The sequence below is a fragment of the Equus przewalskii genome, chromosome 15 (assembly GCF_037783145.1).
Source record: "Equus przewalskii isolate Varuska chromosome 15, EquPr2, whole genome shotgun sequence".
Lineage (NCBI taxonomy): Eukaryota > Metazoa > Chordata > Mammalia > Perissodactyla > Equidae > Equus > Equus przewalskii.
In genome coordinates, this window is record NC_091845.1 from 53285422 (window position 1) to 53400410 (window position 114989).

Here is a 114989-nt window from a genome sequence, read left to right on the forward strand (position 1 = left end):
CATCTTCAAAGCCAACAGCATCTTCACCTCTCTGCTTCCATCACATTGCTTCTCACTGATGCTGCATCTTTTGTAGTTGTTCCAGTTTTTGGATATTCTGTTCCTTCTTTTCAGTCTCTTTTTTCCTCAATTGCTTTTTAGTTTTGGAAATTTGTATTAGCATCCTCTAGCTCAGAGATTCTTTGCCCCACCATGTCTGGTTAACTAGTGAGCCCTGGAAAACATGCTTCACTTCTGTTGGGTTTTTTGTTTGTTTGTTTTTTGTATATAATCTCTAGCATTTCTTTTTGATTGTTAGAATTTTCATCTCTCTGCTTACAGTACCCATCTGTTATTACATGCTATCTACTTTTTCTGTTAGAGCCCTTAACATAGTCATCATAGTTGTTTTAAATTCACGGTCTTATAATTCCAATATCTCTGCCATATCTGAATCTGATTCTGATGCTTGCTCTGTCTCTTCAAAGTGTGTTTTTTGCCTTTCACTGTGCCTTGTAGTTTTCTGTTGATAGCTGAACATGATGTACTGGACAAAAGGAACTCCAGTGAATAGTCCTTTAGTAATATGGTGGTAAGGCAGGGGGAGAGGAAGCCTCCTGTAGTCCTGGGATTAGGTCTCAGTGAGCCTGTGCCCTTGGGCTGTGAACTGCACAAGTGCTTCTCAGTTGCTCCCTCCACCCCCCTCCTGCCTGGTGGGCCCGGATGACTAGAGTGGGCTGGAGTTGGGTATTTCCCTCCCACCAGGTTGCTTAGGCTCTTGATAAAACCCCAATAGGTTAGGCTCTGGTAAAATAGTTTCTCTTGAGAGTAGACCTTAAGAAAAGAATACTCTGACATATTTCAGAATGGTTACTTTCCTTCGCCCCCTGCCAGAAGCACCAGGGGATTTTTCTGTGATCTTCCCTTTAAGAACCTGGTGGAGCTGAAGGTAAAACTCGCCGAAGTGTGGAGATCCCCCTATGACTGGGGCTTTTTAACTGACAGACTTGTCAACTCTGAGCCTCCAGCAGTTTGTCGCTTATTCTTCAGGCTTTCCTTCCCCGGTACTGTGTCCTTCAGAGGTCTTTGTTTCAGTAAGTTATGATTCTGTGTCTGCCTGTCTGTCTCTTCAGTTTTGGTGACAGCATTTGGCCCTGTGACCTCACTTTTCTGATGGGTCTAAGAAGAGTTGTCGACTTTTCAGTTTGCTCAGCTTTTGTCAGGATGGAGAGAGAACTTCCAAAATCCTTGCTGACTGGACTGGACACTGGAAGTCGGGTTCCCCCCCCTCAAAATCCCAGTCACGTCTGCAAATTCCCTTTGCCAAGTAAGGCGGCATTCACAAGTTCCGGGGATCAGGACACAGACGTCTTTGGGGGCCTGCTATTCAGCCTACCACAGGATGTTTGGGTCGTTTTCAGTTTTTCAATTACTTTTATGAATTGTGCTATTATAGATACTCTCGAATGTGCCTTGTGGAAAATGTATTCTCACTTCTGTTGGGTATGTATGTAGTCATGGGATGCTAAGTCCATAGGTTATGTGTATATGCAGCTTTGGTAGATAACGCCAAATAGTCTCTCCATAGTGCTTATGAGTTCCCATTCTTAGGAAAAAATGTTTGCAAATTATATATCTGATAAGGGTCTAGTATCCAGAATATATAAAGAACTCTTACGACTCAATAGTAAGACAAATGACCCAAACTTAAAATTGGCAAAGGATTTGAATAGACATTTCTCTGAAGAAGATACACATAGAAATGACAAGCCATGAAAAGATGCCTGATATCATTAGTAATAAGGGAAATTCAAGTGGATACCACAATGAGATAACACTTCACAGCCAAAAAAAATCTTCTGGTGAAAGTGTGGGGAAATTAGAACCCCTGTACATTGCTGGTGGGAATGTAGAATGGTGTAACCACTTTGGAAAACAGCGTGGTGCTTCCTCATAAAGTTAAACATACAGTTACCATATGACCCAGTAATTCCACTCCTAGATATATACCCAACTGAAATGAGAACATATGTTCTCACAGAAACTTGGATACAAATGTTTATAGCAGCATTATTCATGATAACCAAAAGGTGGAAACAACCCGAACATCCATCAACAGATAAACAAAATGTAGCATATACATACCATGGAATATTTTTCAGCTATGAAAAGGAATAAAGTGTTGATACAGGGATAAACCTTGAAAATATGTTACATGAAAGAAGCCAGTCACAAAAAGTCACATTGTATTATTCCATTTATTTGACATGTCTAGAATAGGTAAATCCATTGAGACAGAAAGTAGATTAGTGGTTGCCAGGGGAGAGGGAAATGAGGAATGACTGCTGATAGGTATGAAGTTTCTTTTTTTTTAACTTTGAGAAGAGGCGTTTTTTCTTTTCTTTTTTTTTAATTAAAGTATGCTTTTTTTGGTGAGGAAGATTGGCCATGAGCTAACATCTGTTACCAATCTTCCTGGGGTTTTTTTTTCCTCCCCAAAGCCCCAGTACATAGTTGTATATCCTAGTTGTAAGTCGTTCTAGTTCTTCTATGTGGGATGCTGCCACGGCATGGCTTGATGTGCGGTGTGTAGATGCATGCCCAGGATCCGAACCGGCAAACCTCAGGCCGCTGAAGCAGAGCACATGAACTTAACCACTCGGCCATGGGGCTGGCCCCCTGGAGTTTCTTTTGAGGGTGATGAAAATGTTCTGGAATTATATAGTGATGGTGGTTGCACAGTCTTGTGAATATACTAAAAACTGACTAGTACACTTCAAAAGAGTGAATTATGGTATGTGAATTATATATCAATTTTTTAAAAGGAATTCCCATTACTACCAGCAATATATGAGAGTTCCAATTACTCCAACTCTTTGTCTACACTTGCTATTGTCTGTCTTTAATTTTAGACATTCTGCTAGGTATACAGTGGGATGTCATTGTGGCTTTAATTGTATTTCCTTGATAACTAGTGAAGTTAAACATGTTTCATGTTTATTGGCCACTTAGATATCATCTTTTGTAAAGTATCTGTGTAAGAGTCTTGTCTCTTTTTTCTTTTTTTCGTGGGTAGGGGGGCGGTCTGGGGGGGTGCAACTGTTTGTTACTGACTCATTCTTTACATATTCAAGATACTAGTCCTTGCCAGATGTGTATTGCAAATATCTTCTCCCTTTCTGTGTTTTGCCTTCCCTGTCTTATTGGTATCTTTAGATGAATAGAAGTTTTAATGTTCCATTTGTTAGCTTTTCTTTATGGTTAATGCTTTTATGACTTGTTTCAAAGAAGTCTTTGTCTGCCCTCAAGGTCGTAAAGATATTCTGTGGCTTCTTTTTTCTTGAAGCTTTATTGTTTTGTTTTTCAACAATCCTTCTGGGATTGATTTCTATGCATGGTGTAAAGTAAGGGACAAGCTTCACTTTTTTTATGTGGGTGTTCAATTAATCCAGTACCATTATTTGGGGGGGAAATTGTTCACTGCAGTGCCACCTTAGTTATAATTCATCTGTCCATTTTTTCATGTCTCTATTTCTGGACCTTCTATTCTCTTCCATTTGTCATTTTGTCTATTCTGTACCAATACTACAGTCTTAATTTCTACAGTTAAAAAAAGCCTCTTCTGATAGCGTAAGCCCTCCAGTCTTGTTTTTACTTAAGATTGTTTTTGCTGTTCTTGACCCTTAGCATTTCCATATAAGCTTTAGAATCAACTGGTCAATTGCCATAAAAAAAAAACCTGGCATTTTGATTGGGATCGCATTAAATTTATAGACCAACTTGGAGATAATTGTCATCTTTGCAACATGTTCCAAACTATGCACAGGAATGTCCTACCATTTATATAGGTCTTCTTCAATTTCTCCTAGCAATAGTTGTAGTTTTCAGTGTAACACCTTGCACCTCCTTTTGGTAGATTTTTTCCAGTGAATTTCTTTTTGGGGTGCTATTGTAAATGACATCGTTTTAAATTTTCATTTTATTTGTTGCTGGTATACAGAAATAGATGTTTTTTTCATGTTGATCTTATCCAGCAACCTTACTCAAATCCATTTATTAATGTAAGAGTTCTTCTGTAGTTTATTTTGGATTCTTCTACATACAATTATATCATCTGCAAGTAATGAGTTTTATTTCTTTCTTTCTAATGTTGTCTTGCTTTATGACACCTGTACACCAGTATAGAATACTATAGAACTGATGAAAGGAAGCATCTTTATCTTATTCCCTGTCTCAGAGTAAAAGCTTTCAATATTTCACTAGTAAGTATATTTGCTGCATGCTTTTTAGGTATTCTATCAAAGAAAGAAAGTTCTCTTCTTTCCTAGTTACTTTATATCATGAGTTTTATCATGATTGGGTGTTCAATTTTATAAAATGTTTTTTCTTCATCTATTGGGATAATCACATTTTTTCCTTTTTTTTCCTGTTAAAGGTATCAGTTATGTTACCTTTTTAAAATAGTAAGCCAACTTTGTATCCCTGAAATAAATCTAACTTGATCTTGATATATTGGTTTTTTTATATTGTTGGATTTGGTTTACTAACATTTTGTTAAGATTTTGCATTATGCTTCAGAGAAAGATTGGCCTGTAATTTTCATCTCATTATGTTTTTGTCGGTGTTTAATAACAAGATTATGTTGACCCCATAAGACAAGTTGGGAAGTACTCCCTCTTTATATTCTTTGTAAAGTGTTTGTGTAAGATTGGTGTAATACTTGTTGATTTTGTATCTTTAAAACTATGAGATATCAATTTATAAGGCCCTTTGTGGAACTGAACAATGGTCCAAATGGTAATATCCATTACAGTTTTCTTATTTGGGGGCTTTCATTTTCAGAGAAATTACTTGCTTTTTGAATTGGGAAAATGCTGGAATATGGGAGTTCCTCCTTCATGTAGCACCTTATTAGTGTCCTTAGAAATAGTTGTTCCCTATATTGAAATAGGATAGTAGAGAGCGACGTCAGGGAATTCTTGCTGAATGTGTAAGACTTATCCTGTAATCATGATCATTTTAGGAAATTAAAGGAAAAATTAGTGAATCACTCATTACAATGGGTTAAACTTTAATAAAACCTAGGGAGAAACTTAAGCTGTATATAGGATAATTTACTAGAATTCTTCTCTCTCCTTTCTTGAGCTACTTGGCCTAGAAAATGGCTAAGGCATATGAGCACCTTGTTTGGAAAGATCCTATAGTAAAATTCTTGATTGATTATAGGGGTTTTGTTAAGAATTACAGATATTACGTTTAGATAGACCCCTGAAGCCTCTTTTATTGTAGTTGAAACCAACAGGTAGCAAGATTGGCTTAAATGAGGAATTAGTGAAACAATTTGGACAACTCTTATGTAAAATAGGAACAATGTTTAAAAAAAAAATGTACTTGTCTGTTTCCTAGTAAGTTCTTGGCCATCCTGTACTAGGAACTTCCAGAAATAGCTGGCAATTTATTCTCTTAAATAGATAACAGGGAGGAAAACCACCAGCCCCTCTTGGTTTTGCTATTTTATCTTGTTGTAATCCATACATAAAATAAAAAATACATGAAATAATAAATGTCAAGAGGTACATGGAATTCAAGGGTACTTTTAAAGATATTTCTCAATCAGATAATTAGAGAATAGACGGAGGTAGTCATATTTGGCGAGATAATAATGTATCCAACTTCTCCAGGTATGAATATATATACATAGGGAAAGAGAGAGAGAGGAATACAGAGAGAGAGAAGAATACACACATACACACACACATGGCGGGGAGAGAGAGGGGAATACACACACACACATGGGGGAGAGAGGAATACACATACACACATAGGGAGAGAGAGAGAGAGGACTATACACACACACATACGTTAGGGGCAGAGTAGTACCTTGATCCCATCGTATCATCAAAATCTTTTTAGAATTAGTTGGTGGCAATTCTTTTCTGTTTTATCTTGGGTTAAGATTTTTTCTAAAATAGAACACACTGATTCTCAAATTTCTTGGCCACAGGACTCCTTTACACTTGTATTTATTAAGGACCCCAAAGAATGAGTGTGGGTGATATTTCTCTATATTTGCTATATGATAAATAAAAGCTGAAATTTTTTAAATATTAATTTATAAGTAACAGTAGTAAATCCATTACATGTTAACATAAATAACATTTTTTATAGAAAATAACATCTACAGAACAAAAAAGATGAAAGAGCATCATTGTTTTACATTTTTACAAATTTCTTTGCTGCGTGGCTTAGTAGAAGACAGCTGGCTTCTCAGATCTGCTGCAGTTAGTCTGATATGATATGTTGTTTGGTTGAATTCTGTGAGAAAATCCAGCCTCACAAACACATAGGTGGAAAACATTGGAGTATTTTAATAGCTTTTCCAGATTACTGTGGATTTTCTTTTGTGACAAGTTAGTTTTTTTATAGATTAATTGCGGTGTGGAATTCATTGATTTGTCTTGCACTTTGAATGGATTTTTACCTCAATATGATTCTGTGACATTATTCATTGGTCTTTTAAAAAATATCAGTTCACTGAGTTACAGGTTTCTTCCAAATATTGACATGTCTTGTAAAACATTTTTTAAAAATCACGTTTTTTAGTATTATTACTGATCTCATTAGAAAAGTTTAAGTGGCGGGAAACTGTCAGGCTCAGTGGCAGATACAAGTTTTTCAAAATTCTAATTTTTTCTGGGAAGGTCCAATTTTATCAATGCAACAAATACTATCAGTTGTGTTCCGTGCACTGACAGGCTCACTTCATTCATTTTTGAGAAAAAGTCTGCCTAATACTGAAGTCTGAAAAACCAGTTGGTCTATTAAGTAGTTCTTTCAAGTAAGCATGTTGAAAAAAAGTGGCTAGTTCTGGGGCCAGCCTGGTGGCATAGTGGTTAAGTTCGTGAGCTCTGCTGCAGTGTCCTGGGGTTTGCAGGTTTGGATCCTGGGTGTGGACTTAGATACTGCTCATCAAGCCATGCTGTGGCGGCATCCCACATACAAAATAGAGGAGGATTGGCACAGATGTTAGCTCAGGGACAATCTTCCTCAAGCAAAAAGAGGGAAGATTGGCAACAGATGTTAGCTCAGGGCCAATCTTCCTCACCAAAAAAATAAAATAAATAAAATGAAGCTTTGATTTAGAAATTTGGATTGATGTAATATAGAATGTGACTCTTCCAAGTATTTTTTTTTAAGATTTTATTTTTTATTTTTCTTTCTTCTCCCCAAATCTCCCCAGTACCTAGTTGTATATTCTAGTTGTGGGTCCTTCTAGTTGTGGCATGTGGGATGCCACCTCAACATGGCCTGACGAGTGGCACCAGGTCTGCGTCCAGGATCTGAACTGGCGAAACCTCCCCTGCTCCACTGCCTCCTCCTCCTCCTCCTTCCCCTCCTCCCCAAAGCCCCCCAGTACATAGTTATATATTCTAGTTGTAGGTCCCTCTGGTTGTGCTATGTGGGATGCCGCCTCAGCATGGCCTGATGAGCAGTGCCATGTCCACACCCAGGATCCCAACCAGAAGGCGGAGCTCGTGAACTTAACCACTCGGCCATAGAGCCGGCCAGGAAATACTATTTAGATGGTAGGTGATGACCACATCTTCTGCTGCTCTCCCAAATCTTTTGCTGCTCTCCCACTGCATAAGATGCCCATTGTTAACATTCAAGTAAAATAGTCTTACTCCAGCCCTGCCTTGCAAGATGTCTGAGCATCTTAGCCACCACCTCCTCTCTTAAATGGCCTTTGTAAAGCCATGAGAATCTTAATATGCAAGATTTGCAGGGGCCGGCCCCATGGCCAAGTGGTTAAGTTCGCATGCTCTGCTTCAGCGGCCCGGGGTTTTGCAGGTTTGGATCCTGGGCGCAGACATGGCACCACTCATCAAGCCATACTGAGGCGGTGTCCCACATGCCACAACCAGCACAACATAGACCACAACTACAGTATACAACTATATACTGGGGGCTTTGGGGGAAAAAGAAGAAGGAAAAAAAAAAGATTGGCAACAGATGTTAGCTCAGGTGCCAGTCTATAAAAAGAAAAAGATTTGCAGTGCCAAGACGCTGTAGAAGACAGTGGAAAGAGCCAGAAGAGCTGGGCTACTATGACTGTGGAAGAGTTGTTTATTGTTCTGTAGCCTTAGTTTCATCATCTGTATAGTGTCGAGGACAACCTGCTCAGGTGTAGAGTTAGGTGTAAAAATAAATGAGATCAAGGATGTGGGGTGCTTTCTAAACTGTAAAATGTAACACAAACGTAAGCTGTTATAGCCACCAGGGAAGAAATTTTAATTTACATAAATTCTTAAATACTAGTCCCATGAGTAAATTATTCAAGCAAGCGTTTTTAGCGTCTACTCTAAATGTATTAGTCTAATTCGACTGCTTCTGAAAAGCCTACTGCCTTGTGCGCTTGTTTCTACCAAAAAGTTAACATATATATAGTAGTAGTAGACCAACTGCTAGCTATTTAGAAGGATAAAATTAGATCCATACCTGACATCAGTCCCAAAAATAAACTCCAAATGTATCAGACCTAAAGGTAAAATATGAAACCGCACAAGTACTAAAAGCAAACAGAAAATTTTTTGTATATGAGTAGGGAAAGACTTTCTAACTTCAATTCAATCCACATGCAATTAAAGAAAAGATTTAAATTCAACCACCTAAAAACAATTTTTAAAAAAACATGAGGGATGGCCAAAAACAGCATAAACAAAGCCAAAAGGTAAACAAAAAGTTGAGAGAAAATATTTATAGCATATCACAGATGAAGTGTTAATATTCCTAATATATGAAGAACTCTTAAAATAGAGGTAGGGAGGGTTTGCCAGTTTGGATCCCGGGTGCGGACATGGCACTGCTTGGCAGGCCATGCTGTGGCAGGTGCCCCATACAAAAAGTAGAAGAAGATGGGCATGGATGTTAGCTCAGGGCCAGTCTTCCTCAGCGAAAAGGATTGGCAGCAGTTTGGTCAGGGCTAATCTTCCTCAAAAAAAAAAAAAAAAAAGAGGTAGGGGAACCAAAATCCCTATAGAATATAAATAAATAGGCAAAAGACATAAATAGACAAGTAAAAAAATATAAAATAGCCCTTAAGAATACAAAAATAATATTCACACAGGTATTCGTTGTAGCATTATTTGTAATTGCAAAATATTAGAAACAACCTAAATGTCTGTATATAGGAAATTGGCTGAATAAATTGTGGGATAGCCATACAATGGAGTACCATGCAATTATCTTTTAAAAAATGAAGCTGATTTCCATGAACTAATATGGAGCAACTTCCAGGATAGTATCTCTCTTTCTCTCTGTCTCTTTCTTTAAAGAAACACAGAAAAGATACAAAGAACACATACAAAATGTGTTACCTGCAGAGGGTGATTGGGTGGGAGTGAGACGGAAGGGATAAAAACTGAGCAACACTTCTCTAAGTACCCTTTTGTATGTATTCATTTCTGGAACCTTTGTTAATGTTTCACATTTCCAAGAAATAATATTTACTCAACAGTGAGGAAAAAACTCTCAGGTTGTTTTCTATAATCTTTGAAGTTACTCAGGATAAGGTAAGTCTTTGTGTTAAGGGTTGCCCGGTGATGACAGGGACTCCCTGTAACCCAAATCCTGAATTGGACCCCACTGTCTTTCTTCCCCAAGCAGTCAGAAGCTTCCACCTTTCTGATGACATCTCTCACCCAAGTAATCAAACTATCTTGTACTAAAGTACCCGACTGATTATGGGAGCAAGGAGGCTGAGAGATCCACAGTCTTTTTCCCCTGCAAATAGCATTTAGGGATTAACTCCCCACACTCAGTGCAGAAACCCCAGAACAAAAGGCATATTTAGCATTCCTTTGCCCTTGCAGCCCTCTGCTGGTATACATGAAACGTGGAGATTGATGATGTTGCTTGCTTCCCCTCTAGTCTAGCTTTGTTGAGAGAGGAGCTTTCATAAACTATCATCTCTAGAAGATCTCCAATCCAAACTTTTCTGTGCTTATCTGGCACCCTCATCCACTCTGAGGTCTTTGGAAATGTTGACAAGGAAAACTTAAGACTTTCTCTTTGCCTTCCATGATACTATTTCCTGTGGTCTCCTCCTGCTCTCTAAACACTCCTCTATTTCTCTGGCTCCTTTTCACCTTCTCTCCCACTCCCTCCAAAGTTGTAGCCTAAATCCTCTTCTTTCTGTAGGTTCTTCCCTTTAACACTTGTATGGTTCTATCAGTTCCAGGAGTATCTCCAAATGCTTTATCTCCTCCAGGTGCTCCAGATCCATATTTGAAATGGTTTACCAAGAACTCCACTCCATGCCTTCTGGCACCACAACCTCAGTGTGTCCTAATCTGAGTTCTTCTTCTCCTCTTTGTTAAAACAAATGATCCAAAACCTGGAAATAAGCCAAAAGATTACTGAGTGCCGTTTCAATGCCTCATATCATACCAGAGGAGTGGTTATCAAAGCGTGGTCCTGGACCAGCAGCATCAGCATCACCTGGGAAATTGTTAGAAATGCAGATTCTTAGTTCTACGCGAGATCTACTGAGTCAGAAATTGTGGGGGTGGAGTCCAGAAATCTGTGGTTTAACAAATCTTCCTGTTGATTCTGATGATCACTCATGTTTGCGATCTGTTGAACTAGAGCAGGGATCAGCAAACTATGGCCTTTGGGCCAAATCCAGCCAGGTGCCTGTTTTTATAAGATTTCATTGGAATATGAATGCATTATGGCATTTACTTATGTATCACGTATGTGTGCTTTCACTCTATAACAACAGAAGTGAGTTGAGTGGTTGCGAAAGAGACTGTATGACCTTCATAGCCTAAAAGATTTACGATCTGGCCCTTTACAGAAAAAGTTTGCCAGCCACCGGACCAGAGTGGCATCTACCAAAACCTCCTAAGGGTCGTCGATGGTCTAGGGAAAGACAATTTTATGTAACTCAATATTTATTATTGAGTTGGGCCCAGAGTCTACAAAGTTAGGTGTTAATTATAGAAGATCGATAAGTTACAAATGATTTTTGTCTGGCAGAGGTGAATATGACTTTGCTAGAGTTAATCACAAAGACAATAATTTTACTGTACTGTAGAATGTTAGCCAATTTTGGATCTAAGCTAGCGATTGTATTCTAGCATTTTTTCCTTTCATTGTATATACATACATTTCATTATATATACATATACACACGTACCATGGTCTCTCATATCCTCCTCTGAACCACTTTTACATTCTTCTGATTGCCAAGTTAAATAAGTCTTTGAAGCATGCTCGCTATATACTTGTATCAGTCATCTTGTTAAATTTTTTTTTTTTTTTAATTTACACTTTGACACTGACAGGAGTTAATTCCTCCTATATTCCCTGTCTCTGTCATTACCCTCCTTCAATGTCCTACTTACATGGGCTCGAAAGCACCTGGTTTAATTCCTCACTTACTCTTCAAACAAGTCAGTTTCCAAATCTCCCTGGTTTTACCTCCCACAGGTTCTCTTCAAGCCATCCCCTCCATTCTAATTCCATGACTACAATCTGAGTTTAAGCCCCTATTCCCTCTTTCCTGAACTCTTACGACAGCCCCTACCTGGCTCTTTGTAACCAATCCAGTCTACACAAGGCTGCTAGGAGAATATCCCCAAGGAAGAGCTCTGATCACTTCACTTCCCTGCCCAAAACCCTTTGGTGTTTCCTCTTTGTTCAACAGTAAAGGAAAGCCCCAGTTCTTTAGCCTGATTTAAAAAAAAAATTTTTTTTAATTTTTAAATTTTTTTTAAAGATTGGCACCTGAGCTAACAACTGTTGCCAATCTTCTTTTTTTTTCTGCTTTTTCTCCTCAAATGCCCCCAGTACATAATTGTGTATTTTCATTGTGGGTCCTTCTAGTCGTTGTTTAGCCTGATTTTTAAGGCCCTCCAAAATTCGACCCCAAGCTTATCTTCCTTGACTACTCTCTCCTTCCTCCCCCCCGTTCTCTGTGCCCGTGTGCACTCTCTTTGCCTTACCTCATATTGCCCCTCTGCCTATAATACCCTCTGTCCTGTTTCTGCGTATCCAAACCTAAGTGTTCTTTAACCCCAGCTGGAAGCTCCACCATGCTGATCCTTTTAGCCAAAAGTCATTTCTCTCTGTTCTGAATTCCCAGCACATTTAATTTGTATCTTTTTTATGACACATATCACTTTCTATTTTGTGACATGGTCCTTTATGGATGTTTCTGTGGTCTCATTGTAGGACAGTATCTATGATCCAGTTTTGTATCCACATTATTGCCTAGCTGTTCTAATAGAGATAAGAGAGCCAGTGAAATTTTTTGAGTAGGAGCTGCTGAGAAATTAAAATCTCAACTGAAAAAGTAGCACCAAATTAATTTTCGAATGTATAAAATCTCATCAAAGTATATTTTCCCAAACTCTCCCTTTTTGTGAATATTTTCTTTCCCTCCCTTAAAAGATATTAACTATTTAATATTAGAGAAGAAAAATGCAGGCCAGCCCAGTGGCGCAGTGGTTAAGTTTGCATGTTCTGCTTTGGCATCCTGGGGTTTGCCGGTTCAGATCCCGGGTGAGGACATGGCACCACTCGGCCATGCTGTGGTAGGCGTCCCACATATAAAGTAGAGGAAGGTGGACACGGATGTTAGCTCAGGGCCAGTCTTCCTCAGCAAAAAGAAGAGGATTGGCAGCAGATGTTAGCTTAGGGCTAATCTTCCTCAAAATAAATAAATAAATAAGATAAAATAAAGAAAGAAGAAAAATGAATATTCTTTGAAACTTAAATGGCTCTTCTTCTGTTTGATGTATCTTTTCTCCATAAATAAGATTTCTCATCTCATTGTGGCAAATCTCAGCATTTAACCATTCAGTGTTGTTAATTCTTTAATGGAAATGACACTTTTCTGTGTGGACACCTTCACCAAAGTGGCTCCCTGATACAAATGTTTGCTTGGGAAGCCCTAAAATCTTTTTTTTTTTTTAAAGATTTTATTTTTTCCTTTTTCTCCCCTGAGCCCCCCGGTACATAGTTGTATATTCTTTGTTGTGGGTCCTTCTAGTTGTGGCATGTGGGACGCTGCCTCAGCGTGGTCTGATGAGCAGTGCCGTGTCTGTGCCCAGGATTCGAACCAATGAAACACTGGGCCGCCTGCAGTGGAGCATGCGAACTTAACCACTCGGCCACGGGGCCAGCCCCCCTAAAATCTTCATTTGATCTTTTAATTTATTAAGAAAACCTAAGCAACACACACTTTTTTAAACTGAGATTTACTGTCTGTTTAACTGGGTATTAGTGTCTAAATCCTGGGCACCTCCAAATCACTCAGGGCAAAGGAAGTTATGGCACAGCTGCTGTTTCCTACCTAGTGGGTTTCATTACCATCACACTCTACAACAGTGTTCCTCCATGTGGATGGAGTCTCATCAGTATCATCAGAAGAGCTGGTTTCAAAAGTGTGTTCCTGAGACCCACTCAAATTCAGAACCTTTGGGGTTGGATCTCCAAGAAACTTTATTTTTGGTTAAACTCCCAGATGATTCTTATGCACCCTTAAGTTTGTGAATCACAGGCTAAATTCTTATCCTCTTCTGAATTCAAAGAATTGCCCAAGTGTACCTTAAACAAACCAAGAGGGTTGATAGTTTGTCCATATTCTCTCCTGTCTCCAAGTGTCTTTTTTCTCTACAACTTTCCCTCAATATTTTATTTTGAAAACGTTCAAGAGAAAAGTTGAAATAATTGTACAGTGGACACCCATATACTACACCATGGACATGTTATTGCATTTTTAAGGCCCTCCAAAATTCGACCCCAAGCTTATCTTCCTTGACTACTCTCTCCTTCCTCCCCCCCGTTCTCTGTGCCCGTGTGCACTCGTCTATTCTTTTATGCATCTTAGTTTTTTAGATGAATTTCAAAGCAAATTTCAGACATGAATAGTGTCTAATTTGGGATGGTGGTGACTTGAAGAATAACAGGGCAGTGAATCCTTGCAGCCCTCGTGAAAACGCAGTGGCCTCATTTTATTGGACAGGACTGGTGGCTGCTTGGCCTCGGCAGGACATTTAGAATGCGTTTAATCAAAGACAGAAGGAGAGCTCTGCCTGGCTGTAGACAGCCCCCGCAGAGCAGTATCTACTTGTCTCTATTCATGTGAATGGGAGCTTTTGTTTTGTTGCTCGAAGAAAAAAGGGAGGTTTGGGGCCCCGGAGAAGGGAAGATAAATGTGGAAGCAGATGGCAGCCGTAACCCCTCCCCTCTTCCACGGGTTTCGCGTCCCTAATGGAGAGATGCGTTAGAAGTTGAGGTTTGCTGGTTTAGCACTCAGCAGCAACGTTTCAAATCAGTCTGCCGAGGCTTGCATTCCAGCTGCCCCCGGCTGTTCCACCTTGGATGTGACACTCAGCCTCTTCGCCTCACTTTTCTCATGTGTAAAATGAAAGTAACTACAGTATATCCCACATTACATTGTTGTGGAGAAAATATATGTGACTGACATGTAACTCAATCAACTTCAGTTGCTGAAATATAATTACATTCCTTGATGAGTTTCCTTAAGTCCACACAAAATTCACGTATGTGATTGGAGCAGCTGGTGAACAAGAAAGAGACAAATAAACTAAATGATGTTGACAAGTAAACCTAAAGGAATTCAGAGAAATGCAGAAGGGAGAAATCCTCAAAGTCCTTCCAGACAACCCACTGCACTTAAAATGAAACCGATTTTTTTCCCTTGCTCTGCAAGGCCCTTCCAGTATCTGGCCTCTGCTTACATCTCCAACTTCCTCGCCTCGCCTTCTTCCTTACTTAGCCCTAGCCCCCACCAGCCTTCGGTTTCAGAATGAGCCGAGCTCATTTAGTCCTCAGGAAATTTGCACTTGTTCTTCCCTTTGCACGAAAGTCTCTCCCCAGATCTTTTTTCTTTTTAAGTTTTTTCTTTTTCTTTTTTCTCCCCAAAGCCCCCTGCTACATAGTTGTGTGTCCTTCTAGTTGTGGCATGTGGGATGCCGCCTCAGCATGGCCTGATGAGCGGTGCCATGTCCGCATCCAGGATTTGAACCAGCGAAACCCTGGGACGCCGGAGTGGAGCGCGCGAACTCAACCACTGCGCCACCCGGCCGACCCAGGGCCGCTCCGCCCCCGCCCCTCCCCCAATCTTTACCAGGCTTTTGATGAGGCGGAACGGCCTGGGGCGGCAGGGGGCGGGGCGGGGCGGCAGGGGGCGGGGCGGGGCGGAGTCGGCCGGAAGAGGGGGCGGAGGTCCAGGAAGTGACGGCCCTTCCTGGGGACTTCTGGAGTCGGTGAAGTCCGCGACTCCACCCCTGCGGCCGCTGTGTTCCCGGGGCCTGGGTGATGGAGAACGGAGCGGTGTACGGCCCCACCACGGAGGAGGACCCGGGCCCTGCCAGGGGCGCCCGGAGCGGCCTCGCCGCCTACTTCTCGCTGGGCCGGCTCAAGCGGCATCGGCGCGCGCTCAAAATCTTGCAGCTGGTGAGTCCGCGGTCGGCGCGGGCGAGCTCGGGCCGGGGAGGGAGGTCTGGCCCCGGGGCCGCCGTGCTGTGCGCTCGGGAGGCTGCCGAGCCGCTTCTCCTCAGCCTGGTTGTTCGGGAAGCCGCAGTTTCCGTCTCCCCGCTTCCTTCCCTCTCCGCCCGGGGAGGGGGGCGTTACCCTCCGGGCCCCGCTCCCGCCGGGCGGCCCCTCATCCTCAGGACTTCCCACCCCTGGTCCCTGGTGGCTACCGAGCATGTTAGGCGGGTCCAGGAAATACGCTGGAGGAGTCCCCAGTCCTCCGACTCCTTTCACTCATCCTCGGTAGCGACCTTGGTCTCTTCTCCCAGCCGTATTTCTGCTTTATCTCCCGGATAAAGACCACGAAGCGCGCTTTATCTTTGTTTTTTGCGGTTTTCCCGGTGCGACCCCATGGGGGCAGCTTCATTTGTTGGACAGTCTTCCGATACCATGCATGGCATTGAGATGTGTGTGTGCAATCAATTGTCTCAAAAGTTTGATACCGGGTGGAAAATATTTCTGAATGAGCAATATTTGTGTACGAAGTACAAAGTCGAAAGGACAGCGTTTTGTTTTTGTGTCGGGGTACCAGAACTAGGGCATGGTCGACTTCTCTTTCAATTTCATTGCGTTTCAGTTTACTTAAGGCAGTTAAGGGACCTTAAAATATTGAAACATCTTTGGGATTTAAATTTCAATTCAATTTACACACATTGACCTGCTGTATTCTGTTTTAAGGAACGACGAGCAACATGTTCTGCAAGAGGAAATATCAGACTGCTTAGAATGTTTATGGGTTAGTTTGTTTTTTTAAACCATCCCAATTAAAAATAGCCAATTGGTTTCCTTGGGAAGAATTTACATTCTTAGAACTCAGTTAACTAGAACTTATATTCTTAGAACTCAGATGACCTACTTTTGTTGAATAGAAAAATAGAAAACTGGCAGTAGTTTTTAGCAATCAAAATGACGACATCTGGGGATAGTTGGGAAATCACTTGGAGGCAAGTGACAGTGTGGCCTGTGGCACCCAAGAAGGTCTGACTCTGTCTCTCTCTCCAGCCTTTTAGGTCCTTGCACACTGGCAACCTTGCCGTTCTTCCCAGACGTCAGGGGCTTGCTCCTTTGCTTGGGCTGCCCCTTCTACCCACAAGCGCTTCCTTCTGCTCTTCCTCTTGTCAGCTCACACATGCCTTTTAGATATTAGCTGTGTTTCTCTGCAGTGGACCTAAAAGGTTTACACGAATAGAACTCTTTAGAGCAGAAAAGAGTAGAAAAAGACAGATAAAAGAAAATACTCATCTGAAGCATTCTTGCTGCCCCAAAGACGTCATCGTTATTGGTCTGCTGCCCATTAAATCTCCTCTTTTCGGTTGCCTTTGTTTTTCCTTCCTAATCAGAAATGGCAAAGCTAAAGTAAAATTTCTTGTTAGCTTATTTATGCTTTAATAAACTGTAGTTTCATATCTTCAGAATAATAGAACCAGGAATTTTAGTGGTAGATTTTTACTTGGACATGGAGAAGAGTGGAAGATGAATGTGCCTTGTAAGAGTTGTTAGACTATTCCTGCTTGTTCTCCATCACCCATAAGGAGAAAGAGGAATGAAAACTAATGTCTCTTCTTGAAATCCATTTGTTTGTTTATGGGAAACTTGCGATGTTACGAGAATGCTTTAATATAGATTTTAAAAAATATTTCTTCGTTATTGTCTTTCATTTTGATGGTTGTCTTTTTGTTCATGCTTTGTTTTAGTCATGTTTTCTCTCTTCATGGCACTGTATTACAGGAGTTACCCAGCAAGTCCCAAGGAAGTTATGTATGAAGTAAATTAAAACTGTCGTCCAGCCTGGGGCAACAAGCAAAGTCTTCATTGCCTTAATTCAAATTCTGCCTTTAGGTTATTTTACTTTAGATCACTTATTTTTAAAAATTAAATAGAATTACAGAGCTCCAATAAGAAAACAGCCGTAAGGGAGAAACCCATAAACAGAAGAGGAGGTTCTTTAAAAAGGGACCTGCAAGCCCTATGACATTTTATTCAAAATGTGCATTTCTGTGTTTGGATACATTATTCTGGACCCATAAATTTTTATCAGATTCTCAGAGGATGCCCAAAGAGAAAGGAACCTTACTCTAAAACTTATAAACCAGATACTGTGTACTTAGGAAATTCTTAGAGTCTTAGGAGGTTGAATTGGATTTCCTCTGAGGTTTTTTTTTAATTTTTTTTTTTTTAAAGATTTTATTTTTTCCTTTTTCTCCCCAAAGCCCCCCGTACATAGTTGTATATTCTCCATTGTGGGTCCTTCTAGTTGTGGCATGTGGGACGCTGCCTCAGCGTGGTCTGATGAGCAGTGCCATGTCCGCGCCCAGGATTCGAACCAACGAAACACTGGGCCGCCTGCAGCGGAGCGCGCAAACTTAACCACTCGGCCACGGGGCCAGCCCCTTAAATTTTTTTTTTGAGGAAGATTAGCCCTGACCTAACTGCCGCCAATCCTCCTCTTTTTGCTGAGGAAGGCTGGCCCTGAGCTAACATCTATGCCCATGTTCCTGTACTTTATATGTGAGATGCCTGCCACAGCCTGGCTTGTCAAGCGGTGCCGTGTCTGCACCCGGGATCCAAACCTGCAAACCCCGGGCCACTGAAGTGGAACATGCGCACTTAACCGCTGTGCCACCAGGCTGGCCCCTCCTCTGAGATTTTTTTCATTTAAGATTTTTACGAATCTCTGATGCTCTGTGGGGCATGCTGTTACAGAGCTGAACACCAAAGGGGTGGAGAATGGAGCCTGCAGATACAGAAGAGGAGGTTAGAGATAACAGATCATAACTAATCTTGAGTTAGACAGCTGTGTCTGCCATTCAGCTATCGCCTGAATTTTGTTAGTCTTGTCCGAAACACAAGCATCCCCTAACTACCGTCTCCCCTTGCAGAGCTGAAGAAGAGATAGAAACTCAGCTGAGAATTCAGTGTAATCCTAAATTTATTTATCAGTTTATTTATCAGTTTGTTCTATCCTTAGATTGGTCCTTATGCTCATATTTTATTTTGTGAGTTTTTTGTTATTGTTATATTTGAGAGAGTTTGTTTTCATTTTAAGGGTGAGAATTGACATTTGGCAACCTAATTCCTTGCTAGTAAGCTGGTGCAATGATCTAAATGTGTGTAATATTCTCTCTGCAACAAGCTGACATTGTGTTTATGGCCCCAGTTGAATGTCCTGATGGCCGAAAGTACTGTGATTACAAGGACTCTTCAGGCAAACAGTTTGATTCAGAATTCACCAGTGATTTAAATTTATTAAATTATAAATAGTATGACTCTGTGAGTGCCAAGAAACAAATCACTTCGAAGCAATTTACCTTATATTGGTGCTCTTTTCATTATTTAAATGTGAAAATTGATATGAACTAAATTGAAATGCTCTGTTTTTACCTTGAAGAAGATCCTAAGTTGTAAGGTCAGCAGATTACATCCTTGAACCTTTGTGAGAGTAAATGTTTGCCTAGGGCAAGGGAGGCCTACCAAACAAACTTCAGGGTGACTCATTTGTTTACTTGAACCTTACATACGACTACAGGGTTTTTAATAGCAAGTTCACTAATTCACAAATTAATACAATTTTGTAGATGGGGGCTTATAATTAATGGCAAACATTAAAAAGTTCTTTTTATAAGAAATTTTTTGGTAGTAGACCGTTAAAGACAAATGATGAAGAGTTAGTATTTAATATAATGACTGCTAATTATGAGGAAGATTGAAGCTTCAGAAAAGGTAGTGAAACTGAAATGGAGAGGCACGCAGGCTAGTCATTATCTGAATGTTAAATTGCCAGAACTGTGAGTAGTCATCTTTTAGTCACAAAGACTTCCGAAATGTGTTGACTCTAGCAAGTTGGTTTTAATGTATGATTTAACAGCAAGAGGGAAATGCACAAAACTAAGATTGTAACTTCAAAAGCCCGAACTTAAGGGAAAACCTACATGAACATACATAGTTGTAAAATGAACTTAATAAACGAGGTTTATGGGAGGAACAAATTCAGAGTGGGAGTCAGAGACCTGGGTTCTTGTCTCTGCCTGGCTAACTTGGGACTTAGCCTGTCAGAAGTGAAGTCCATCATCTGTAAACCTGAGGGTGGGAGACTGTGCTCCTCCAAGGGCCCTCGCAGCTCTAAAAGCTTGATAATTCCCTTAATTATATTTGGGTAAAATTTTATGTCAGTAGAAGGTGCTGTGTGGGTTCCAGTTGTTAGGTAGTTAGCTTAATATTCAGTAAGCAGTGTTTGGTATGATGTCTTCATGCTATTGAGAGCAGAACTATTTACCAGAAAATAGTAACTGAGTCTTTTAACTTATGGGTTACATTCACCACTTTTTCCTTACCCAGTTAATGCAATGACCTTATCTTTTTTCCTATCCTTAACTTCTTAGATATTTAATGCTGGCCACCACCTGTTTCTTGAAATTCTTTCCCTTAACTTTCATATTTTTTTCTTTTTTAATACAAAAATGTGTGTCTGCTTACCAAACAAAATAAACTAAAAAATATGGTTAAAATAAAATAAGCCACACTTTACTCCTCACATTCTCACGCTCCCCAGCATCTCTGTTTGATTAACAGTTTGGAGTATGTTTACTTGCTTTTTAAGGAGCTTTCCTAACAAGTGTTGAACTTCCTGTGGCTTGCTTGTCTGGTGCTACTTGCTCTTCTCCCTCCTACTCCTAAACTGTACTATTCCTTCAGGCCCCACCCAGTCTTCCCCTCCTCCTGTCTTCTAGCGACCAAACCAGGCGGGCTGTCCCGGTCGCCTTCATCCAGAAATCCATACTCCTTGGCCTGATCATCACGTATCCACACCCTACTCCTTAACCATTTTTCTCATCGCTCCCCATCCAGTTAGGGCAGTTGCCTTATTATCCCTTTTGGGCTTAGCATGCAAATTCTTGCCTCCATGAATCTGTTTTTTTCATCCCCCGCCTGGAATGTCCACTGCCTATCCAGATCCTACGTGTCTGTGTCTCTTGGCCCTGGTTTGAGTCTTGCTTTTCTATTCGTCCTTCTCCAGTTACTCTTTGTCCAGGTGGATCTGAACATTTTCCTGAGATTTGCTGAATTTGCATGTAATGAATGTTCCATTATGAGGTATAAAATATATTGTTTCCTTATACATTGATCTTGTTGCTCTGCCATTACTTGTTTCTATACATATTATGGTGATGGCTACATAATACTCAAATGGACTTTAAAAAAAAAATTGAGGTATAATTGACATATTAGTTTCAGGTATACAACATAATGATTTGATATTTGTATATATTGTGAAATGATCACTTGATTTTGTTCTAGAGACTGTAAAGTACTGTGGGAAATTATAAAGGAAGGTTAGTAGCATCAGAGATGGGGGGTCAGGAGAAAATTTCATACTGAATATAGCTTGTCTAGCTAATTTCTTGGTCTTTAACTGGAATTAAGAACTAGTAAATGTCCAAACTTGATATTGCATCCCTTCAGTCTCTTAGGATGTCTATGCAGAACCTGCCTCTTAATATTGCTCAAAGGCTCAAGGTCAGTAAGAATGACTCCTCTTAATAAGTTTGAAACAGGACTTGTAATGACTTGACGCTGATTGCTTCTGACGGAGCTGGATCCTGCCCCTTTCTTACTGACAATAGACAAGCAGTCTGTACCTATACTACAGATGAGATTTTATTGTCATATAGCCTACACAGATGAGTGTTCCTGCTAATCTAATTACAGTAGTCACCCCTTATCTGCAGGGGATATGTTCCAAGACCCCCAGTGGATGCCTGAAACCACAGATAGTGCCAAACCCTATATATACTATGTTTTTTCCTGTACGTACATACCTATGATAAAGTTTAATTTATAAATTAAGCACAGTAAGAGATGAACAATAATAATAAAATAGAACAATTATAACAGTATACTGTAATAAAAGTTATGATAGATCTTAGCAACCTCAGCATATGATTTTTTTTCTTAAGTTCAGAACTTTCACCTTTTTCCTTAAAGGAAGCTCTTTACGGCTTCTCTTTGGTGTATCTGAATTGCCAGCATCACTACTCTTGCACTTTGCGGCCATTATTACGTAAAATAAAGGTTACTTGAACACAAGCACTGTGGTACCGTGACAGTTGATCTGATAACCCAGATGGCTACTAAGTGACTAATGGGCAGGTAGCATGTACAGTGTGGATATGCTGGACAAAGGGACAATTCATGTCCCAGGAGGGACAGAGTAGGACTGCGTGAGATTTCATCCTGTTACTCAGAACGGCATGCACTTTAAAACTTATGAATTGTTTATGTTTGGAATTTTCTTTTTAATATTTTCAGACAGCAGTTGACCATGGGTACCTGAAACCATGGGAAGTGAAACTGTGGATACGGGCTCTACTATATTGCAGTAAGAATGGCTCAAGATCACACCCCACTTAGACTTTTAGGCTGATATTTTCTCACAGTTAATTGACTTTTATACACCTGACGTATATTTTGCACATTTCTTGTAGAGAAACTCCTAAAACTTGGACAAGATTTAACATAGAGGCAACAATAAAGCAAATGGAATATTAAACATTCAGTATTTTATTATACTATAATCATGTAGAAACTCAAAATTACAGGAGATTAAGGTAGTACCCTCACATGGCGATCTTCTGGGATTTGTCTTGGTGTGTCACCTTATATCCTGTGGTGTGATGATTGGGAGGGACTCACCTAACATCTGTGTGAAGGAAGTTGTTTGGGATATGCCTCGCTAACTTACAGGAAATCATAGTGGTAGGATCTATTTTCATCCTTACTTAGATTCTTTTCAGTTGTGGGCATATATGAATTTTGTATTGCCACTAGGAGTGGGGAAAATCCCTTAGAGGCTTGGATACCAATTTAGATTTGACCTTTTTTTTAACTTTTTATTTTGAAATAATTACGGATTCACAGGAACTTGCCCCCCAAAAAATGTACAGGGAGGTCCTGTGCACTGTGTGTGTGTGTGTGTGTGTGTGTATGTACTTCTGTGCAGTTTTATCACGTATGTATCTTCCTATATCACCACCACAATCAAGATACAGAACTGTTCCATCAGCACAGGGTTCCCTCACACTACCCCCTTCCCGCTTGTTCCCCCTCTACCCTGGCCACCACTGGTTTCTTTCTCCATCTCTGTAATTTTTGTTGTTTGAAGAATGCAATGTAAGTGGAATCATGCAGTATGTAACCTTTTGAGATTGAGTTTTTTTCACTTTGTATAATTCTCTGGAGATTTGTCTAGGTTGTTGCATATATCAAGTTTGTTCCTATTTATTGCTAAGTAGTATTGCATGCTCTGGATGTCCCACAGTTTGCTTAACCATTGAAGGACATCTGGATTGTTTCTAGGTTGGGGCTATTATGAATAAAATTATGAACATTTGTGTACTGGTTTTTGCACGAACATAGGTTTTCATTTCTTTGAGTCATATGCAGAAAGCAGGAATGCGATTGCTGGGTCATATGGCAGTTGCATGCGTAGTATTTTAGGAAACCGCTAAACTGTTTTCCAGAGTGTTTGTACCATTAACCTGCTTTTGATGAAATGGTTTTGTAGGATAAAATTTTTATTGTATGCTATGAAATGTATATGTTGATTTTGGTAGCAGTCTTGTTGCCATTAATATATCTGATTGCTTCTACTGGCCTGACTTGAGTGAGATGGCGTTTCCCGATAGCTTTGACTTGGGTCATCAGTCATTTTGATGGTTTTAACAGTCAGAAGGAAACTCCCTGAGCTTCCACAAAACCCATACAGGGGCTGGCCCCGTGGCTGAGTGGTTGGGTTCCCGCGCTCCGCTGCAGGCGGCCCAGTGTTTCGTTGGTTCGAATCCTGGGCGTGGACATGGCACTGCTCGACAAACCACGCTGAAGCAGCATCCCACGTGCCACAACTAGAAGGACCCACAACGAAGAATATTCAACTATGTACTGGGGGGCTTTGGGGAGAAAAAGGAAAAAAATAAAATCTTTAAAAAAAAACCAAAAAACCATACAAACTGCCCAAGTGAACCTCTCTTCTCTCTTCCCTTCTATTGCTAGAAAAGAGTTAGTCCTCTTTTTTTCTTTCTCTTTAGACCCATCCGTTTTACTGGTTTCCGCGTAAGCGTTTAAACACGCTCAGTTCTCTCCCATCTTGAAATTCCCTTCCCTTTGACCTCATCCACTACTACCCTATGTGGCCACTCTTTCAAAACCTTACTTCTTGCCTGTGCTGTCTCTGTCCCGCTGCCTTGTCTTCCCCTCACTTCCCAGTGTAAAGTTCTGTAATCTGAGCTTCCCTCCCTGACTGTGCTGAAGGTGTCTTGCTGATGTCGCCAGCCACCTTGCTCTAGCTCAGTCTCCTGTGTTGTGGTGTTCTTACCTGACCTCTCAGTAGCATTCAGCACTCTTGATTGCTACTCTTCGTAGAAATACTTTTTTCTTGATCTGCTGCCCCCTGGACTGCTGCTCCTAATTGTCCTTTGCTGCTCTCTCCTCCTCTGCATCTCCCTTAAACCTTAGAGTTCTGACAAGGCCAACTTCCCTCGTTCTGGGCCTTCTCACTGGCTGACTCCCACATCTTTATCTCCACCTCTGACCTCTCTCTTGAGCTCCAGACCCATATATTCGTCTGCCTCCTAGACATCTCCACCTAACTTCCACAGAGCCCTCAAACACAGCATATTTAAAACTGAATTTATTCTCTCATTGGCACACTTGCCACTTAAAAAGGAAAAAAAAAAGACTCTTCTTTCAGTGGTGAGGAACCAGTATTAACACCACATAGACAGCAGTGGGAGCGCTGTTAAAATCCACTTGCATTTAATTGAGTTGCCGAATTACCCAGAGTTAACCATTCTCCATTCAGTGGAAAGTGTTCTGCCTCATGCCTCTCTGTCATAGACACCATGGCCAGTCGGCCCCTCTTGAGCACTCTTAACTCTGCCATCAGTTGACTTGTGTTATTCCCATGTCGGTTTATACCAATTGTACTTACGATCAAACATTTACTTAAATGTTGCACAGACTAAAACTGAGTGTGAAAAGAAATTGTTTCTGTGAAAACTAAATTGAATGCTTTGGAACGACTGAAAAATAAGTTACTGAAATCTTTGCTGTGGAATTAAATAAGAGCAAGGCAACAGGAACAGGCTGGTAAAACTAGTCCAGCTCGAGGAGGATTCTTCACTCTGCTTCTCAAGTGTCCAGGATCTCGCTCCACTTCAGATAACATCACTCTGTAAGTGGTGGTCCTAAAAGATGAAAGTGATTAATGCAGAAACATGATGTGGAATTCCAATCCGTAGGCTCGTACTCAAAAGAGAAGATTGGTGAATAAATGTGCCTTTTTGTTTTAAGTAGTGTTGAAGTACATATGTATTATCTTATTCTCTAATCTATTTGTGTTCACCCTGTCTGCAAAGGGCTTCTGCTGTGTCTTTCAGTGATTAGCTACTCCTCCTCTCCATTACTGCTCTCCTGGTCATCGTCTTTCCCTGATCTTCTACTTCAGTGGAAGCTGATTGTCTGTCCCAAGGTTTGCCCTCCCTCCAGTCCCTTCTCCGTATTGTAGCTAGTGAGAACTACTAAAAGCATAAACCTGATCATGTCACCCCTTTGCTTTAAAACTTAAAATCCAGATTCCTTAAACTAGTTAAAGAGGACATTTAGACCTGGCTTCTGCTGACTTCTCTAGTCTCATTTGATCATTTTTTTTTTTTAAGATTGGCACCTGAGCTAACAACTGTTGCCAGTCTTTATTTTTTCTGCTTTATCTCCCCAAACCCCCCCATACATGGTTGTATATCTTAGTTGTGGGTCCTTCTAGTTGTGGCATGTGGGACGCCTCCTCAACGTGACCTGACGAGCAGTGCCATGTCTGCACCCAGGATCCGAACCCTGGGCCGCCGCAGCAGAGTGCGCGAACTTAACCACTTGGCCACGGGGCCGGCCCCTCATTTGATCATTTTTATGCTGCCATCCCGCTTCCCTCAAACTCGACACTTTAGCCATGTTGACTCAGCTCACTTTCAGAGTTCAGTTGGGAGTGGTGGGATATATGTGTATGCATTGGCGTGGGAGGGTACTGTGCTCTCTCACCTCTAGGTCTTTCCATGTACTGCTCCTCTGCCTGGAACTTCTTTCCCTATCTTTCACCCCCAAAAAAGACCCCCCTGTCCTTCAGGTCTCAGCTTTCTGTCAGGAAGCCTTTCCTGACCCTCGAGTTGAGTGCCTCTTCTGTGTGCTTTTATAACAACACCCTGTATTTCCCCTATTCTGGCATTTAGCACGTGGTAGTTAATTATTTGTGTGCCTGTTTTCCCTTCAGGGCAGCCAGACTGTAAGTTCTGTGTAGCTGGGGTGCATTCAGTAATCTTGTTTGCCATAGTCTCCACTTTCATAAATATTTGGGCGAACAGATGGCATTTTCTGAATGCTGTACGTTTCTCTGAGAAACACTTCAGTAAAATGTTTGTTTCTTTTGTAGGTGCTGTCTCTTCTGGCCTTCATCTGTGAGGAAGTCGTAGCACAGTGCACTCTGTGTGGTGGACTTTACTTTTTTGAATTTGTGAGCTGCAGTGCCTCTCTGCTGAGTCTGCTCATGCTGATTGTGTACTGCACTCCGGTTTACGACAGAGTTGATCCTGAGAAAGTCAAGTGTTCGGTAAGCAGGAAAAAATAGAACCCCTACATCAAGATCATAGCTATTTTGTAGTCGTGTAGTTTTGTTGTTCAAAGTAGTAATGCTTTCAAAACTCAGTAACATGAGAAGACGTCATCCTTTGTGCCAACTCTGCCTCTGAACGACTGTTTTCCCTGCCAAATGGGATGATAGAAGGGGAGTGAAATTAGAATGGGTGGCAACACTGCCATAAGTTTATAGTGGTGGTTTAATCTAATTCACATTAGATATTTTTTAAAAACTAGGATTTTGTCACTTGTGATTTCTCGCATTTCAGCGTGTCACTCATTGGTTCTGCAGTTATTCATCGTGCACCTATTAAATACCAGGAATTATCTTAGACACTAGAGAGAGACTAATGAATTAATGTGATGTGTTTCTGGAGGTTTTAAATAGAACAGCATGTAATTGACCTATTTTGTTTTGATTTTATTATAAGAAATTATAGGTGAATTAAGAAGGCATTTGCTGAGTTCATTGTTTAGAAGTTTCCCATATAATAAAAGTGTTCATAGGAATTTTATTTTTACAAAATTAGAGAGGCTTAACTTTCTAAAGACTTAGTCTGCTGACCCTGAGGGTTTTTTTGTTTTTAAAGATTTTATTTTTCCTTTTTCTCCCCAAAGCCCCCTGGTACATAGTTGTGTACTTTTAGTTGTGGGTCCTTCTAGTTGTGGCATGTGGGACGCTGCCTCAGCATGGCTTGATGAGTGGTGCCATGTCTGTGCCCAGGATTCGAACTGGCGAAACCCTGGGCCGCTGAAGCGGAGCACACAAACTTAACCACTCGGCAACAGGGCCGGCCCCTGACTCTGTGTTTTTATTTGAGTATAGTATGGATTTGTGAGATGACAGCTGAGATAATTCACATAGGTGCTGCACTTAAGGAAGAAAGAATTGAGCCTTTACTTCTTCAATAGCATTTGAGTTATCAGTAGTGGTTTATGAAGAATTGTACATGTCAGGGTTGATGTGTAAACGAATTCACGTCTCTGAGGGAAAAGACAAAAATTAGGGTCAATTTGTAACTATTAAGAACAAGAGGGGCCGGCCCCATGGCTGAGTGGTTAAGTTCGCGTGCTCTGCTTCGGTGGTGCGGGGTCTCGCTGGTTGGGATCCTGGACATGGACCTGGCACTGGTCATCAGGCCACGGTGAGGCAGCGTCCCACATGCCACAACCAGAGGGACCTACAGCTAGAATGTACAATTATGTACTGGGGGGCTTTGGGGAGAAGAAGAAGAAGAGGAAAAAAAAAGAAGATCAGCAACAGATGTTAGGTCAGGTGCCAATCTTTAAAAAAAAAGAATAAGAAATAACAGGATAAATACCAAACAGTAAGATTCTATTATTGTTTTAAATTAATAAGAAGCAAGCATTGGGTCATATATTGATTATACAGCTAAGATACCTGCTTTTTTCTGTATACTCTTTTGTACCTCTTGAATTTTGTGCCATAGGAATCTGTTACCTTCTTTTAAAAGAATTATTTTAAGTTTAAAAATTAAAAAATAAAAAGTTGATACCAAGCAGTTAACAAAATAACTTTGAAAAGCGAGTAGCATCTGAATCCAATCTGTGAAGTCTTTGATGAGCACGTGCACCCAGTGCTGGGGATGGCCACTGTAGACGTTCTCTTCTCTTGGCAGATAACAGCTGCTGTCAGTGCCAGGCACTTTGTGTGCTGTGATTTAGAATCCCCACCCCTTATGCTCTGTTTTTCTGTTGAGGAAGCTTAGGTTCAGGGTGGGTAAGTAACCTTTCCAACGTTACACAGCTTAGGGTGAAAATAAACTGAGACTTAAATGTAGGAAAGCCCTCACACTCTGCATTCTGTCATGTGGCCTACACAGAATCCTGCCAGAAGCAATGCCCTAGCAACTTTAGATGCTGTCACGGCAAATACTCTCACCACAAGAGTCTCTGTAGAACCATGACAACAACAGAGCTCATATATTTTATGAAATACGTGTTAAGAAGAGGATGCAGAGAATACCTTAGAATTTTTGTTAATTATATTTGTGATCTTTGAAAGTTCTTCCTGGGGCTGGCCCTGTGGCCGAGTGGTTGAGTTCACGCGCTCCGCTGATGGCGGCCCAGTGTTTCGTTGGTTCGAATCCTGGGCGCGGACGTGGCACTGCTCATCAAACCACACTGAGGCAGCGTCCCACATGCCACAACTAGAAGGACCCACAACGAAGAATATACAGCTATGTACCAGGGGGCTTTGGGGAGAAAAAGGAAAAAATAAAATCTTTAAAAAAAAAAAAAAGAAAGAAAGTTCTCCCTTTTTACAGATAAGTATGTGATAAGATTTAGACAAGGTAAAATTTCACTAGTTAATGTCTAAGCTGGTTGATTTGTAGCTTGAATGTATAAATGTATATTTTAAACATTAAAGATTAAAACCATTTTTTCATTTCTTACCTCTCAACAGCAAAACAGTATCACTGTCCATGAAAATCTTTTTTAGAGATGTTTAGTTTTTACTTTAGTGCTGCATCTATGGTATTTAAGAACATTGATCTTTTTGACAAGAAACAATATTATAACATGGTCCAGTTTAGTGTAATGGCCTAAACAAAATGCAAAACATTTATTACATCAAACTTGAGCATTTAATAAGTTATTTTCGAGTAAATACTGATTTTAAACCTAAAAAAGAAGAAAAATGAACCAGTCATCTTATCCTAAAACAGCTTTTGTAAATATTTTACTGTGTTTCTTTTGAGTCTTTTGTTTCTATTCATGGGTGATTTTTAAAATTTAAAATAATTGTAATCATAGTGTGTATGTATTTTACTTTTCACCTAACATCATACGGATTTCATATTTGTTCGAATGGTTTAAAAATCACTTTTACTGTCTGCATAGTAATATACTTAAATTTTTAATATTTTTTCATGAAAGAGATTTTCTGTTTTAGAGAAAATGTATGTGTGTGGTGGTGGTGGTATTGTTTAGGGAGGAATGCTAATCTTTTTGAAGAGAGAATCTTTCATATCCCGTGACTTGGGGTGAGATTCTGTCAAGAATAACAATAACCAGGGCCAGCCCAGTGGCGTAGTGGTTAAGTTCATGCACTCCATTTCGGCAGCCTGGGGTTCACGAGTTGGGATCCTGAGTATGGAGCTACACACCGCTCATCAAGACTTGCTGTGGGGGCATCCCACATACAAAATGGAAGAAGACTGGCACAGATGTTAGCTCAGGGACAGTCTTCCTCACCAAAAAACAAAAACAACCCACAGTAACCAACGTTTATGGGACAGTTACTCTGTGCCTGGCACTGATCTAAGCACTTTCTGTGGATTAACTCTAATCTTTAGAATCATCTGTGAAGAAGACGTTGTTGTTACCCCCATTTTGCAGAGGGAGAAACAAAGGCACGTAGATGTTAAGTTACTAATTCAAAGTCATTTAGCTGGGAAAAGTAGTGTAAGTGGAATTTTAGCTTAGGTAGTCTGTCTCTAGAATTTAGGTTTATTGAACACTACATTATTCTGTCTGAAAATGGTTTTCTTATTTAAATACCTCCTTGAATGTACTTCAAATATTAGTAAATAGAGTTTTATATTTATATGTAACAGATTTGAAATAAAATTCAAAGGAATAGAAAAACAGAGAAAGTACTGCAGGAAAAAACACCTCTTTTAGAAGCAAAGTGAAAGCCTCTTAAATTTTTTATAAATGTTAAGTGAATGATTGACAGTATAGGAATTCTTTGTTGGATAGTTTTATTGTTATTAGGTTTAGTGGAGATTGCATTTCAGAAAACTCAAAAAGTATCAGACTTAAAACCTTTAGAAAGGGCTGTCATTTTACCAGTTTCTCTTCTGATTCAAGTAGGTATGCCAAGGACTTTCTTTTCTTTTCTTTTCTTTTTTAAGGATTTTATTTTTTCCTTTTTCTCCCCAAAGCCTCCTGGTACATAGTTGTATATTTTTAGTTGTGGGTCCTTCTAGTTGTGGCATGTGGGATGCCACCTCAGCATGGCCTGACGAGAGGTGCCATGTCCGTGCCCAGGATTCGAACTGGTGAAACCTTGGGCTGCCGAAGCGGAGCTCAAGCACTGTTTTCACTTGGCACGTGAGAAAGAGCCTTATGAGGTAATGCCTGAGAGAGCACTTGGCAACCCGGGAAGAACTTCATCGTTGTCAGCTGCTTGACGATGAGATGTGGAAGCATTTATGTGGTAGATAAGCTCATCATACAAGCTCATTCCGGATTACCCACTTGGAACAATTGGAAGCAATACGTTATTCCAGAAAGCTTAACTGTCTAAAAAACATACTATTGCCATAATTTTATTTAGTTAATGATGGGTGATCCTTTTGGTTCTCTCTTTTTCAAAGTGGTTTGAAAGCACTGAGGTACTCTCAGAAAGGCCATCCTAGCATAGAATACTTAGAAAAGGAAGAAAAATGCTTTTTTTGCAGGAAGTAAGATAGGATTTAATAAATCCTTTGGCTTCGATAATTTTAATATGTCCTAGAGAAAAAGAGGATACACACACATGCGTGAAACTTTGGGGGAACTGTTTTTGTTAAAAGACGATGTCGTGATGTAGTCTCTGAATGTGCCCTGTCCAAAGCGTGGCTAGTGTTCCTCAGAAGAAAAGTCAGTCATTAGAATTTTTTAAAAAGTAAACTGAAACTTTTGTTTCCGTCAACCTAACCACACTGTATTCTTTATATGTTTTATATGTATGTCTAGGACTTCTATATTATGTTGGGAACAGGATGTGTGTTTTTATTGGCATCCATCATTTTTGTTTCCACACATGACAAGACCTCAGCTGAATATGCGGCAACTGTAAGTACCTTGTATTTTTATCTTTGCCTATTTTTGTTTCCTTTGATATAGGGAATTTGAAAAGGACTTGACATGCTATACAATATGGGAGAGTAGTTTGTCTTTTAATTTATTTTTTAGTGTAATTTTGAATAGAACACCTAAAAGCAAATAAATATGATAGCCTTAGAAACTTAGCACCTGTCTTTAGAATTTGACTGAGTTTTGTTAGCAAAAATCCATTTACTCTATATATGAACATGTTATTGCTAATGGGAGTAGTAGAATTGACTTCATCATCTTATATTTCTCCACTTTTCAATTCAACAAAAATGTACCTACATGCCAGGTCCCCTTCTAGGTGTAGAGAATACACAGGAAAAATGATCCAAAGGTTCAGCCTAATGAAAGAGATTGATAAGTAAATGTTTTTATCTGAAATTCTTGGGGGCCAGATTTTTTTTAGAATTCATAATAATCTGCATTTTAGAAAGGTAATACTGTGCATATACTATTACACAGCACCCTCACAGGGCCTGGGGCAGCACCGTGTAATCCAGCATATTAGTATTTCTGAAGCGTGTGAATGTTCACAGTAAAAGGGATAGGTAAAGACTGTAAATAGTTTCACCTGGTATCAATTTTGAGCCAAGTAAATCATGAAAACTTTTAAAGTTTTTTTAGCTTTTTGCATTTCAGACTTGCCAGTCAAGGATCATGGACCTGATTGGTCCCATGTTGTGAACATGAATGACTAACAAGTGGATAACAAATCCTCTTGCAAGTCAGCTCGTTTCCAGTTAATACTTTGTTCATAACAAAATTGAAATTATAATTAATTGATTTGTCAGCTAACAGATCATTAAAACTACTTTTTATGCTAGAACAACTCAAAAGGAGTTCAGAGAATTGAATGACTATAATATATCTACCTATTCATGTGAGTACGGTTTCTTAGCACTTACATGTGTAAAAACAAGGAAATAAAATTAATGCAGAACCTTGATTCATTCTAGCAATAAATAGTGTTTATCCACGGATAAATGAACCAATTTAAGAGAAATTCAAAGTTTAAATAGAGCTTTATGTTTAATTTCAGTTTATATACATATTTTTGTTGCAGAGGAATATGATAGGGTGATGAGTAAAATAGTTTTGTGTATAAAAATGTATTACTGTAAAATTCTGTGGAAGAAGTGAAATGAAGTGGAGGAAAAAGTGATGAGTACAAGGGGAGAAAAGCATCGCGTAAATTTCCCAGCTATTAAAAAGGAGCTTTTTTATGTATTGTAATTACATAATGTGTTAGATTGTTACAGCATTTAGATTTCATTGGGCGTATTTGAGTGACTAGTAGTTTAAAAACTCAGTATTTATAATATGCTGGAAATTACCTTTTGCAGCTATTTAAATTATGAAAAATTTTACAGACTTAAATGAGGGATTCCATTTTTCAAAAAAAATTGTGAAGTATGTCAGCAAAAGAACAGAAGATCATTTGTCTGGATTATATGGCGTAGAGGGCCCTGCATGGACTGGAGCTGTCTGTGGTGGTCAGAGAGACTTCACAGACAAGTTGACATCTGGTCTCTGTTTAATGTATTCAGTAAGTTTACCAGTCAGATAAGGGGATAGATGCCCTCAAGCCAAAATAAAGACTCTAGAGGGGAGAAGAGACTTGGGTTTTAGGGGGTGGCATTGATAATTAAATTTAGGTTGGAAGTGTTGGGAACTCCCAGGTGAGTTAATGAATTTGGAGCTCAGTTTGCTTTACAGTGAACTGAGGCAGAAGGCGTGTTCTTTAGTGCGGAGGGGTTAGGTGTGAAGTGTCAAGACTGCAGCGGACTACAACAAAATGTTAAAAGTCGTAGAGATAGAGTGTTAGAATTGGAAGGGATTTTAGCCATTGCCTACATCAAGTTTCTCTTTTTTCTGAGTGCTTCTTTGGCTCCCATTGCCTTAAGGGTTTTGCTGGTGAAAAAGCTAAATCTGAACCATGGTCGTCTGTCTCTTGACAGAATTCTAAGACTGTTTGATCATATGTTAGAAGAGTACAATGAGGAAGTGATATGAGGAAGAGGAAGTAGATAGTGGTGTCGTGTTGTTGTGTCATTACAATGTGACAATTAACTGGAAAATATTTTTTAGATAATTTAACCTTAAAAGTATCTTCAAAATAGTATTTCTGTTTTGCTGTTAATAACTTTTTCCACTTTCACCTAAGCTTATCTGCTTAGTCACATATTTCCCTTATCTGTGGGTCAGTCTGACATTGCTGATAATCCTGTGTTTTGTATCATTTTATAGTATTTTATTTTTCATCTATTAATCGTAGTTTTATAGATTGGCACCCCACACAGACACATGCACATATAGACAAGACATTTCTATTTTGTGAGACTTTGACTAATAGCCATTATTGTATAAATTTTTTTGTAACTTTTTTCCATTTTTTGATGACCTTAAAAATTTTTTTGCCATTAAAGTTAAGAATACTGTGTATAAGATAAAATTGATAAATCGTCTTGCTTGTATGAAACACTCTCGGAGCCAACAAGGAAAGGTGAGATTATATCCCCAAATTCCTCATATAACCTTTGCCCCTTTTTTCTTCCTCAGGTGTTTGGATTTCTTGCAAGTTTTATGTTCCTGTTTGACTTTTTCGCTATGCTCTATGAAAAACGACAGGAGTCCGCACTGAGAAAACCTGAGACTACTGCTCGGCCGGCAGAGGCCCTCACTGAACCGCTGAATACTGGAAGGCGCTAGGGAGCAGTTGTTACATGGGGTAGCTGCTGCACGGCGCCTGAGCCCTGGCAGAGACTCTTGTAAAATTTGTGTAATTGTTAAACCACTTCTTTTGAAGAACAAGGGGAGGGTCAGGAAGGCAGTCTTATTGGTGTTGGACTGTGTGCCAGCCACCACAAATTAGGCCAGGGGGTTTTGTTTTTTAAATTTTTTTAACAGTTGAAACTTTTTTGTTTTGGAGTTGAGCAGAATTGTTTCTTTAAATCACATAGCTCAACTGATGATAAATTATTCTATCATTGCTACCAAGCTTAGCTTTTAAATTATGCTTTATAGCTGTATAAACAGCATGATTAAGTTCATCCATTTCGAAATTGTTTCATTTTTAAATTAATTTGCTTAGCTATGAGTTTGCTTTTTGATGATTAGATAAAATTTAATGTATATTTAAGAGATCAATATTTAAAATGTTGGTCTAGGTTTTTTCCTTAAAATATAATACCTAGGCTTTCCTGTATCTCACTCAGCCTTAAAATTATATTGTAACATTTTAGGATAATTATTATTAACTCTTGCTGAGATCTTTTACAACCAAATAGAAAATGCATGGGAAATGTTGGTACTTTATATGTATAAAAGTAACAACATCAGCAACCCATGTTTATACTACACTTTGATTGCTGTTGATATCAAATTAAAAAAATAAGATTTTTGTATAATCTAACACACAGAAAAATGGAAGAAACTGATATCATGCCGAAGGACCAAAGATAAGAAAGATAAACTTTTTGCTCAGTATGGTGAAAGTAATTACAAAAGCAAGCTTTGACCACTTACCAAGTGTCTGAAGATACGATGGGTTATACCATGAGTTAGAAAATGGTCTTTTTCCCTTTTGGCATGAGTATTTTTATTGAAGTTAATACAACTCTGCCGGTCCTCTTCAGCATTGTCCTTGGAGCCAGTCTTCTTTTTAAAACCCCAGATTTTGATTTTTCATCTATTTGAGATGCTCCATTTTGTGTCTCCTTATCAGAATGGTCCATACACTGCTTTATCATGTGGCAAAGGTGGACCTCTGGCTCTGACTCTTGTCGGCAGCTATCTTTGGGTGGTCCAGGATCTTGGACCCTTTAAATTGCATAGAGTGTGTAGCTAGATCTTTAGGTTTCTTGTTCCCACACAGGCATTGTTCTAGTTTCTCTTTAGAGGAGACCTTCTTAAAAAATTGAATATCTAGAGAATCCTGCCCAGGTTAATACTGTTGATGGTGTAAAGTAGTTGTCCAACTGTTCTAAAGAGTAGTCAAACTATTCTCAAGAGACACTTCGTAACCAGTTCTGATAATCTGGAAGAGTTGTCTGTTGTTGGCAGACTGTCTTAGAGCCAGCCAGACAGGGCACTTGGGATAGGACCTTTCTACCAAGTGGTTCACAGACTAGACCTTTCTTGTTCTCCTCCTAGGCTTTTGACTCAAGACTCTAGTGTTAAGGCCATGAGCCCATGAGTCAGCTCCTTCAGGACTTTGGTAGAGGTCCCCGGGTTAGGTTTTCTGTCTGAAACAATGGAGTCATGTTTCCAGTAAGACAATTTAATATTCCTTCCTTTTAAAATTTCTCATCTGCCGTTTGTGTGTTGTAGATGGGTCTCAGTTGCATGAGTGTGGCTAATGTGGTTCTCAAAAATTGGTCATTATGGCCAGACACAGCCTCTGCTCTGTCTTACTAACTCAGGACCTTAGCCATTTGTATCAGAGTTTGGATGCTAGTGCCAATAGCGATGTTACCACTACCTACTTGGGAGATAATGAAACCAATCATGGCTGCTGTTTTTATTGGGCATGCCATCTAAGAGAGGAGAAATAGCCTGGGTCTTGGGTCCAAGAATAAAGACAGGGTCAAAGGTAACTAGTTTATGGTAGACAAGTTCTGGAATTTCATATCAAACTGTATCATTGTCATTTTAAGTATCGTCTAGACCCAGCTGGGATTCACAGCAAACCATCTGGGCTACCTCAGGATCCCCACCCATGCATTGGGCTTATTTGAGTTTGACAGACATGTCCTCAGCCGGCCCCACGCATGTAACATGTTGGCATTGAGCTTAAGCTCGGCTTTATCTGAGCTTTCTCTTCCATTTGTTTCATTGGTGCAGAAGTGAGCTTCGTAGCTGGCCACTTACGCCTTTCCTTTTTAGAAAAATAATATATTCACTGGTATTTTTGGTCACTCTGGAACTTTTCGTCATATTGTTTTTTATGGGACCCGTGACTGATTACTTCCCTTCTTCTATTATAGAAGGAATAGGAGTAAAAAGACCATTGTGGTAAATAGCAAAAAGGTCAAGGAGAGCTTGGGACCAGAACCACTGTTACATACAGAAAAAGGCAAACTCAGTAAACTCAAATTTGAAATAATTTTTTATTGACAGCTGTGGTGAATTTAATTTGTTATATTTTATACAAATGAACTGTTTAGAATCGTTCTTAAAAATTTTAAGGGAAATGCACTTACAATACAAAAATTTTATATTTGCTATACAGTCATGCGCTGCATAACGACGTTTCGGTCAGCAATGGATCGTATATACAACGGTTTTCCTGTTAGATCAGTACTGTATAGCCCAGGTGTGTAATAGGTTATACCATCCAGGTTTGTGTAAATGCACTCTGGTGTTCGTACAACGGTGAAATCACCTACCAATGCATTTCTCAGAGCGTATCCCTGTCGTTGAGTGATGCATGACTGTACTTAAATTATGTGCTGTTTGGGGACTGGGAAATGTATTTTTACATTGTTTATAGCCAATCATTTTTATATTTATCAATTTAAATCCTGTGGGTCTTTTTTATCTCTCTCAATGTCCAATTTTGTAGTCTTCTTTTTAAATAAATCCGTTTTATTGCCCATACCTTTGTAGTTGTTTAATTATTACAGAAACGTGATGTTTGGATGAAAACCTTCTCCAGAGTTCAAGGAGTTGGCTCTACAAACTTGGTGAGTACCTCTGTGGAAACTGGACTGTGGATCTGCCGGGAATGGGGAATGGGGAGAAAGGAAACAAATCCAGTTCCTACCGTGGGTTGTCCGTCTTGTTGGAAAGTTGGAATACACATTCAGGCAACATTTTTAGGGAGCCATGTACGAAGAGGTACAAAGGAATGTTATGGACTAAACGCCTTTGAATACTTCCAAAGAAGCAAACTTGGACTCTCCATCACATTTCTCGAAGTGCTAACAATGCTAAAAACAAAATAGGCACATTCTCTTTTGGACTATTCAATGATTGGGAAAGTGTGAAGAAAAACTAGGCTGGTTCTGGTAAAGCTACAACTATTTGTGAAGTTTGCAAAATTCCTGCCTCCAGCCTGTATGAGAATAACAAGGTCTTTATAGTCATCAAGAACTCACTGGAATTCGTACATTCTTCAGAATTTTGTGTTTTGTTTTGATAAAGAGCATTGTATCAATATGCAATCAACTACAAGGAGCAGAAAACCTAATTCAGTGGGTCTTAAACAGTAAGGAAAATTTTATTTCACAAGAAATCTGGGGAGGGCTATTCCATGACTGGTAAGTTCAGTGGCTCAGCAGTGTCATCAGGCCCAGGTTCTTCCCTGTTTTTCTGCCCGTCCGTCTTCTCCTGTGAGTTTTTGTCTCCCGGATTGACCCCTTATGGTATAGCGAGACGGTGGCAACATCTCCAGGCACCATCCGCACCACGATATCCAAAGGCCAGAACAGAAGAGACTGTTTATTCTTCTGTGTCTCTCTAGGGTGTTCTTTTTTCACAGAAGCCCCTTGGTGGACTTCATCTACTTGTCTTGCGAGAAGACGTTAAGTGCCTATTTCTAGTCACTTATCGACGTGGAGGATGGTACCTAAACACAACTGGTTCTGTTAGCTAGGAAAAGGGCTATTGGGCTGGAGAGCCACAGTGTCTGTCATAAGCATGTTAAGAATTGTGTCCAAGATGGGAGAAATAAAATTCCTCATAAGAGAAAATTTTGTAGGCCTGACTACCCCAAAACAATTTAAAATAGAAAAACATGTTTAATTTTTTAGACTAAATTACAGTTCTACAAGTGATGTATATCATAGAAGATTGGTTTAATACAAGGTAGGAAGTATTGTCCTTCCCCTGATACCTTTGCATTTGGCCAATTTTATCTTTTTTTTTTTTTTTTGGAAGATTAGCCCTGAGCTAAGTGCTGCCAATCCTCCTTTTTATGCTGAGGAAGACTGGCCCTGAGCTAACATCTGTGCCCATCTTCCTCTACTTTATATGTGCGACGCCTACCACAGCATGGCTTGCCAAGCCAAAGCCATGCCATGTCCACACCCAGGATCCGAATGGGTGAACCCCGGGCCGCTGAAGCGGAACGGGTACACTTAACCACGGTGCTACTGGGCTGGCCCCCAATTTTATTCTTTTTTTTTTTAATATTTTATTTTTAGTTTATTTTATTGTTTCCTTTTTCTCCCCAGAGCCCCCCGGTACCCAGTTGTATATTCTTAGTTGTGGGTCCTTCTAGTTGTGGCATGTGGGACGCTGCCTCAGCGTGGTCTGATGAGCAGTGCCACATCTGTGCCCAGGATTTGAACCAACGAAACACTGGGCCGCCTGCAGCGGAGCGCACGAACTTAACCACTCGGCCACGGGGCCAGTCCCCAGTTTTATTCTTAATTTTGAAAAATGTCAGGCATTGGAAACACAGAGGCTAACACCTGTTGTAGACACCCACCCAGCTTTAGTAGATCATAACCTTTTGCCATATTTGCTTTAAGGAGCCTTGTCTAAAAAAATTATGCTTTTGAAGTACCATCCTCTCTAGTTTTATTCTCTTTCCTTTTCCAAAGGTAAACACTATCTTGAATTTGGTGTCTTTCCTGTCTGTTTTTCTTGTTTGTATTATATATACAGGTGTACCCATAAACAATGTATAACCTGGTGTTTGTGCTATTTGTATCCTTTCATAGCTTGCTTTTTTCACTCAATAGAATTTTGAAATTTATCTGATCCATGTAATTCTAGTTCATTCACTTGAAGTGCTACGTGGTATTCCATTGTATGGATATACCACAGTGTACTTCTCACTCCCCTGTTGATAGAAGAAAATTTATGTGGTTTCTGATGATTTCAACCAGTGTCACAGTGAACAAACATACTTGAACATCTCGTGCACATGTGTGAGAGTTTGTATGTTGGGTGTGTACTTAGAAATAAAACTGTCGGGTCAGAGGGAATGTACATTTCAACATGGCTGAATATTTCCAAATGGGTCTGGGAGGGGGCAGAACCTGTTTACCTTCCCAGCAGCAGTGGATGAGAGGGCCGTTTCCCCACTCTCGTCTTGCTCTTGATGTTAGTTCAACTTCACATTTTTACGGGGCTGGGACTGCCTGGTGTCTCCTCTTCTTTTGCGTCCCCCGTAGTACTGGTGAGCCTGATCATCTTTTCGTTTGTTTGGTGACCTTTTAGGCTTCCGTACACCTGTGAGTTGTTTATATTCTTTGCCATTTTTTCATATTGAGTTTTTTCTTCATTTGAGAATTCTTGACATGTTAACAGATATTATCCTTTGTTAGTAATATGCGTTGGAAATATTTTCTCACAGTCTGTGATTTATGTTTTAACCTTGCTTCTCTGGTTACTTTAAGGTCAGAGATGTTTTCCTCCACTTTCTAAAATGTTTAATGATTTGCATTTTATATTTAGCACTTGATTCTACTTTTATTTTTGTGGATGGTGCAAATATAAAGACTTACTGGGGGCAAACAGAAGTTGAGTGTGTGCAGCTCCTTAAGCTTTCATTATCCTGTAATTTATGCTGGACATAAATGGACTGCATGCAGAGAGGGACCCTGCCTCCGAATGCTCCACGTGTACGTGGGGAAGGTGGAGGGGACAACTGAGTAATTACGCAACTGTGTAAGAACGGAAGCTCTCTGTGGAGGAGTGGCCTTATGAGAAAAGGGGACTCAAGAGCTCAAAGGCTAGAATCAGCATATTTTTGTTTTGTGCTAACTCAGACCTTTTTGAGTCATCTCTCCAGTAAACTACCAAAATGAGGGAGGAAATGAACCTCCAGGGCCATCCAGATTTGTCTTAATCCACCCCTGGCCCTTGGGGCCTTGCAGCTGGGTTAGGTGGGGTGACATATTCAAGATCATGAGAACTAGAAGAGTACTGGAATTATATTGGGACTGTTTGTCTATATTTGTAATAGGAATAGAGAGAGTTACTTCCCCATGGCCTCCATGTACTTCCCGGGGTCAGACATGTTCATGCCTGACCAGTTGAGATCCGTCGTCCCCTCAGAGATGAGCCAGATTGTCCTTTCTGGACCCAGGATTTGCCACTTTCTTATCATAAGTAGACAGTGGGCAGAGGAGGGTGGGCATAGAATACCTGGGACAAAGTGCCCGTTTGTCTCCCCATATAGATCTGAACAAAATAAACAGTCCATCCGTTCATCCGTTGAGGTCAACGCATATGCAAAAGCTCCTGAGTGCCTAGGAGCTCAGGTAAGAAGGGGGATTATCACTTTCTGCAACTTGTAAATAGATGAAGACAGACCAGCTGGCCGTGTAGAAGTCATCACTGAAGAGTCTAGTATAGTTGGCAAATAATACAGGCCTTGCAGTTGAGATTGGCTTCCATAATTTCTCACTGGGCGCCTCAGTCCTTTATGGTGGTTCCCTATCATTGTGGATTTGAGCACCGTCCATTGGCCTGTAGTAGAGATGATGGCCACATATGTGTGTTGGCTTTTTCCACACGTTTGTCTAACATGCTTTTTTCTAGATGTGGTTACTTCATATAACCATATATATATAACATAAATATTGAGCCTGTAATTAAGGAGTCATATGTTTCCGTGGGAGGTACACCCAATATATAGAATGCCTTTACTAGTCCAGTCCTGGTTGGCCCAAAGACCTCACCATACGGCCATTAGTGACAGCCCGTGAGCCTGTGTATGGATATTGTTCAGTAAATCTTGGGGTGTTGCACTCTGTGGCTAGAGCCTATTGCATGGGGTGTCCTGTGTTGTGGGCCGTCAGCCGTTTACCATGCCTGGATGGCTGTAGCATTGCAGAGGCCCCACTCATCGTGGAGGTGGGTGAGCTCTTTCATCAGTGATTCTTGTCGGGGGCCTATTTTGTAGTTGAGAACATTATACCAGCAATTCATTAGGGAAGACACTGCTTCTATCTAACGGGTGGGCAACCACCTGTTTGTGAAGTTGGTTAAAGGCTAAGGGGCTGAGTTTGGCCCTTAATTGGAAGATCCATGTTCTTTTCCTGATTGGACTTTCTGGAGCTTGTCCCACCTATGGGATTTAGTTCAGAATTGCAGGATGAGAATGACAAGTTAGAGACTGTTTCAATCAGAGCTTAGTAAGGCTGGCAGTTGCCTCTCAGCAGCAGGAGGAAGTCCTCGAATTCAAAAGCTCAGAGGCCCAGAAGAACCAGAGGAGTTTTCATTGCCAAAGGCCTCCATCAACTGTGCCATCAGTCACGGACTCCTGTAGTTTCTTGAGGTTGAAGGAGACAAGGCTCCAGGGTCGGGCATCTTTTACAGCCACCTGAACTGCTTCCAAGATGATTTTTTGTTGGAGCCCTCACTCAAATGTGGCCGTGTGTCTGATGACTCAGGGTGGAGGCTGTAGGAACATGCCCAGGTTTAGGATGTACTGTCTCCAATAGCCAATATGCAAAGCAGCCAGTTACAGTGTGGGCCCCCTTTTTTTTGTAGTTGGTGGCTACTACAAAGTTTATCCTTGATTGATTGTGAACTATCTATCTCTTTGAGCTGTGACACAGCTCCCAAGATGCTCACTTAGAAGGCAGGGCATTTGTTTTTGTCCTCGTTCAGGGCCCATCTGTCTTTTCTCAGCTGTGCTTGGGTGGCACGTAAGGCAGCAAAAGCAGTTTGCTCTGTGGAGCCATTATGGAAATGCCGGGATATCCACCAACAGTTCACAGCATACCAGGTCTGTCCAACTCTCTGATGCTCTCTCACGGGAGAATTCAGGGCGATAAAGGTGGACTGTATGCCGACAGGTGTGTGAAGGCAAACTGATTCCCCCCACCCCCCAAGGGATCTAAAAAAGAAAGTGTTAGTAACACCCTAGGCTGCAAACCATAAGCCAGGTACAATGGGAGGAACATAGCTCATTCATTCACTTTGATGATGGCAGCTACTATGAAAACGAAGGTGGGCACGTTCTTCTTTAGCTTCCACAATCCACTTAAAGCTCCCACCTTCCATTGGCCTAACAGCGGTGTTCAACTTAAAGGAAGCTTGGCATAGCACTGCTGACTGTACAAGACCTTGGGTGAGAAGACCCAGTACTTTTTCTTCTCCTAGGAAGAGGCATTGTTTCAGTTGTGGGTAAACGCCATCCTTGGCTCTGCATCTGGCTGACCCTTACATTAGCCACCAACAGGGGTCACAAGGGATGTATCAGTTGCAGGTTCTTGCAAAAGAGCAGCAGACACAGTCCAAACCAAAAACTAAACAACCCATGAAACCAAAAAATCACAGAGCCAGTATGTAGTAAGTTTAGGAATATTTGGGGCTTCCATCTGGGTGGGGGTGAATCTGAAGACCCAATCCTGTACCTAACGCTTGTCTCTGTTTGTCCCACTGCTGTAATTTGTCAGTCTGAGTGGTATCAGCTCAGACTTAGGTCTTTGCTCCACAGGACCTGTGAAGTCCCCTCCAGGTTTTTGTACCTGCCGTTCTGTGCACCCTCACAGCCCCCAGCTGGTCTCGCTCTGTCCTCCCTGTAATCCTGCCAGCCCCCTGGCTTTTGGTCATAAAATATATCCATCTGTGCAGGGTTTTTTCCTGGCATTCAGTGGCCTCATTACTCAGGATTTTTATTTTGTAGGAAATCCTCCTTTTGTTCAAATGACTTTCTCATTTGAGAATTTTAGTGGCTTTCTGCCCCACCCACCCCTTGAGGCCTACAGGTCTTTCTCCTTCCAGGCTTCTGGCCATTCACCTCTCTCCTGAGGCTGTATATTTTTTTTTCTTGGGTCACTTCCACCAAAGTGGATGACCACATTTGCTGCCCAGAGCTTTGATCGTTGAGGGTATTTCCCTTCACTGCTGTCTTCCAAGGCCACCCCTGAGTAAGGCTATTAGTGCTGCTACCTCAGAGTTTCGACTTGGTCCCACATAGCCAACTGAGCCATCTGCTTCAGGAGTGAAGCTGGGAAGGAACCAGAGCCAAAACAAGGATGCATTGTTGGCTTGGCCACCACTGTGTGATTGTGTGCTCGGTCACGGGGCTATCGTTGGAAAAGTTGTATAAAACCTGCCTCAGACAGTCTGTCCCGGGAGAGGAGGAAGACAAATGTAGCCATGCTTCCTGTGTTCCGTTGGCCAGTATTACCCCAAGGGCAGGAACTCTCCTGTACCTGCAGCTGGCACATGTGTGGGTGCTGAGAGGGTCCAATGGCAGCGTCCATAGGAAAGATCCAGTGTGACAGTCAAGAGGTGTCGATGGGAGCCCGAAGCACAGCTGTCTGGTTATACTGGGATGAAACTGGTCTTGGCCCCTGCAGGCCTGGCACTGCAGTGGTGGCTGGATCAAGAGAGCGCGAAGCCAAGAGGATGCAAAGTGTTACACAAAGCGGGGAGGGGTCTGCCTCAGCGATGTAACGGTAAGTTAATAAAGTCCCAAAAGATCACATCCAGCGTGGTGTCCTTTTCATTTAATCATAAACAACTACCATAATTATATGCACCTTTTAGGCAATATATAGAGCTACAATAGAACTACCTAATAAGAAAAGCAAAGATGTGCTGAGTGGGAGATTCAGGAGGTTATGCTGGGAGGGGAGAAATGGGGAGAGCTGATGAACTGGGGAAGCCGTAGTTGCAGTTAAATGTAGGTTATTGTCGTGGACCGATGATCAGAGTGTGAGAGTGTTGTGAACCGAGGATTATGATTAAACTGTGCACCCGAGGTCCACATACACTAGAAGTTGGTGCTTCTAATCTGAACCCTGGATTCCGAAGAACTTGGCTTCCCAGTGGCCTCGCCCTCCGCCAGGGCCCGAGGGCGGCAGTGCTCCCCGCCGGCCACCAGAGGGCGGGCGCGGCTCGGCGAGGGCGCGCGGGGTTCGGGCCGCCAGCTGCGCCGCGGGGTTTGTTTTTGCCAAAGGAAAGGTGCGCCCAGCTGGGAGGAGCGCCAGCGCACGAGCAGGCCGGCTGCTGGCAGGACACCCCGGGGACGCCCCGGGGAAGGCCCCCGCCCCGGCACCGCCCCGGCGTTTCGGGAGGAAGCAGCTGCCGGCCCCGCAAAGGCTCGGCGCTCCTGGCCTCAGCCCGGGCTTCCTGCTGCCGGCGCCGCCCCCGGAGGACCGCAGTACCCGGCAGGGTCGCAAACCGAGGGCCCGCGGGCAGCATATAACCCCTACATGGGTTTTGTTTGACCTAAGTGTATCTTTAAAAAGCTTATTTGGCAACATTTAAAATCAGGAAATGTTTAGCCTAAAAATTCAGATTTCTGCTTCTCTCCATCACTTGGGACATCAGGCAACACTGGGCGGCTGTCCCACCTGGCAGCGCTTGCCAGCTGCCCTCTCACTTGCACCTGCGGTCCCAGAGAATGAGGTTTTTTTCCAGGGTGACCATTATTCTGGCTGTTATCACTATTCAGAACTGAGCCAAGTGGCACACTTGATACCATAACGTTTCCTTTTCAGCACAACTCTATATAGAGTTTTTTTATTCATTTGCATAATTTTCTATGAACACAGAAAATTACAATAAAACTCTCACAATCCATCAGTTGCCTCAATCTCCTTCCAAGATATTCTCCAGGTATTCTCACGGTGCTCTTCACTGGGAAGCCCCTCTGGGGGTGTGACCTCCTCAACCTGGGCTCCTTGCCCTTTCCACCCACCTGGTGCCTGGCCACCAGCCTGGCAGCTCCCTTCCTCTCAGGCATTTCCTAACTTTTTTTTTTTTCAGGCAGAGAAATCCCCCTTTTCAGTCTAAATCATACATGAAACTCCATTATATAAAACAGGAAATCATATTAGTATAAATTATCAATTTACATTTAAAACATTGAAAGTCAGTCCATGAGAATAATGGGCTTCATTAGAAAAGCCCGCAATTTGGTGAAGGAGCTGATGGGGGCTGCAGCCGCATCTTTGGATGCGGGCCGCTGCTTCGTCTTGGTCGTGCAGGATGGACACAGCCTGGCTCGCCCAGGAGGCTGGAGCGGCTTGCCTCACACCCTTGCCATCTCCGTCTTCGACTAGAGGAAGCTGCAAGGCCGGCATTCCCCAAGGGCTGCACAAAGTGAGGGAGTCCGCTCTGGAGGTGAGGCGGGCCGAGGGGAGTTTGCTTTGATGATGGGAGAGTGTATGTTTTAAGATGTTAACGTGTATTCTGCACATAAAATCAGGTATCTGTGAGCCCCTGAAGCGCCTCTGCAAGATCAGAGGACGCAGTTCAGAACCTGCCACAAAGTGGGGAAGTGGTGGTCACTGAGGAGGGGCCCCAATGACCTGCTGTGTTTCCATGACAGAATTTGCTCTTCCTGCTAGGGAAGAGGCCTGGGAGGTGGTGGCACAGGGAATGGGCCAGCTCTAGGTCCCTGTGTTCCCTCACCTTGGGCCTGTGTAGTGTCCTGGCTGGGGCCCAGGATGGGGGCTGAGCAGGTCAACGTGCCTGGAAGAGATCCTGACATGGCTGCAGCCCAAGGGAGGCGCCAGGCCAGGGCATCCCTCAGGAACACGCTTATTTCCTTCTCTGGGCCAGTCTGCAGACATCAGAGCAACTGCCTGTGGGGGAAGCCATTTGGCGGAGACCGGCTCCGGCCCGGCCCTGCCATCCCAGAGGCCCTGGTGGGGTGGTCACAGGCCAGGGCTCAAATCCCAGCTCTATCACTAACCTCACTTCCACTCAGCTTTCTCCTCGGGCCTCTCTGCATCCCTGTTGCTACATTCTGGGCAGGTGTGCCTCCTCACAGGGTCTCAGAGATGGGGGCAGTTCCATTGCCACACACCACCCCACCATAGAGGACCACACCAGAGCCGTCTTAAAGAGCCTCTCCCAGAAGCAGTCTTTCTTGTGGGTGCATCTGTGGCAGAGGCTTATCCAAGACAGAGTACCACCCTCCACCTTCCATTGCTTCCTGCTCAAGGGCTAGGCCAGGCCGAGGGAGCCTCCACTGGCCAGGGAGCTGCTGCCTGTGGTGGGGAATGTGGGCAGGCCAGCTTTGGCCTTATCTCCCAGTGCCCCTTGTAGCCACAGGTGCCAACACGCTTGCCTGTGGCCTCAGGTTGTCACAATGAGCCAGAGCTGGCTCTTGGTGTTCGGGGCAGACTCCTGACTACCTGTCCTCCCCCCATCGCCCAACTTTCCCTCTCCTCACATCTTTCTCTGCTTGGTCCAGCCTGGCTGACTGCTCCCTGGGTCACCTTCCTGTGCTGGGAGCTGGGGTGCTGGGTATGGAGTTTGGGTTACACATGGGCACTGCCCCCAGGTTGAGCGGTCCCAGAGAGGGCCTGGTTTGGAGAAGATAAATACATCCCACAGTTTGTATCCTTCATGACCCATAATGCTTTAGCTGTTAGAATATGGCTTTGGTCTCTGTTGGGCTGTGGTGCCAGCTTTGTGTTGGGTCTAACTGGGTCTCTGTCTTCCCCCATTCTCCAAGTAGCTCTTGTGCAACCATCGCCACCGTCCATCTCGGGAACTTACGCATCTTCCCAAATGGAAACGATATCCATTAAGCACTAACTCCCCACTCTCCTCCCCCCTACCCCTGGCAACGCCGTTCTACCTTCTGTCTCTCTGAATCCAGACTGCTCGAGTTCCTCATGTAAGTGGAATCATACAGTGTGTGTCCTTTTGTGTCTGGCTTATCTCACTTCACCCGATGTCCTTACAGTTCATCTGTGTTGTGGCCAGTGTCACAATGTCCTTCCTTTTCGAGGCTGCCTGTATTGCTTTTGAGTCCTGCCGTATATCCTGTGTGAACACCACTGGCTTCCACCCTTAATATAATTTTTACTTCGAAAAGACGCAAATCTTGAGAGGCCAGTATCTTCTGCATCCTTTGCTCTTCTCACCTCCAGTGGGGCACACGAGCCCGGCGGGCCCCCAGGTAGCACTGAGTGCTTCCCCACGAGCCTGGCGGGCCCCTTCACTTCCCTCCTGGTTTTACAGCCTTCTTCTAGTTTAATAAGAAATCCTTCTGCAATTGGCCAAGTCAATATTTTATTAAAAAACACATAAACAGACACGCAGTGGTAACGGAAGCAGAGACAGGGAAAGGAGACGTGAGACGTCCTTCTCGGGGACACGCTGACCACAGAGAGCTTCTACAGGCACGCCGCACTTGAAGAAAGAGGGTATCTCAAGATGGGAATTCCAAGCTAGATAAATTAGGAGTTGGCTTGGTTTTTATCAGAGGACTTCAGACAGCTTCCCTCCCCCGAGGAATGTGAAGTAGAAGCAGGCGGACGCAGGAGTGTTCTGAAACCCCGCCCTTGTGTTAAGTGGGGTCGTCAGTCCCTGAGGCAGTTCTAAAAGCACGAGGGAGACCAGATTCCCCCGGAGGCTGCTTTTCTTTGCCAGATAGAGAGGAATGTTCTCCAAGGAAGGCTGGAGAAAGAGGCTCGGACCAGCTCCCGAGCTTGGGAGGAAGATGAAGGCCACGGGCCTGAGCAGGACTTTGGCACAGGAACACAGGTTCAGAAGTCCTTCCTGGGGTCACCCGCCCCTGAGCCTCCTTCTGCGGGGCCGCTCGCTCTGCCGAGCCTCCTGTGTCCTCAGGCGGTTACATCTTGGGAAGGAAATGGCAAAGTGAGGCAGAGCCCACCCAGAAGCCACACCAGAAGGTGACCCAAGTTCTGCCCCTGCACTTCCTTCCGCCACCCAGCACCACCTTTCGCTGGGAGTGTTTTATTATTTTAAATATATTTATTAAAAAACCCATTAAATAGTGCAGAGGGCATTCTGTGCCCATTCCTCCCCACCCCAGGCTTACTCCTCAGAGGGGACCTCACCTCATTTAGCTGTTTCTTTTGTCGATTCTTCCAAAATTTTAAGTAATATCTTTATACCAATATTTGTAGATTTATCACCTTTAGTTTAGACATTATCTATTAACTTTTTTTTACATTCTCTACTTTTTCATCACTTTTTTTTCTTAAACAGCTTTACTGAGATAAAATTCACATACCATACAATTCACCCTTTAAATTGTATAATTCAGTGGTTTTCAGTATATTCATATAATCGTACAACCATTGCCACAATTTTCGAACGTTTTCATTGACTCAAAAAGAAACCCTACACCCATCAGCAGTGACTCCTGTATCCCACCTCTCCCCGCCCTCAGCAACCACTAATCTACTTTCCTTCTCTACGGATTTGTCTAGTCTGGACGTTTCATATAAATGGAACCCTCCAACATGTGGTTTTTTGTGACTGGCTCCTTTCACTTAGCATCCTGGGACCATTTTGCCAGTGACTACTAGGACATTAAAGCTCTGCTGTGACCACCTTTTGGCAACTCGGACAACACACTGTACATGCTTGGGTATTGTTAATGTGTTTTTCAAAAAGGAAGAAAAAGAACAAAGAGAGGAAGTGCTGGATCAAAGACAGAAGTGGATTAATCTAAACAGCTGGTTGAAGCTTTCAGCAATTCTACTTCCAGGAATTTATCCTAAAGATAAAAAATATTAGGTCTATGTATAGGGATACACTTATAAGGATGTTCATTACAGCACTGTCTAGTAGCAACGAACTAAAAGAAAAAATGCAATGTCCCCAAACAGGAGACAAGTAAACTATGGCACAGACATGCAATGGAGTCAGTGCGACACCTTGAAGCCACTAAGAATGATGGAGAAGAACACTCAATGACGTGGGGAAAATGTCTAAGAGGTGGTTAAGTAGGAGAAACAGAGATTACAAAATAACACAGTCTGATCCCTTTAAGAAAAGTCACGTCTATATCTATATCTATATCTATAATCTATATCTATATTCCGAGGGAGCAAATACCGGGTCAGCCAGCCAGCAGCTGCTATTTCTGGGTAGCATGATGATCGATGACTTTCACTTAAAAAATTTTTTTCTTATTTTACAAATGCTCTACATTTTATTTTTGTCATTAGGAAATTTATTTAAAGAAAATGCTTTGCCGCCTGAGACTGAAACGTCAGGGTGTCCCTGGGCGCGGTGGAGAGGACGAGAGCAGGGGTTCTTGGGTTCACCTCTCCTCCTGGGCCCTGCGCTCTCACGGCCTCCTCTGTGGCTGGTCATTCCCGATTGTTGAACTCGGGAACAGGCCGTCCTCCTGCTCCTGAGCAGAGGGAACTTTCAGAGATGGTCTGTGTTCAGACCACCAGAACTCACCTGTTGACTGGGTCACACACGAGATCTTGTAGGACAGCCATATGCTCGCCAAGCAGAGGAAGCTGGCTATGAAACCGAAGATCTACACAAGGAGAGAGGGGAAAGGAAGGTCCCAGGCTAAGGGCCAATTACTCGGGCAGTCCTTTCTGCTTCTCATCTCTGTGCCCGTTCCCTGTATCAACTGTAGCTTGGAGGAAGCTTGGGGAATCATCTGACCCAAACACTTCGTCCTTGCTCAGATGCAAGATGTGGCCCATTCGCCAGCACACCCCCGGGAACCCCCCTGCTGGGGCCCAGGTCAGGCCTAGCAGCCAAGCCTCTGGGTGTCCACCCCTCACCTCATTTCACTCTAGGCAACTTCAGTGCCCACATTCAGGTTTATGTTTACAATGGAGCTGGGGCCCAGCCATGTGCTTTAATTATCCTGGGCTAATAAAAAAGAAAAAGGCAGGAGGCCAGCCTGGTGGCACAGCGGTTAAGTTCCCGTGCTCTGTTTTGGCGGCCCGGGGCTTGCTGGTTCAGATCCCAGGTGCAGACCTACGTACTGCTCATCAAGCCATGCTGTGGCAGGCATCCCACATATAAAGTAGAGGAAGATGGGCACGGTGTTAGCTCAGGGCCAATCTTCCTCAAAAAAAAAAAAAAAGAAAGAAAGAAAGAAAAAAGTGGAATTGTAAATTTTAATTTGGGTTTTAAAAATGTTCAGATTTTTAACGTTCAAGTGGATTTTATTGGTGTGGTGTGGCATTGTCTGCATTTCATTCGTAATAATGGCTTTCTCTCCTGTTTGGCTTTACAGCTGTGTAAGAGCCAGAAGCTGAGGCCTTCATGTCTGGTCTTATGTTTGTACATACTTAAATAACATTAGACGGAAATAAGTTCAGGTGAGCTCCCTTCCTTTCTGAGGGTCCGCCAGAGCTCCAGTGTGCAGACCTAGCCCCGGGGAACCTCCTCATTTGTAGACGAGGAACAGGGCGCCCAGAGAGGAAGGGGGCCCCGTGGGAGGCTCATCGAGTGGTTGAGCAAGAAGCAGGCACAAAGGAAATGTCACCCTGTGTGTGGGCACGGTCCCACGAGGGGGACGTGTTCTGAGAAATGTGTCGTCGGGGGATTTCGTCGTCGTGTGAATATCAGAGAGTGTACTCACATAACCCTACATGCTTTCGCCTACTATACAGCTAGGCTACACTCAGGGGACCACCATCGTATGTGTGGTCTGCTGTGGACTGAAGCGTTGCATGGTGCATGACTGTACTCTGGGGTCTCTGTCTGGAACTTCAAAGCCTGCAGCCATTTTTCTTACTTGTGAATGACACTGGCAGGTGAAGCAGCTAAGATTCATTGGGCACTTACTATGTACCAGCCAGTGTTGAGTCCTTTGGGTGCTCTGATTCCTGTCACCCTCGCAACTCCGCCAGGTGGGGGCTGGTGCTACCCTCCCCCCTCATTTTACAGCTGAAGAAACGGAGGGGCAGGAGGTCAACTATTTTGGCCAGGGCCACAGAGCCAGCAAGGGCCAGACGTGGGGTCTGAGCCCAGGGGATGTGGCTCTAGAGTCGGCAGGCGCTCAGCCGCTGCCCGGGTCTTCTCAGACCCGCCAAGGCCTCCGGGGAGCTCTGCTGCCACCAGCGCAGGCTGAGCCCAGCTGATGGCCAGAGGGCATGGCCGGGAGCAGCCAAAGGGCAGGATTTTCCAGGTTTAGTTTTCTTTTCAAGCCTGGCTGCTGGTTTACATAAGTGGCTGCCCCACCAGCTCACATCCACCTCCCCTTCCCCCAGGTCCGTTTCCTTGGCTCCTTTTGTACCAATTGTCTGCACCACATAATTAGCCTATTAGAGCTGTCCCGGCCTCGCATTGTCTGTTCTGCACAATTAGCACATTATATGCCATCCTGGTCTCCAACTGACTGCACTGCATAATTGAACAGTTTATTATCTCACTGCATAATGCTACTCTGGACGACAATGCCTTGTTTGCTAATTGTTCCGTGTGCCTTGGCCTTAACTCCTACTAGACGCCACCTTCTCATAAGCAAGGACCCTATCTTTTTATTTCTTCTGGCTCCCCGATGGCCCAGGCTTGGTCCTGGGCACAAAAACCGTGTATGATAAATAGAGTTTATTGGGATTCCAGGGCTAAGACCGTTACGTGCAACCTGAATCATAAAACTCAGTGGGGATCTCCCCATGTGGTTCTGAAACACAGCGAGCAGGAATTTCCTCTGTGCCTCATCCACCTGCTTGTACTGGGCAGGTGGTAACCTGTAGGTGGCAGCCACCCCTCTCCTGGGAGACTGCATGGGGGGTGGGGGTGGGACAGGAGGCACCTAAGGGGCATGAGTGTTTAGATTTGGCTGCCCCTCTGCACAGACCGTCTGCCCCACGCCGACCTTTGGAGAGCAGACTCCGCCCCTCAGTGGAATTCCAGGCACGAACTCACCTCGGCCGAAAGTCTGGAGAATTTTGGTAACGTGTGTAAATGAAAGAGTGAGTGTCACACAGACAGCTTTTCTTAAAACTCATTTTAAAAAGCTTGCCTGTTCCTCCGGGAAGCAAATCAGCATAGGCACCAAACTGTGAGCAACTAAACTAGAGCTCAGACGACGGGAATCTGCAAGTCTTTTAAAAATAACGTATATACACGCGGCTGTACGTGTATATATGGGTGATAACTATACATAGCTCCCACAGCATTGCATTTTTGTACATTTCCATGCTACTTCTACTCAGCCTATCAGATGGATCAATTTTCACCTTTGAAAGGTAGAGGAGGGTTATTTCCTGGCCCGCATACTGTTAAAAATCAGGAAGGGCAAAGCTAGGACTCATGGCAGATATCACTAACTGATCACAGTACCGTTCCCCTGGGCCCGAGAGGCCTCAGAATCTGTCCCTGCAAGGGGCTGAGGCAGCCACGGGCAAAGGACCAGAATGGGCATGTGAATTAAAACCTACTTGCCCCCTGATTTAAGGAGTGGCTCTAAGAGGGAGGGTGCTGGGCCGCTGGGGCCATGTGAGTTTGCCGACAGCCCTGATGATCCACCTTCTGAGACCCTCCACTCTGGGCCCAGCTTTAAGGCTCTCTGGAGACTGCTGCTGGCTGGATGGAGGTGGGTACTGATTCTGTGAAAGAAGGGCCCCAGAACACAATCCCTTCGCTGCCCCCGTCAGGAAGAACATGAGCATTCGAGGCATGAATTCCTTCCTGAAGGCTCCCCGAGAACATCCTCACCGCTCCGGCTACCAGTCCGCTCTGGTTGTAACTCTTGGAGGCTGCCACGATGGAGGCGATGAGGAGGAGCAGGGTACCGATTAAATAGTGCAGAAGTTCCTGGGGGCAAAAACAGAGCAAAGCAGTGGGTAGGGAGGTCCACTCCTGGCTCTTAGAGGCAACCAGGCATCAGAGGAGATGAACAGAAGGGGAGGGAGTGACACTTCCTCTTCTCCCTGTAACACCCCCACAGGAGGAGCACAGCTCACAGGCAACCAGGGTGGAAGGCTGGCCAGGATGAGGCCAAGCAAGAGAGCAAAGATGCTGGGCAGGCAGGAAAAGGGGACAAGGAGAACAGAGGTCCACTAAGCACTGCTTCACTCCTGGGATCGATTTGTAGACAGCACCCTGACCTCCAGCTAGAGCTACTAAAAAGCAAACGAGCTTCTTGCAATTCCCAGGCTGGAAAGTTTAAATAAAGCTCCAGCTCTGAGAAGCAAAGCCCCTTAAAGAGATGTGTGCCTTCCGCTTCTGCTTCAGAGAAAGTTCTGGGCTGACAATGTGCTGGCTTTGGTGGCTGCCTGGAGTGTCTGCCCATTCTGTGAACAGCGTTAGGTGTGGACCTGAGAGGTGCTTGGCCCCCTCAAACAGGGAGGTCAGCGGCCCTTCTGTGAAGTGCTTGTGGGTGTGTGGTGGGAGCTGGCTTTCTCTCTCCTAAGTCCTCGTGGTTTTGTCTTCATTTTGGCTTCCCTCTTTTCTCTCCAGAAGCATGCCCTCAGGCCAAGCACTGCTGATGAGTCTCCTGGCAGGGCTGACTCAGCCTCTGCTCCTCCCTTTGGTGCATGGGGCCAGCCATTTCCACCCCATTCACTCTCCATGATTAAAATGGTATCTTTGCAGGCCCAGGATGAGGCTGGACCTCTGTCATTCAGCAGCATGGTAATGTTTCCATCTCATTCTTCCTCCTCCCCATTAAACACCAGGTCAGAAGAGAACTGGGCCTTAGAGCCGTGGATAGACAGTACTCACTCCGAATCCACAGTGTATCCATTTTCAGTTGTCTCCAGTGAGAACTGAGAAATTATTCCTTCATGGAGTTCTGCCCATTAGGGCAGGCAGCCATTAAATTTTGGAGAAGCATTCCACTTTTAAGCTGCAACTCCTCTCAAAGCTGTGCAAAATCAAAGACCCTGATTTCTCCCTTAGTGACCAGAAAGGAATATCACAAGGTAGACCACAGAGATTTTGACTAAAGATTAGTAACTGGAAGTTCCCTACCTCCAAGATTCTCACACAAAGAAAGAGGAGTATGACACAGGATAGGAAAACTGCCTTTAGAGAGTCCCAAATGGAAGGCACCTAAATAGTCCTCAGCCAAAAATGTGAGGCTGAGCTTGTCCTTCCAACATTCACTCCCCTGTCAGCCCACCCTCGTTCTTGTCCCCCAGCTTTTATTCTCTCCTTTGCTTGTTCGTTACCAGCATCAGGGAAGCCCAAAGGAGCCTGCTCTCAAAAGCAGCAGGAAGGTGCCATAACTTGGAAGGGGGCTTTATAACTTAGGAACACAAAAGAAATTTCTCTCAAAATAACACAGTGGGAATAACGTTAAATGTGAATGCTTAAAACAATCCAACCAAGAAGCAGAGGTTGTCAGACTGGATAGAAAAAGATTCAGCTATATGCTGTCTACGGGAGACAGATTTTATATTCAAAGACAAAAAGAGATTGAAAGCAGAAAGGTGGAAAAGATGCGCCATTCAAATAGCAACTCAAAGAAACCTAGAGTGGCTATACTAGCACGAGACAAAATTGATTTTAAAACAAAAACTGTTACTAGAGATAAGGAGGGGCACGTCACAACGAAGAAAATGTCAATCAATCCATCTGGAAGATAGACAAATATAAACACGTATGCACCTAATAACAGAGCAACAAAATAAATGAAGCAAAAACTCAAAGAAAGGAAGGGAGAAATAGATAATTCAAAAATAATAGTTGAGTAACAGTTCAATACCCCACTTTCAATAATGCATAAAACAATTAGGGAGAAGACCAACAAGGAAATAGAAGACTCAAACAATATTATAAAACAACTAGACCTAATAGACATCTACAAAACACGCTACCGCACAACAGTAGGATATACTTATTCTCAAACACACACAAGACATTCTTCAGGACAGACCACATGCTAAACCATAAAAGAAACCTCAACAAATGTAAAAGGAGTGAAATAATATGAAGTATGTTCTCCAACTAAAACGAAATGAAATTAGAAATGAATAGCAGAAAAAATCTGGGAAACTCACAAATATGTAGAAATTAAACAACACATTCCTAACTAACTAATGGGTCAAAGAAGAAATCACAAGGGAAATTAGGAAATACTTGGAGATGAATGACATGAAGACACAATATACCCAAATTATGGGATGCAACTAAAGCAGCGCTCAGAGAGAAAATTCTAGCTGTAAATGCCTATATTAAAAAAGAAGAAAAGTTTCAAATTAATAACCTAAATTTTACCTTAAGACACTGGAAAAAAAAGAGCAAATTAAACCTAAAGCAAGAAGAAAGAAGGAAATAGAGAGTGGAGCAGAAATTAATGACACAGACAACAGAAAAACAATAGAGAAAATCAATGAAATCAACAGTTGGTTCTTTGAAAAGATCAACAAAACAGACAAACCTTTAGCTAGATTGATTGAGAAACAAAAGAGAAATGATTCAAATGATCAGAATCAGAAATGAAAGAGGGACATCACTATTGATCTTACAGAAATAAAAAGGATTTTAAAAGAATACTATGAACAATTATATGTCAATAAATTCGATAATTTAGATGAAATGGACATATTCTTAGAAAGACATACTACCTGAAATGACTCAAGCAGAAATAAACAATCTGAATAGATCTATAACAAGAAGAGTTTGAATTAATAATTAAAAAATGACAAAAGAAAAGCCCAGGCCCAGATGGCTTCACTGCAGAATTCTACCAGACATTTAAAGAAGAATTAACACCAGTTCTTTACAAACTATTCTAAAGAACAGAAGAGCAGGGAACATTTCCAAAATTATTCTGAGGTCAATATTACCCTGATAACAAAACCAGACAAAGACATAGCAAGAAGACTTCAGACCAATAATCTCTCTTATGAACACAAATGCAAAAATCTTCAGCAAAATACTAGCAAAACAAATCCAGCAACATATAAACTGAATTATACACCATGACCAATGAGAATTTATTCCAGGAATGCAAAGTTGGTTCCATATGAAAATCAACGTAATATGCTCTATTAATAGAATACTGGGGGGAAAACCCACATGATTATCTCAATAGACAAAGAAAAAACATTTGACAAAATCTAACACCCTTTCATGATAAAAACACTCAACAAAGTAGGACTAGAAGGTAACTTCTTCAATCTGATAAATGGCATCTACAAAAAACCCACAGCTACTATCACATTTAATGATGAGAGATGGAATGGTGTCCTCCTAAGATCCGGAACAAGATAACGGCGTCTGCTTTTGCCACTTCAATTCAACGTTCAACTCATTTCTTACAATAAAGCAAGAAAATGAAATAACAGCCATCCAGATTGGAAAAGAATGCAAACTATTTCTATTCACAGATGGAATGATCGTGTATGTAGAAAATCCTACGGAATCCATTAACAATCTGTTAGACCTAATAAATGAGTTCAACAAGGTTGAGGACACAAAATCAACATACAAAAACCAATTCTACTTCTATCCATTTGCAAGGAACAATCCAAAAAAGAAATTAAGAAAATAATTACACTTGAAATAGCATCAAAAAGAAAAAGATACTTAGGAAAAAATTTAACAAAAAAAGTGCAAAACTTACACTCTCAAAGCTACAAAACATTGTTGAAAGAAATTAAAGACCTAAATAAATGAGAAAACCTCCCATGTTCATGGATCACAAGACAGAGTATTGTTAAGATGGAAATAATCTCCAAATTGATCTACAGATTCAGTGCAATTCCTATCAGAACCCCAGCTGACTTCTTTGTAGAAACTGAAAAGCCGATTCCAAAATTCACACGGAATTGTAAAAATCCAAAACAATCCTGAAAAAGAAGAACAAATGGGAAGACTCATACTTCACAATATCAAAACTTACTACAAATCTACAGTAATCAAGAGTGTGTGGTAAGATCAATGCAACAGAATTTAGAGTCCAGAAATAAATCCATGTGTTTATGGTCAACTAATTTTCCACAAGAGTGCCAAGACAAGTCAACGGGGAAAGAACAATCTTCCCAGCAGACGGTGCTGGGCCAAGTGGATATTCACATGCTAAAGAATAAAGCTGAATCCTTACCTTATACTGTATGCAAAAATTAACTCAAAATAGATCAAATACCTAAATGTAAGACCTAAAACTATGACACTCTTAGAAGAAAACACAGAGGTAAACTTCATGATCCTGGATTTGGCAATGGCTTTTTAGATATTATACCAAAAACATGAGCAACAAAAGAAAAATAGACAAATTAGATTTCATCAAAATTCAAAACTTGTGCTTTAATGAACACTATCAAGAAAGTGAAAACCAACCAACAGAATGGGAGAAAATATCTGCAAATCATATATCTGATAAGGGACTTTTAACTAGAATATACAAAGAATTCTTACTACTCAATGATAAAAAGACAGGCTAATCAAAAATGGGCAAAAGATCTGAATAGACATTTCTCCAGAGAAAATATATAAATGGCCAAAAAGCACAGGAAAAGATGACTGACATCATTAGGCATCAGAGAAACACAAATCAGAACTAGGAGATACCACTTTACGCTCACTAGAATGACTAAAATCAGAAACAGAAAATAACAAGTGTTGACAAGAATGCGGAAAAACTGGAACCCTCATATACCTTTGGTGGGAATGTAAAATGGTGCAGCCGCTTTGGAAAACAGTCTGGCAGTTCCTCACTCAGTTAAACCACGTGACCTAATAATTCCACTCAAGTATATTCTCAAGTGAAATGAAAACATTTCCACACAAAAAACTTGTACATGAATGTTCACAGCAGCATTATTCATAACAGCCAAAGGTGGCAACAACCCAAATGTCCATCAAGGATGAATAAATAAACAAAACTGGTTTATCCATTGATATAGCCTTTCAATGGAGTATTACTTGACTATAAAAAGAAATGAGGTACTAATACATGCTACAACATAGATAAACCATGAAAACACTCTGCTCAGTGAAAGAAGCCAGTCACAGAAGACCAAATATATGATTCCATTTACATGAAGTGTCTAGAGTGGGAAAAGTATAGACACAGAAAGGAGATTAGTGGTTGCTCAGGGCTGGAGGGGATAAGGGGTAGGAGGTGGCAGCTAAAGTGTATGGGGTTTCTTTTTGAGGTGATGAAAATGTTCTAAAATTGACTGTGGTGACGGTTGTACAACTCTGGGAATATACTAAAATCCACTGAATTGTATACTTTAAAAGGGTAATTGTATGGTATGTCAACTATACATCAATAAAGCCGTTTTAAAAAATAACACAGTGGGAAGAAAAAACCCTGGCAACTTCTGAAATCTTTCATCAGACTCTGCTAGTTTATTTTAGCTGATAAATCTTATCATTCAAGACTCACAAGAGTATAAATTCCCATCACCTTTGTTAGCTTCTTCCTTCCATGTTCTTCCTCCCAACTTATACACACAGTGACCATTTTCGGTCACTTCAGAAAATAAAGATTGAAGCGAGAGGCACAGCCTTCTTGTAGCTGGAAGGTGAGTTTTAGAAACCAGGGGGACATCAGGCAGAGAGGTCCACCAAACAGGGAAATTCAGGGCAGAAGCAGCAAAGGAGGATGAAAGAAGTGGGCTGAGCAGACAGAAGGACTCCACTGGGTCTCAGTGCCCCAGCTGCCATCCCGACTTGCATGTGCGAGGCCAGGGCCAGGCCACTCCCTTACCGACAGGGGCCAGCTGATACAGGTGAGCACGCGGTAGAGGCGGAAGAGGTGGACCAGGTAGAAGGCGAGGATCATTATCAAGTTGCAAATGGTGACCACTTCAAAGTAGCTGTAGGCACTGTAGCTGGTCCACGGAGAGCTCCTCACACAGATGAAGGCAATCAGCAGAGTGACCTGAGACACAAATACAGAGACATCAGAGAGAGGCCTGCCCGAGGCCGGCACCCAGGGGACAACAACAGAAAACTGAGGAACAGTTACGGTTCAGGTTATTTCCTCACAAATTGGCTGGAAGGTTTGAAGAGTGCATGCAACTCCGCATAGTACAAGCTTTAAAAATACAGGCTGGTGTGAATGCTGCCCTCTCTGAACTGTTAGGTTGTGCCGACAGGATGTCTCCTCAGAGAGAGGGCAGGACTGTGGGGAAATAAGCAAGCAGAACCACTCCGTTTATTTGCTGGACCACCACAGGGCAAAGACAGAGTCAGCACGATACAGGACCTCGGGTTTACATATTAGGTTGAACTGTAGAAGTTGCTAGCATTTGACTGGTTTTGACCCACAAAGATGGCAGTTCATACATTACAACCTATCAGTTGGCAGACAACAGGTTACCATTTACTGATGCCTGATGTGCACGATCTCATAGAACTCTGCCACGTAGACAGACTCACCCCCATGTTCAGATGGGGAAACCGAGGTATACAGGTTCAATAACTAGTCCGAGGCTACCCAGCTTATAAGCAGCAGTGGTGGGCTTTGTACTCAAGTCTCTCTGACTCCAGGGACCATGCTCCCCCACGTCAGATGCATTTTGCCTTCCAAAAACCATAAACGAGCTGAGCAAGGTGGATGTGTTATCAGACGGGTGGGAATCTTGGTTATGAGGCGGCGCTTGCTCACCACTGGGCATGTGGCGAGAGCTGGGTAAGTATATTGCTGCAGGAATGGCTGAATGCAAGTGCAGAATTAATCAATTAATGGCATGTTAATGAATTAACAGGTCAGGTAAATTATTAGCAACCTACGAATACTATGGGAGAACAGACTGGAAGAGGGGAGAGAAGACTGAGTTTTGTGAAGGCCATTCAAAGAGAATAAAATCAGGTTCACTCCACATGATAAATAAACTAATTACACACAGGTGTTAAAAGCCTGTAAAATCTTAGGGTCTGTTTTAAAAGGACAACCAATTTAGGACAAAGATTATTTTATACTGCTTCTTTCCGATAGAACAGTGATTCTCAAACGGGGTGTGTGTGTGTGATTTGCATCCTATGGGACATTTGGCAATGTGTGGATACATTTTTGGTTGTGACAACTACGGGGAGTGCTACTGGCATTTAGTGGGTAGAGGCCAGGGGTGCTGCCACACACCACAATGCACAGGACAGCCCCCACAACAAAGAACTATCTGGTCTCAAATGTGGCCCAAAGTATTGTGCTTCTGTGGAGAAACCCTGCTGTAGAAAATGTGAATCCACAATAAGAATTAAATCACAAAAAGGATCTAATGCTGGTGAAAGTGGGTGATGCTAAAAAGGCTCTATTTTCTAAAGCCCCTCATTTGCAGCACTGTATCCAGGTCCTCAGTCATAGGTACAACAGGCAGAAAAGAACTCTCGGCTTGAAGAGGGCATGCAGAGGGCTCTGCTTAATAGATCAAAACACAAGAGTGTGGTTCTGACACAAAGGGACCCTCAACATTTGCATATTTCTCTTTGCTAATGAGCAAAGTGAGTATTTTCATTTTTTCGGTTCCTCTTAAGCCAGCCAGCCATGGTAATATAATGATTCACGCTTTGGGGTTGTTTTAAAGCTCCGAGGGGAGCCTGCGCCTCATGCAGGAGTGTGCATGATCGCCAGGGCTTTGCTGCCTCATCAGCCCCCACTGCGAGGCCGCACCTATCTGGGAGGTCTACGGGTCTCCCCCAGCCTTGCACTGACCCCCACACGTTGGGGCATTTTTACTCGAGGCCTGCCCTAAAATGCAGATAAGTCAGAATTATGCAGTGTGATTTCTAGGTGGAGAAGCAATTTTGCACCTAATTTCAAGCAAAGATTAGAATAATTTTTACAACCCTTCATCTGTGACAGAGTCAGCTCTTTCTCAGGGTGACACCGTGAGGTGGGAGTTTCCCAGTGAACACATGGGGCTCGAGCAGGTCTTCCCCTCTGAGCTCCTGGGGCTGAGTACCGTGCGGCAGGAAGTACAGCGCTGCTCTACCACGAAGCAGCTCGAACCTCTCTGGGAAACTTGCCTTCCGAAATCGGACTTCCCTAATTCTGTCCACTCGGCCTATGGCCGCCTACCATGTGCTCTTCTTTAAGAAAGCTCAATTTTGGAAAATCTCATTCAGACAGCAGATGGTGTGTACTTATGCATGTTACTAAAAGCTTCCTTTTTGCCTAATAATCCATTCATTCCTGCTTTAAATGGTCAGCATCTTAATTAGTACTCTAAGAAAAAAAAAAAGATTTGATTGACACCAAACTTTTCAGGAACTCTTCTAAGGCCAGTAGGTAACCTCTGCAAATGCTGGAGACCCCTGATCATTTAGATCAGCACTCAGGGGGCAGCCAGACAGGTGAAGCAGAACAAAGGACAAGACAGTGGTGGAGGAAAGGCCCTGCGGTGCTGGTTCTCTCCAGGGCCACCCCCACCTGGCCCTCTCAGGACCTCTTCTTACTCCCAGTTAGAAAAGCAAGTCAACAAACCCAGTGAAGTTCAGAGATGACGCATAGGAGTTCAGTGAAGAAGGCCAGGAGGCTTCCAGAACACTGACGTGGTTCTGTTTACAGTAACTTAAATGTGATACTATCCAAAGGGCTAACTTGTTTCTCAGAGAGCTTTCTAGCTCCTCTCCTGCAGGTTTGTTCTTTTATACTGAACTGTCATGAAACTTGAAAATATTTATAGATATTTATCTAACATCAATGTCCAGGGGCATAAAAGTAATGCTGCAAGAACCCTCAGCTCCACGAGAGGGTCTCACAGACCAGCTGTGGCCCTGTCTAGAGTCACTGGAATTACCTCAGATTAGAAACCAGCCCCCTCTCCCCCAAACTGTGTCCTTTCTGACTCCATTCTATCAGCATTCTTACTAGAAAGAAGAGACAATTTTTGTGAAAGCAGCAGCAGGTTTCAATTTCACAGGAGACGAAGCAAGCTGACATTACTTGAGAGAAATGACTGTCCCCTGAGAACTTCGAACGAAAACAGTCTGGTCTTAACTCCACAGCTGACCCTAGACAGATCACCCAGGTTCTCAGCCCGGGTGGGTGTCTCTCAAGGAAGAAACAGAATTTCGAAGTCTAAGATGGAAATTTCTGGAGAAAACTCAAGAGGCAGTTTCCAGGAGGTGCCTTCTTCTGAGCCGGGCAGCAGAGGCCAATGGTGGTCTCAGGGGGCCCTGTCGCCTGCTGCCTGCAGTCTCTGGCAGGGACATTCTCACAGCAGGCCTGACACTCCCACACCCCTGCCAAGTCTGGTCCACTGCCCATGCCTGTGTCTGGCTGAAGATGGCACCAGACACCTTTGGTTTTGAGAACTCCGGGCTGGATGCTGGCAGGTCACCCAATCCCACCCTCTCACAGGGGTTTTTATTCCAACCTTGGAATAATGTTTCAGTGAGAGAGACAGGCAGGAGGACAGGAGCTACTGATGAAAGCCAACATCAAAAGGTCTCATACCCAACTCTAAGAGGCTTTTCTGGAAAAGCCCAGAAGATGAAAGCCAGGCTTAGTCAAAAAGTCAGAGATGTAGATGATGATTCAGTGATTGGCAACCGCATTCGTAGAGCCCAGCAGGTCCATAAATGACTGCCTGGCAGCGGGCAGGAAGGAAGGTTGAAAGATTCCCAACTTGGGCTGAATTCTGCCCTGGGGTGTAGGGAAATTCACGCTTGCCTCCCTGTTAAAGCCTGCACCAGCCATCACCCTGAACAGCCCTTGTGTGCGGGAGAACCCTCATGTGGCTCACTTCCTCTGGGTCCTCGTCTCACTCACCATCATCAGCCTTTTGCTACAGGCTCCTTCCCAGCCTCCCATCCCACAGCACACAGTTTTGCTTTGTATCCAAAAATAAAAAGCCAAAGAAAACACAAGGGAGGCAGAATAATCTAGAAAACATTATGTCAGGGGTTCTCAGGTCCAGACCTCAAACAGCGGGCTAATGCACTGGTGTTTTGAAACTAACTGTGTGCAAAGTCACCTGCAGTGTATTAAAAACCAGATCCTATGCTTGTTGTGCTAGAATATTTCTGGAAGGACACATAAGAAGCTGGTAACCTGGGACAGCCCGGTGGCGCAGTGGTTGAGTTCGCACGTTTCGCTTCTCAGCGGCCCGGGGTTCACCGGTTTGGATCCCGGGTGTGGACATGGTACGGGCTTGGCAAAAGCCATGCTGTGGCAGGCGTCCCACGTATAAAGTAGAGGAAGATAAGCATGGATATTAGCTCGGGGCCAGTCTTCCTCAGCAAAAAAAGAGAAGGATTGGCAGTAGTTAGCTCAGGGCTAATCTTCCTTCAAAATAGAAAAAAAAAAGCAGAAGCTGGTAACCTTTGGGGAGGTGAAGTGATTATTTAGTTGTTTTTAAAATTTACTTATTTTGTTTTCTTGTATTACAAAGATCACATATTAAGTTGTAAAAAGGCATTTTTGTGTGACGCATCTTGGAGATCTTTAATGGCACATATATCTACCTTTTTCTTTTAATTGGCTGTGGCTTTATTTGACCCAGGGTTTCTCAACTCCGGCACTACTGACATTTGGGGCTGAATAATTCTTTGGTGGGAGGCTGTCCTATAGGGTGTTCAGCAGCATCCTGGCCTCTACCCACTGGACACCAGTAGCACCTCCCCAGTTGTGACAGACATTCCCAAAGGTCCTCTGGAGGGCAAAAATGTGTCTGGTTGAGAACCACTACCTAAACAGCCTTTTACTGATCAACATTTGTCACATCTCCAGCTTTCTACTAATACAAAAAATCCTGCAAAGAATATTCTTGAACATATTTCTTTGTGTATGTCTGAACATTTCTAAAAGATTCACAGAAGTGAAATTACTGGGCAAAAGCATATTCACATTTAAGATTTTTTTTTAAAAGATTTTATTTTTTTCCTTTTTCTCCCCAAAGCCCCCTGGTACATAGTTGTATATTCTTCGTTGTGGGTCCTTCTAGTTGTGGCATGTGGGACGCTGCCTCAGCGTGGTTTGATGAGCAGTGCCATGTCCGCGCCCAGGATTCGAACCAACGAAACACTGGGCCACCTGCAGCGGAGCGCACGAACTTAACCACTCGGCCATGGGGCCAGCCCCCACATTTAAGACTTTGATGTTTGCTGCCAAAATGCTATCCAGAAAAGACAGGAGTTCCCCTGCACAGGAAATCTGCCCACACAGATTATTATCTGTATTGAAAGAGAATGGAAGTGATAGCTTGTTACTTAATCTTCATTTCCATGATTACTAGCGGGTCGAATATCTTCTCACTTATTTATTAATTATTGCATGTTTCCGTTCTTGGCCTATTTTTCCATTGTTTGTATTTTTATTATGGATTCGAGGAACACTTTATATTCTGAATATTAACCTGTTGTCTGTTATAGATATTGAAAATACATTCTCTCAATCTCTCATTTGCCTTTATTTTTAGTCTTTTGTTTTACCAGAGCTTAAATTTTTTATGCAGTCAAATCTATGCATCATTTTTTTTTAAGATTGGCACCTGAGCTAACAACTGTGGCCAATCTTTTTTTTTCTGCTTTTTCTCCCCAAATCCCCCCAGTACATAGTTGTATATTTTAGTTGTGGGTCCTTCTAGTTGTGGCACGTGGGACGCCACCTCAACATGGCCTGATGGGTGGTGCCATGTCCGCACCCAGGATTCGAACCGGCGAAACCCTGGGACATCAAAGCGGAGTGCGTAAACTTAACCACTCGGCCACGGGGCCGGCCCGTTATGCATCATTTTTTATAGCTTCTTGGTTTTGCACCTTATTCTCCACTCGAAGATTATAAAATAGTATTCTGCATTAAAAAGAAATGTTTATTTATTTTTTAAGATTTAATTTTTTTCGTTTTTCTCCCCAAAGCCCCTGGTACATGGTTGTGTATTTTTAGTTGTGGGTGCTTCTAGTTGTGGCATGTGGGACGCTGCCTCAGCATGGCCTGATGAGTGGTGCCATGTCTGTGCCCAGGATTCGAACTGGTGAAACCCTGGGCCGCCGAAGCAGAGCACACGAACTTAACCACTCGGCCACGGGGCCGGCCACAAAAGAATTGTCTATATACATGTGTATATATATAAATTTTCACCTCTTTAAGCACTTGGGATTTTTTTCTGTAGACGGCATGAGTGAGGGCACACAGTAGGGTTCTAATTTTATCTAAATAGTTAATCGATTGTACAAACATTATTTATTGAATAGCACATGCCTTCCTCACTGGTTTGAAATGCTGTCTTTAACACAAGCTTTAATCTGCTCATTTCCAATCCACTGTCTACAGAACAATCACTAAACGTTAAAACTCCTTAAAACCCTTCAACAGTTTCCCATACTCTTGAATGAGGTACACATCCTTTAAGGAGGCCCAAAGGGGCTGCAGGTTCTGGTCCCAGCTACCTCTGTGTCTCTGGGCACTGGGCTCCCCGAGTTCCTGACACCAGCCCCTCAGGAGGTCCCGGGATTCCCTCTCCCGGAGCCTTTGCGATTTGGTCTCTAGCTACTTCTTGGTTAACTTGTTTACTACCCTTCCCCTAACTACTATAGGGACCTCGTTGGTTTCACTTGTATCTCTCTGCTGCCAGCAGAGTGCCCTGCACACACTAGGTACTCAGCTCAACGCTGGGTGAAGGAATGGTTCTGGGGTCATCCCGCCACTCTCTGTGACAGCTCCACGACACTCTATTACATTAAAAAAGCAGGTCTCCCTCCCTTATCGGCCTCAAGTGCTTTGAGGGTCATGCTTTGTCACTGAACATCAGTTAGAGACCTAGTACAACAATGCCTGGCATGTAGAAAAGATGAATGACTTGAGTTTATCCTCCAAACACCTTTCAAAGTTGGCCAAGTGCCCTCATTAACTGCCCCAGGAGGTCTGGCAATTCAGGCTCTGGAGGCAGAGCGTCAGGGTGTGAGAGCGATATAAGAAGGGTTTCCAGATTCTTAGATCGTGATGGAACATTCTCTGCTTGTTATTCAGGCCGGCCATGCTCCACTTGTCCCTAACCAATTTTCCACAGCAGACGTAGCCTGGAAGGACAACCTGTGCGACCCTCATGTCATCCACGTCACCACTGCTCTCCACTGGCAGAGGTCATCAGATCACATTTAGGAAGACAGGGATAGAAAGCTCAACTTGTCAAAAATGTCACTGTATCCAAAGGATGACAAGTACCATTGAAATTTAGTATGTAGCAAACTTGGTGGTTTGGTGCTTATCTTGAATCAAACTGAAATCACAAATTTTTGTTTGAAGTAATTGTTTCTCTAGCTTGTTTCTCTTTTAGTATCTGATTCAATTTCCTGCTCTCTGTAATGACTGGCAACTTTAAGGACACAAAAACAGCATCCTCTGCCTCTCACACCTGCCTTTACTAGAGGAGGACATACTGCTGTGTGTGTAGATATGGAAGTGAAAGGACGGGCTTGGAGAGTCACCTCCCTGAGCAGACCCCTGGAGGGCAGGGCCATGGGCAGTCACCTCTTGGAGGAGACCCCTGGAGGATAGGGCCGTGGGCAGTCACCTCTTGGAGGAGACCCCTGGAGGGCAGGGCCATGGGCAGTCACCTCCTGGAGGAGACCCCTGGAGGGCAGGGCCGTGAGCAGTCACCTGTGGGAGGAGACCCCTGGAGGATAGGGCCGTGGGCATTCACCTCTTGGAGGAGACCCCTGGAGGACAGGGCTGTGACTGGTGGCACTGTGCCCCATTCACAGATCTGAGGAAGGTAAGGACCACAGGTGGGTCACTTGCCCAAGGAAGGTCACAGAGATGGTAGGTGGTGGAACCAGGAAGCAAATCCAGGTCTACCTGACCCCCGAGACTCTGTGAGGAGGGAGTGTATTCCAGAGGGACGGGCCGCCATGCCTCAGTGGCTTGAGCTCGCACCCAACCCACCCAGGGTTGGTGTGCCTCAAGTCAGCAATGAGGAAGAGTCCCGCAGGGGTGTGCGAGAAGGTGGGAACAGGAGGGGCTACAGAGAACCGGACCTGAGCCCGTTAAGCCTCCATGGAGAGGAGGCATAGCCCCACCTCTTTCTTCCTCAAAGGTTTCTTTACATTAAGGAACTTTCCCAAAGTTTGCTCAGGAGAAATCTGAATTGTATCCGCTCAGCAGCTGGCCTTCAATGAGATCAGCTGAAATGGTGGCACCATGGGAGAAGGGACAAACCCATGGAGCTTGTCGGGGAGAAAAACGGGATGAAGAGGACGGTGTCCAAGAAAAGGCCGCAAGGGCTTGGCTGGTGGGTCAGGGCAGTCCTCACAGCCGCCTCTTAATTTCACACATGGACTTCCTTTCTGCCATGTTTTCTCTGTACAGTTTCTGATGTCGCATTTGCCCTCCTTGTCTTCATGCTCCATAAATGATGCTGCTACTGTTTCTGAGCATGTCCCATATCCACACACGGGGCTAAGCGTTCTACAGTTGGATTTGTTTTTTTCCCCAAAGATTGGCACCTGAGCTAACATCTGTTGCCAATATTCTTTTTTTTTTTTCCCTCCTTCTTCTCCCCAAAGCCCCCCAGGACGTAGCTGTATATTCTAGTTGTGAGTGCCTCTGGTTGTGCTATGTGGGACGCCGCCTCAGCATGGCCTGATGAGTGGTGCCATGTCCACAGCCAGGATTTGAACCGGCAAAACCCCAGGCTGCCAAAGCGGAGCACACCAAACTTTAACCACTAGGCCATCAAGGCTGGCTCTCCACATATGTATGTTTTAAGCACATATGTACATTATCATTTTTCCTTTTCAAGGATTGACTCATACTGTATACATAGTTTTATACTCTGCTTTCTAAAAAGACAAGTATTTTATCATTTGTAGATGCCACTTATTCAATTATTCTGTTCCAGAGCCCTATCATTACCCAGTAGGCTGTTTATCTTTTACCTGTTTATTTTTTGTTGTTTCCTCAGTGTCAGGAACCCTGAATGGTATATGGGTTCTCCATAGATGTTTGTTGAATAAATGAATGAAGGCAATTTTATATCTACTTCCTGAGGGCCTTCTATGTTCCGGGCACTGCACTGGGCCACATTCCTGCGCCCTCCTGCCTGGTGTCTAGAGGGGAGAGACGGGTGAGTAGAGGAAGATAAAACCACCACCCTGGAGAGGTCCCACCTCTAACACACAGGACAAGACCAGTACGTCACTCTTCTCTTGTCCATCCTGAAACAAGTAGGGGCTTTTAACCTAGAAGCAAGGGGTTAAGCTCTCATCCCAGCCGAGGCTGCCTCTGCCCACTGCATTTTTTTTTTTTTTTTGAGGAAGATTAGCCCTGAGCTAATATCTGCTGCCAATACTCCTCTTTTTGAGGAGGAAGACTGGCCCTGAGCTAACATCCATGCCCATCTTCCTCTGCTTTAATATGGGATGCCTACCACAGCATGGCTTGCCAAGTGGTGCCATGTCTGCACCTGGGATCCGAACCGGCGAACCCCGGGCCGCTGAAGCGGAATGTGCTAACTTAACCGCTGCACCACTGGGCCGGCCCCACCACTGCATTCTTAATTGTGGACCCAATTTACATCTGGGTCCATGGGCAGGGAGCACAGGGAATTCCCTGCTGCATCCCTGGAGCCCAACACAGACTAGGCCTTCAATAATATACGTAGACCTGAATTTGGGCTTAAACTACATTTTCAACAGCAGCCCAGTGTAAAACGGCCTGCAGGCTGAGTGCAGCCTCTTTCCTGTAATCATTTCCCTCAGGCTCTCTAGGGCTGGTAGGGAGGCAGCACTGAATGCAGGGGCTGGCTTCTAGGCACAAGCAGACGAGGGGCTGCCTGAGCAGGTGCCGCCGTGACAAGCAAATAGAATGCCCAGCAATTCAGACACACACTGAAATATTTATGGATGAGATAAAACACGGTACAGGATTCGCTTCACAATAATATGGGAGCAAATAGGCACGAGGGATCTTTGGCGGGAGATGGAAATGTCCTAAAATTGAATTATGGTGATGGCTGCCCAACTGTTGTCAATTTACTAAAAATCATTGAATTGCATACTTAAAACTAGTAGCTTTTATGGTATGTACATTATACCTCAATTAAGCTGTTTAGAAAATATGGGGGCATTAAGTGGGTGGGGGATATAGCTCAACAAGGACTGGCCAGGAATTGGTGACTGTTGCAACCAGGTGAGGGGCACAGAAGGCTTCATCGTGCTATTCTCCCTACTTTTTCTATAGTTTTGAAGTTTTCCGTAATAAAAAAGTTAAAAATACAATGCCCAATAAGCTCAGAGAAAGAACTAATAACTAAGAGGGGAGAGAGGAGGGAAAAATGCATTGAGATTTGCAGACATTGCTCTTACCACAAAGGCACAAGTGGAAGTTAGGAAACTGTTATTTTTATTTTAAAGACTATGAAGTAACAATCCCATTTAATAAGCAATTCAGGCAGTGAGATGCCACAGGGCTTCATTCAAGAGCAGACAAGATTTTTGGTTCCTTCCAATAAATGGAGTGAAAGTGCAAGAGCTCACACCCCGACCGCAGCCAGACCCAGCGAGTAGGTTGGCCCTGAGGAAAGTCACAGTGCAGACACTGGTGCAGGGACTTGTGGGGAGCGTGTCTGACATGATCAAGCACATCAGGGTCTGAACGGGGCCACAGGTGGGCCACAGGTGGACAGCTGTTGCCCGCAGCTTTCTACAATTCTCGGTGCAAGGTGGGCTGCACACAACTTGTCTGACTCTCTGCAAAGAGTAGAGGGAAAATTCTGGAGCAATGTTTTTCCAGTATTGACTGGAAAAACACCCAAGCTGCTTTCGTTAACTTGGCAGGGGGGAGTGGAAAGCGTGTCTAAGACCCTGAGATGTCTGGAAATGCCTGGTATAATTTTACAAGCCAAACAAAGATCCTTTGTGAGCAGACAAAGGAGTGGAAAGTCTTGTACTGAGACTGATTCCTTCCAGTTGAACCCCCGTCAGTTTAACCCTAACCGGTTAGCTGCCCCACAACCCCTCAGCTTAACTCCTTTTTAAACCTTTCCTCTGCGTGAATCTCACAGACACCCTTGACTTCCTGCTCTCTGGAGGCTAAACAGCCACTTAAACCCCTTCCTGACAGCTCATCTGAACTCGTTTACTTATTTATTTTTGCTTCTCCGCTATGAGGCACCTTTGCCTGGTTGGCACTGAGGTGAGGAAATGAACGGAAAACTCGAGGCAAGGCAGGTGCTCCAGGGCGGCTGGACTCTGAGGCTGCAGGGAGCAGGCCACCCACTCAGGTCACCTCAGGTGATGGGGTTTGCTGTAACGAGCACAGGGAGCCACCTAAGCCCTCTCAAGCAAGGCTTTGGGGAGAGCTGGTGGGCGTTCTTCACCACCCAGGGCACAGCCCACAAGTGGGCATCCTTCTCTCGAGTCCCTGCCACATGTTCCAGGATTGAGCCCCTCTCATGTCACTCTCTCTACAGGGAGCACCCTATTAACTAGAGCCACCTCACGGAACCAGGCCGCCTCACAGACCTTGGACCTCCCTGCTGTCCTGGTGATGATGTAGTCTCTGCTTCAGCCAGTTTGATCCAGGGTAGGTGATGCCACACACAGGCAGCTTCCTCAGAAGATGAGGCCAGAGGCATGACAGACACTTAAGAGACTCATGATCTGATGAGGACTCCTTCGCACCATGACTTACCTATTTCAACACTATAGACGTCTAATATAAGGTCCATATTTACAATGAGGCTTGCAGGTCATGCTAAGGCATGACTCCAAGCTCCCCTTCAAATATTTACCTTACTTTCCCATTCACAACCCATGTCCAAATTGAAGTAGACCACTGGCCGTTCTCCATCCTTTACTTCCATTCCCTCTGTCAAACTCCTGCTTCCTGACCAGCAACGTCCAACAGAACTTTCTGTGATGATGGAAATGTTCTCTACCTGTGCTGCACAACATGGTATCCAATGGCCACATGTGGGCACTGAGCACTTGAAATGTGGCTGGTGTGACTGAGCAACTGAATTCTTAATTTAAATTTCAATAACCACATGTGGCTAGTGGCTACCACATTATACAGGTCTAGATTGTCCACGAAGCATTCCCTACCCTTCTGTACTCCAGACTGAAGGGGCTTCTCCCTCCTCCAGCACTTCACCCCCACCCCTTTTCTAGCATCTGCCATGTATCCCCTTCCAGTCTCATGCCCCTCAGGGGATGAAACTTCCTTGTAGATCCAGACTGGGTCTGGGCCTCTTTGGATCTCACAAAGCAACCACTCAGTGAAAGAACTCAGCAGGGGCTTGCCCTGTTCAGATGGACCAGACCTTTGCCCCTAATACTGGATTCAGTATTAGACTTCTAGGAATGGCTGTTCATATGGTCCAGAGAGGTTGGTGACCTTCCACAGATATTGGCCAGGGAGCAGATGCTCCAGCCGTCAGTTCTTTTCTACGTAAATCCGATTTTCTTTCCAACAGGCAGCTTGACTTCGGTGCAACTGCCTCAGGTCAAGGGCCAGTGCCACTTTCTAGCTGTGTGGCTCTGCTTTTCCATGTTTCAGTGTCCTCATCCAGATAATAGAGATGATGGTATACCCTAAGGATGTTATGAGCATAAATGCTTTTCCATGTTTCAGTGTCCATGTTTCAGTGTCCTCATCCAGATAATAGAGATGATAGTATACCCTAAGGATGTTATGAGGATAAAATCAGTTAACACTTGCACAGCACTGTGACTGACCCAAAATAAGTATGTAATAATCAGTGAAATAATATTAACAGCAAACTAATGCATAGTTGAGGATTGATGGTTGAGCTTGGGTCTGGAAGGCATCTCTGGACTTAAATTCAAATTATCAAATATCTAAAAGAAATGCCATCTCCTTTGACCCAAGAACGTCATCTCTAGTAAATTACCCTGTTGAAACACTCCAGGAAATAAGCTGAGATTTAGTTACAAGAATAGTCATCATAGAGTGTCATAAAAGTGGAAAAACAAGCAAAAACCTAAATATCCACTAGTGCATGTTGATTAAATAAATTATGGCTTATCCTCATGACAAAATACTATGTAGCCATTAATAAAAATGTTCGCTTAGCTAAGAAAAAAAATCAGGCACAAAGCTGTAACTCCTCCCACAATCCACCACCCTAATAAAACTATAAACCATGCATTTAAAGGAAACTACCAGAGACAAAAGGTTAAGTGGGAATATTTCGGGGTGATGGCATTATGGGTGACTTTTTTCCCCTTTGAGCTTTTTTCATATTTTTTAAATGTCTGGATTGAAAATATTATTCCTTTCGTAATTATGGAAAACATAGCTTTAAACAATCTTGCTTCAATCACACGAGAAGATATTCACAACATAGTAATAAATATAACAAAGGTCCCAAGAAAGATTCACAATATGGAAATATACCCACTTCTATGCCAAGAGAAGCCATGGAAGCCACGTCCCTGGCATGTTAACGGTGGTCAACCCTCGTTGTGACTCAGGGTTTTAGGTTAAGCGAGCAGATATTCTAGCTTGTTCGAGATAATCCCAGTTGATGCTTCAGATCAGCCAGGCAATTGGCATCTCCCTCGCTCTCAAAAGTGTCTGTTAAATTATACGCTCAACTTAATCATGAGTTCTATTTTCCCATTTGTGTTTTTCTATATTTCTAAACTCTAATGAACATAATGTGTTTCCTTAATTCTAATTTGTACTTCCTCACACACATTTCTGTTTTTCTCCCCAAAGCCCCAGTACATAGTTGTATATCCTAGTCGCAGGTCATTCTAGTTCTTCTACGTGGGACGCCACCACAGCGAGGCTTGGTGAGTGGTGTGTAGGTCTGCACCCAGGATCCAAACTGGTGAACGCGGGGGCCACTGAAGCAGAGCGCATGAACTCAACCACTGGGCCACAGGGCCGGCCCCGGGCACCACCCGACCCCCGCCCAGCTGTGATGTTGTTGAGATTGGAATGTAATTTACAACAGATTAGTGCTCCTTATCCCCCCTCTGAGCCCCCACCCTCGGTTATAAAATCAGTGGTGAGTCTTACAGTCAGTAGGATCTTAGAATTGAGGAAACACAGCATATTAATTTAGAAATGAAGAAACCATAGAAAATATATTAAATGCTCTTTTTTAAAGATTTTGAGACCTAGAGAACCAGATAAAAGCAGATGGATAAGTCCCAGGCGTGCAGCCAGGGTCTTACCAGGAGTAGGAGCTGGTGTTTCTCAGAGGTCCCCTGATTAACAAAAGAGAAGAGTGTGACTGCCTAGGAATCTTCTCTAGGACGGGTGGGAGCAGGGGCCAGGCCTACAGCTAGTGCTTGGACATGAGCTTTTTTAGAAGGTGCTGAAATAACACTGATAATGATAATTATTTTCAGGAATGGCTATTTTCATTAGGCACATCATATGTGCCAGGCATACCATTAGTCAATTACAACCACCCTTGGTGGGTAAGTACTGTTGTTAGCCCCATTCTACAGATGAGGAAGCTGAGACATGGCAGAGGCACCTGCTCCAGCCCAGAGGGCTGTGGGCGCAGAGATGGGATTCGGTCTTTTCCATCTGGCTCCAGAATGTGGTTCTTAACCGCAGCCCACTGCTTCCTGGCTCTTCTATGTTTTCCCCAAGCTGTGAGACTGGGCAGATGGATTCATCAGCTACGCCCTAAAGCTTCCCCTGAGGACTCAACGATCTGGGGGGGTCTGGGGGCAGGTAAAGAGCACAGATATTCTGATTCCCTCGGTGGAGGTATAAAAAGAACTCCCAACGCCCTACCAGTGCACTGTCACTGACCATTTTTTCCAAAAATGGCCACAGTACCATTTCCAGTCTCACAGGCTCTTCCAAGACCTTGCTGTTCCCCGTCAAGAAGCAGAGTCTATTTCCCCTCCCCTTGAACCTGGCAGCCTTGGGGGTCACCCAGAATGTGGTGGAAAATGACACTGCATGACCCCCAAGGCCGGGTCATAGACCTCGGTGCAACCTCCTTCTGGCCCTCTGTTTCACGACACTCACCCTGGGAACCCTCCCACCATGCTATGAGGAAGCTCAGACCACTTGGAGAGGCCACATGTAGGTGTCCGGCCAACAGCCGCAGCTAAGGGCCCTGGTCACCAGCCAACATCAACTGCGACATGTGAGAAAGTGAGCCTTCAGTTCAGTCCAGCCCCAGCTTTCAAGTCTTCCCAGCTGAGGCCCAGTCCTTACGGAGAAAAGACAAGCGCTCTGTGCCCTGCCCAAATTCCTCACTCACAATTGTGAGAACAAGTGATCACTGTACACCACGAAATTCTGAGGTAATTTGATAGGCAACCATAGCAGCTGGAGCAGGCACTCAAACAGAAAAGGTCACGCTTGGCCTGTTTTGAAAGTGGCATATGAACTATTCTGGGTTTCAGGTTTTGATTCTGTGCACAGGGAAGTCGAGATCCGTCCAGAGGGCAGGGATGGGCCAGGTGAGAGAGAGACAACATCTGTGACCTGCACCTGGAACTCTGGCCGAAACAAGTCCCCTCAGCAGAAACGCTCTTAGGGCAGGCTCAGCCGAAAGGCAGCTGTCACCTCTGAGAGTCTTGTCGCTAAATAAACAACGAAACCGCCGTGGTGGGATGACTTGAGAAGGGCTTGATAAACCCCACTTCTGTCCCACGTCACTGAGTGGATGCTCATCCTGAATCATCCGCAGACTAGAGGCTCTGACGGGGCTAAAACTGCTGGGCCTGGAGGCTCCAAGCTCGCTTTAGGTAAATGAAAAATGATAGCCAGAGGCAACTTTTGAGAGTTTTTGGTTTCGGCTTCCCAGTAGCCATGGAATCCAAGAGGGAGGAGGAGGAGGACAAGGGACTTCTGCCTCCGCATCCTCTCGGCCCCCACCCCGGAGCAGCTCAGCTTGTAAGAATCATTTACTTATGCTTCCTGGTAAGACGTCATTGAAAAGAAGACCCTACTACCGAACGTATCTATATAGTGATTTTCTGTAAGTCAAATGCGACAACTCTGTCCACAGAGCTGTAGCACAGGCAGGTTCTTTTAAGTTTGGTGAGCTCATGCCGCCCAATGCGTGCCTTGTGACAACACAACCCTCCCACCACTTTTCTCTACTCCAACTAATAGCCTGCTGGTCCCAGCAGGATGAGAGACATGTGGACAGTGCAGAGCGACTTGTTATCCCAGGTGAACCCAGCCCAGATCAGATGACAGCAGCCAACCCCCAAACATGGAAGCACGCCTAGTTCATGACGAGCAGAGCCAACCCCAGCTGACCTCAGTCACGTGCACACTAAACACTTACTCCTGTATGCCACCAAGGTTTTATCACTATTTGTCACACAGCGAAAGCTACCTGATACATCTGTCTTCAGAATTTCCCTCGTTTCCCAGTCAGGCAACTCTAGTTTTAAAGCAGAAAGAAAAAACAAACTTATTTATTCAGTGATTATTGAGTACCAACCATGTTCCCAGCCCTGTGCTTAGCACTAGGGATCCAAGGCTACACTGTTTCCACTTTGCCAAAGACACTCCTAAGGAAACTTCGATGCAGGAGAAATAGTCATGCTGCTCAGTACTTTGGCCACTGTCCTGGGGAAGTAAATATTTGGAGAAGCTGTGGGGCCTGTCTCAGCAGGAGGCCTGGCATCCAGCCCTGGGCATGTGCCAGAAGTAAGCGCCTGTTGAATCCGAGAACATGGGTGTGGGATGCTTTGATTAAAAACCCAGGCAGCCTAACGCCAAGAGTGCCAGCCTGGGGAAGAAGAAATTAGTCTGGGATAAAAAAATGACAAAACAAGTACACAAGAATCATTAAGGGATTGTAAGCATGTGTCACTGATGGAAAACCACAGTTGTTAAGGATGTATGATCATCATGTGGTACCCAGTGAGGAGTGGAGAAGAAGTCTGACTGTTGGCCAAAGGCTGGCCTCCGATCAGAGTAAGCAGAGTTGATCGGAAGCAACACAGCATGGCTAGAATCCCCACAGGTCAAACAGTGGTTTAGCAAACACTGTTACATCAGCCCTCCGTATCTGCCAGTTCTGCATCTGCACATTCAACCAACCACAGGTTGAACATACTACAGTATACGAGTATTGTCAATCCACGGTTGGTAGAATCCGCAGACGCAGGACCCACAGGGATGGAGGAACTCCGGTGTCTAAGGATTTTGGTATCAGTGAACAACTGTACTAGTGGGCCAGTTCACTGCCTGGGCCTCAGTTTCCTCGTCTTTAAAATGGGGATAAAAAACCTATCACACAGAGTTGATATGAGGATTAAATGAGCTAAGTCAGGCAAAACATTTAGAACAGCCTGGTAGTGCTCTAGTACATACTCAACAAAAATGAGGTATTAAAACTCCTTTGAGGGGGCCAGCCCGGTGGCACAGCGGTTAAGTTCGCACGTTCCGCTTTGGTGGCCCAGGGTTCGCCAGTTTGATGCAGACATGGCACTGCTTGGCAGGCCATGCTGTGGTAGGCGTCCCACATATAAAGTAGAGGAAGATGGGCATGGATGTTAGCTCAGGGCCAATCTTCCTCAGCAAAAAGAGGAGGATTGGCAGCAGTTAGCTCAGAGCTAGTCTTCCTCAAAAAAAAAAAAAAAAAACTCCTTTGAGAGGTTTGTCGGGAAGAGTCGATGGGATGTTTGAGAAACTCCTGGTACAGAGTAGCACCTAAACAGCAATCCTTCCAAGTGCAGGGAGTTGTCACCAGGAGATGAGCACAATATAAGGACAGCTTAGACAAAGGCCCTGACCTAAAGGGTGAGGAGCTTCAGACCCAGACACAAGTGCCTTAAAAGAAAACAGGGGAGCTGGCCCAGTGGCATAGTGGTTAAGTTCACATATTTGGATTCTGGCGCAGACCTACAGACCACTTATTAAGCCTTGCTTTGGTGGCATCCCACATACAAAATAGAGGAAGTTGGCAGAGCTCAGGGGCAATCTTCCTCACCAAAAAAAAAAAAAGAAAGAAAGAAAAAGAAAATGGGATAAATGCTGTCAGGGAGGTACAATTTGTGAGGAAGGATGCTCAGAGGAGGGAGGAGGTCAGGCACGTCCTCTGTGAGGAGCAGATACAGCCCTTCTGTGGACTCCACAGGAGGCAGGATTTGAATATACAGAGAAGGGGAAATGGAGGCTTCCAGCAGAGAGAACACAGTAAGGGAAAGCATAGGGGTGGAAAACCACGAGGAGTATCTGGGAGCAGCTGAGTTGTCCATTTTAGGCAAACCCCACATGTGTGTGAAGGGTGTGATGGGAACAAAGCTGGCAGGGAGAAGCGGGACATGAGATTCCAGGCTGAGAAAGCAGACGCTACTGACGGGCAATGGGGAGCCAGTGAAGGTTACTGAGCAGAAAAGAGTCACGGACAGAACCACACTTTCAGAAAACTATCCTAGTAGCAGGTGGACTGGAGATGGGGAAGAAGAGACTCAGAGGTTTGGTAGGAGGAGGCTGTGTCAGTCCCAGCAAGGTAACGAGGACGAGAATCAGACCAGCCAGAGGAGACGGCAGGAGGAGGGCAGCAGGTGGCATGGACATCCCAGGGGAGCCTCTGAGAATCCAGGCTGCATGGTGATGTGGGGAGCAGACCCCCCTCCAATCCCAGGATCCGTGCAGCTGGCAGGTTTCCAACAAGAAACTCTCCCTGAGAGCTGGGTAGGGAGGGGGCTGCCCCGGATTCCTGAGATTGCTGACAATATGCTCAAAATGAGCAGCAACTTCGTCTGTCCAAACACTTCCACATACGAAACCACCGATTAGAGAAAAACGCGCCAGGCCTCACCCCTCCTGCAGGCCATCGGCTGTGCTGTCCTCCTCTGCTGCTCTCCAGCCCAGTTCTGGAGAACAACTCCCCCGAGAGAGCCCCTCCCGCCTGCGCTCCGGCTGCCTGCGCTCCTAGGGAGCGGAAAGCCTGCCGTGGGGAGCTGCCCCCTTAGACAGGCAGGACCACAGGGCTGGGGCATGGACACCTTGCCCTTTCCTCCTCCCTCCTCCAGCTACCTTGTCCCCGCTCAAAGGCACGATCACTGTGACCTGCGTCCCCGGGGTCAGCAACGTCATTTCAGAAGGCAGGCCTGCATTCTCCTTTGCTTGCTCACTTTTGAGTCATCTGAGTGGCAGCTGAAAAGAAAGCTCTCCCTTCGAAAGTTCCCCACCCCCTTGGCCTTCATTTATTCAAAATACCTTGGTAGGTAAGGCTGGAATCCGGCCACTCCTTCCATTTCCCCTCACCCAGCCTGCAGGTCACCCTGAGGCCTCCTTGTTGCCCCGTGGAAGACAAAGAGGGCCTTTCAGTCCCCAGGCAGCAGCCCTGCCTCTGTCTCGGTCTGGATGGCTTCAGAGGAAGGAAGGAGGACAGGAACGTGAAAGAGACTGAACAAAAGGCTGGTCCTGAACAAAGGCTCCTCTCACGCACCTGCTCCCTGAGAACTGGCCCACTCAGATACACACAGCACAGACACCCCTGTCTCCCGAGGGCAGAAACCGGGGCCTGGCGTTCAGTAGGACTTCAGTAAGGTGATGCAAATCAACGTGAATCTAGCTACCGGACTGAAATGCTTCTTCATATATCCTGTTTCTGAATTGAGTTTCCTAATTTCATGCTTTTCCAACATGTGAGCAGAAGTGAGAAACAGGTAAAGTCAAAAAGAACAGCAACCACAGGAAGCGGAAAGACACAAGGATTCAGAAGAACCCACACAGACAGTGAGTTAAGTGAATGTCTCAAAGGGAAGGACTGAAAGTGGGCTGGGTCATTAGCAGGTTTATAGATAAACTCTTGCCAGGCTATCAGAAACCCTCAACAAACATTAGCAACTCATGGGCCTGGACCCATGGCCGAGTGGTTAAAGTTCCGTGTGCTTCATTTCAGTGGCCCAGGTTCTCAGGTTCAGATCTCTGGTGCAGACATACTCCACTCACCAGCCATGCTGAGGAGGCATCCCACATATAAAAAGTAGAGAAAGGCTGGCACAGATGTTAGCTCAGAGCTAATCTTCCCCAAGCAAAAAAAAAAAAAAAAAAAAGAGGAAGATTGGTAGCGGCCATTAGCTCAGGGTGCGCCTTCCTCAGGAAAAAAACAAAAACTAGCAAATCTAATCCAACAATATATAAAAATATATAAATGCACAACAAGTAACTAAAGTTTATTCATGGAACACATGACTAGTTCAACATTTGAAAATCAATGTATGCACCATATTAACAGATCAAAGAAGGAAAACCAAATATTCATATCAATTAATACAGAAAAAGCATTTGACAAAATTCAATATCCATTCATGATAAAAACTTTCAGCAGAGGAGATCAAAGATGGCGGCATGAGTAGTCTTCTTTGTTTCTCCCCCTTCAAATCTACAACTAATTGGACATTCATCGCTTAACAAAGGATATCCATATAGCATCTCAGGATGCCTGAGAGACCCACGCTGCTATACATTGGAAGGCGGATGGACTTCCCTCTGGGAGGAGGTGGAGATAGGTGAAAACTCTCCAACCCCGACCCCAAACAGCCTAGTACCTGCAAGTGGCTTTCTTCCAGCGGATGCACCCAGAACATCGCCACACACCTAGGGCAGGAGGGAGCACACACCAGAGGAGCAACGGTGGAAATAGGTGACCAGAGCCCTACCTAAGCCCCCCACAATTACACCTAAGCCCAGAGGGAAGCTCCAGAGTTACACACAGGAGGCGGCGGGGAAAACCCCTACCTGCCATTAGTGGAGAGGCCCCACCCAGCATCCACAATGCCAGGAGGCTCCTGGAGAGAATCCCAAACGGCGTGGCGGCCCGCCAGCTGCCACCGCCGGTCTCACGGACTGCGGCTGTCGCCCGATCCGGGCTCGGGACTACCGGAGATCTCCTGGGACAGGACTGGGGCTGGGTGGAGCTCCAGCAGCCGGCTCTGCGGCCCAGGGGGAAACTCCAGAGTTCCGTCTGGGCAGCAGGCAAAGTCTCTCTCTGCCATTAGTGGAGAGGCTCCACCCAGCATCCACAACGCCGGGAGGCTCCCGGAGAGAATCCCAGACGGGGCAGCAGCCCGCCAATTGCCGCCGCTGGCCCCACTAACTGCAGCTATTGCCCGGTTGGGGCACAGGGCTACTGGAGATCTCCTGGGAGCGGTCTGGGGCTGGGTGGAGTTCTGGCGGCTAACGCCGCAGCCCAGGGGGAAACTCTGGGCTTCTGTGCTGGCAGCAGGCATAGCCTCTACCTGCAAATAGCAGAGAGGCCCCTCCCAGCACCCACAATGCCGGGAGGGTCCCGAAGAGGAGAATCCCAGGCAGGGCAGCAGCCGGCCAGCTGCCACTGAACTCAAGGTCTCCGGCTATCCCCCAGACAGGGCAAAGGGCTCCCCGAGATCCTGGGGGAGAGGACTGGGGCTGGGTGGAGTTCCAGTGACCCGGCTTCGTGGCCCAGGGGGAAACTCTACAGTCTCACAGCAGCCTCAGCGATAGCCTCTGCACAGCACTAGTAGAGAGCACCCACCTGGCAACCACAAGGCTGGAAGACCCTGGGACAAACGTAGCATAGCTAGGTGAGCTAACCACAGACTGCAGAAGATGCCCATAGCTCTGCTGTGATCCATAGTGGACAAGTGAGATTTTGTGGGCGCCGACAGTGACAGAGCTGCAAATATAAGTGATCCTGCCCCTGGCCGCTGGGAAAGCCCATAACACCGCTGCAGACCCTAAGGAGGGAGCACGTCTAGGTGGTCTGCAACAGTAGGCACCAGCAGCCTGAAGCCCCCTTGTGACGGCCCCCACAGCGGAAGAGGGAACCCACAGGATCACTGTGACTATGAGGAGGGGCCCAGGCCCAGTTAGCAACAGCTGATAGGGTTCCTGGTTGGTGCAGTATAAACAGCTGTTCCCCCACCACACCAGTAGAAACAAGCGGAAGCAGTAACTAAACTCTAAATCTACACCATCAAGCAACATGAAAAAATATATTAAATCTCCAGAACAGAAGGAAAATGACAAATACACAGAAAACAATCCAAAAGACAATGAAATATATAACCTAAATGATGATGACTTCAAAACAGCCGTCATTAAAAAACTCAATGAGTTAAAAGAGAATTCAGATAGACAACTCAACGAGTTCAGGAGCTACATCACAAAAGAGTTTGATACTATAAAGAAGAACCAAACAGAAATACTGGAAATGAAGAACACAATAGAGGAGATTAAGAAAAATCTAGATGCACTGAACAGTAGGGCCGATAATATGGAGGAAAGAATTAGCAATTTGGAAGATAGGAATATAGAAATGCTGCAGGCAGAGGATGAGAGAGAACTAAGACTAAAAAGAAATGAAGAAACTCTCTGAGAATTATCTGACGCAATTAGGAGATGCAGCGTAAGGATTATAGGATACCAGAGGGAGAAGAGAGGGAGAAGGGGGCAGAAAGCCTATTCAAAGAAATAATGGCTGAGAAGTTCCCAAACCTGGGGAGAGAGATGGAACTTCATGTGACAGAAGCCAATAGATCTCCAAACTTTATCAATGCAAGAAGACCAACCCCAAGGCATATAGTGGTGAAGACAGCAAAAGACAACGACAAGGAGAAAATAATAAGGGCAGCCAGCCAGAAGAAATTAACCTACAAAGGAACCCTCATCAGGCTATCAGCAGATTTCTCAGCAGAAACTTTACAGGCTAGAAGAGAGTGGAATGATATATTCAAAATCCTGAAGGACAAAAACCTGCAGCTGAGAATTCTCTACCCAGCGAAAATATCCTTCAAATACGATGGAGAAATAAAAACTTTCCCAGATAAACAAAAATTAAGGGAGTTCATTGCCACAAAACCTCCTCTTCAGGAAATCCTCAGGAAAACCCTCATTCCTGAAAAATCCAAAAAAGGAAAGGGGCTACAAAACCAAGAGCAGAGGAGATAAGTAGAAGGACAACAACAGAGAGTAGCAGCTCTTCATCAGAACAGATTAAACCATGGGACGAGAAACAAAGGAAATTGAAGAAAACCGGAAAACAAGACACAAAATGGTAGTGGTAGGCCCCCACATCTCAATAATCACTCTAAATGTAAATGGATTGAACTCTCCAATCAAAAGACACAGAGTGGCAGGATGGATCAAAGAACAAGACCCAACAATATGCTGCCTCCAGGAAACACACCTCAGCCCCAAAGACAAACACAGACTCAGAGTGAAGGGATGGAGAACAATACTCCAAGCTAATAATGAACAAAGGAAAGCAGGTGTCGCTATACTAATATCAGACAAAGTAGACTTCAAAGCAAAACAGATAAAGAAAGACAAAGAGGGACAGTATATAATGATAAAAGGGACTCTCCACCAAGAAGACATAACACTTATAAATATATACGTACCCAACACAGGAGCACCAAAATTTGTAAAGCAACTCTTAACAGAACTAAAAGAAGACATCAACAACAATACAATAATAGTAGGGGACCTCAACACCCCATTAACACCAATGGATAGAACATCCAGACAGAAAATCAACAAGGAAATTATAGAATTAAATGAAAAATTAGACCAGATAGACTTAATAGATATATATAGGACACTTCATCCAAAAACAGCAGGTTACACATTCTTCTCAAGTGCCATGGAACATTCTCAAGGATAGACCATACTTTGGGAAACAAAGCAAGCATCAATAAATACAAGAGAGTTGAAATAATATCAAGCATCTTTTCTCATCATAATGCTATGAAACTAGAAATCAACTACAAGAATAAAGCAGAGAAAGGTGCAAAAATGTGTAAACTAAACAACACGCTACTGAACAAACAATGGATTATTGAAGAAGCTAAAGAAGAAATCAAATATTATCTGGAGACGAACGAAAATGAGAACACGTCATACCAAATCATTTGGGATGCAGCACAAGCAGTCCTAAGAGGGAAAGTCATCGCAATACAGGTTCACCTCACTAAACAAGAAAAAGCTCACATAAGCAACCTCAAACGACACCTAACAGAACTAGAAAAAGAAGAACAAAGCCCAGAGTCAGTAGAAGGAGGGAAATAATAAAAATAAGAGCAGAAATAAACGATATTGAAACAAAAAAGACAGTAGAAAGGATCAATGAAACAAAGAGTTGGTTCTTCGAAAAAATTAACAAAATTGACAAACCCTTAGCCAGACTCACCAAGAAAAGAAGAGAGAAATCTCAAATAAATAAAATTAGGAATGAGAGAGGAGAAATCACAACAGATACCAAAGAAATACAAGGGATCATAAGAGAATACTATGAAAAACTATATGCCAACAAATTGAACAACCTAGAAGAAATGGACAAATTCCTAGACTCTTACAACCTCCCCAAACTGAATCAGGAAGAAATGGAGAACCTGAATAGGCCAATCACAAGTAAAGAAATAGAAATGGTAATAAAAAACCTCCCCAAAAATAAGAGTCCAGGACCAGATGGCTTCTCTGGAGAATTCTACCAAACATTCAAAGAAGACTTAATACCTATTCTTCTCAAACTATTCCAGAAAATAGAGGAAGATGGAGTACTCCCTAACACATTCTATGAAGCCAATATCACTCTCATCCCCAAACCTGACAAGGACAACACAAAGAAGGAAAACTACAGGCTGATATCACTGATGAACATAGATGCAAAAATCCTCAACAAAATTTTGGCAAACCGAATACAGCAATACATCAAAAAGATTATACACCATGATCAAGTGGGATTTATACCAGGGACACAGGGATGCTTCAACATCTGCAAGTCCATCAATGTGATACACTACATTAACAATTGAGAAACAAAAACCACATGATCATCTCAACAGATGCAGAGAAAGCATTTGACAAGATCCAACATCCATTTATGATAAAAACCCTCAATAAAATGGGTATAGAAGGAAAGTACCTCAACATAATAAAGGCCATATATGACAGACCCACAGCCAACATCATACTCAACAGACAAAAACTGAAAGCCATCCCTCTGAGGACAGGAACAAGACAAGGGTGCCCACTTTCACCACTCCTATTCACCATAGTACTGGAGGTGTTGGCCAGAGCAATTTGGCAGGAGAAAGAAATAAAAGGAATCCAAATAGGCAACGAAGAAGTAAAACCCTCCCTGCTTGCAGACGACATGATCTTATATATATAGAAAACCCCAAAGAATCCACAGAAAAACTATTAGAAACAATCAACAGCTACAGCAAAGTTGCAGGATATAAAATCAACATACATAAATCAGTAGCATTTCTATACACTAACAATGAACTAACAGAAAAAGAACTCAAGAACTCAATCCCATTCACAATCGCAATGAAAAGAATAAAATACCTAGGGATAAATTTAACCAAGGAAGTGAAAGATTTATACAATGAAAACTACAAGACTTTCTTGAAACAAATTGACGACGACATAAAGAGATGGAAAGACATTCCATGCACATGGATTGGAAGAATAAACATAGTTAACATGTCCATACTACCTAAAGCAATCTACAGGTTCAACGCTATCCCAATCAGAATCCCAAGGACATTCTTTACAGAAATTGAACAAAGAATCCTAAAATTCATATGGGGCAACAAAAGACCCCGAATTGCTAAAGCAATCCTGAGCAAGAAAAACAAAGCCAGAGGCATCACAATCCCCGATTTCAAAACATACTACAAAGCTACAGTGATCAAAACAGCATGGTACTGGTACAAAAACAGGTGCACAGATCAATGGAACAGAATTGAAAGCCCAGAGATAAAACCATACAACTACGGACAGCTAATCTTTGACAAAGGAGCTGAGGGCATACAATGGAGAAAAGAAAGTCTCTTCAACAAATGGTGCTGGGAAAACTGGACAGCCACATGCAAAAGATTGAAAATTGACCATTCTTTTTCACCCTTCACAAAAATAAACTCAAAATGGATCAAAGACCTGAAGATTAGGCCTGAAACAGTAAGTCTTCTAGAAGAGAATACAGGCAGTACACTCTTTGACATCAGTTTCAAAAGAATCTTTTCGGACGCTATAACTCCTCAGATGAGGGAAACAATAGAAAGAATAAACAAATGGGACTTCATCAGACTAAAGAGCTTCTTCAAGGCAAGGGAAAACAGGATTGAAACGAAAAAACAGCCCACTAATTGGGAAAAAATATTTACAAGCTACTTATCCAACAAAGGGTTAATCTCCATAATATACAAAGAACTCATACAGCTTAACAACAAAAAAACAAACAACCTGATCAAAAAATGGGCAGAGGACATGAACAGACATTTCTTCAAAGAAGATATAACTATGACCAATAGACACATGAAAAGATGTTCATCATCACTAATCATCAGGGAAATGCAAATAAAAACTACACTAAGATATCACCTTACACCCGTTAGATTGGCAAAAACATCCAAAACCAAGAGCGACAAATGTTGGAGAGGTTGTGAAGAAAAAGGAACCCTCATACACTGTTGGTGGGAATGCAAACTAGTGTAGCCACTATGAACAACAGTATGGAGATTTCTCAAAAAGTTAAAAATAGAAATACCCTATGACCCAGCCATCCCACTACTGGGTATCTATCCTAAGAACCTGAAATCAGCAATCCCAAGAGTCCCATGCACCCCTATGTTCATCGCAGCATTATTTACAATAGCCAAGACGTGGAACCAACCTAAATGCCCAGAAACTGATGATTGGATAAAGAAGATGTGGTATATATACACAAGGGAATACTACTCAGCCATAAAAAAGGACAAAATTGTTCCATTCGCATCAACATGGATGGACCTTGAGGGTATTATGTTAAGCGAAATAAGCCAGACAGAGAAAGACGAACTCTATATGACTCCACTCATAGGTGGAAGTTAACATATAGACAAGGAGAACTGATTGGTGGTTACCAGGGGAGGGGTGGGGGGAGGGCACAAAGGGTGAAGTGGTGTACCCACAACATGACTGACAATATTGTACAACTGAAATCTCACAAGGTTGTAATGTATCATAATCTTAATTAAAAAAAAAAAAACTTTCAGCAAACTAGGATAGCAGGTGTGGGGGACTGGAATTGGCCACCCCAAGATACATCTCTTTGGCATGAGGATTATTTGGGGCTGGTTACTTTTAACAAACTACAGATGGGAAGGAGGCTCTGAGGAGTGGAACTTGCTTGCCCTTTGTTAGGAGGCGTTTACATTGTAAAGGAAATCTCTATCTGTAAAGGTGCCTCCCTCTCTCTACCAGGAAGAAGGGGGGATGACGTTATCTCCAGAAACTCTTAATCAATGGGGAAGGCAAGGACTTAAATCTGCATTTGTTTACTGTACTTGTGTGGTAATCTCCCATGATCGACTCCCCCTCCACCCCCAACATCCCCCTTTGTCTTTAGCTGGATATGATATTTAAGGTGGGGGCTTCAGCCATTTTGGCGAGTTGCTCAGGTTGCCTGAGCCTCTCCCATGTATACATGTTATAAAGCTTTGTTTAATTTTCTCCTGCTATTCTGTTTCATGTGAATTTAATTCGTTCTCCGGCCAGAAGAACCCACACTGGGTAGAGGAAATGTCTTCCTCCCCTACACAGGGAACTTCCTTAACCTGATAAAGGGCATCCACAAAAAAACCCCTCAGCTAATATCCTACTTAGTGATGAGAGATTGCATGCTTTTCCCCAAAGACAGGGAACAGGAAAGGATGTCCTCTCGCATCACTCTCATTCAACATAGTGCTGGAAGTTGCAATCAGGTAAGAAAAAGAAATGCAAGGCATACAGAATGAAAAGGAAGAAACAACTGATGATTCTGTGCATTTGTCAAAATGCACAGAACTGTGCTAGAAGTTCTGAAATTGATTGTGGTGACAGTAGTACATATTCTGTGAATATACTAAAAACCAATGAATTGTATACTTTAAATGGATGAACTGTATGGTATGTGAATTATATCTCAACAAAGCTGTTAGCAAAAAAAAAAAAAACCCTTAAAAAACCCCCAAAAATTGGGGGGGGAAAAAAAGACTGCAGAGAGATGGTCCAATGATACTGTCAAACCACAGGATGACAGGTTGTGGACATGAGATGACAGTTAGAGGCCCCAGCCCTCACTAGCTTCGTAAAAACTTCACTATGGCATTTCCATGGGGTTCTTCAGAACTCTAACTTTCTCTGCCCTGGAATTTCTTGATACCAACAGAAGAACCTTCCAGAAATGCCCCTGATGTAGGAATGGCACAGCCCACAACACCCACAGCTCATCTGCACCAATGCCCAGGCTTTTTGGAACTTGCCCAGCAATTCATATTCTGACCCAGCACATACATGCATATATATAATGACTGGAAGAACAGTGATCTTGAAAATTTTCCTCTTACTTCACAGAAGAGAAATCTGAGACCAAGAAAAGGGCCATGATTCATCCAGGGTCACTCAGCTGATGGGGAGCAGGGACAAGAGCCAACCTGATGTTCTTCCTTCATCACCTGGATGCCTTTCTTGTAGGTAAAAATATGAGCCTGGCATGTATTACACGCTCTACATCTGATAGCTAAATGCAGAATAAAACCTCTGCCATATCCTGAATGAAGAGTGGATTCTCTCCTCATTCAGACGCTGACCTGTGCCAATCTAACATTCCATCGAAAGGACCAGTGCAGACTCGTAGAAATAAGACGAGGACATGCAAAGAGGAAAAAAGGTTGAAGACCTTGTAGGAAACAGTACTATTATGCATATTAAGAACAGATCCAGCTGATTTCTGGGGAAAGGATTAAAGATCTCACCAGGACATTGAAAGGAGATAACAGAGTAATAACTAACATTTACTCAGAGCTCAAACACTTCACGTAGGTTCTGCACAGTAACCCTCGGGACCAGGCAATATCATCATCCCCACTTCACAGATGAGCAAACTAAGGCCCAGAAAGGTTCGGTGACTAATCCAAGATCTCACTCAAGTAGTGGGATTCCCCATTCTCTTACTAGCTGTGCCCCCTGGAAAAGCTACATAACCTCCCAAAGTCTCAGTTTTCCCATCTGGAAAGTGGAGATGACAAACAGCACCCCATTTAGAGGGTTACCTCATCTGAGATAATACCTGAAAAGCACTAAGCACAGCACCTGGCACGTATTACATGCTCTACACGGATTAAATGCAAAATAGAACCCTCATGGGGGTCCGTGGAACAATTCTATTACGGTAAACAATCTGCAGGCCCCATGTCATCACAGTCTTGAGTTACCCTTTCTTCTTCCTTAGCTGAATTTTCTGGAAGGAGTCTCTTTCTGTGTGTGAATTAGAAACTCAATAGAAACCACTACTCCGTCAGCCTTATTTTTCTTCACCTTTCCCCTTGGCCCTGAGGAACGGAAATTAATATTGACTTACACTGGACATTTGTTCATGGACAGATGGTCTGTGCAATCTGAATATTTATTATCTTAGTAATTTGTACTTTACCTCTTCCTAAAGCAAGAAGGCAATAAAAGGAGACTTCGTAAGAAATGTCAAAGATGAAGGGAAGAGCAGAGATTTGCACCAAAAAGGACCTATGAATACAGTGTTGAAGTACCATCATGAAGGGCAACAAGGAAGATGCAAACTTGCAAAGCCAATGCAAAGGTAAGAATGAAAATTGAAACGAGAAAGCTTAGACTGGTCATTAGGATGCGGTGGCGAGGTGCCTGGAAATAGACTCTGAAACATCTTCCCAGCCCCCATGGCAGTGAAAGGGCAGATATTAAGGGGGGAAAGAAGCAAATAAATGATTATGAGCTACAGAACCCCAAGCTATGAATTCAAATATAACCTCTTAAATGAAAATAGCAAGGTGAAAACTATCAAAAAAGCAAGGTGTGCACTTTATCATGGAGGCATCTGAGTAATAACACCTGAGCCCACCGATCAATCTTAACACCAAGAAAACAGAGATAACCAGACATTATCTATCCCCTGCTGGAAACACATCACCACCCATGAAGTGGTCTTGTAACACACAAACCAAACAAATCTGAATCTGATGAAGCTTTAGATCTAACTGCAAACTTGCAGGCAACAGAGGGGACTGGAGAAGCTGTTAATGACACCACAGGGATGCACTCAGACCCATCTACTCAGTGGGAATGAACCATAGGAATGAATGACCAGATTTATTCAAGAAATAAACTGAAAGGAAAAAGAAGGAGGGGGAGGAACCCATAGACTAAAAGAGACTTGAGAGACACTTGCATGAAATACAATGTGTGGTTTTTATTTGGATCCTGATTTGAACCAACCAGTTGTTTAAAGACACACACACAACTGGGGAAACCTGAACAGACTGGATATTTGATGATGTTAAGGAATTACTGTGAGTTTTTTAAGCTGTGACAATAGTAATATTAGTATTCATTATAAAAAGAATGCATACTGAAATACAGAGTCTAGGATTTGCTTCACAATAATCCATGGGGTGGATGGGAGACTTAGATGAAACAAGACTGGCCATGTGTTGATAACTGTTTTAGCTGGGTGATGGGTGTGGGGTCACTATAATATTCTCAATATGGTTATGTTGAAAATTCCCCATAATAAAAACGTTAAAAAGCGAGGTGCAGGGGCAAGCCCAGTTAAGTTTACATGTTCCACTTCGGCGGCCCTGGGTTCGCCAGTTCAGATCCCAGGTGCAGACATGGCACCACTTGTCAAGCCATGCTGTGGCAGGCGTCCCACATATAAAGTAGAGGAAGATGGGCACGGATGTTAGCTCAGGGCCAGTCTTCCTCAGAAAAAAGAGGAGGATTGGCAGATGTTAGCTCAGGGCTAATCTTCCTCAAAAAAAAAAAAAAAAAAAAAAGCAAGGTGCAGAACAGGCAGTATACCCAAACCATGGAGACAATGTCACCACCTGGGAAGGGTGGCAGCCAAACCGAGATGTGGGGAAACTTTTCCTAGTTTATCCTTTTTAGACTTTGTGGATTTTGAACTGAACCATGTGAATATACATTATTAGATATACAATATATACTATATATTAAATATAGTATGTATATTTTTAATATATATATTATCTATTTAAAAAATAATTTTAAAAAATAGTAATTGTAGCAGAGATGGCTAAGTGATATAAGTGATATCAAAAATCTGTTCTCCTTCCAAAGTATAGAGCTATAGCTGAGAAGAGGTGCCTAGCCAGGGAACAAGCTGGGGGAAAGGCCATTGTGTTAAGCCACTGAAATCTGAGGGTTCATTTGTTACAGCCACTAGCATTACACTAATACAGTTAAGAACTGTGAGAAATGCTGTGAATGAACTGGGTACTACTAGCGGGTTACAGTGGAGACGTAAATTAGTAAACTCTGAGTACAAACAAAATGGGCCAAAGTTGCTTTAATAATAGCTTCTAATTATTATAATCTTGTAATGGTCAATGAAGTGGTTCATTCATTTGTTCTCCTGACGTGTCACTGTCTATGTCGACCACATTCATGCTGTAAATTAGAAATTGTTTTGAAATTAACAAAATAACAGATCTATCAGAATCTGTCTTAAATACCTCTAGTCAGAAGAAAGCTCTACTACACACTGTGAAACAGGGGTTGGCAAGTTCTTTTTGTGTGTGAGGCAGATTGGCCCTGAGCTGACATCTGTGCCAATCTTCCTCTATTTCGTGTGTGGGATGCCACCACAGCATGGCTTGACAAGCAGTGCTAGGTCGGTGCCTGGGGTCTGAACCTGCAAACCCCAGGCTGCTGAAGCGGAGTGCACAGACTTAACCATTAGGCCACCGGGACAGCCCTGGCAAATTTTTTTGGTAAAGGATCATATAGTAAATATATTAGGGTTTGAGGGCCATACAATCTCTATCGCAACTACTCAACGCTGCCATTGTAGTACAAAAGTACCCGTATGCAATACATAAAAGAATGGGTTTGTCTGTGTTCCAATAAAACTTTATTTACAAAAACAGGTGGCAGGCTGGATTTGGGCAGCAGGCTGTAATTTGCAAACCCCTGCAAATATTCAATGTAATATCATTTATGGCAGCTAAAAGCTCAAAAGCAAGCTACATGTTCAAAAGTTAAGGGTTAAGTAAATTAAAGAATATCCACTTAGATGATTGTATATATTACTGCACAATTATGAAGACTTTATAGAAACAGAGACATGTCACTAAATATTGGATTTTGAAATACAAAAATAAGAGGAAGCAGAATCCATGATTGTAATCAGTAGGATCAGCCCTGCAAATTTCACGTATACACTTAGACAAGGACCAAAACAGATGGTGTACGGAATTTATGGAATAGTGGGCCGAGGGGGGAATTTTGTTTTTTAATAATTTTTCGGATCTAATTATATTAATGCTACTCTAATCATATTTGTGTAATAACATAAAATCTCGAAAACAAAAATAAAATTCTAGACCTATAAAACGTCTTCCTTGGAAGATCCAGATGAAACAGGTAAAGTAACATGCTCGTGCATCATTAATTCCTCCAGCAGTTTCCATGAGACAGCTGACAATGACGGAGAGGTTGTGAGAACCACTACTAACTTGTTTCAGTGGCTAACAGTTCTTCCAAACTGAACCACTACCAAATAGTCCATTTTGTGAACTGATTAAGAATTTTTTTCAAACTCTCCACTCTGGGCCTTTGTGCAGGCTGTTCCCTCCTCCAGAACACTCTTCTTGCTTTTTCCTCCTGCCTTCCCCCTTCCCGTGCTCAGGTGTCAGCTTGGAGGTTCCTTCCTTCCTGACACACAGACTGGGGAGGAGCCCTGTTATCAGTGCTCACAGCATCCTTTTTTTCCTCCTTCACGATGCTCATCACCCTCACACTAAACACACTTCACTGATTCAAAGGTGCTACTTCCTTCATGTTTTACTTCCCTCAAGCCAGAGGTGTATGCTATAGTTGCTGCCAGCCAGACCAGAGAGCGGTTGTGGAGTAGTTACCATTGCCATGTGCCAATGTCCAAAGTGCCAGCATCAAAACTTGCAGAATGGATGTCAGCTGCATGGGAGAAAATCACAGCAACAAGAATGGAGCGCTCTTTGAAGCCCTGGGAACCAGAGGGTGGTGGGGCTGAGACGGCGTGATGGTGAATCAGGCAGGTCTAGGCACCACTCCCAAAGCGGGAGTCTAGAGCCAGCCTGCGAGCCCAGCACCAACGGCCTCTAGACTCTTACGGCTTCTCCTAAGGAATGCTGCACTGCTCACAATCTTGATGGCACAGAGGATGACAGTATGTATAAAAATAAAAGAATATATAAAATTTTCATTTAATTAAGTCTAAAAGAATTCTTTCAATGAGCATAAAAATTCTAAATGATGAGAGATTTGTGCCATCATATAATTAACATTTTCTTTCTTTCTTAGCCGTGTCTAAAACAGTGGTGCCTCAGAGGTGATAAAATAAGATACCTGTTTAGCGTCCAGACTTTCTGCCTCGTTCACCACTGTACCCCCAGCAGCCGGCACAGGCTGGGACAGAGTGGGCGTGAAATAAATATCTGACAAAGTGACATGAAGTAGAGCCTCTGCTAGGCAAAGGGCCATAACTGGGACACACCAAAGGGTTAGCACTGAGCCAGAAACAGAAATCCGAAAAGTGAGCTGGCCACGTCTGGCATTCGATTCTGTTAGCCTTTAATTTGACACAGTAATGCCACTATTCTGTGTTTACTGATGTTGGTTTAAATTAGGAACCCTGCCCTGACAGCTTGACAAATTGACAGACACTTGCTCATCCCTTGGTTTGTCTCTGTTTGCTTTGGCGTAGGAACCCGCCGTTTTGACTGTGTGAGTCAGCGGAAACCTGTCAACTCAACTGAACAAAAAGGAAAGGTGCCATCGCACTGGCAGCCAGTGCAGAACTGTATCTTTATCACAAATTCTGGGCTGGGCAGCCCAGCCTCTCCTTGCTAGGGTCCCCACCTGTGTCTTCTCTCGGCCTCTCCTCCCTCCACCCAGACTCCCCGCTTCCTGGCCTGTGGACCTGAAGCTCTGGGCCAGGGGCCCCAGGGTGCATTCTGGGCCTGGCAGAGGGGTCCTTCCCACAGCTGGGCCCACAGACCACCCTCAGCAGGTGCCTCCCAACACAGCGTCACCATGACTTCTGAGCAAAGTCCAAGGCTCTCAAGCTCTTCATCCAGGCTCACTTTTTTGAAAGGACTGCTAATACCAGAGGCTTTGGCAAAGAAAACGTGCTTTTATCCATTCATTCGAATTAAAAAAAAAATGATGATGCGAGCTTTCTATATTCCAGGCACCACGTTCTGAACCAGGTGCCCTGTGGTGACCCAGATGGAGAGGTCGCTGCCCCTCTGCAGTTCAGGTGCTGGTGGAGAAGACCCACCATCACCGAGTAACGAAGAGCGAACGAGGGGTTTCGGCTAGAAAAGTGCTGTGAAGGAATCAGACTGGGCAACACAATAGGGGGCTGGCGCTTAGGGTGGAGTTCAGGAGACTACTGCAGGTGGGGGTCGGGGAGACCCTTCAGAGGCAGGCCGTCTCTAGGCCTGGGTTTGTCTGTTCCCTTAACTTTAATATGGAAAACAGGGCCTTGGAGTCCTCTGCATAGAGCTGATAAAGAAAGAGTAGAGAATTCTGCCTCTTAAAAGCCTCAGACAGGAAGTCACAATTAGCGCTCCTATTCTCATTCCATTGGTGAGAACTAGTTGCCCGGCCGGCCGCAATTAACCACCATGGCTGCAGGAAACGTCTGTGGCTGCACGACTATCAACCAGAAACAAGCCCGTGTAGGGTGCAAGAGGGAGCAGGAGTTTTTGGGAACAGCTAAATATCTCTGCCATTGAGTTGAACCCCCGCCCGGCATCATCTGACTGCACCATGACCATGAATCCAGATGGTAAAAAATATGAGAAATAAGAGTACCTAACTGCTGGGGCCGTTGTGAGGGTTAAATGAGGTGACTCAGGTCAAGTCCACAGAACAGGACTTGGTAGGTGATAAGCCCTCAGCAAATTTTAGCCATTGTCCTAAGGATGCGACATTTGAGCTAAATCTTTAAATTTTTTTAAACAGGACATGCAGTTAAGCTCACCTTGAAACAATAACTATTGATAACTTCAGATAGGAAGTTTGTAAAAGGGACTTTCGCAAAAACAAAAGCAGTAGAATTGAGATAAGGTACACCAGGAGCCAAACACCTTTTCTTTTCTTTTTCTTTTGCCTCCACTGTAGCTACAAAACCCTGAGAATCAGAGGGTCCCTCCAGACCAACTTTAATATCCACTGATGGGGCTGCTTTGTTCTGGGCTCTTCACAAACATCAAGGTCATGAAAGACAAGGAGGACTATTCCAGATGGAAAGGATTAAAGAGACATCAAACTGAATGCAACATGTGATCAGAATGGGATCCTAGACCAGAAAAAGGACACTAGTGGGTCACTTGTGAAATCTGAATGAGGCTGGCAGATTAGATAGCAGCAGCCCTCGTGTCATTAGTTTCCTCACTGCCGTAACTGTACTGCGGTTTGTAAGAGAAGGCCCTTCTTAGGAGGTACACAGTCAAGTACGGCCAGACAAAAGGGCATGGTGGCTGCAGCTTACTCTCAGAGGGTTCAGAGGAAAAATAACAACATGCACATAAACGGAAATGATTGAACAAATGTAGTAAAATATTAACAGCTGGAGAACCCGGGGGAAGGGGACACAGGGAGTTCTCTGTACTGTTCCTGCAAAGTTTCTGTAGATCTGGAATTATTTATAAATAAAAAGTTACAAAAGAGTATATAGAGACTTAAATCATCGGGCACTTCTACGAACGTTTTAAAAAATAGCCACTATTTCACAAGTAGATTAAGCAGAGCTCACTTGACCACCTTAATATATTTACCTTTTGAGCTGCAGTATCTTGAGGATTCTGCTAGAACGCTGTTAAGAATTGTTTGGCAAACTAATGGTCCGGGGAGTTGGGGACACTGCATTCAACGCCTGTGGAAGGTCAGAAGCAGCACTTCCTTGGAACATACTTTTCATCTCTCGCCCCAACCCTGCCATCTGAGAAGGATGCTCTGATCTTCTCTTCACGTTTGCTCATTCTTTATGGTTCTGCTTTTCTCAGCAGAAATTCAAGGACTGCTTCTCTTTTGAAGAGACTATTAAGGAAAAAGATGTTCTAAAATAAAGAAGATTCAGATGTAATCGCCATCCAGAGTGGCAGAGGGGGGCCATCACCTCCCTAAAGCTTCATTCCTGGCAATGAGCAGTGATTCTAAAAGGAGAAAGTATTGAATTTCTACAGTCTACTCTGCCGAAGATTATCAGGATCTGACTGCAATGGAAAGTCTTAATTGCTTATATTAGTTTCCCGTGGCTGCTGTAACAAATTATCACAAACTTGGTGGCTCAGAACAATAGAAATTTATTCTTTCACAGTCCTGGAGGCCAAAAGTCCAAAATCAGTATCACTGTGCTGAAATCAAGGCATCCGTGGACTGCACTCTCTCTGGAGAGACTAGTGAAAACCTGTTCCTGTCTTCTCCCGGCTTCTGGGGGCTGCACCACTGCAACCTCTGCCACATCCTCACGTCACCACCGCCTTCTCTTCCTCTGTGTGTCTCTTACAAAAACTTTGTCATTGGATTCAGGGCCCTCCCAGACAATCCAGATAATCATTTCAAATCCTTAATTATATCTGGAAAGACCCTTGTTTCAAATAAGATTCACAGGTTCCTGGGATCAGGATGTAGATATATATTTTTGTGGGGGCCACCATTCAACCCACTACATCTGGAAAGCAATTCTGATCCCTAAACCACACTAAGGCCACTATATGTTGAAGTAGCAATCACATTTCTAAATACAGGATTGATGTCACCACACACTGTGACAGTAGACTTACTGTCAGCAAGAAGACCCCCATCAAGACCAGGGAATGCATACTATGCTGCAGAGTTTTCCTCTGCCCAAAGTGGCAAGCAGTAAACAGGACACACTGCTTAATAATGGCGACACTCGAGGAAACCTAGTAAAACCAATGTCACATTATCAATACAAGGGGTCCACAGTGCCTCTTTTACCTTTTCCAAGTGAAATTCACAACAGTATGTGTCAACAAGGCCCCCATCACTGAAATCAAATACCTATTCTCCAGGAAACTTTTTCTGTGGTTATGGTCTTAGGTCTCTCCAAGGAGTGAAAACAGATATGGTCAAGTTATGTACACCACCATGACATTGATTCTAATTGTCCATAAAAGGTTACAGAAATAATTTTGCTCCCTATTGATTTTATTTTTCATTCAGTAAACCTTGTTTTCCTCTCCTCTTGTTTCAAATAAGAGTTGAGAAAAATAACACGACTGTTTACATGGGAAGCAAACAGTAACATCAAACGTCTTGTGTGGTCTGTCACACAGCTGCCTGGCATTGCAGATCCAGGGGCGCCTGGATAAGAGTACTGATAAACCAGTTGTGCAGGTGGAAAGAGGCTGCAGTCAGGTTTGTAGTCCCCAGAGCGCATCAGCTTAGCGCCTCAGCAGAGATCAGACAGACAGGAAGCAATTCCACTGGCTCCTGAGTAACACAGGCATTCCATCCATGCCCTGCTCCATTGTGCTCCCTTTAACCAGTTCAGTGCATCATCCTCCAGCTCCTGCAGGGGGCGCTGCCGCTAACTCCACCTACCTGCAACTTTCTGCTGAAGATTTCTCTTGGACAGATGCAGCTGCCTGGCTCAGAGCTCCCTGGGAATCTATCTACTCCCCTCCCTGGTCTGTAGCTAAGGAAGGGGACAAAAGCCCACCTTTGTTGCCTCAAAACAGGTGAATCTCCGTGGCACGCCTCACTTTCCAGAGCTCCCTGCAAGATCAGGCTGAGGCTAGACTTCTGAGACCCATCTTTCTCTAACTCCTTCTCCCACCCTTGCCTGGTCAAGAAACCAGTTGCACAAGAATCGCCATCTCTAGCTCCACTTCTAGCGCTGACTTCAACACTTCCTGTGACGGACGTTGGAAAATTCTAAGAATAATGTTGGTCACACAGGTCTTCTTATGCAGACTTTCCAGGTTCTTCATATCTTAAACTTAAGTGGGATACTGGAACAGTGGAACTCTGAACACTGAGTAGAGTCTTTCTCCAAAACAGTGGACTTGGAAGACCTCTGCAACCCTCTGGGAGAAGGTCACAAGATGATGTTTGAGAATCTGAGTTACGGGACGGATGAAAACATTTCCAAGAGCATGCAACATTTGGCCCAGGAATTCTACTTTTAGGAATTTCTCCTCCTGATATTCTTGTACATACACAAAACCATGATATGTACAAAGGTATCCACTACTGCACTATGAGATGACAGATCGGAAATAACCTAAAGGCTGTCAATAGGGGACTCGTTAAATACATCATGACAAATCCATTCTCTGCAACACAATGCGGCTGTTAGAGAGAATAAGGACAATGAAAACACTCTGAATGGATATGGAATTATTTCCAAGATGGAAAGTAAGGCAGGTCCAGAACAGTGAGTATAAATATGCTCCCACGTAGGCTAGGAGAGTAGACACACACACAGAAGCAGCAAATAACTGGAAGGATACCCAAGACACCGGTATCACTGGTAGCCTCCAGGGAGGGAAAGTAGGCACTGGGGGGCTTTTTGTACTTTGGAAATCTTGATCATGTGAACGCTATCTATTCAAAACAGGTAAATACAATTTTAAAATTATACGACCATAGTTCCTATTTGGATCAGGATTTTAATTTTTTTAGAATGGCTCTGGGAAGGGACCTGGAGGAGAGAGGGACAGTGGGGAGATAGCGGCAGTGCTGACAAGCCTGGTGGCTGCAGATGAGGTATTTAAACTCCCCACGCAAGCTTCCTCATCTGTAAAATGGGAATACTGACACCTCTTACGGATGCTGCAAGGATGAGTGAGTTCTTCATATAAAGCATTCAGCACAATGCCCAGGGCGAGAACTCAACAAACAGATTTACTCCACAGGAATTCAGTGACATGAGACCACAGCCCATAGAAAAATTCTTTGTTATTATACAAATGGCCACCGCACCTTCTGCCTCCTGCACAGCTGTTGCTCCATCTTTCCTTGCTAAGGAACAGCCAGGAGAGTGCCAGAGATCTGACGCAGGGGACGCTGTGGGTGTATGACTTATCTACTGCTGCATAACAAATTATCACAAACTAAGTAGCTTCAAACAACATTCATTTGTCATCTCACAGTTTCTACTGGTCAGGAGCTCAGGCAAGAGTCCTCTCCTCAGGGCCTCACCAGGCTGCAGTCAAGACGTTAGCTAGGCTGGGGTTTCATCTGAGGCTTGGGGTCCTCTTCCAAGCTGGCACAGTGGTTGGTGGAGTTCAGTTCCTTGCTGCTGTAGGACTGAAGGCCCCGTTTTCTTGCTGCTGTCAGCCGAAGGCCGCTCTCAGCCTCTAGCCATGGCCCATAGATGCTTGCCACGTGGCCCTCTGCCCGGCCTTCTCCCAACAAGGCAGCTTACTTCTTTAGGGCCAGCAGGAGAATCTCTCCCTTTGGGAAGGATCCCCTATCTCTTTTAAGGACTTTCACCTGATTAAGTCAGGCCCACTTGGAGATAATCTCCTTTGGATTAACTGAGACTCAGCTGATTTGGGACTTTAATCACCTGCAGCATCCCTTCACCTTGGCATATGATGTAACAATCACGGGAGTAACAGCCATCACCTTTGGCATATTCTACTGGTTAGAAGCAAGTCACAGGGCCCACCTACACTCAAGAGAATGGAATTACACAGGTTGACTCACTGGGGGTCACCCTTGGATGTGTCTGCCACAGTGGGCTAGCCTGGGAGCCTGCTCACCATACATGGAGAGATGGCATACCACGGTAGGAAAAGGCTAGGCCTTGGCCACACCTGGGTTCCAAGGCTGGCTCCAGAATTTCAAGGCTATTTTGAACCTTGGGCAAGTTACAAAACCTCTCAGTCTCCATTCAACCAGAGGAAGGGGGAAATAAGTAACACACAGGGTCACTGGAAGGGTTAAACAAAGGGCACGTGCATGTAAAGTCGCCTGACATAGCAGAGCAGACACTCAAACCTGAGTAGCCCCATCTGGAGGAACTCATGACTTAAAAATGAACACTAATGGTTTCCTCTTAAGTCTTCCAGCAGCCCTCTGGGCAACACGTGAAAATGCTTTCTAAAATACTACACACACACTGTTCAGTACCCAGGGAGGGGTTTTCCCCACTCCGGCTGATTTCATCTCTGGCAAGGGGTGAAATTGTCACTGGCACCTGCTGTCGTATCTCACAGCACTTCCTTTCAGGACTGCTGCAGCCTGCCCACCAACGAGGGGCCTAATGGATAAATTACGGTACAACCAAACAAGGACTCCTAGGCAGTTATCACAACATCATTTTCAAACAAGGTTTAATGACGTGGGAAAATACTCATTGGTGTATTGATAATGAAAAAGAAATGACCTCAAATTGTCCTTTTATGAGCTCACGATATGGACTCAAACTGCCTGCTCCAAAACCCAGCTTCACTATTTATGGCTTTGTGACTTTGGGTAAGGTACCTAACCTCTCTGAGCCTCAGTTTCCTCATCTGTAAATGCAGATAATGATAGGACCTACTTATCATGAGGATTAAATGAGGTGACACACGTAAAATGCCTAGCCCAGTGGCTGACACATAACACGAACTCAATGAGTGATAGATGCTATTATTCTTACTATATTATTAAAGTATCACTTTTATCATTTGAGAGGAAAAGTTTTTAAAAAACTTCTTCATAAACAATACTAGCATTGCTGCTGCCTTCTCAGGGGAATAAAGAAAACCTAAGAAGAAGTGAATAGAAATATATCGAGGTCATACTATATTTAGTCATTCTCTCTGCTTTCCAGAAGGTTCCAATTTACTCTGTACCTAAAAGCATTTAATTAATTTCTTTTTCCCCTTCCCATTCACTTCTGAAGAAACTTTATTTGCTCCATCTTTAAAAATGAGGATGATACTGCTTTTCTCTTAAGTTTCACAGCAATCCTTTCTGTAAACAAGTGGTATAAAGAAACCACTTTATAGACAATTTCTCTCTCTTTCTCTATCAATCTATCCTATCTATCTAAAGTGAAAAAAAAAAAAGTGTGCTAATCAGGAAAAGAAAGCCCTGTCACTGCCATTGCTGATTAAAACACAAACCAGGTGAAATGCTTTCTCTGCAGGAGGCTGAGAAGCATCTCCGTTAACGATTTCGGCCAGGGAGCGCAGGATGGGGCCGAGGTGAGGAGAGAGTCCAGCCCACCCTTCTCTTCCCTCAGGAAGACCCGAGGCCTCTGCAACCAGCAGCCAGCACTAGGCTCTGAGGCAGGCCGCTGGTGCCAGGAGTTGCTAAGGACCCCAGCGAGGAATGCCAGGGAGTGAGCAGTGGGTGAGGGAACCGCCGAGCCAAAACGGTGACAAAGACAGCAAGCATGTGGCGGGCGGCGGGTCAGAGGGAGGCCTCCCCGGGCAGCATGCCTGGGCAGATGGCAGCGGGGAGGAAACAGATGGATGTCCAGTGGCGCTGAGCAGGAAGCGCCAAATGAGAGTCGGGGAGGAGGCGAGCAGAGAAGGGGCCTTTCCTGACACAATTTAAATAAATACACTGACTCACACAGGGAGTCCCCCAAGGGAGGCCCACGATGACCCTGAAGGGTGTCTAGGACCTGCTGTGAGGCTGGAAGACCTGTGGGACTCTCTGCATACTTACAGGGACCACGCACACCCCATTATCCTCCCGTGGCCCCCACAGCCTGGTGGACCCTTCAGCTGGTGTTTCATCAGTACCATCTCCCCTTGGCCAGTGGTTCTCAATCTGGGGGCAGGTGGTTATTCGGGATGCCCTGGAGGGAAATCCTGCCCAGAGGTTAAGAAATCTACATGCTCTGCAGCCTGAAAAAGTCAGGTCTCACACCTGTGTGGTATCATCATTCTTCAAATGAAGGCGGGTGCAGTTGCCAGTACTTGACTGCAAGTGCATTAAAGGCATCATGGAATTTTCTAGCCCGTCAATGTCATTGTTCCTTTTCCAAACCATCAGACACCAAAAATACAATTACAACTTAAAATATTATTACTATCACATTTGGCTCCTTGAAATTTCTGGATGATAAAGGGACACCTATTAATTTCTAGACGTTAAAAAGTCTATACAGTTATTTAAAGCCACCGTGCTCCATGCTCAAAAGGGCAAGAAGGACTTCATTTCTCTCTCTGTAAAAGGTCACTGCCATTTACCCTGAGGAAGCACTTACGGATCTGTACACCACGACTTCTCTACAAGGAAGTTCCTCACAGCCTTGTTCGTACTCGGGCAGAACTGGCAGCTCCCTGAGCCACAGTAAGGGGGAGGGGATGGTCTCAGAGACCAGGGCACATCCAAGACTGGCTACAACAACGCTGTTAAAAACCAAACTGCAGACAGACATTAAGTGACACGAGAAAACGTTCACCATATATTAAACAAAAGAAGCGTTTTACAGAATATATACAGTATATTATCCTAATTTTGTTTAAAAACCCCAAATTATATATGTCCACTATGAAGTAAGAAATTTTACTTTAAATATTAATCTCAGGGGAGAGAGAGTGGGAGAGTCTATTTTCTCCTGTTTTCCAAAGTTTTTACAATAAAAAAGTATTACTTCTGCTATTGGGAATAAAGCCCATAAATTGCCATGTTCTATTTTCATTTTGATTTGTTTGACATAGAAAGCAGTGTCTTGTTCTTGGATCTGGACTTGGTTGGGGTCACAGAATCTTGGCAGTGGAGTTCTTTGCTGCCCTTAACTCTCCAGCTTCCAGGAAATCGGACATGGGTATGCAGACTGCATCTGGGAACCAAACGGGTACTCCCCTGCTATACAGATGTAAACAGAACATGGAGAGGTGGACCGTTCTGGGTTACTCTGGGTCACTCTCCACTCATAGGTCTATCCACAGCTATACCAGCAGCTGAGATCCCTTACAGTCTAATTCTATTTGGGAAGTGGGCTGTGAATTCCCAAAGTGAAGCCCATAAGTGCCCTGGCCTCCAGGAAGGTCTGTAGGATGCTCTCTCATGCCAGAAAACTTAGGTACTCTCCCCTGGTTCACACACCCACTCAGGCCCCACCAGCCTGGGTAGGCTCCGTTAATCTTATTTCAGACAAAACCTCTCTGTAGAACATTAAGTATTTGCAATGCCCTCATTACTACCTTGAAATAAATAAAATGTATACAAATACATTCCTAATCCCCATGACAACCAAAAGAGTTTCCATAAAGTTCCAAAATAACCCCTAGGGGGCAGTACAGCCCCGTTGAGAACCACTTCAACATGGGGTTGATATTGACATGATGCTTCCCTGCTATTCTTACAGTAAGGACCACACCCTCATCAGGATCTGGCAGGCCTTGGGGGTTTGGTTCCAGTGTATTTCTCCAGTCTCACCCATGACACCCCCACCCTTGTTCTCTCCCCTCCAAGCACAGCAATACTCCTTCCTCCAGACTCAGAGCCATTGTCTGTGCTCTCCTTCCTTCTGATAAAGCTATTGCTTCATCCTTCAAATATCCCTTCCTCAGAGAAGCCCTTCTTTACCTCCCAGACAGGTCAGATCCCCTAGTTAATTCTCCACAGTACTGAGTACCTCTCTTTCATAGCTTTTGTCCCAGTTTATAGTTATATATTTATAATCATTTGATTCATGTTTATTTTTCCTATTACAGTATAAAGAGAACAGGGGCTGATCTGTCTTGTTTACTCTTCTTTCCACAGTGCCCTAGCATACAGTAGGTACTCAAATATTTGCTGAATAAATAAGTGAAGCTTCTGGAAGACATTTAGGTTTCCATCTTTGCTGCTTGTGAAACTACATTCTCCTCCATATTATGGCTCTGGAAATGTCACAGTCTCTGTGTTTCCGCGCAGGCAGACAGGGTCTGTCTTGTTACCTGCTGTATTCCACATGCCACGCAGAGTTATGAACACAGCAGATGCTCAAGAAATTAAATAAAGCCTCTTTCTAAATGTCAGGGGAGGGATGGTTAAGAACTGCCCAAATACTGGCTCCTGTCTTGTTACATCTTCTCTCTCCCCCCGCCCCACCCCCGCCACGGTGATGATAAATGGTAAAGATAAATGATGTTTTATCATTTATCTCTAACTTAAACACACTGAATGATGGCACTGGAGAGGGAAATGGGGCGCTCCCAACCTGACAAACCCAGACTCACTCTCAAGATTCAACTCAAATGCCACTTCATCTTCCCTCTGTCCTTCCTCCCTAATGCGGGCAACCATCAGCGCTTTCATCTCCCTGACCAGACAGTTTTGGTACTTGTCGTCTCCTCAGCAGAACCACAGACTTCTTGAGGGCAAGGGCTTCGTCGCAGCCATTTGTTTCCTGCAGAAACGAAGATGAATGTGGCATTCATAAGTGCCAAACAAATGAACTGATGAGGAGTGCCCATCAGGCCATGAGCAAGAGCATCTGGACCTTTTCAGACTCCAGGGCATCCCTTCCAGCTCAGGCTCCCCCAGCACGCAGGTGATGCCAGGAGACCTCGCTCTTCAGCTCAGACTCTGTGAGGTTCACAGGCAGACATTCCTCCCTCTAGTAGTGGACGTGGGGTGGGGGACACTAAGGCAGTTTCCTCAAGTGTAGCTGTGGCCCTCCCACACCCAGGGGCATCATGCAGAGTTATCTCCACCTCCTCAAGCTCCTCCCTAGATCTATTTCTTTTTAACAGCTTTATTGAGATACAATTCACACATTTAAAGTGTACAATTCAACAGTTTTTAGTATTTTCACGGAGTTGTGTGACCATCACCACAATCGATTTTAGAACATTTTCATCATCCCCAAAACAAACCCCTTATCTCAGTACTTGTGATGAGTTGTCTTTAGCCAATGAGACGGGAAAAAAAAGTTTCCAGAAGCCAAGAAAATGTTAAGGCATCCACTAGCTGCCACTCCCCATTGCTCCGAAATCTCCCAGCCCTGAGCAACCACGGACTACTTCCTGTCTCCATAACTTGCCTGTTCTGGACATTTCGTCTAAGTCTAAGCATATAATGTGTGGTCTTTCATGTCTGGCTTCTTTCACTTAGCACAACGTTTTTAAGGTCCATCCACGTTGGAGCATGTATCAGTACCTCACTCCTTTTTCTGCCGAATAACCTTCCACTGTATAGATATACCACATTTTATTTATCCATTCATCAGCTTATGGACATTTGGGTTGTTTCCATTTTTTGGCTATTATGAATAACGCTGTGTGTACGAGTTTTTGTGTGGACATGTTTTCACTTCTCCTGAGTATGTTCCACTTAGGAGGAGAATTACTGGATCTATGGGCACAGTTTGAGGAACTGCCAGACTCGCCAAAGTGGTCACACCATTTTTACATTCCCAGCAGCCGTGTGTGAGGGTTCTGACTTCTTCACCTCCTGCACATTCTTGCTGCTTATTATGTCTTTCTTATTGTCACCACCCTGCTGGGTGTGAGGTGGTACCTCACTGTGGCATTGATTGCCCTCAATGCATTAATAAGCGACACCTGTGCAAGTCTTCTGGGGATGAGGCCACTCAGGCCGGGGCTGGCTCCACCTCTGCTGCTGACAGCTGTGTGACTTGAGCAGCTCAGCCTTAGAGCCAGTTTCTTCACCTGTCAAACATGTTCTTCACTGGATTCTTAAAAACATTTAATGACACATACACGGTATATAGTATGTCATTCCTAGCACATTATCAAGAACAGCAGGGCTCAAAACATACAGCTATTAACAACAACAAAAAAACCCAGACCCTTAGGGCCAACAATTGTGACTGTGTCTTTAAAGAGGAAGACCAAAGAAACTAAACGATCGTGGCCACAGGATTATAAGAATTCATTAAGATGACACGGCAAGTTCAACATTCACTTAGAAACTCACTTTCTTCCTGTTTTCTCATCTTCTCATTTTCTGGTATTGGTAGGCCCAGGAAAGGCCCAAAGCAAAGCAAGGACGCTGTTCTCCAAGGGAACAGTCTTTGCAATGATTTCTCAACATAATATCTTGGCAGGTCCATTGCTCAGACCATGCTGAAAACACTTTACGGGAAGTCTAGCACAGAAAGGTCAGCCTGTTCAGGAAGCAAGTGAGACATCAACGGTCAAAATGCGAGACCCACAGACAGAGTGCCCAAAGGGTGGCACCACTTCAGCTGCTTCTGCTGTTCCCCATGTTAAAACTTGGCTGTCAAGTGTTTTCTAGCAAAGAAGACAAATGAACATCACACGCTGACGCAGGCATCCCAGGAGAGAGGAGCACGGGGGCAACGGGCAGAAGGGAGACAAGAGGCCCAAGTCCTAGATAGTCTCTTGATTGTAAAATGACCACCTGCAAGGGCAACTGCAGCCCTGGGGTCTGCTCAAACCAGCCTGCATCCACAGGGAGCTCCCCAGGGAAGGAAGAAGGTGTGAGAACCTCCTAGGCATGGGTTTAGCAGGGGCACACAGAGAAGCAATTCTCCAAGTCGTTGTTCTCTTCTTTGGACAATAGGCTCATCGTTGTCACCTGCGACCTGGCACAAGGGCCACAGTCTGGTTGAGGAGCTTAAAATGAAACGAAGGCTTCTCTTCCTCACAATCTTTGTCCACCAAACTCATGGAGCAACATGGAGCCTTCTCCTCCCCATTACCTCTGTGCATCAAATTCACGGACCAAGATAGAGGCTTCTCATCCCCATTACCTCTGTGCATCAAACTCATGGACCAAGATGGAGGCTTCTCATCCCCATCTTCATCCACTAAACTCATCATTCGACCCATGATATGTCTCCCAGTGATCGGGTAGGGTCTGTCTCACCCCTATCCTCTTTTAAGGATGGGGAGGTAGGCTGGGCGCCTTATTTGGCTGATCAGCAATGTTAGCCTGAGCCAAAAAATGCCTTGCTCAAAACCAACACTGCTCAGCACATTTTTTTGTTGTTGTTAGTAGAAGCTAACATGCCCCTACTTCCTAATGTTTGATCCATCTAAACACCCTTCGTAGAGAAAAGGGAACTCAGGCCCCTTTCCCTTCAGATCCGGCCCAAGCAGGAAATGAGAGCCCATCTACACACACCAGAACAGTGCTGTGGAGGCAGGGGCAGCTCTCAGCCTGCGTCCAGCCCCCTGGGGCGGGTCCACCTCAGCAGGCCCAGCTTGTGGGGCTGTTACCTCGTCTCTACCCTCACATTCCTTTCTCCACATCCCTCTTCAAAACCACCACTCCCCCCTCCACCATTCTTGCTGCAAACATTACAATGAGTGGAGAGTCACAAACAGCCCAACCCAGTTTCACAACATAAACAAAGGGGAAAGGGGTTTAAGATGAAAATTTTTTAAAGAAAAAAAATGGGAAGGGAGAAAAGAAAAGAGTGGAGAACACGAGAAGAGGCCGGGCAGCGTGTGCCCTGGCGGAAGGCCCCTGCGCGCCGCAGGTCACCCTCAAAGCCCAGCCCTTCATCCTGCCTGGCTCCGCAGGTGACCCCCATTCAGGCGACTCTGGCTCCCCAAATAAGTACCGGCTACTCCAAACAGACCATCTGCCTTCCGGCGGCCCCTGAGACCTGGACCCCGCCTTGGAACTCGAGAGGGCAGGGGTCCAGGGCGCTGCCCGAGGGTCCTAGTGCTTTCTCCCCACCATGGAACGCGGGACCTCCGGCCCCCTGCCTCAAGCGCCCGGAGCGAGGAGGCCCCGCGGGGCCGGGTTCAGAGGACAGGGCAGGCCGCTGGCGGGTTCGCGGCCTCAGCGCCGCCTCCCGGGCGACTCTCCCACCCCCGGCTCGGGTTCGAAGCGGCGCGGCCACGGAAGAGGAAGGAAGACGAAAAGGAACTTCTGCCCGTGGTTTCTACCAGAAGCCGCTCAGGCCCCGCAGCGGGGCGGCTGGGGAAACTTGGGGCCCTGGGGCCCCGGAGCAAGGGCTGCACCCGCAACTTTCCGAGAGGGAGCCTTCCTCCAACTTGACTTGCCGCCGCGATCCGCCGCCCGCACGCCTGCGGCGAGATGCTCCGAGGGCTCCGCCCGCGCCAGCCGCCTGGCGCGTCACCCCCGGGACCCCTTCCCTCCCGGGCCACTCCATGGGACCCCAGCCCCGCCCCGCTCTTACCATCTGCGCCACTTTCAGCAGGGCCGCGTGCGTGCGGGGGTAGATCGGGTCCAGCAGCCCCTCCGAGGGGCTCGCGCCCGCCTGCCCCGCGCCGGCCCTGGGGCCCGGGGCGCTGCTGCTGCTGCACGTGGTGCGGACGAGCCCGGCTCCGTGCGACATCGCGCGGCCCCTGCCCGCCCGCCGCCTCCCCAGGCAGCCGCCCAGGGGCCAGATAAGGAGGGGCGGTCCGGGGGCGGGGGCGGGGTCGGGGCGGGGCCGGGCCCCCGGGCGGGCGGCCGGCGGGGCGGGGCGCACGCGTCCCCTGCCCCGCCCCGAGCCCGGGATGCAGCGGTGGCCAGACCGGGTTGGCAGGGGCCGGGCCGGCGCTTCCCGGGGAGGTCGCGGCGGTCCCTGCCCTCGGGGATGCGCGGAAGTGGGGCTGGAGGGAGGAGGGGAGCGGACGCCATGGGCCGTGGCCTTTCCGTCGTGGGCAAGGCCCGGCCGCAGCTGGGTCTGAGCCTCCTGGGATTTTGTGTGGGTGTGGCTGCGGATGTGTGCTGAGAGTACAACTTAAGGCACCAAAATGCCCAAACCTTCCGTGTTCGGCTCCATTAATTTTCCTGTAGGCGTACACCTGTGTAGCCACTCCCCAGATCAAGAAATAGAACCTGCCAGTACCCCCGAAAAGTTCCCACCTGCTCATTCCCAATCTACCGTCCCTCAACGCAGCCTCTTTTCCCCAAGCCTCAGGTAACCACAATACTCCTTTCTGTTCACCATGGCTTAGTTTAGTTACTTTTAGACTTGATACACTTGAAGTAACACAGAATACTCTCATTTGTGTCTGGCTGCTTTTGTGTGTGTGTGTGTGTGTGTGTGTGTGTGTGTCTGGCTTCTTTTACTCAACACTATGCATTTGAGATTTGTCCTGTTGTACCTAATACATAAAGCTGTGGTGAACTTTCTGGTAAGATTTTTTGGTGGACATAAGCTCTCATTTTTCTGGGGTAAATACTGTCGACGAAAATAATCCATAACCAATCTATAAATGAAAATTTGGGTGAGTTTATTCTGAGCTGAAATCTGAGGACCATGGCCCGGGGCCTTTCTTCCCAAAGGAAGAAAGGGCACCAAGTAAGTGAGGTATACAGAGTGGTTATATACCCCCAAACAGGCTGTTTCACATATGATTGAAATGTCCCTCCCACAATAGTCACAAGATTGCCCTGTCAGCACAGCGCTTGATGGACACAGCAGGTAGTGGGTCTGCTATCTTGGTGGGTGTAGCGGGAGGCAAGTCTATTGTCTTGAGCTGGGTGGTCACAGGTGAGTGCAGCAATCAGTTCCCAGCCTAAGGAAAGATGCTTAATCCTTAAGGGAATGCCAATGTTGGGAGGGGGAGAGAAGTTGCCCCGTTATCTCAAGGGCCTTTGTTCTTGCCGTAGGGAATATCTAAAGCAGATATACAATGCATGCTCAATGGCCTTGGTCAGGCCCTTTTGGAAAGACAAGGTCAGGCCAAATTAGGTTTACACAAAACGGCTTCCTCATATACTCCAATATATCCTATTGCTTGCCATTTTTATTTGTTAATACCTATGAGTGGATGTGCTGGGTCACAAGGCGAGGATATGTTTACTTCTGTTAGACACTGTCAAACAGTTATCCAGTGACATACTGTGTTGCCCCCATTCTGGGTTATTTTTAAAATGAAGACAGGTCCAAACAGGGTTGCCACAATGAGATATGTTATCAGTGTTCCCTTTGAGCAGAGTGTCCCTGTGGCCGAACTTGTGACTTCCTTTGGAGATAACATAAAAAGTCTCCCTCTGTGAGATTACTGGATGCCAGTGCTATCCGAGTGGCAGTCTTGATAATTCTAGAATGTGGACATACTCAGGCAATCTGTGTTTTGACAAGTATCCCATGTCATGCTGATGAACACTCAAGGTTGAGAACCAGGCATTGCCAAAGTTGAGGCATTTGGGGATTCATTACACTATTTCCTCTACTTTTGTGTACATTTGATCATTTTCATGACCAAAAAACAAATTGCCTCCAATGTCTGTCTTCTCTTTATACAGCAGTCACAGTGCCTGGAACCTCCATTTCTTTCTCTGTAAAACAAAGATAATTGCACCTAGGGGCTGCTGTGACAAGGCAATAGACAGGCAGGCGTTCTGTAACATTTCCAGCTCTATGCCCACAGGCAGGAAGTTGGTATGCGTATCATTTTTCACGTAGATTTACATTTTCACTCCTGTACTTTCCCAAGGCTTTGGAACCCACAATGGAGATGACAGGGGGTCTTTGTTGAAGTGAGGGCTTCAGGGAAGCAGAAGAACCAAGCACTGGATAATGTCTCTTCCTCTAAGGGAGCTTCATCCAATTCCTCAGCAGTCTTCTAAATCAGTGATTTTCAATGTATGGTCCCCAGGCCAGCAGCACCAGCATCACTTGCAAATTCTTGGGCCCCGCCCAGATCTGCTAAATCAGAAACTCTGGGGGCGAGGCTCAGCAATCTGTGTTTTGACAAGTCGCCCCCTCACCTCCCACATGATTCAGATGTGTGCTGGTGTTTGAGAATCACTGTCAAACCCTGAGTCCACTAGAGTTGAGACTTTACAGAGTTTCTCTGACTGTTGTTGGCCAATAAGCCACCCAGCCCAGAAAGAAAATAATCACTGGGAGTGGCCACTCTGTGTTAATCACTTTATCGTGATCACTTACGAGCTTGAGCAAGATGCTCGGCAGTACAAGAGCCATGTGCCAGCCTGGTGTGCAAGAAAAGGCTCCACAGATCAGACCCGCTGCCAAGTGCACCAAAATGTCTACACAGGCGTGATGCTTTCTTGGTGTGAAGGACTGCCCCCATGAGCCAGGGCTTAGGCAAAGGACTGCATTCTCCCATTAAAGACTTCACACTCTAAGAGAGGGAGCCAGCCGGATGGGTGGTCTCTGATTAGCTGTTGAGAATTCAAGAATCTCTAAGTTCTTCTTTTTTACCTGCCCTGAGAGGGTGCAGGTTCCAAGGCTTCAATTAGAGTGTCATCGTCTGACCACAACTTGTTTAGACCAATGTGATTATGATGATACATCTGGTCAGATGTAATGAAAAAAATAACAAAATGAGAATTGACTCTATTAGTCACAATGCTTTTGGTTGCAAATGACAGAAATTAAACTCAAGCAAAACAAATTCATTGGCTTATGTAACTGTAGTATGAGGTGAAATTTATTTCAGGCATGGTTGGATCCAGGTGCTCAGATTAGGCACAATCAGGACCTCTGTCTCTTGGCTTCACTCTCCTCTGTGTTGGCTTTACCGTCAGGCAGGGCCTCTAGTGACCTCCGGCAGCATAGGCTTATATTTCCTCCCAGCTAATAGTCCCACCTCTTTATTAAGGGCACCTCTTCCCCAATGCTTCTGGTACCGTGGTAGTCTGCTTGGAATGCTGTAATGGAATACCACAGATTGGATGGTTTAAACAACAGAATTTATTTCCTCACAGTTCTGGAGGCTGGAAGTCCAAGATCAAGGTACCATGAGGGTTGGTTTCTGGTGAGGCCTCTCTTATTGGCTTGTGGACAGCTGCCTTCTCACTGTGCCCTCACATGACCTTTCCCCTGTGCGTGGGGAGAGAGAGACAGAGCTGGTCTCTCTTCTTATAAGGACACCAGGCCTATTGGATTAGGACATCTCACTTAACCTTAATTATCTCCCTAAAGTCCCATCTCTAAATACAGTCACATTGGTGGTTAGCGTTTCAACATATATATATATATATATATATATATATATATATTTTTTTTTTTTTTGAGGAAGATTGGCCCTGAGCTAACATCTGCCACCAATCCTCCTCTTTTTGCTGAGGAAGACTGGCTCTGAGCTGACATCCATGCCCATCTTCCTCTAGTTCATATGTGGGACGCCTGCCACAGCATGGCTTAATGAGCGGTGTATAGGTCCACACCCAGGATCTGAACTGGCAAACCCCAGGCCACTGAAGCGGACTGTGTGAACTTAACCACTATACCACCGGGCCAGCCCCTCAACATATAAATTTTGAGGGGGCATAATTCAGTCCATAACAGGCCATCTCATCGGTCCAAATATGGGTCTTGGCTCCATCTTTCAACCAAATATCATATGCAAGGGAATGGAACCTTTTTATTGGACAGGCCAAGTTCCATCTACCAGTGCAGCTGGGGGTGGGGAATTCCCTAGAACCATGGGAATTGAATGGGGGAGGGGTGATTCCCTAAAGGAAGATCAGGGTGCAGGTCCCAGAAAGGGGAATGAATGTTAGGCAGTGTTAGGGATTGAATATTTACATCCTCCCCAAATCCACATGCAGAGTGACAGTATCTGGAGATGGGCCTTTGGAGGTAATTAGGGTTAGATAGGTCATGAGGGTTAGTGCCCTTACAAGAGACACCAGAGAGCTAGCGTTCACTCTCTCTCTCCATCTCCCCCATCTCTCCCACTCCTTCACTCTCTCTCTCTTCCTCTCCCTCTCCCTCCTGTAATCTCTCTCTCTATCTCCCTCCAGTTCTCTCTCTCTCCCTCTCCCCCTCTCTCCCCTGCCTCTCTCTCTCCCACTCTCCCTCCCTCCCTCTCTCTCTCTTCCACATGAGGATACCACGAGAAGGCCAAGCCAGGAAGAGAGCTCTCACCAGATGAACTGAGTTGGCTGGCACCTCAATCGCGGACTTCCCAGCCTCCAGGACTGTGAAAAAACAAACTGTGTGCTTTAAGGCACCCAATCTACAATATTTTGTTATGGCAAATAAGGCAGGAAGGCAAAAGCATCAGGTGTCCATGGCCCTTTTCCAGCACCTGCCTGTTAAATCCTTTTCCAGTGAATTTTTAAAGTTCATAAGGCTCTGGGACCCAGTGGTGCTCCCAGACCTTCTGAGGAGCACGGATCAGGTGTCCCTACCTCACGGCCACGCTGATGGGAGCCAGGAGCAGCTGATCAAGAGGTTGGCTAGCGGTGTCTGGAGTGGCCTGACATGAGAGCTGTGCCCAATAGCTCCTGAGGAGTCTGACTGGGAGGCACTGGAGGGGTTAGCCGTTGGCAGAGGCAGCAGAAGCCAAAGGACAACTGGAGAGAAGGTGGAAGCCATGAAGCTGGGTGGGCCGTGAGAGGAACAGGGAGAGGGTGAGCGGAACAGAGCGGCTGAGGCCTGGCCGATGGAGAGCAGTGTGTGCTCACCACTGAGGGCCAACAAGGAGTGTGGTCCTTGGCGCCGCGGGACCCTGAAACCTTTGTGTCTGCTGCCCAGCTGTGTGGCTGAGGGGCAGGACTTGAACCAAACCACCTGGGTTTGGCTCCTGTTTCCATCACTTGCTAGACATGTGTCCTTGGGCAAGTCACTACCCTTCTCTGAGCCTCCATTTCCTCATGTGTAAAAAGGAGCAACAACAGAACTGATCCCTTGGGGCAACTAGGAGACATGGATGGGATGATACACACGACAGTGCCTCCAATAGTGTTTGGCTAATAGTAATACATGTTACCTTTTTGTATATATATCTCTCAATATTCCTTATGTCCTATATATTGGGACAAAAAGACTCCATCACCTAGAGGCTGAAGGACCCCCAGCACATTGCTGTTTCCATAACCATGAGCTTCAGAGACCATCTGTAAGGGTGAAATAAAGGACTTTGCATCTGTAATAGAATTTCAGGCAGTCTGAGTAATCGAGAGAGCTTCCGGGGGAAGGGTCACTGGAATGGGGAGGGAGGAGAAGGAGGCTTCTCCCAGTTAGCTGTGACTCATCCATCATTCAGCAAACCTTACTGGACCCTTCCACATGCCAAGGAGAACAATTCACAGAAGAGGAACTCCGTGCCCAGGGAGTCTGCAGCCTATAACAATACAGGGAATCGAGTCAGGTGCAGAGGGAGCTGTGATTGTCATCTCCACGGGGCGGAGCCCAGGTCTGGATTGGAGGGTTCTCACTCATGCCCAGTGCTTAGCAGAGTGCCTGGCGTAAAGGGGCACGCCACACGTATCTGTGAGCTTAATACGGAGCTGCGGGGATGGCCCACAGGAGCGAGCAGCGTTTGTCGTGAATGGAGAGGAGTAACTTTCACAGAGTTGCTGCTTGGAACTGCATCTTGAAGGGTGATTGAAAACATATTGGGTGGGCAAAGGGGGAACGGCACATGCCGAGGCAGGAGGCCTGAAACAGCTCCGGGGATTGCAGGAATTGCCCGTGGTGTGGTGTAGCTGGAGCGTGGGGACATGTGGAGAAGGGCTGGGGGCTTGGCTGGAGAGTTAGGCCTGGGGCAGATCCAGCAGCACTGTGGACACCAGCTTTAGGATTTGTGCTTTTTGTAGGCAATGGTTGCTATGAGGATCAAAGGAGCTAAAATAGGTCAAATGCTGAGAAATGTTGCTGACACTGATGATGATGATGATGAGATATCTATTATTGTGATGATAGCACCCTGATTGGAGCACCTTCGCTGCGCATTCCTGTCTTGGTTCCTGTTATTCTCTGCAGAGAATATCTTGCTTATTTTTCCCTTTTCCACGCTGTGATCTGCACGTTAGAATCACCTGTGAAACCTGTACATCCTATACCTGCCCAGGCTTGGCCCTGGAGATTGTGATTCAGGGCACCCAGGTGGAGCCTGGATTTCCATGTTTGGAAAAAGTTCCACAGGTGATTTTGATGTATTTATGCCCACAGTTGAAAACTGTTGACCTGGCAAATTCCCAACAAGCCAAGAAAGTCCAGCTGAAATGTCACTGCCTGTGGGAAGGCATCTTTGAGCAGTGAGCAATCTCCCATGGCATTCATTCGACTAGTATTTATTGAGCAAGTACAAAGTGCCAGGCTCTATGTCAGACACGGAAGTACATGTTCTTTGCCCTTTGGGAGCTTCCTGATAAAAAGGAAACAGACCAACAAAGCTGGCAATTTTAATACGGTATGGTGAAGGCTAATGATACGGTAAAAGTGGAGTGCTGTGGGAGCCCATGAGGGACATCTTACCCTTACTGGGGAGTGGTGGAGAGGTCAGGGATGACTTCCTGGAGGAGGGGCCATCTTAACCACACACTGAAGGATAAAGAGTTGTTAATCAGCCATTGGTGAGTGGAGAAGAGAATTCAGACAAATACACAGAAGCATGATGTATCATAGGGCGTAAAGTTTATTCAGATTTGAGCATGGAGTCCAAAGGAAGGGAAGGTGCTAGATGAGGCTGGAGAGGTAGCAGGACAACATGGCAAAAGTGGGTGGGTCCCCTCCCTCTTGTGTGTGCACCCAGCCCTGCACCCACATTGCAAGTGTCTGACACCGCCCCCCTTCAGCCTTGGCTGTCTCTCTTCCCAGGCTAGGAGTTCCCAGGGGGAAGAAGTGACGTGTGGAAACTGCAGTCAGGGTCACGCTGCCTTGAGTTTGAATCGTAACTCTGCCACCTACCAGCTCTGTGAACTTGGGAATTTCTAACCCCTCCAGGACTCAGTTTCTCTATCTGTAAAATGAAGATGAAAACTTGTGCCTATACTTCCTAATCCAATGATCATCTGCATATCGAACCAGCCCAAAGGTTAGGAGCTTAAAATAGTTTATTACTCCCTCTCATGGTTCTCATGATTTGACCAGCTCAGCTGGGCCGTTCTCACTTGGGATTTCTCATGTGGTGTAGTCACATGGGAGCTGGGGCTGGGGCCATCCAAAGGCTCAACTGGGCCGGACGTCCAAGAAGATTCTTTCACATGGTCAGCAATTGGTGGCAGCTGTTGGCCAGGACCTCCGCTAGGGCTGTCATATGGAGTGCCTACAGGCGGCCTCTCCATGTGGCTTGGACTTCCTAGAGCATGGCAGCATTGGAGTGAGTATTCCAGGAGGCAGGGAGAGGACGCTGCCAGGCCAGCTAAGGGCTTTGCCTGGACCTGGAACATTATTACTTTCTCTGTATTCTACTAGTCAATGAGTTCACAGGGCCTGCCCAAATTCAAGAGGGTGGTAAAATAATATCCACCATTTGATTAGGAAGTTGCATGGTAATATTGTCATGTCATCTTTGAAAAATATAACCTGCCACGCCTCCTATAAGGATTAGATAAATTAAGGCATGGAAAGCTGTCCGCACAGTGCTTGGCACATGGCAAGTCCTCAGAAGTGTGCAGGCTCTTTTGGCCTTTATCCTGACATCCTCAGCACCAATCACAATGCCTCACACACAATAGTGCATCTTCATACTTTTTAAATTTGATAGTGAAGAACTGTTTACCTTTTATTTATGCTTAATTGCCATGCAGTCCAAGAATAATTGTGACTATCATTGAACAGATCAGATCAATTTCACTGTTCTATCAAATTAAAACTAAGCCCGAACATGAATGCTCAGTCTGCATTGTTTGTTGTGCATACAGAATAATCCTCTACTTG

General features: G+C 44.3%; 2 protein-coding genes across 5 annotated transcripts; one reads left to right on the plus strand and one right to left on the minus strand.

The window, feature by feature from the left end:
• Positions 1 to 15191: 15191 nt before the first annotated feature.
• Positions 15192 to 36664, plus strand: CMTM6 (CKLF like MARVEL transmembrane domain containing 6). Its single transcript, XM_070575896.1, has 4 exons — positions 15192 to 15468; positions 26021 to 26197; positions 30931 to 31029; positions 33628 to 36664. Exons 1-4 carry the CDS (start codon positions 15331 to 15333, stop codon positions 33775 to 33777), a joined length of 564 nt encoding a protein of 187 aa, XP_070431997.1. The 5' UTR covers positions 15192 to 15330; the 3' UTR covers positions 33778 to 36664.
• A 10332-nt stretch (positions 36665 to 46996) lies between these two features.
• CMTM7 (CKLF like MARVEL transmembrane domain containing 7) lies at positions 46997 to 106821 on the minus strand. Of its 4 annotated transcripts, none has more exons than XR_011527086.1 (5): positions 106593 to 106808; positions 58346 to 58519; positions 52119 to 52494; positions 49165 to 49246; positions 46997 to 47581 (listed from the first exon to the last, which is right to left on the minus strand). XR_011527086.1 is itself a non-coding variant. In XM_070575897.1 (5 exons), exons 1-5 carry the CDS (start codon positions 106749 to 106751, stop codon positions 47568 to 47570), a joined length of 528 nt encoding a protein of 175 aa, XP_070431998.1. In that variant the 5' UTR covers positions 106752 to 106821; the 3' UTR covers positions 46997 to 47567. The 4 variants fall into 4 exon arrangements, 2 of the variants coding, with proteins under 2 accessions (XP_070431998.1, XP_070431999.1); XR_011527085.1 differs by lacking the exon at positions 106593 to 106808 and adding an exon at positions 77528 to 77633; XM_070575897.1 differs by having other exon boundaries at positions 52396 to 52494; positions 106593 to 106821.
• Between the last annotated feature and the right edge of the window lie 8168 nt (positions 106822 to 114989).

Coding starts and splice junctions, on each gene's coding strand:
- CMTM6 (XM_070575896.1), top strand. CDS start 15,331: ATGGAGAACGGAGCGGTGTACGGCCCCACCACGGAGGAGGACCCGGGC. Junction 15,469..26,020: donor CGCTCAAAATCTTGCAGCTG/GTGAGTCCGCGG, acceptor TTTCTTTTGTAG/GTGCTGTCTCTTCTGGCCTT. Junction 31,030..33,627: donor CAGCTGAATATGCGGCAACT/GTAAGTACCTTG, acceptor TTTCTTCCTCAG/GTGTTTGGATTTCTTGCAAG.
- CMTM7 (XM_070575897.1), bottom strand. CDS start 106,751: ATGTCGCACGGAGCCGGGCTCGTCCGCACCACGTGCAGCAGCAGCAGC. Junction 58,520..106,592: donor TGCTGAAAGTGGCGCAGATG/GTAAGAGCGGGG, acceptor TTTGTGTCTCAG/GTCACTCTGCTGATTGCCTT. Junction 49,247..52,395: donor GCGGACTGGTAGCCGGAGCG/GTGAGGATGTTC, acceptor CTCCTTGTGTAG/ATCTTCGGTTTCATAGCCAG.